Source organism: Indicator indicator, chromosome 7 (genome assembly GCF_027791375.1).
Source record: "Indicator indicator isolate 239-I01 chromosome 7, UM_Iind_1.1, whole genome shotgun sequence".
NCBI lineage: Eukaryota > Metazoa > Chordata > Aves > Piciformes > Indicatoridae > Indicator > Indicator indicator.
The window spans coordinates 22,017,127-22,161,305 of record NC_072016.1 but is presented as its reverse complement, the minus strand read 5'-3'; the positions used below and the strand labels follow the sequence as shown (position 1 = coordinate 22,161,305).

The 144,179-nt window shown below is 37.5% G+C and overlaps 2 protein-coding genes across 2 annotated transcripts in view; both read left to right on the top strand.

The window, feature by feature from the left end:
* Positions 1-31,820, top strand: part of POLR3A (RNA polymerase III subunit A) — a 35,030-nt gene extending 3,210 nt beyond the window's left edge. Inside the window, exons 5-31 of the mRNA XM_054382156.1 lie at positions 47-201; positions 1,369-1,608; positions 2,978-3,140; positions 3,330-3,466; positions 4,019-4,122; positions 4,817-4,958; positions 5,051-5,191; positions 6,645-6,714; positions 7,401-7,528; positions 8,979-9,117; positions 10,829-10,993; positions 11,246-11,418; positions 12,335-12,446; positions 13,479-13,597; positions 14,907-15,044; positions 17,494-17,664; positions 18,450-18,563; positions 23,221-23,307; positions 23,390-23,472; positions 24,603-24,773; positions 25,327-25,420; positions 25,530-25,622; positions 26,077-26,241; positions 26,976-27,140; positions 27,470-27,601; positions 28,911-29,043; positions 31,672-31,820. Coding sequence (XP_054238131.1) covers positions 47-201; positions 1,369-1,608; positions 2,978-3,140; positions 3,330-3,466; positions 4,019-4,122; positions 4,817-4,958; positions 5,051-5,191; positions 6,645-6,714; positions 7,401-7,528; positions 8,979-9,117; positions 10,829-10,993; positions 11,246-11,418; positions 12,335-12,446; positions 13,479-13,597; positions 14,907-15,044; positions 17,494-17,664; positions 18,450-18,563; positions 23,221-23,307; positions 23,390-23,472; positions 24,603-24,773; positions 25,327-25,420; positions 25,530-25,622; positions 26,077-26,241; positions 26,976-27,140; positions 27,470-27,601; positions 28,911-29,043; positions 31,672-31,820 — 3,683 coding nt within the window. The remainder of the gene's footprint in view (positions 1-46; positions 202-1,368; positions 1,609-2,977; positions 3,141-3,329; positions 3,467-4,018; positions 4,123-4,816; positions 4,959-5,050; positions 5,192-6,644; positions 6,715-7,400; positions 7,529-8,978; positions 9,118-10,828; positions 10,994-11,245; positions 11,419-12,334; positions 12,447-13,478; positions 13,598-14,906; positions 15,045-17,493; positions 17,665-18,449; positions 18,564-23,220; positions 23,308-23,389; positions 23,473-24,602; positions 24,774-25,326; positions 25,421-25,529; positions 25,623-26,076; positions 26,242-26,975; positions 27,141-27,469; positions 27,602-28,910; positions 29,044-31,671) is intronic.
* Positions 31,821-47,319: 15,499 nt separating this feature from the next.
* On the top strand, positions 47,320-143,861 carry DLG5 (discs large MAGUK scaffold protein 5). The gene is made up of 32 exons (XM_054382401.1): positions 47,320-47,620; positions 84,718-84,786; positions 95,720-95,885; positions 101,084-101,227; positions 103,850-104,033; positions 107,426-107,685; positions 108,613-108,925; positions 113,892-114,076; positions 114,618-114,743; positions 114,944-115,076; positions 118,075-118,202; positions 118,861-119,036; positions 119,585-119,688; positions 121,182-121,274; positions 122,165-123,178; positions 123,897-124,035; positions 126,471-126,615; positions 127,095-127,216; positions 127,967-128,056; positions 129,267-129,435; positions 133,188-133,350; positions 134,242-134,375; positions 134,926-135,090; positions 135,433-135,616; positions 135,929-136,077; positions 136,389-136,559; positions 137,445-137,641; positions 138,374-138,517; positions 138,705-138,832; positions 139,613-139,722; positions 141,463-141,572; positions 143,758-143,861. Exons 1-32 carry the CDS (start codon positions 47,320-47,322, stop codon positions 143,859-143,861), a joined length of 5,820 nt encoding a protein of 1,939 aa, XP_054238376.1.
* The last annotated feature ends 318 nt before the right edge of the window (positions 143,862-144,179 follow it).

Genomic DNA, 144,179 nt, shown 5'->3' with positions numbered 1-144,179 from the left:
CACCCAAATAAAAAGAAAAAAAACACCTGTGTTTATTTGCTTGCAGGAACTGTGAAGAAGTGTGGTTTGTTGAAAATAATACATGAAAAGTACAAGACCAATAAGAAAGTTGTGGATCCAGTAGTGTCTACTTTTCTCCAGTCCTTTGAAACAGCCATAGAACACAACAAAGAAGTAGAACCCTTACTGGGAAGAGCTCAGGTGAATTTAATTATGACTTAAACTTTTTTCTGCATGAAATAAAACTCAAAGGTTTTAATGTAGCATCTTAAACCTTGCAGTGGTTTTATATACCAACAGACACTTGAAGAATGCTTGTAGTTATTTCAATAATGCTAATTCTTCTAAAATGAGAAGCTTAATATATTGGTATGTTCTGATACGTAGCTTTCTGTGGGAAAAGAAAGGCAATGTTCTTGGTGTATTGTACATTCCATAAGCTAGAAAACAAAGAAATATAGGCCCACATAAACTCTGCATGTACATGTAGATTTACTGTAAAATGAAAATGATTAAAATACACAGAAAAAAAATTTCTTCAGAAGAACCTCATGTTGAAAATGACAGAGAAGACTTAGTTATCTGACCTTTTCGTTTTGTTCAGCTTTGCATTGTGTGCACTTCAGTTTCCTTCTGGTCTTTGCAAGCTGGAAAGATACTAGGGTACATATTTGGACAAAAAGTAGTGAATATCTGAATTTTGTTAGAAGAGTACTGTACTGTGAAGTTTTGAAAAATAGTCTAGAAAATACTGTGATTTGTGTGAGTTTCTACTAATTAAAAGAATACAATGAACTGTAAGTTCTAAGAGGTTTATTGAGTCTCTTTGGCAAATAGCTTTGAAATACTCTTGGATAATTGTTTAGAGAAGAGAGTGACATGATGAGGTAAAAAGGAAGGACAGAATATAACAGGTTTGCATCTGAGACTCCAAAAGCATTGGTTCAGAATAAATAGATTAAAACATAGTTTTGTTTGCATGGGAAGTTCTTCAGGTAGTGATAGGACTAGGGGAGATAGAATAAAGCTGGAAGTGGGGAGATTCAGACTGGACATGAGGAAGAAGTTCTTCCCCATGAGAGTGGTGAGAGCCTGGAATGGGTTGCCCAGGGAGGTGGTTGAGGCCCCATCCCTGGAGGTGTTTAAGGCCAGGCTGGATGAGGCTCTGGCCAGCCTGATCTAGTGTGAGGTGTCCCTGCCCATGGCCAGGGGGTTGGAACTAGATGATCCTTGTGGTCCCTTTCAACCCTGACTGATGTTATGATTCTGTGATTCTTTGTCTTTTTAAAATACCCCCTTTTGTAACAAACATTAAACGAGAGGATTGTATGATGGCTCATTCTTTTCATTCTCCAATGGATTTTGTAGGAAAACTTGAATCCTTTGGTAGTATTGAACCTCTTTAAAAGAATCCCAGCAGAAGACATCCCTCTGCTTCTAATGAACCCAGAAGCAGGTAAACCTTCAGATTTGATCCTCACACGACTTTTAGTGCCTCCACTGTGCATCAGGCCCTCTGTCGTGAGTGACTTGAAGTCTGGCACCAATGAAGATGACTTGACAATGAAACTGACAGAGATAATTTTCCTCAATGATGTTATTAAAAAGGTGAGTCATCCTTTAGGCTCTCAGAGACCTTTGCCTTCCAAAAGATTTGGTTAGAATTGAGCATGGCAAAAGATTTTACTTGTCTTACTGCTTACAATCTCTATGTACTGCCATCTCTTTCGGCATTTCATTTAGAGAAAGAGAGACCTTGCAGTGGTGTTCCAGTACCTGGAAGGGGACTACAAGAAAGTCATGAAGGGACTTTTTACAAGGGCTTGTAGTGACAGAATGAAAGGGAACAGCTTTAAGCTTGAGGAGGGTAGATTTAGACTAGATATTAGCAAGAAATTCTTCACAGTGATGGTGGTGAGACAGTGGAACAGGTTGCCCAGGGCAGTCATGAATGCCCCCTCCCTGGAGGTGTTCGAGGCCCAATTGGATGAGGCCTTGAGCAACCTGGTCTAGTGGAAGGTGTCCCTGCCCATGGCAAGGGTTTGGAACTAGATGATCTTCAAGGTTGCTTCCAACCTAAATCATTCTACAAATCTATGAAGTGTAAGTGATTGACTGGCTGCTTGCAGTACAGGACCTGCTAAAGATCTGCTGGTGGATCATAGGAAATGTTTTTTCATTTGAGTTCTGATCTATAAACTCAGCTCTTCCTTCGTGTGTTTTTGTGTTTGTGGGGTTTTTGTGCTTTTGTTTTATTTTTTTCTCTCCTTTTTCCTCTATTTCTCTCTCTTCCCACCTTCTACCCTCCCATGACTGAGACTTTTTGAGGGGTCACAACAAAAAATGTTCTATCTATTAGTTGCTTTTTATTCTTATAGTCTTATAGACTTTCCTCTTTTTTTACTGTATCATTGTCTTTCCTTTATTCCATCATCCGTTCTTAAGAAAACAGGTTTCAGTTAGCATGCTCATCAAATCCAGACTAGAAGTAAAATTCAAAATGTATCATTTGTTTAGAAGAGTTATAGCAGGCTAATGCCTTTCAGACTTTTCAAAAGTAGGCTTTTGCTGTGCAAACAAGATCAAGTGAGCACAAAGTTTTCCTGTAATAGAAAAACTATTATTACTGGTGATTTTTCTGTCTGTGAATTTATATTGGCTTAACATTAGTGGCTTGGGAAAAATAAAATTTGACTTAATGCTTAGGTTTTTGAGCATTTGTCCAAAGCCAGTGCTAGTCAAAAGACTTTTTTTTACTGGGTTCTGGGTCATGAATGGCTATGTAGTCTGGTAATGTGCATCTTGTTATGAAGTTGTCTTGCCTTTTTATTCCATTGCATGAAGGTCTTTTAACATTATTTTCAAATCAAAAGTTGTACTTGTATCAGAAAAATTCTTTGCTAGTATAATGTGCCTTATATTTATATATTTTTTTTTAATACACTGTTTTCTGAACTGGATGATTATTTTGATTTAGCATAGGATATCAGGAGCGAAAACACAGATGATCATGGAAGACTGGGACTTTCTTCAACTGCAGTGTGCTTTATACATTAATAGTGAGCTCTCGGGAATTCCTCTGAACATGGCACCTAAAAAATGGACCAGAGGTTTCGTTCAGAGACTTAAGGGAAAGCAAGGTTTGTCTAGAAAATAATTTTTTTTTTTTTTAATTAAGTCGCATACAGTTGCTATTCCAAAGCATCTCTCCACTACTATTGGTTTGTGCTTCAGTGGTGTATGTTGAAGACATTCTAATGTGCTGTCTTAGTAGATAATTTTTTGATAACAGTATTATTTAAATGTTTTCACTTACTTAATTTTGTTAGGTCGATTTAGAGGCAATCTCTCTGGAAAGCGAGTGGATTTCTCTGGCAGAACAGTCATTTCACCTGATCCTAACTTAAGAATAGATGAAGTAGCAGTGCCTGTTCATGTTGCTAAAATACTAACCTTTCCTGAAAAGGTAAGTAGTGTAGAACCAAAACTTTTCCTATGCCTTTCTTTTTCTTTTTTTTTTTTCTTTTAACATGACCTCAGTGTTGTCTTCTTTTTAGCCTTTCCATACAAGACAGTTAGTGTCATGCTGTATGTTTTAGATGTCATTCAGTGACACTTTGCCAGTTCTGTTGCTGCTGGTAAATGAAGTCTGTAGCATTGGATACATGCAAGTACTGTGTAGGCAAATGGTGTAAGGAGCACCATGTCAAGACAGTAGGTGTTTTTTGAACTCGTGGATAGCTTCATATATTTGTTGGTGTAACTGTGTGAGGAGTGGCTTGGTATTTTTGTTTCTGAATTTGCATCCCAGATTTTTAATTCAATTTCACTCAAATACTCTGCTATAAGATTAGCTTACGTTTTCCTCCTCTCTTCATTCCTGCCTGTTCTCTTCAGCAGTTGGAGGCTCAGGGGGATTGTCAGTTGAGCATAACGTGAAAACACAAAAGCTGTTAGCAAGAACAAGAGGTCCTGAAACATGTTTCATTTGTTACTGACTGAACTCTTTATGCAACAGGTGAACAAAGCAAATATTAATTTTATGAGGAAACTTGTTCGTAATGGTCCGGATGTTCATCCTGGAGCTAACTTCATACAGCAAAGGCACACACAGATGAAAAGGTATCGTGCTTATCTGTAATGATTCACTTTTTATTTATCCCTGTCAACTTATTCTTACTTCCATGTGAAAACAGTTTTATCTACAAAACTAATTTATTTTTGTAATTTTTCACAAAGGACAGTAACAAAAAAGTTGTCAGTATCTTCTCAGCCGTAGTGTGCAATTTCTTTTTAGATGATCTATGAAGTTTAAGCTCAAGTGCACATACTAATGATAGTGAACTGCAATTATAGTTTTATTGTTTGGGGTTTTTTAATGACTGAGTCTTTCTTGTTTGAAGTAGAGGAAGTAGTGCAGCAATGAATGAAAAGAAGCGGTTTTTGGGTATGTTTACTGGGAAAGTTAATCTTCAGTCAGTTTATGGGTAGTTAGAAGTGATAGTATATGAGTGAAACTCCCTATACTCCATGATACAATTGACACAAATTCTTTATTTTTATAAATAGACTTCTTTCTTACATGTTGACTAATAACTATAGATTAATGTCACATCCACATTCATTATTTAAAATAGTAGTGGGGCTGATGTTTAATGATGCAATCCACAGCAGTTTTGTCTTACAGTTATTGTAGAACAAATACTTAAAGATTTAGTGGAAGAACTTACATTTAAAAGCGTAACTAATTTTCAGTTGTGTTTACGTTTTTCTCACTTTATTTCTTCTGAGTCCATTGTTATCTGTTACTCTTAAGGTTCTTGAAATATGGAAACCGAGAAAAGATGGCCCAGGAGCTGAAATTTGGTGACATTGTGGAGCGACATCTTATAGATGGTGACATAGTCTTGTTCAACCGACAACCCTCTCTTCATAAGCTGAGCATCATGGCTCACATTGTAAGTGCACACTCATCCTAAATTACAGGTAGTGCATCCCTGAATATGCTCGACTGCATGAGCATCAGTTGGTTTTGTTTGTTTTTCCCCAGGCAAGAGTAAAGCCTCATAGAACATTCAGATTTAATGAATGTGTCTGTACACCATACAATGCAGACTTTGATGGAGATGAGATGAACCTTCACCTTCCTCAGACAGAAGAAGCAAAAGCAGAAGCACTCGTGTTGATGGGGGTAGGTAGATGAGGTTGGAACCTCAGATGGGCTGAGCTCTGTATTTAACTTGCGTGTGAAATCTGAACTCTTATCAAGGTTCCTGGGTATAAGTAATGTACAACTGTGAAACTGCCCAAAAACTCTGCAAAAGGGAATTTAGAATAAATTAGTATTGTTGCAAAATGGTAATCTAGTAGACTTATATTTAGGATCCCTGGAAAACTCAGTTGTTTTCAGTAAGTAAATGTCATTAATATGTTTCTGCCTGACTTTTTTTGGTGATTGCTACCAAAATAGGTGGTTCTGTCGCCAAACAGATACCTACTTCGTTTCCTAGTCTAACACCCCAGCAGCTGCAGACAGACAGACCAACTGGAAATGAGGGAGCAATGTTGTTCTTGCATTGGAGATGGCAGTTTACTAGAGAAGGCAGGAGACAGTAGGCTCTTAGGGCACAGAAAAGAGGGAGAAGAAAGGGTAAATAAAAAGCGATCCAGTGGTTCCAGGCATTGATCTGTGGTGTGGAAGTAGTTAGGAGCCTGACTTTGAGGATTTTCTAGTACTTTGCTCCATCAGGGTGACTAAATGCCACAGCTGCTTTGGATATCATAGCATAATAGAATAATTGGGGTTGCAGGGGACCTTTAAAGGATGCCTAGTCCAACCCCTTAACAGTGAACGGAGGCATCTTTAATTAGATCATGTTGCTCAGTGCCCCGTCCAGCGTGTTTCTGGGGATGGGGCTTCAAACACTTCTCTGATGGTTCACCACCCTCATTGTAAAAACATTTTTCCTTGTATCTAATATAAATCTCCCCTCTTTTAGTTCAATTACCTCTTGTCCCATCACAAAAGGCCCTGCTGAAAAGATTGTCCCCATCTTATAGGCCCCTATAGCGGTTTGAACCATGTAATATGTATAATATATATGTATACTCTCCACTATCAAAATCATGATTTACAACTGCTGTATTTATGGCTGTGCTGCATTGCAACCCTGGAAAGGGGGCAGTGGGCTGGGTGTGAGTAACTGAAGCAGTAGTATGAATAAGACACCAGAAAACAGGGCTAGGGGAAGTGGCTAGCTTTATGACGTATCAGTAGGGAAAGTAGCTCCCTGTAGTGGGCATATAAGCCTTTGTCCCATCACAGGTTCTCAAAGCTAGCTTGTCTTCCCTTCCTTGTCCTGTTTGAACAGTAATCTACCAAACACATCAAGTGGATTGCAGCTTGTGCTTTGGAAACAGAATGTGTAATTTCCAATAACTGTACTCAAATTTGCATGGACTGTAGTGAACTGAAATATCCATTTTTTTTTTTTTAATTTTTCTGAAGACAGCTGTACTTCAATTTAGAGTAAGCTTCTCCCACTTTTGCAAAAGTAACTGTCTTAAATGGGAAGTTTCCTTCTGAAAAAAATGCAGTATCAGTCTCTTCAATGTGTAACTTTTTTGTTTCTTGTATCATATAGACAAAAGCAAATTTGGTAACACCAAGAAATGGAGAACCTCTTATCGCTGCTATTCAAGATTTCCTCACAGGTGCGTGCATCTAAAGTTATTTTAGAACTGTGTGATTTAACAGTTGTTTCTTCAGAATCACTTCCCTCTTTTCCAGAATTTTTCTGTATTAATGAAAAAATGTCTCCTTTCACATGTCAAAGTGCTATGAAAGTAAGACCACTAAGTCTGAAATATAACAATGTCTTCAGAAGCTCTGCTGATGCTTTCTGCCTTTGTATCTGCAGTTATTATTATTATTACCTTTTGCAGTGTTTCTGTGATTGAGAAAATGAATGCTTGAGACCTTTGTATGTGTTATGTAGGCAATGTAAACTGCTTATGATTATGGTAAAGGAGTTAAACTCATTAATCCAAAACCAGTTACAATCTACAGTAAGTATCTTCAAGTTTCCTTAATTCTTTGGCAATTGCCCAATAAATATAAGAAAGTAAGTGTACAAAGTAGTGCCAAGCCATTATTTATACCTGTGGGACAGAGTTTGCGAGAGAGAGTAGATTATAGAAGTGTACTGGTTGTAATTTTTAGAAACTTGAGTGTTGAGCAGTTAAAATTCTGGAAAGGATTTATAATTGAAGCTGTCTAAATGACAGTCATATTGCATAGTAAGTAGCTAACTAGTATTAGAAATAAATCATTGATGCTGAATATGCAATAGATTTAAAATTTTCTCATTTTGATGTGTCACAATTTTTTTACATTCTAGGTGCCTATCTTCTCACGTTAAAAGATACGTTTTTTGATCGTGCTAAAGCCTGTCAAATTATTGCTTCTATCCTGGTTGGCAAGGATGAAAAGATTAAAGTTCGTCTTCCACCTCCAGCAATTCTGAAGGTGTGTCAAATTATTTTTTAATATTATTAAGACTTCCACTGTTGCGTTCTTGACCCAATGATGTGTTTGGCAGAGACAGTTCTTGTTTTTTCTGACATCAGTTTTGTATGAGATGTTGTATTTGTATACTGTGAAGCGCAAGGATCAGAATTCAGCATCTGAGCTATGCAGAACCTGTTTGATAGTTTGTGATGCTGCACAGAGTTCATCTGGTGTAGTCCAGGTGCAAGGGTTCCTGTAGGGTTCCAACATAGCTTTGTGGCTACTCTGCTACTGTGTGACAAACTACTTTGTCTCTTAGTGGTCAGTAGAAGATAGATCCTTCTTAGCGACCACCCTGTTACTAGCTGTGCAGGCTGATAGGGGGCTAAGCAGAGAAACTATGCTATTGCTTGGGTGCCCTCACGTTATTTCCAGAAATGCTGAACGGTTTTAGGTTTCAGTGGAGATACTAAACCTGGGAAATAGTTTTAGTTGTTAACCTTGCAGTCTATTAAAGATTCGAGTGTTCTGTTGTCGTCGTTTTCTTTGTTACATCATGTACACAAAATATGTACTATGAAGGGCAGAATATTTGTCTATTTGCCACAAACTTGAGGAGAGCTATAGTATAATTGATTAGATTGTGGTCTGTTAAGCCTTTATTCACAGACATTTAAGGGTGTCTGATGAATTTTGTATTCAAGGCAATCAACATTGTTTGGAGACATTGTGGTATGTTTTCAGATTTGTTAAATACTGTTTTGCTGTTACGTATTGATATACAGTTTTTTAAATACTCTATTTCATTTCAAAATAATAACTGAAATATTAGGGAAATTCAGGGAGTGAAATCAAAATACTAGTGAATAAAACTAATTCAAAGCAAGGTCAGAGCATTTATGGGCAATATCTAATGTGATTTTTATAACTTTTGCTAATAGCCAAGAGCAGTTATTCTTCTACTGTTTCTGTCACTCCAAATTAATAATTCTAGCACTAGCTGTGACAGTTACTTACATTTAACTACAGCTGAGAGGAGTACATGATTGCATGAATCTTTAAGCTGCTAAAAATTTAAACCAAAGGTATTAGATAAAGAAGGAATTATAAATGTTCCAATCTGAGAAATGAAATGACAGCAGCAGCATCTTTTTTTTTTTCCCCCACTCTTATCAGAAAGGGGAACAGGACAGTAAGAGGAAGCAATAGAGGAGGAGCATATTTCTCTAAATGCATGCACATACTCTTTGCAAAGGATAACCATTCAGCAGTCAGTGGTTTTTGATCTGTAAGAGTGCATAATATTTACCTATTAAAAGGAATGCTGATATGCGCTTTTAAGAGTAGAGTTCAGTATAGGAAGATGCTCTATAGAATTTAATTTTACAATCAATTCTTGCTTGCTGTTTTGTTGTAGTTGCAGCATAGGCTCTGTAGTTCTAACTTTTTGTCCATTTCTTTCTCTAAGCCTGTAACACTCTGGACAGGAAAACAGGTTTTCAGCCTCATTCTCAAACCCAGTGATAACTGTCCTGTGAAAGCAAATCTACGAACCAAGGGCAAGCAGTATTGTGGCAAAGGAGAAGACCTGTGTTACAATGACTCTTGTGAGTGACACTTCTAAAGCTGTGTTTTGGAAGTCTTCAAAGAAATTGTAGCTATTTTTATTGACTTTGTTGCTGCTAAGCTCACTGTATAAATTAAAGCAGTACTTCACTTAAGTGTTCTTGAAACGAAAAACAAATTACGCTATTTTGCTCAAAAGTGGAATTCATGTTGAATACCAAAGCAAAGACTTCCATATTTTCTTGTAAAAAAAAAAAAAAATCCTTGCGTATGATTTTAGGCTTGTTGTGGTACTATTTGAAGGTGAGAAAGGTAAAAATGGAAGAAGCTTGGGAAATGCTTGTGCACAGGGCAAATGAAAAAATTCACTGTCTTAAGTGGGGGTGCTGATAGAGGGACTTGAAGTTAAACAGTGAAAGGAGTTAGGGTATGTAGGGAAGACAGGAATCCCTAGAATATCCAGCCATTTGTATTCTACCAGTTAGGTAGAGTTAGTGTTCAGAGGTTGTAGGAGATAAGCAAGGTTTTGCTTGTTTAGGTTGTAGGAGATAAGGTTTTGCTTGTTTAACATTCATGTGGTAGCAACTGGACGATGTCCTGAGCAGGAAGGATGAGCTCAGTTCCTTGCCACTCAGAAGTGTGAGTTAAGGAACCTAGGAGGAGCCACTGACATACAGTAATTCTGTAACAATGTTGATGTGAGAATTTGCCAGTTAGGACTCAAATCTACGCTACAATAGGCTCATGAGTTTCTTTAGAACACGGGACCACTTTGTAGTTGTGAAGTTGGTCATAAACATGACAGCATAATAGTTTTCAGCTTGTAAGGAATGTGGGGTGAAAGGCAATAAAGCAATCCTGTCCACTAGTATGAACATAGGCACATAGGAGTTCAGTAGTAGCAGGTGTTGCAAAAAACTTTTGAATTTCATTGGTGGCTCTGTTTAGTTTTCTGAAGAAACTTAATTTCTGAAGCAATAGTAATTTTTTCCAGAAAGTTCTCTGCAAATTCTTCGTAGTCTCAAGAAATCCTGGTATTGTATTTTGATTGTATATAATAAGTAACAGAACAGTGACTTCTGGGTCAAAAAGATTGAGATCCACTTAAATTTGATCCATCTATGTAAGCCAGTTCTTTGAAACATGCATAGTGCAGTTGAGGATGAGCATATATTGTACTGGTCTCTTAGAAAATAAACCTAATGTCCATGTGCAGAAGATACTTTTAAATTGGGTAAAGGCGATAACTAATAAAGAAGATTCAGTGCTTGAAATTGAAGATTCCTGATAAAGAAAAAGGAAGTAATCTAAAAGAGGTAGTCTGTACAGGCCTCCAGACAAGATGGATGTCATGGTAATGTTACTTGTAATTAAAAGTCATCTGAGTCCAGCACATGAGATTGATTGAAGACTTTATTCTGATGGATAAAGCTGAGTTTATTTTTGAGTTTATTTTAATTTTTTTAACAAAAAGAATTATTCACAATGTTCCTCACAAGTATTGAATTGGATGCAGTTCACTTTCAAAGGAGGAAGGGAAATAAGTTTTAGCTTAAGTTGTTACGGTCAGGTCATAAGCTGTTCCGCTTACATACTTACTCGTGCACTTACACAGATACAGTAAATATATATTTGGGTTTTGATCTTTTCATGAACAAAGCTCTTAGTTGAAAATGTAGTCCATAACAGATTACTGGAGTTTAGGTAATGTTTTAGAAAACCAATTCATTTTTTTTGCCTTTTTATTTCTAGATGTCACAATTCAAAACAGTGAGTTAATGAGTGGCAGCATGGACAAAGGAACCTTAGGTTCAGGATCCAAGAACAATATCTTCTACATCTTGCTGAGAGACTGGGGACAGGTAGAAGCTGCAGATGCCATGTCACGACTAGCCAGGCTTGCTCCTGTCTATCTTTGTAAGTCCACTTCCTTAAAGATTTTTGCTTCAAATATGGACTGTGCTTAAAAACAAACAAAAAAAAAAAACCAACACACAAAAACCAACTAGTTGTGAGCTGACATAAGTGGTGAAACGGCTGATTGTGCTTATGATAATCACATAATAAGAGAAAATAACAAAGTTTCCAAAACATTTCCTAGGTTTAATTTGTTTTACGTGTATGAGATTGAGCTATCCATATGTTTTTTATTTATTTTTTTAATAATAGCTAATCGTGGGTTTTCAATTGGAATTGGTGATGTAACCCCTGGGCAGGGTCTGCTAAAAGCTAAGTATGAGCTCCTGAACGCTGGCTATAAGAAATGTGATGAGTATATAGAAGCTCTGAACACTGGCAAGCTACAGCAGCAGCCTGGTTGTACTGCAGAGGAGACATTAGAGGTAAAATTTTTAATTTATATCAGTATATGTTTGGAGTATATTCAAGTAAATTGTGAAGTTCAAAGTTGTCTTCTGAAACCTAAAAATATGAGCAGGTAGAATAAATGGGGTCCATAGGTACATAATTTGAACTGAGTATTTAGGCTTAACATCTAGCTATTCGTATGCATCTTAAAACGTTAGCTATATACTAAACTGAGATTCTCCCTTCCTCCAGGCTGAATGTATTGGGGTGACATATATCAAAGAATAAAATTATGTAGGTAAATGAGATTAATTATATTTATCAGTATTTGCTTAGTTAATAAATAACGATAACGGTGAAGAACTTAATGCAAGAAGCGAAGCATTCCTTTAGATCAGTTCATATGCAAGTGTTTGCTTTATTGGAGGAAAAATGTTAAGTAGACTTCAGTTATGCTGGGTAAAAAACCTTTTTCGTGTAGGAGTTGCCATGAAGAGTAGTGAGTGTTGCCCAAAAGCTTATTAGAGACCTAATGAAGCCAGCTGAAGAATATTCTTTTCATTTTCTTCAGTGGTTTCATTTGTCTTCTTGGCTGGTCAATATCTAGTTTTTACCTTTAACATAAGTAGAAAGAAAAAAAAATCCAACAAGAACCAACCAGATAATCCCACCTTATGGTGAACTATTGGCATAGTTCTCCAGTTTGAAGTGACAGTCTGGCTGCTCACAAAAGAGGTTATCATGTCCTTTGTTCCCCTTGTCTTACTACAACAAAGACTTCTTGTGCAGCCAACTTTTTGTGCGAGGTTAAAGTTAGGTTTGCCCAAAGCCATGTCTTGGTTTCTTTCTCATTATGATATTTTAAATTCCTTTTGGCTGCTGAAGTGATAGAGTACTGTTTGTGCATTGTGTTTTTAATGAGTGATGAATCTCTGAAATCTTGGATTTCAGGCCTTAATCCTTAAAGAACTCTCTGTTATCAGAGATCACGCTGGCAGTGCCTGTCTCAGAGAACTGGACAAGAGCAACAGTCCCCTTATCATGGCTCTTTGTGGTTCTAAAGGTAGGGACAGCTAAGCTTTGAAGTAGAAAGCTTGCTCCACCACTGTTCTCAAAATTACTCTTCTATCGCTTATTTTTATATGTTCACTTAGTTGTGACTCTTCTCAGTAAGTATGGGTTGGGTATAGTTAATTAGATAGTTAATTAGATACATAGTTAATTAGATATATAGTTAATTAGAAATATAGTTAATTACATAATGTGATATGCCAGTTTTTTTGTCTTTACATTTTTAGTACAAATTGAAAAAACATTCTTTTGGAACTTCAGCTGTTCTTAAAACTTTTATTCATTCATCAGTAAAAAGTATCACATACAAAAATCAACTGCAAATGATAAATTCAGAATTGAAACGAGTATATTTAAGTCATCTTCACTGCTTTGTTTCTGAAAAATCATCAGTATAGTAAGTACTTGGGTTATATTTAAATTCTTATCCTTTGAGAATCTGAAGTAATCATTTAACTGTCTTTACCTGTCTCTAATGAAGTGTGGAAAGCCTTGGCATGACATGCTGTTCTCCTAAAGAAATACTGAAATCTTAAGTGCGTAATTTTGGGGGGGAAGGTACTGTTTGCAAACATGTTTAGCAAATAAAATTTCTGAGTTAACAATTTAATTCTCTGAGACTTAATTTCTTTTAGGAACATTCATAGACGCTGAACCCTTCATTAGAAATATGGTTAAAATACATTTATTGAAGAAATTGTGAAGCAATTGTATAAAACACAATCCATAATACAAAAGGTGATATAAGGACTAGTCAAATAGTGGTGTCATGACTCTTTATGACCAAAATAGAAATTTAAAGACCAGTTTTAGCTGTATCATAGACTAATTTAGTTGTCACTCTGCATAAATGCTGAAATTTACAGGAGAAGTAACAGAAAAGCTTTAACTGTTGAAGTTCTAAATGTAATTTTGACAAATTACAAAGCCAAATAATACATCTTCATAGAAGTGAAGCCAGCTCATCAGAGGATATTCCACATTTGCGAGTGACAATTTTTTGTTTGTTTTTTTTTCTTTTCAGGCTCTTTTATTAATATATCCCAGATGATTGCTTGTGTAGGTCAGCAGGCTATCAGTGGGTCCCGAGTTCCTGATGGATTTGAGAACAGATCCTTGCCTCACTTTGAGAAGCATTCCAAGGTAATCTATATATTTACAATACTGCAAAGAAATTTACTGTAAAGAACTCACTTCTGAATGTCATTTGGGTAACATTGTGAATTGTCACAGGATGTCTGCTTAGCTTGGATTTTACTTCTAAGCTGCGTTCAGCCTTTTCTCATTTAGTGAAATTGAAGTAGGTCTGATGCTACGTTTTTGGTTCTCTTAAATGTTTTATAAATTATTTGTTAGTTTCTCTTGCATTCAGTTTCACTGCACTAAGACTCTTCAGGAGAACTGCTGGATGTGTGTTCAGAGAGCTGAAACATGCCAGATAAAACCATTCTTGAGCCTGTGTGTTGGATTTTTTTTTTTTCCACTACAATAGGCAGACATCATGGGTTACTCTGAACATTCTGTGTGTGAATTTTGTTCTACATGAAGCAATTAGGAGTATCAATCACTTGTTAATGTGATTAATTCAGTGAGATTAGTTAATTTTTTTTAACTGTGATCTGAAATGTAATGATGGGAAGAGAAGATTCTAGGCACCAGCCATCAATCTTGTTAATGTATTAGCTCAAGTGTCAGATGGTAGCCATGGCACTTGCATTTGTCACTAAATGTCAATTTCTGAGTTATGTAATGTAAAATCTTCTGTTCTGAATAAGTTAAAGAATTAAAAATACTTCATAGGTTAGGCCAGAAAGGAAGATGTAAATTTTAACTACATTTTGTACTGATTTAGTTAAATAACAGCAGAATGTAATCTAAGATGAACCTCTTTGTAGGCTATATGTTATTCTATGTGATCATAGAGGCAGTTCTGTTTATTTGACTTAAAGGAGTGTCTGCATAAAGTTCTTTTGGCAAGAGCTTTTTCAGAGGTGAGAGCAAACCGTTAAAAATAACTAATTTTGTATGCATCCATTGGTATTTTTTCTGGTTTCTTTAGTCTTCACCACTGCAAATACCTTTGTTATGCTATTGCAAAATGAACGTTCTTATCACCCTTTCAATTTCTGCCACTTTAAGGAAGGCTGAAATGTTAGAAGTTGGTGTAGTGTTTGCAAGGAATGGCTAGAAGCATGCCAAGGCTTGCAGGAGGATCAAAAAAGTCTGTTAGATTAGTTTGGAAGGGCAAAGCGAAAGTTTTCAAGTCTGTGTTCAGATCTACATTACAAACATTGAACTTCAAAGCTAAATGCAGCTGAAACAGTTGTTCTGTGTTTGGGTATGTATTTGCTAAGAATCTGAAATAATTTAGATTACATACAATCCATTTTTTGTAACATGCATCTAGAATGTACCTTGAATGTACCTTGCTTTTCCCTGCTCTTCTCTGTAGCTCCCAGCCGCAAAAGGGTTTGTTGCTAACAGCTTCTATTCTGGATTGACTCCCACTGAATTTTTTTTCCATACAATGGCTGGTCGAGAAGGTCTGGTTGACACAGCTGTAAAAACAGCCGAAACTGGATATATGCAGGTCAGTGTCAGAGGAGTTGGAGTTTTATCAGCATTGTAAAAGGAGTATGTTTCTTTACGTGCATGTGGAGGTGAGGGGTGGGGGAGAAGTGCATACATGGTGTGTGTTTTTTCTGGAACAGAGTGTAATTTATTCTGTGAAATATGTGACTGTGCTCCATGAGTCATGAAGTTTGTAAACCAGACCTCAGGCAGGGCTACAGTAACATGCTTGTTACTTTCTGCGTGGTGTGTGTTCTGAAAACCCATGTGAGTGATGGAAGGTTTGTCCATACATTATAATATAGAGTTGGGAGTGCTTTTTCAGATACAGTATTTCAGCAACGAGAAACAGAAAATACAAGTCCTTGGTTTGGACTATTTGAAAGAGGTTGTCTGGGTTACAGAAATATGACTGAAGTTCCATTTTACTATGTGTCCTCTGGGTAACAGGCCCCTTGACGATACAGACTTGGTCTTCAAGTAATGAAAGTTGTTAGTGTCTTTGGCTGTATCTTATATGAAAACAAATGTCCCTTCAACAAAGCTTCTTAATACTATGAGCAGCCTTAAGAGTTGTGTAAAAATATTTGTATCTTCCCAGTATAAAAGGCAGGAGGAAAGCCAAGATAATTTGGGGCTGGGGGACATGTTCAGAGATATGCAAATAACTTTACAAAGATTGAAATTGCTGTTGCTCTGGGTCACTAGTTAGACCATTTGTCTCTCAAGCTAACAATGATATTTGTGTGTGTAACTATATATAGAAATATGCAAATACAGTATTGTAATTATGAAAAATATTTTTCTTCAACTTGCAGTCTACATGAATAAATTGGAGCACATAGACTTTGGAATTAAAAAAAAAATCAACAAACAACTTTTATTGCATCTTACCTTTTTCCTCCTTAATGAAAAATATTGCCCATTTATATTCTATAGTGATCTTACTTACTTTGATAGAAGAGGTTTTAAGCACTGGTGCTTCATAGCGTGCTGCCTTTTTTTGGGAGATGCGAGAAGGAAGATGGTAGCAAAGGGATTTCCAAACAAAATTATTTAACGTAAGAGAAGTAGCTAACACTGGTAGAAAAACAGGGGGACAGAGTGTCTGCTCAGCAAGTTTGCTGATGATACCAAACTGGGAGGCTTGGCTGATACGCCCGAAAGCTGTGCGGCAGCCATTCAGTGAGACCTGGACAGATTGGAGAGCTGGGCAGAGAGGAACCTAATGAGGTTCAACAAGGATAACAGCAGAGTCCTGCACCTGGGAAGGAACAATAAACTGCACCAGTACAGGTTAGGAGGCAATCTGCTAGAGAGTAGCCCCATGGAGAAGGACCTGGGAGTCCTGGTGGATAACAAGTTACCTATGGGACAGCAATGTGCCCTTGTGGCCAAGAGGGCCAATGGTATCCTGGGGTGCATTAAGTGGAGTGTGTCCAGCAAATCGAGGGAGGTTCTCCTCCCCCTCTATTCTGCTCTGGTAGACCTCACCTGGAATATTGCATCCAGTTTTGGGTTCCCCATTTCAGGAGGGATAGGGATCTACTCAAGAGAGTCCAGTGGAGGACTACAGGGATGATTCAAGGACTGGAGCATGTGCCCTATAAGGGGAGGCTAAGAGACGTGGGGCTTTTTCGTCTAGAGAAGACTGAGAGGGGATTTAATACATGTTTATAAATATTTGAGGACTGGGTGTCAAGAGGGAGGGGACAGGCTCTTCTCAGTTGCACCCTGTGATAGGACAAGGGGTAATGGATATAAAGTACAGCACAGGAGGTTCCACCTCAACATGAGGAAGAACTTCTTCACAATGAGAGTGACAGAGCACTGGAACAGACTCCCCAGAGAGGTTGTGTTGTCTTCTTCTCTGGAGGTTTTCAAGACGCAACTGGATGCATTCCTGTGCAACCTGTGCTAAATTACCCTTCCAACCCTTAACATCCTGTGATCCTATGAACAGCACCTTGTGGCTCTGACAGCTGAACTTTTGGGGTTTTGTCAGTGAAAATAATCATTGGCTAGTTTAGCTTCCATATGCAAAAAGAAATAAATGTGATTGGAAGATTATGAATATTATGTGAAGAAATCCACACCACTTCCTCAGCCTATAACAGGTTCTTGCAGCTTGCATTATGTTTCCTATATGATGGAATTTCTAAATGTGGAGAGCTATGTTGTTACTTTATTTTACTATTGTTGGCTTAGGGTTGGAATTATAGATGATCCTTGTGGTCCCTTCCAACCCTGACTGATTCTATGATTCGTGTTCTGGGGAATGTACAGTAAAGTCCTAGGGATAATGTGTGACATAAAATAGGTTTTCATGCCTGTTAATCACTCTTTCGGATTTATTTCCAGAGTCTAGTTTCTATACTTTTTGTTTAAAAGTAAATATTTTTATTTTAAAAGATCCATTTACTTTCCTTGGACACTTAATTTTTTGTATGTGTTTTTCTTTCCTTCAGAGGCGACTAGTAAAATCTCTCGAAGATCTTTGTTCACAGTATGATTTGACAGTTAGAAGTTCTACTGGTGACATTATACAGTTTATTTATGGAGGAGATGGCTTGGATCCTGCAGCCATGGAAGGGAAGGATGAACCACTGGAATTCAAGCGAGTTCTAGATAATATCAGAGTAAGGATTACTGAAATTTTTGTTGAATATGAAAAGATTGTTAATAAACACGTTGGAGGAAGTAATTAATTATGGGGAGAATTGTTACAATTGGGGAATTTATTTTGAAATTAACCTTTTGAGTGGTCATGCATTACAGAATTTTTTATTTTTTTTTACATTAGAACAGAGCAACTAGCACCAAACTGTAAGCTGTGAAAAACAGAATTTTCTTCTGTGCTTAGACAAAAAAGGCCCTAAAGGGCCTAATAGCCAACTCACTAGAGAAAATACTGCTGGCTTGATTGGGTAATAGATTGGACTTGGATTACATGGATTCCTTATTAAGCCAAGACGTGCATATTTTTGGTGCTGAACTGCTTCTTAGGTCAGAGGCCTTATGCATCATTCTGAACATACTGTGAAGTTTGAAGAATAGTGTTGTTTGGCTTTTGCAGTTTGCTTGTCCATTGAACTCTCCCTGTCCTGAAAGCTAAGAGCCTTTTGCTGAGATGACTGTTCAGATTCTGCTATATGAATGTAATAAATTGCTAGAATTAGAAAAGTGAGTGTGTAGACCTTCAGATTTATATGAGCAGAATTGTATGTGGACCTTCTATTCTCAATAGCTTGGTACTATATATTAAATAAATCACAGAAAACACAAGCAACCAAAAAATCAACCAAAACTCCCACCGAAACCGAAGAATGTTGTTAATGAATTACATGTATCTATTTTCTTTGTCATTATAATGACGTTGTTGTGCACGTGTTTTATATGAAGAAATAATTTCTTTTCTCTTAAGGCTGTGTATCCATGCCGAAGTGAACCAGCCCTTAGTAAAAATGAATTGGTGTTAACATCCGAGTCTATCATGAAGAAGAATGAATTTCTTTGCTGCCAAGACAGTTTTCTGCAGGTAATTATTTCAATTCCTCATCACACTGTGATTAACTTTTCCTTATAAATCAAGGAAACTAAAATAAATGATCTTACAATCTGTAGGAACAATGGCTGAATTTTATGCATTAGTGATAGCAGTAGTTTATTCAGTAGTACATTTTCCTGTACTGTTAGGGAGTGGGAAGATAGGACTAATTTTCATTCTCATTACAGTAGTTGTTGGTGCTCACCACAGGATCTTTAGAAATGAGGAAAAAGAATCTAGTGATTTTTGAATCGAAGATGCCACTGGTTTGAGAGATCTTGCTAGAATTTCTCTCTATAGCAAGATGGTACAGTAATTATATGCTGCCTTGGGACATCAGAAATTAAATGATACTCACTGACTCTGTGTAAGAAAACACTAGGACTAAGTCTTATATTCTGTTATGCATTACTCTTGATGTCATCACCTGTCTGAATAACTGTTTTCACTCATTTGCTTATTTTCCTGTAATAGAAACCCTAGCTGTAGGCTTTATACCTACTTACCTTTCTTATGATATTAATCCAGCAAAAAAAATTCTGTCATAGGAAGTGCTTTGCTGGACAGGGCTTATCTTCTGGGGAGTACTTGTGTGTTTGAAGGATGAGAGAATGTTTACATGATTGCTTGCAGTTTGAATTGTAAAAGTCAATTTGTTTGAAAGAGTATTAATCCATTTTAATATGCGTAAGGGCAGGCACCCCTAAGGCTGCTTTGGGAGGCAGTGATAAAATATGCAGAATTAACCAGCCTCTGGACACAAAGTTGTTACCTTGATGAACTTCCTGATTACTGGCAGTGAATAGAACAACCTGAATTTCGTGACCTGCATTTGAAGGGTTGCTTTTTAATAGATCAGTGCGCTTCAGAGCAGTAGGTAACAAAACTAGTAGCAGGAGATTATACACCTGATTTGCAACTCCTTTGCTAGAATGGAGTTTTTAAAAAAATCACATCCGTTCTTGAAATGTATTATAAATCTTAACTGCATCTCTGAAGGAAAAACATGCAATATACTAATATTAGAGTTTAGAGATGAAGCTTTGAGTTCTTTGAGGTGTACATCTTTTTAGTCGTATCAGGAAAATCTGAATGATTGCTACTAATTATGGAAGCACATCACTTTAATGGTAATTAGTTTAAGATTTTAAAGTTCAGATACTGTTACATTTTCTTCTTTCCTTTTCTTTTTTTTTTTTCTGTTCATCCTTGAAGACATTAACTGAGACAGGTTATGAAAAGTATAATGAGGTAATTGTAGCATGTGTGTGCACTGTGTGAGCATTAATGTTAGTGTTTTCTAGCTAAAGATTTGTGTGTAGTGCTAAAGTAACTGACTAGCATATATACATTACTGCTTGTTAAGTTATAATACAGGTGTTTATTGCAATAATTTATGCAATTCCTTCTTAATGGTGAAAAGCATGTCACATTAATTCCCATAGTTAACTCTGAGGATTTGAGGAAGCGGTTTTTTGGGTTTTTTTAGTACATGACTTTGCTTTCTAAAACTCATTATTTCAACCTGTAGGGCTATTAGCATATTTTTCTGATGTTTTCCTATGCATTCCTCTACTTTTCCCTTCCAGAACAGAAATATTTCTCATTACTGTTATTTTATCAGGAGGTTCCTATAGCTGGCTTAGCCATACAGAAAGCACTGTATCTAAATAGCCTTTTTTCTGCCTGTGGTCTGTCCTCACTGAAGGGAATTCAGCTGATGAAAAAGGAGGTTCTTTGCTGGTACAGTTTCAGTTGTGTTAATGTTTTAACATATTTGAGTATATGAAGATATAGGTGAAGGGAAATTTTTATTCCTGTTGAAATTGAGACAATCCTTTAGCAACCTTCACCATTTTTAGAAAAACATGCTTTTTTTTCTGAGGTTGTTTTTTTTGGGGGGGGGGGTGGTTAGAGAATATGAATACTGAGGAGTGTGCTGCAGATGTGGAAAAGGCTCAGCATGCAGCCATTTGGTACTGGTATGGACCTGCCTGAACTTGGATGGCTTATTGCTGAGTCTCATGTGGTTGTCAGTACCACTCTGTATTTCCACGGGATTTTTGACTGTGAGGATTGTTAACGTTTGCAGTGCTTCATGTGTATAAATGATTCCACAGCTTCACTAGATTCCCAGCTTCAGTGCTGGGAAACATGATGCAAATGCCTGCATGGCCAGGCTTTGTGCACTGAGCTGCTATTCTGACTGAACATGGACTCTGTAGGAGCTAACAAGGCCCAAGGTGAACCAGAGCTCACTGAGTCAGTTTGGTGCTTTTGTTTAACAGGTCAAGACTGAAAGATTTCATAGATTTAGACTATGTGAAAAAAAGAATAGTTTCTTGAGCTCACTCTGGAAGTTACATAGCTGTGCTCATAGAGGACAGTGTTATGTGGAAGATGATAGCTCCATAGAGAGGCTCAGCAAAAAGTGAGCTACGTTTTCTTTCTCTTGGTAGCATAAATTAATTCATAGTTTGGCTAAACTGCCAACAGATCATTGAAAACTGAGAGGAATAGGGAATAGGTCATTCTCCTAGTTATTGTGCACAAATAACTTTTGACAATGAAAAGTAAATCTCTTCAGAGATATACCTTTTATTTCTCACCTTTCTTGGTTATACTGCATGGAAGTAATGTAGGATTTTAGTAGCTTATTTTAAAAATTCAGAATGATACATAATGACTGGACAACTTAAAATGTTTTTCAATATTTTTGTACTCGGGGGCTATGAAAGAGGAAAATTTAATTAATAAGTATTTAGTTGTAATGCTATTTGCCATCCTGTGCTGTTTTGGTCTTAAGTCTGCCCTTTCTTCATGTGACCATGTGACTAAACCTTCTGTTAGTATAGAAACTTCTTTTGAGGAGGTGGTACTGGTCATGTGGTTCGGTATTACTATCCCCTGGTTTTATGTGAGCAGGTCAGCTTCTTGTAAGAACTTAGTGTGCTGGAGGAAGTTAGTGTTACACCACCTGCCTTCTTCCTCTTTGGTTCCTCCTTTCCTACCTGTCCACAAAAGAAACATTTTTCAAGATAGAATTACTTTTTAAGATCTCTCCTTAATAGTTTTTCTTCTCCAGATCAAATGTTCTGGGTGAACTTCTGCAAGTCCTGAAAATATTCCTTCTTTCTTTAAGGTATCTGTCCTAGGAAGATTAATTTTTGCAATACCACATTATTACTTAACACTTATTTTAGGAAATAAATAGAATTGTCAGTTTTAATGCAAAGACTTCAGGGCGAAAAAAAGCTTTAAAATGACAAAATATTTAATTCATGGCAAAAGGGGCAGAAATACATGAATGCATCTTTTTGTCATCTGAGCAGGGAAACAACTTGAAGCATCTGTTCCAGCAGCACACTTCTGTTGTCAATTCTTTGATTTGAACTTTGTTCTAATATACACAGAAAATAAATATACTGTCTGAAAGTACCTTAAGTATCAGTAAAAATTTTGTTACTTTGAGAACCCAAGGATTTTGTTAGGGTTTAATAGAAGTGGTTTACTAGTGTTTATGAATTCAATTGTTTAAAACAAATTTAAAAATAGCAAGTAATTTTCAGTGTCTGGCTATGGTAGTGGTTGGAAGGAGTTCAGTACAGTATGAAGAAGAGGTGGTATTGTATAATCATCATCCTGGTTGTCAGGCAGGGCTAATGGGACAGAAAGGGTTTAAAAGAATGCTAAAAGTCAAACTATTTACTCCTTTCCTACGCCATTGTTGAAGTAGATCAGAAGGATTTACTCTTGCTTCTTGTTTATGTTTAGGTTTTCATAAGCCTGTGTTATGGTCATGACTTGCACTGAGTTCCTTGTCATAGATGAGTTTAATCATAGACCTTCTATTTCATGACTTCTAGTGTGCATATCTTCTAGTGTGCATATCTATATCCAAAGCACAGTGCCCGAATGATGTTTCACAGAAATGTTGAATGCTTTCCTGGCAGTATAATTTCAATTTATTCTCCAGTAAAGACTGCTAAAACTACTTTTGGGTAAACCTGGTAAGAGAGTGAAAGGCTTAGATGCTACTACATGTTACATGCAATTATCTGCAAAACCTGTCCACAGGAGAGGCATTTAACTATTAGGTAGCAACTGACTTCTATATATCAATTTTGAGTCTGTTTGGTTCTTTTACCTCTTCCAATAAAACATACCACAAACCTCTGAAATCTATCCAGCAGGTGTCCTTTATATATTTCTTCTTATGACACACTTTTCTGACTACTGACTTATTTTGACTACTGAGAAATGAGTAAGTATGTGTTTGTGTCAGTATACAGAGATTGGTTTTAGTCAGTTTCACTAAGTGATGGGTAGGAAAGAAGGATCAACCAAAGTCAAATCACTGTTTTCAGAGTGTGCTCAGGAAAGATGCTTTTATTCAGTGTGGACCGTATTCCTCAGGTACTGCTGTCAATTTGTAGTTACACAAGAGTCAATCTGGTTTGCTAAATTCTAATGTTCCTATGTGTCTGAAGTTTTGATGTTCCCCTCTCCATGTTGTGCACTGTTGATTTAGTGCTGATTTTTTTGTTGCTGTTGTAAACATTCTGTTTGGAGCTCTAAGCAAATAACTGTTGAAGACTTCAGTATGAAGACCATGTCTTTGCTTACTGTTGTTTTAATGTAATTGCAGGAAATTAAAAAGTTCATCAAAGGTGTTTCTGAGAAGATTAAAAAAACTAGGGACAAGTATGGCATTAATGACAATGGCACAACAGAGGTAAGTAATTTCAAGGGGTAATTATGTAGTTATTTAAAGTCTTCATAAGCGATTGCCTTTCTAACTCTTATTCTCTTTTCAGCCACGAGTTTTGTATCAGTTGGATAGGATTACTCCAACACAACTAGAGAAGTTTCTAGAGACTTGTAGGGACAAATATATGAGGTAAATATTTAGCCTGTTTTTTCTCTTCATTTATCCCTAACCCTGTCTCTTGCTTTGTTTGCAATCAGGGAGCCTATTTTGCTACTTTTTCTGTATGAACATTGGTTCTGTTGTGAATGCAGTACAAATAAAGAATAAGAAATAGTTGGCCAAAATTATGTAAACATTGCAAGACAAAGGTGGAATGCAAAAATTAAAAAAATAAAATAAAGGCATTGCCATCTAAAGGTGGGCTTGTTAAAGACAGCCATGTTCCCTTCCTCCCCATATTGCAGGAGAGTGTTCCAAACCTCCAAGGAGTCCCTGCAAAATAATGTTTTTATAGATCACTTGGAAATCCATGTGAATCTTGTCAATTATTCTTGATCTACACAGTCTGAAGACTTAACATCACACTTCATGCTAACATGTCCTTGAATCTATTGTGTACTTGTAGATGTCTTTTGTTTGATTGGTTTTTTTTCACTCTCTAGCAAGATAGTGATGGTGTGGATATTTTCATCTCTTACTGTCTGTTGAGAATTTAAACGAGCATAATGCTCTTTGTTTTGTGCTGTAAGGATAACCACTTTTCCAAGTACATAAATTTTAGAAATGGGCAAATGTGTGAATGAACCCATTACAGGCAGAACTTGAAGGGAAAGTAGGTCATCAGTATAGGACTTATGCATAAGTTGAAAACAAGTTTTGAATAAGTTGAAAACCAGTATTTTGTTCTGATTAAAAACTAATCTGCATAGTAATTTCTTAAAGAAGACTTAATAAAGCTCTCTCATGCTAAAACATATAAGGGTAGTTTTGGAAATATTAGGAGGTGGAATTTTCCTGAATAGGGAATCTTCAATCTATATCTTAATGCTTAAGGAAGAAAAGTGTGTTGTTTTCTGCTAAGGATGTAACACTGGATCTGTGGAATGCCTGCATAATGGAGTATATTCTTCACTTGTGTGAGACCAGTGTCTTGAGTATTGGTGACTGTTTAACCTCTCCTCTATATGTTTATTTAAAAAAAAATTAACAAACTTCTCATATCTACAAGAGCAGTTCTTTCTTTGCTTGCTTAGCATTTTGTACTTTTTTGAGTTTTGTGTCTCTTTCTGTATTTTTGTAAAATGAAATTCCTCTATCAGGGCACAGATGGAGCCTGGTTCTGCAGTAGGAGCTCTTTGTGCTCAGAGCATTGGTGAGCCTGGCACGCAGATGACTTTGAAGACTTTCCATTTTGCTGGTGTTGCTTCAATGAACATTACTTTAGGTGTGCCAAGAATCAAAGAAATCATTAATGCTTCAAAGGCCATTAGGTACTTCTGGTTTTTGTTGTTGGTTTTTTTTTTTTTTTTTCCCCTTTGCTTAAGTGAAACCTGATGGATAATTTTGCAGTCTGTGATAGCATTTCTCTGTTCTTGGTAATACACTAAACAACATTGAATCCGTGGAATACAGGAACAGAGGAGATTTAATGTTCTGTCCAACCATGTTACTTAAAACTAGAGAAATGTTTTTATTCTTCTGGACATCAAATTAAGTGGTTACTGGCTTAAGTTTATATTGCAAAACTTTCTAGTGTTTAGTGTTAATTGAAGCGTGCCTACTACTAGGTATCCATGAAGCCATACTTAAAATAATGCTAGACTAGTGTATGAAAACAGTCTCTAGTTTATTCTCTTACAATCTTGTTTTTTTTTTTTACATAAACAATAATTTTTAGATGGACCTGAGGAAGCTGAAGGTCTCTTTAGTCTTTAGCCTATTAAATGGTCTCTTGAAGATTCCGTAGGCAAGCTGTAATTCAAACTGCAATCTGTAATCTATCTGATAATTTCCTGTCTCTGTGTGTGTGTTTATTCTTTCTAGCACGCCTATTATAACAGCACAGTTGGACAAAGATGACGATCCTGATTTTGCCCGTCTGGTTAAAGGAAGAATTGAGAAAACTTTATTAGGAGAGGTAGGAAAAACTGTATTACTGAAAAAGTTTAAAATGTAAACATTCGCTAATTGCTTATGGGGCATTTTAACAATTCTCACATACTAAGTATTGTCCTTATCTCTTAAAGATTTCAGAATATATTGAGGAAGTGTTCCTGCCAGATGATTGTTTCATCCTAGTGAAGCTGTCTTTAGAGCGCATTAGACTACTGAGGTTAGAGGTGAGATGCTCAATTCCTATGCAAAATCTGCTTTGGGTGAGTTCCAGAGTGTTCCTTAATCCTGTCTCGTAAACAGAAATCAGACCAGGGGAAGTTAGAAAAAGAAAGTGGATGAAGGATGTTCTTTGAGTACGTGACATCTAGATTTCCTTTTTCCCCATTTTTCCTTGGAAAGTGAATATTTTTTCCTTTATTTGAGATTGAGAGAACAGACATTCATTTCCTGCTGGCTTGATAAATACAAGGATGCCATTTCTGTCCATTAGATAAAAAATAGACTGATAGCCTCAGCATATGATAATATTTCATGTGACTTTCGAGAGTTACAATTTTTGATTGTTTTTTCCAAATTATACTTCTTTATATTCTGTTGAAAGACTGCTGCATGTATTTGAGCAATTTTATATAAGCTAAGGGAGGTTCCCTAATGTTTGCTGGCTGACTTCTGCCACAGGTGAATGCAGAGACTGTGCGCTACTCTATTTGCATATCTAAACTCAGAGTAAAGCCTGGGGATGTTGCTGTCCATGGAGAAGCAGTTGTGTGTGTGACCCCTCGGGAAAACAGCAAGAGTTCAATGTACTATGTATTGCAGTCTCTGAAGGAAGAACTGCCAAAGGTAAAAACAGACTCTCTCATGTTTTGTGGGAGGTAATCAGTAATAATAAGTTAGGGTTCTACAGTGGATGATAAAATAATTCTTGTCAGTATTGACATTGAGGATAGTCTGAATTCATAATTCTTAGACTGTAATGCTACTGCTTTACAGCTGAAACTAAGCCTCCATTACTAATCTCTGTAAATGAAGTTGAAGCCTTAATGCTTGCCCTAGAACATCTACTGAAACATTCTGAGTGCAGCAGTTGTATGAAAGTTGTGTCTTTTTCCAGTTGCATCTAGAATTGAACTACACAAGAGTATTTGGCATTTTTGCAGCTTTCTGAGTAAACTCTGTCTACTTTGGATTTTAAAAATACTTATAAATGAACCCTATTACTGCCTTTTCATTGTATAGATGTACCAGCATTCTGAGACCCAGGTTGGAGTATGATGATATCTAGCATAAAATGGAAAATGTAGGTAGTGAGTGAAGTTTATAGTACATGTCAATGTACTATAGTCATATATATAGATAGATAGATAGATATACAGATCAATATAGTACGTGCCAATGTTGCATTGGCAGTAGTGTATTAAAAGCAGGAAATCTTAGTTCATATATATTTTAACTGAGCATTTACTCCAAAGACTGCAGCTTCTAAATAGTTGTGAATGCTGATAAAGACTATTGACTACTCTTTGATGTATACAGTAATGCAGTATAAAAGTTACTACTTCTTTTGTTTTGTGAAGGTTGTAGTGCAAGGTATACCAGAGGTTTCTCGAGCTGTCATTCATATTGATGAACAAAGTGGAAAGGAAAAATACAAGCTTCTAGTTGAAGGTGATAATCTGCGAGCTGTTATGGCTACTCATGGAGTGAAAGGAACAAAAACGTCCTCTAACAACACTTATGAGGTGATGTTTAAATGGGTACTGTGGGGGCTTTTTTTTTCCCCCCCACAGCATCTTTATTACAAGTGCTTAGTGGTCAGATACAGCAGCTGATATCTAATCAAGCCTGATTTCTCTAATAGTTGTCAGAATGCATTAACACGACAGAATAATTCAACTGGCAGCACTGTTCATTTTTAGAAGCTTTGTCTATAAACACTTTTAAAACAGAGAAATGCAAAACGGTAGCAGTGGAAATGAAGTATGTGCTGATACCGGCTGGTGTATGTTCCAGGCATATACTTGCTTCAGGCATTTGGCTCTTCATTAGTCTGACATCATGTGTTGTATAGGTAGAGAAGACACTGGGAATTGAAGCTGCTCGGACAACCATTATCAATGAGATTCAGTATACAATGGTGAACCATGGTATGAGCATTGACAGGAGACACGTGATGTTGCTGTCTGACCTAATGACTTACAAGGTTTGTACCCTGCTTTTTCTTAATGGTGCATTGGCCTGTTTATACCAATTAATGTTACCATATTTGAGAAGGATGGGTGAGCTAGGGAGATGCAAATCAGTTACAGGTTAAAAAAATTACAAAGTCCTGTTGTATATCAGACAAAATGCTTGATGAATCAAATTGTTGAGGACAGAGGACAAGCTGTATTTTGACCGAGAACAAGTTGATAAAATGTGTAGGGAATTGTAATTTCGTATTGGAAACGGGAATCCTAAAAAGCGTGGTATGAAATAAACTGGTTGGGTAACCAGACATGCAATTTAAGGCTTGCTGGGCAGAAAACCACATGGGGTGTGGTTCATAGCAGCTGCACTGTTTAAAAGAGTCAGAGGACACAGACATTACAAATAGAATCAGATTATATATAGAGTATGAACAGTCTTCCAGAACTTGTTAGTGTATCACCTCTGTTCATTATTGATTGACTATCTTTCCTTTGCATCTGATGTGGTTCTTAGAGTTGAGTACACTCAGTGAAGTAAGATTTTTCCACTTGGCCTGCCAGAGTGCAAGGGTTTAATTTGAGTTAGGTGGATGAAGGAGTTGTGACTTCTCCCAAAACTGCAGGGCTTTGTTGTACTGAGCTGCTGCAGTCCCCGGGGCTGGCTGTGTGTGGCTGCAACACAATAGTGGAGAAGGGCATCAGAGTGCAGTGCTTTACACTTGTTGTCACCCTCACATGCATTCTTTTGTCTATACTTCTGACTTGTGCTTCTGTGCACATTCTGTTATGATCAGGATGTTAGAAAAAGAGGCAGAAACAAGCCAAGGTAATTTAAAAAGCTAATGACCTTTTTTTTGGAGAGTAAAAAAAATGAATATTTAACATCTGGAATCTCCTGGCAGCCAAAGTTAGGTTTTTCGGTAGACAATAAGCAGTAGCTTCAGCATAGTGCTCTCCAACCACATGGAAGCAGGTTTATAATTGTGTGGGATTTTTTTTCTCATGGGCATGTTTCTTTCAATCTTTACAGTGTTCCTGTTTTAAAAAGAAGTCTATTAACCATTTCTAACAGCTTCTGTTTTGTAGGAATAACCACTTCTGTTTTATTTAGATATTGATTACTATGAAGCTCTTAACCTTCAGGATGTTTGTAGAGCAGCATATTATGGCAGTGCCATATTGTAGCTAGTAACCTTTTTACTTGTGTGCATTGGAATAAAAACTACATTTCTGTTGTTCAGTTGATTTGCTTCTTTAGCAAACGGAACTGAGCTCCAGCCACTATTATGATAGTCTTTCTTTGGGTTTTTTCCATCAATCAAGGGTGAAGTGCTGGGCATTACTAGGTTTGGACTGGCAAAAATGAAGGAAAGTGTGTTGATGCTGGCTTCTTTTGAAAAGACTGCAGACCATCTCTTTGATGCTGCCTACTTTGGACAGAAGGATTCTGTTTGTGGTAGGTATTGCAAATTCAATTGCAGTTTGTGGCCTTTACCTCTTCAAAGCACTGTATTTTTGCCCTTGCTAAGCTTTCTGTTCAGCTTAAATGTCAAAAACTTCAGGTCTAAGGCTAATCCATACTTCATCCTAGAAGTTTGGTGAATGTTTCTCTACTTCTAGTCTCAGTTGGAGATTTTGAAGTCAATTGGACATTTTTTTGGATGTTTCTTAAGGTAGACTTTATTACTTGGGTTTTACTTCTCACCACATAGGTCAGTGGAATACCAGGAAATATTCCCTGATACCAGTAGTTCGTTTTTTTTTTTATTTTGAAATCACCTAGGGCTGATTAAGGCATCTAGTACCCCATTCAGTACTTAGGTTTCATTTTCATTCCTACAAAGAAATAGGAAGACATATATTTCTCAGTTAGCATATGTGAATAACATACTGTGCATAACGATTGCTTATGTGATTTGTCAGTTTTGAATAGGAATAAACATAATGGCAAATTTCTTGGCCTCTTCAGTTAGTTCTCATGTAAATAGATAAAAGTTGTTTGTTTTAATTAGAAGCCTTGTTTATCCTGCTCCATTAACAGAAGAGAGAAGATCCATGTCTTGAGAAATTTGTTTTTAAATATATCTGTTCTTCAATTTTAAAGCTAAGTTCATTCACATCCACTGAATCATCTTCTCACTGAATTCATGAAGGAATCTGATAGAAGTGTAAAAATAAGCATGTGCATGCACAGGTTCCACAGAGCCGAACAGAAAATTCAAGTAGAGTAGTTTTGCCATTCTGTTAGCCTCTTAATTTTGCATTTCTGCTATGTACTCTAATATTGGGAATTTAATTTTAATTTTTAGAAAAACTCCTTTACTTTCATTCCTGCCAGATTTCATTCTCCTTTAAGCTAGATACACTTTGGAATTATTTGTTAACAAGCCTCTGTCTAGTAGGTTAAACAGAGAAAAAGTGAAGTCAAGTAGGTTTCAACCTTTTCATCTGTTTATGTGAGGCTACATCCTGGAGCTGTAACTGCTTGTTTGGAGTTTCTGGGTGCTAGTGAAGTATAAAAATACGATTGTATTATGTTGAGGGTACTAACTTGTATGTGTAGGTGGTCTTAGAAAGTGTAGTCAGTGTTACAAACAGTGCTTTGTGGACTGTATTTCCTGAATTGTTGAAATCTGTTAGAAACCTTTGTATTACTAGTTTGTATTTTAAGGACTCCGCCACTTTCTGGCTGTCCAGCGTTCCACATGGGTGGGATTTTTTTTTTTCCCTTTTTATAAAATTGTTATGTGCCAATGATTAAAGCAAAAATGTTATGGGAGACTGACTCCATCTTAGACAATAAGGAAAAGAAAATGTTTTCTCAAAGTTCTCTCTGAGCTGATAAAATCTTGTTTTGAATAATGTGGAGACCAAAGATCTTTTCATGTTGCCTTCTATAAAAATGTTTTTGTTCAAATAAAGAAAAGGAATGGACAGAACAGAAAATTATTGTCTGTCTTCCTAAACTGAAGAGGTGATACTCATATGAAAAAGTGCTGTGCAGCTGCCTTACCTGAATATCACTACTTATCTCTTTGAGTTGCTATGAAAAGTGACTCTTACACTCATGATTTTCCATCTCTAGGGTAGGAAAAAGATTTAGATGTTGCCAAAGAAAATTAGTGTGTACTCAAAGTCAACTGGAGGTGCTAGGTGTTAAAAAGGCATTTCCTTTATTGATTGTAACTTGCATGCTTTAGGGGCCTAAATAAATAGTGACTCTCAAGAATTGTACTTTGCGCAAGATTTGAGAATCCATGGAAAACTTTGGAAAATGTGTAGTAGAAGTCTAAGAGCAAAGATACAGAATCTTCATTCATATGCATTTCAATTACCAATCAAATCTCTCCTGAATTTTAAGCAAATAGGATTCATTCTTTGCCCATTCAAAGGGACAGCCATTTATTCTTATTTTCTTAAAACGTGTAAGTGAAGGAATGTTGTTCTCCTCCCGAGAATGTGTGTCATTTGGATCATAACATGCCAAGAAAAGAAACCACTGGTGTCTGGTAGATTGCTTTTAATGTGGAATGTTCTTTGGAAAAGTTGAATACATAGTAGATCTGGAATATAAATGTGTCAGTGCATTGCTGTGAAAATGTTACAGCCATCAGAGCAGACTAAATCTTAAAATTCAAACCAAGCACTTCTTGAATTGTGAAAATGCAAAGTAGTGGTATGTCTCTTCCACTAGGAGGTTGCTGGAGCATCAAGGGAACTAGGACTAAAGTCTTAGCACTGAGTTGGAGAATGATCATAAAGTACCTTTGCCTTGCACCTTCTGCTATTGGCACTAATTGGAATGTGTCATCTCCAAAAACAAACTTTCTGAAGCTCTTTCCTTACTAGAGAAGGTGTTTAGGTTAGGTTGAGTTTGTCCAATCTATAGTTTAAATAACACAAATTACATAACATACTGATCTAGTTACCATAAAATTTAACTTCAGCTAGTGAAGGGACCTTGGTTTTTATTTATGGAATCCAAGAAGACTTAATAGGCAGTGCATACAGAGTGGGCAAGTGAAAATAATTTTGTAAATCCTTACTCTTCAGATCTTCAACATGCCTTTTTTTTCCCCCCTAGGTGTTTCTGAGTGCATCATCATGGGAATTCCAATGAATATTGGAACAGGGCTTTTTAAACTCTTGCACAAAGCAGACAAAGAATCAACCCCTCCTAGGAGGCCTCTGATATTTGATAATAGTGAATTTCATATTCCCATTGTTACATAGCAGTTGGACATAGTACAAGATAGCAAAAGAAGAAATAGCCAGAAAGCATACTTTACATTAGGAAATGTGTATTATCAGTTGTGTGTCTCAGTTACCGTGGTTTGGTAAGTGAAATACCATCAAAAGAATTGTCCAGTTGTTTACCACCTGTTGCTACTACAGGCCCTGAAAGGAGAGGCTTCTCTGCACCGGAAAGTGAAAGTAAACTTAAAGTGATTTCAGATTTTAAAATTTTGCTTTTCATGTGCTAAAACTGGATTTCTGTGTTAATGGGTGGAAGTTGTTATTAACTCAGTATTAGACATGCCTCTTCAGACGTGATAAAACCAAAACTTTTATGACAGTTCTGTGTGCTTGCACAGAGTGTATTTGAAAATGGCCTTTCAGCTGAAGCTGTAGAAGTCAATCTGGCTGTTAAAAACAGGGACTTGAGAAAGCTGCAACTGAGTCTCTGATTCATTCATACTGAGGTAAACTTCAGGAATGCTGTTGAAAGTGTTTGAAATATTTGCTCTTTGCTAGTGTTTTGTTGGGTTTTTATCCTAAATTATTGTCCAGTAAATGGGTTTTCCCCCCAGGATTCTGCTTTGTGATCTACAGGTCATAAAGCTGTTACTAAATTCTGAGAAGACTGTTAATAAAAACATTACAAATAATAAATAGCTTTTCACAGTATAGCAGCTCTTACAAGATTGGAATCTGTAATTTACAGCCCGCTTAGTTTGGGGAAACTTTCATACACGTGCAAGATCATCTGAACAACCGAGTTTTGTTTTAATACATAAGCTTGAAAGGGGAGCTGTTTTCATGCACTGCCATGAAATAATTGGAAGAACTGTCATCTTTAGCCCACTAGAGCAGTCTTCAGAACGAGTATAGATTTTGAATTATTTCAGGAAAAATGTCTTAATTTTTTTTCCTGAGCAGTATTCAAATAGTCAATGTGATCATAACATGGGTCAAGGTTGGAGAGAAACAAAATGATGAGAGAAGCTAAGCTTCTGCAGTCATGAGGTAAAAGCAGGCTGCTTGAATGATCTTGCATTTGAAAATGAATGAATTTGTGCTATGGTTTGTTTTCATGTATCAAACAAAGGGAAAATGTAAAGTTAAATTCAGAGAATGTAAATCAGTTAAGTCCTAAGGTGCCATTGTGTTTATTTTTTAAATTGTCCTCCGTGCAGGGAAGACCTGAAGTGAAACTCAGCATAGCTATTTTCAAATCACTTTGTATTTCCTGTGCAATACTAGGATGGAATTCTGCCTAGATTTTGGCAGGATGAAGATGGAGACTGTAATGCATTATCTGCTCTAAAAGCCATACGTACTTTGATATCTTCCTTTTAACAATAGAAATGTCAGAATAAATTAAATTTTCTTTGTGATCTCAGTGAGATTGCTAGTGACTGATGTATCTCTATAGAAGTCTATTTCTTTTTAAAGATTTAAGACAAATGAAGAGAAAGCCCATAACCTTTCCTGTGGATGAGCACTTCATTTTATCTGGGGAAATTCTAATGAAAGTGCTTGGTTAATTTTGTGAATAGACATTCTTCTGAAGGTGTAAATGAGTGGAGTTGGTCTCAGAATGAGTAACCACCTTTTTTTTTTTTTTTCTTGTAAATAGCTGCATTTCATGGTCTTTAAATGGTGGTTTTACTTTTTTGGTATGTTATTCAGTAAATTACATCTGTTACCCTTGTCTTTCATATGACAATAAAAAGAGGCAGAAATAAAGAAAATGTAAACCTTTGTGTTTTCTTCTTGCTGCAAATGTGACCTAACCTTCATCTCGCTCATTTGCATAGCATCCCAGGTTAACACAGCCCTCCTCTCTTCCTCACACAGAGGGGAGGGAAAGTAACCCAAACCTGAGATAAAATTGAGATCAAGAGCTTTACTGGAAATGATGCAATACACAATTATCTTAGCCTGTTCGCAGAAAAGCACTGCAAAATCAGAAGCAGCAGCAGAAGCCAGTGATATCCCCCACAGCCTGACCTGCAGCCTGCCCACCAGAAAAGACCAACACCACAAACCCAAAAACTGAAAGCAGCAACTGGAACAGGAAGCTTGTCATGTTACAATCTGAACTTCAAGCCCCATGATACTTTGCTCCCGCTAGCACTTTAATTTTGGAGCTGGCATGACAGCAATGTGGTATTGAATATCATCAACACATTCAACTCAACCCATGATGATAGTTAAGACAGTTGAGCAGAAATCTCAGGGCATTTCCAGCCTAAAGGCATATGTAATAGCCTGTCTTGTTTAAATATAAACACATCCTGCCCTCTGGGGAAAAAGTAAAAAAATACTTTATGGTTAGCAGGAAGCTACTTTACATGTGTCTCTCTGATGAGAGATGAGAAAATGGAAGCACATGCTTTATAGGTTTTCTCTTGTGAATGTGAGAAGCTGGGAATAAAACTAGAACTGGGTTGCTTTTGGTCCATAACTTGAAGACCTTAGTATGGAGGGATATTCCCTTTTTTTCCTGGTTTGGGATTTTTTTTTTGTTGTTGTTGTTTTTTGTGTTGTTGTTTTTTTTTTTTTTAAGGGAGGGGGAAGCAAATGAAGGGCTATAAATTAACCACAAGTAGGATAAGATTTGGTTCCCTGAAGACAAACATTCCTTGGTGTCTGACCAATTGTCACAAATCTGATACAACCTGAAAGAACCACGCAACAGGTAATTCCTCAATTTTGTATCACTGTGCTTACAGACAGGAATCTCTTTGGGAACTGTCCTGAAGGGTCAAACCCTGAAATGTGCCCTAGCCCAGACAATGAGCTAAGCCCCTGCAAATGTGCAAACCTGGACACTTCCTGGGGTAGTGTAAACATGTACCACGTGTAATTAACTTTGTAGCACAGCTGTGAACTGTGTGTGCCCCTGGCCGTGTTTGGATATGCCCCATCCCATAGGTCCAGTTATCAAGGTTCTGTGTTACCAAAGGGCATTAATTGTCTTGGGACAGTATTTAAACCAGCCAAGAACTCAGGCAACTTGCCTTGTTCTGACCCAGACAGCAGTAAGAGCCCAAACGGTGCTGGAGTAGCAGCTGAGGGCCTGCTTACCACAAAGAGACAAGAGCCAAATGCTGCCCAAGCAACAGCTGAAGAACCTGCTCTAGGAGACCAACAACTTCACCCAAGCCTTGCACCTGGACCAAGGCAGAAAGGGGAAAAGCTCCAAGGGAACTGAATCCCAGAAGAAGCTGCAGCCCAGCAACACAAGAGAGAGGACCCCTAGCCTCTCTGAACCAAAGGCAAGCTCCAGGCTGTGAACTGGGCACAAGAAGCAAGAGACACCTTAGCCCTCTCTGAGCCAAGGACTGCTTGAATTGTAGCCACAGCATCTGGGAAGATGCCAGACAGAGGAGCAAGTCATGAGTATCTGGCCAATCTACCACAGAATCCCATTTGTGGGAAACCCCCAGGTCACAGCCACTGTATTTCCAATTTGAATTGCTGTGTTGGAAATGTTAGATCATTTAAATCTCTTTATATGTGAAATGTAAAACCCACAACCAAATAATAGAACCTGCGAATACATTTTGTAAATAAGTTATGGTGGTGTTGAAGATACTACTGCCAGGAAATGTTAATTATAAAATATATAAAAATAAAGATTTTTATTGCAGAAACCTATAGCAAAAGCTATTTTTATAGTATCTTTCTAAAATCTTGTGAAGGTAACACAGGAATATTTTATCTTCAAAATAGTTAGCTAAAGCTATATATTCAGACCTAAAAAAGTCTTGAGAGTCTTTAAATGTGTGGAAAAAAAGTAAGAAAATAGGAATCATTGGCCTGTGTTTTTTTATGTTGTCTAAGATCAGACAAAACTAAAAGGGATCAGCTTAGAAAATGTGCTAATGTTTTAATGCACAAATACCTGGCAGATTATTTGCATGTGATTACTGTATTGACACAAATGCATAGCGAATTTATCTTAAGGAATAAATAGCCAAATCTCATCTGAAAGACTGAAATAAAACAAACCAGCCTTACTGTTCTTGTGTGCCAGTACTTGTGAAAATGAATTAAGGTTTTCTTTAGCTGATAAATATTGTAAAGCATTCCTTCTAATGAAATTAGATCATGTCATCACTATAGAACAGTGTTTTGTTTTGGAAAACACTGTGTTTGGATAGTGATTCTTTGTTTTTCTATTTTAGACATTTTTTGCATTATCAGGGCTGAAATACAATAATGAGAAGGAAGGTTACCTGTTAAAATCATATACAGGAGAAAGGAGATTAAGGAAATTCCCTAAAAAGGAAAAAACAATCCAGATACACGTTTTAATGCATCAGTAAGGACTGTTTATCTTTTATCCCATCTGGCTTAAAACAAACAACCCAAAAGTAGCACTTAAGCAGAAGGCTGAAGTAATTCTCAAAGGGACATAGCAAGTTGCTCCTGACAAGTGGGAGAACAGTGTATCTGTAGTTTGAAAGGAGACGTGTCTTTTGTCACAGCGTTTTCCATGCAGCAGTGATTGCTACAATCTGCATTCATTCTCTATAGTGAGTACTTAAATACAGCTCCCAGAGCTTCTCTGAAGCATGATGTTCTGGCAGTTCACTGGGTAGCTTCTCACATTCTTCAGCTGCTGCAGAAAGCAAGGCTGTATTGAAAACATTTGAAGGTGATGCTGAGATGCAAGAGACCAATGTTGAGGACTGAAAATAATATGAAACAGGTTGTGCCCTCTGTGTACAGAGAGCTGAAAACAACAAGATTTATGAAATACGACTTCTTTAATGTCTGAAGGCTACAGGGATGCCTTTAGCTTTGTTAGTTTGTTAGTTCCTATCACATGTGTAACTCAAATCACTGTGGTCTTTTAAGTGAGAACATCATATTGGCTGGCTGTGTTTAGGGATTCTCTTGGCCATAAGGTTTTTATACAGTGTTCACCACCACAGTTTCTTCTAGTTAGCTGTAAAGCCACTGTGTGCATCAGTTGGTAAAAGGTTCTTGTGAGTCCAAGCCTGCAAGGCCAGGAATAATTGCATGTTCCTTTTTGAAGCGATGGTAGGCTGCACAGGAGGTTGCACAGGAATATGATGGTTTCTGCAGGTGCTGAGGATGGAGAGAAGAAAGCTGAAAAGGCAGGGAATGCAAAGCTAAGCAAGAGGATCTGGAGGCAGAGTAGAGTGGAAATTCATATCTGCTTAGGGGAAAACAGAAAAGCACCAGTTGGGTAAAGTGACACACAAATATCTGTAATCTCTACAAGGAGTCCCAGTGCAAGCAATGGAAATAGCTGGCAGTGGGATATGTATTCCTGAGGACTGAGATTTTTTCATTTGTACTGGAGATTATTGCCATTGGCTGTGACAACTGATAATTAAATAATCATTAATTCATTAGGTGATTATTAATAACGAGTAAAACTTTGAATTATTGCCTTTAGTAGTTACATCTGTTTGACTCTTTCAACCAACTGTACATGATTATAGTTAAGTGTAAAAATTGCTGTGCTTGCTGGGTTCTGGTACAGTCACATGGAAAGTCTATCTATAATTGGAGGGCACATAAGAATCTCTCTTTCAGTGTTGACACTCACAATAAAATCAGAAGTATTCGTGGAAAATCCCTATTTGAGGAGTTTTAAATAATATATAAGTCCTGCTGTTGGGGCAAGATACAGAAATTACATCAACTAAATTCATACTTTTGTGCCTCTTGCTAAGAGAGAGGCTACAACATCTTTGAAGATCAGATAGATAATCACTGAAGTTCAAAAAGGAAAGCTGTTCCATATAGATCATTGCTGCCATTGCTAAAAAAATAGAACTCGCTATTTGCAGTGAATGCCTGCCATCTATCTTGTTGATTTCAAAGCTGGATAGTGATGAGGAGTTTTAATCCATGGATAAAAGCAGACCTGCAAGTGCTTCTGTGACTGTGGCTTTCATGGTCCACAGAAAGCTGAGGTGGCCCACAGAATTTCCTACCATTTTTCCTTTCTCCTCCATGATGACTATGTTTCGTCACTTGGAGACACTGCTGACCACAAATGAAACTGTTATAAAAGCAGTAGCTACCTGGATTGTTAACCACAGGCGTTTTTTTCTCCTTTTGGTGAAAGCACTTGTTGGCTGGCTAATCTTTCAAAACATACGGCAATTTTATCTGCATTCACCCCTTTTAAATGTTAAATTGTGTAGTTTTTTAAAAGCATAATACAGAAAATTAATTGTGAAGAAATGCAAAAGCAATAGTGAGACTGTTGTTTAGCTATAGGAGTCCCAGAGAATCCCAGAAGCAGGTGTGAGACTTAAAAATTATTTCACTTGATTTATTTTTCAGAGTTTTGCTGGTTTCTGAGAAGAAATGGTGAGTAGTGTGATCCATTCCTGTTTGTAATCTTGTTATATCATTTTATCTTCTGTTACTTCATACAGGAATTGCTTCTTGAAGTCCCCTTTTCTGCAGAATTGTCCTTCAGCCTGAGCAATACACAGTGACAGATAGGGGATTCTTTGGCTAGTGCTGGTTCACTGCATCTCTACTGTAAACTGCTGATTGTCTCTGTAGTGAGTGGCCACATCATGGTGTGGTGATACTGGGTGACAGGGTGCACCAGCAGTGATACTGGGCGACTCACTGCTGAAGGGTGGAGGATCTCCTTCATGCACACACTGGAATAATGGACACACTTCACATCCTGCCCTCTGCACTTTTCCAATGCAATGATTCTAAAATGTTATCTCAACAGTCCCACACAGCTCATGAAGGTATTTTCCAGTTAAATCAGAAGCCTCCTTTTAAACTTCTATTTTCAAGAAGATATTTAGTTCTTCTGACTCATGGCACTGCTGTGCATTTTCTAGTTACCCTTTACATTTCTTTATTTCTCCTTGTCCCTGTTTCTCAAGCAGATTCCTCCCTTCTGGGCCCATAGTGACTGTCACTGCTGATGACACTGCTTCCCTGCAGCAGTGCTATGTCAACTGTACTGTGCCACTGGTTGGCTTCAGCTCAGCCATGCAAGGTTACTATGAACCTTTGCCTGGAGTATAATTAAACCACTCAAGGAAAAAACATCTCCTCAGCACATTTGGATGTGGAAATTTACTGCCATCAAAATTACAATTATGGTGAAACAACTTTTGCAAAAAAAAAAATACTGTATTTATACAAGGGAACGTATTTGTATTCTAAATTGGAATGTAAGACACCCCTGCTTCATGTGGCTCTTTGTCAGCACTGAAAGCAGTATTCAAGCTGTTCAAATCTCCACTTTTGACTGCTTCTGGTCTTTCCCCCTTACATGACACCAATGTTGTTTCCCCTGCTTGTGTTTGTATGTGTTCTGCTGAGAATAAAAATAAGGAGAAGCAATCATCAGCTTGTCAGGTAACTGGCACATGTAGAATCGACTAACTGTTGCTGCTGCACACTTGTACGACCTGGTGAAATCATTAGGCTCTTTGTACTTTGGATTCAATTAAAGACTATTAAATTATAATAGTCTCTCCTTAGCAATATGATTGTGAAAGGATCATCATCAAGATGAGTGAAGGATCTGTGCTTGTGAAAACTTACATGTCATACAGAAGACTTGGTAAATGGCATGTACTTGTCTTCCTAGGTTTTAATTGCCAGGGTGTGTGGATTAAACAATGTGATTAGCACTTGCCATGTATAGTTCTTTTTATTCTTTAATTTTCCACAGAAAGTGGAAAAAGCCTAGACATTACTGCTCTTGAAGCCAGCTGCAAGACAGACACTAATTTCAGTAGGAAAAGGAGAGTGCAAAGCACTGAAGCTCTTTGCTGTCATTAATATTCTTGGAGGGTGAGGGTGGCAACTCTGGAATTAAGGGGAAAAAATTCTAACACTGCAAATAGACCACGGTAAAAAGGACAATATTTGGCTTGCCTTGCTGATGAAGTGTATTTATCCTCATGGAATATTCCTAGTAGATTTGAAGAATTTTTATTTAAGTTAAATTTTTGCACAGCATTTTTATTACCAAATTGGGGCTTAATCCAAGTCCCCTGGAAACCAATTAGAGAACTCTAACTTGGTAGAACTGGACAAGCTTTGATATATGCATTATATTAAATAATTTTATCCATTAATTTCCTACCAGTTAATGCAACTTTTTAAAGTTTCAGACAATTGCATAACACTTCTCTAAACAGCATTGCTGCAGACTTCATCTAGAAAGAAAATTTTAACCTAACTCCTTTTTAAGGCTTCCATACTGCTCAGGACTTTGTCTCAGATGTTTCTGCCTATTCTGGGCCGTGATGTATATATTCTTTTCCCGTTAGTTTCAAGGTGGGTATTTTCTGTTTGTTTTGGGAGTTGTTGAGGTTTTTTTGTTATTGCTTAATGCTGACAAATTCTCACCATTTGTAGTAATTTAGGTTCTAAATTACTATTATGGCATTTTTCTTTTAAAAATACTAGTTGAATTGAACTGTTAAATTTTTAATTTTTACTTTGTGTTATGAGGGGGAAAAATACAGATGAGTTGGAGATTTGAAGCTCATTTTAAACTGGATGACCAAACCTTGTGGAAGCTGGTATTATGCCAATCTGATATTATTTCACTCTGGAAGTTTCTGATGGCTTTCCAATCCCTGCCAAGGCATGTGGGCTGGTGCAGAGACTGTATTTCTTTTGCCTTCCAAATCAGAGCGTAACTTAGTAGTTACTTTATTTCATGTTAATTGGTGTTCTCGGATCTGATTCTAATTAAGTGCAATAGTTTTGTCATGTTAAACACTCCTCAGTCTTTAGTTGCATCTTGGCCCATAGTCTGCTTTGCCTGAGCAAACTGCACATAGCAAGTTGTAAAAGGGTTTCTCTTCCGACTTTATTCTCACTGCGATTCCCGTCTTGTGTTCACATCCTACCTCATTTTCCCCTCCTACCCAATGTCCTGCAATGTTAAAAGTAACATTCTTCTCGAAGCAGAAGTATATGAATTTCTACAGTATTTATGTCAACAGAACTCAATGTATCTGTCAAATAACAAAATGAAAACCCTACTGATGGGTTTTAAGGCTTCATTAAAAAAGTTTTAGCTATGGGTGCAACACACAGGATCTGCTTAAAGGCCATCATATTTTTCAGCCTCCTGACCATCTACATTTCTGTGGTTTTCAGAAAGACTTGTAAAACTGTGTACAATTCATGAGAAGTTGCTAAGTGTAGTTCTTAGCAGACCTGAGGCTTCAAATATGAAATGGAACATAAGGAAATACCTTTTCTTCTTCAAGAGCTTTTAGATTCAAATCCACTTTGAAAATACTCATTGCTGACAGAAAACGAAGATAGTGAAAAAAGTGAAACTGTGCCAAGGTTTACTCTGGAGTCCTTACTATTACATCTATTTACCTCCTTCAACCACAGTTTGGGTTTTCTTACAAATTCCCTGCTTGTGCATGGCTTGTTTATAGAAGTTATACCCAAAGATGTTTAGGGCACCCATTTGTTTTTATGTCCCCATTAGTGCTAGAAGAAGTAAAAGCAAAGGGTTGGTATAAATAACCTCTCTTGGCTTGACTTGAAAACTGACCTAGAAATGAAACAACAAACTGCAAGCAACAGCTCTTTAAGATGGTATTCAGCATCTGCTCACTTCTCAAAGTTGACCACATCACAAGTCAGTCCAGTTTCATAAAGAAAATTAAATTGCTCTCCTGTTCAGTTCTAAGCAGACGAGGACTGGGAGTTGTGCTTGCAGGGTACCTTCCCTATGGAAGCTGAAATTCTTGCAGCCCTGTAGGATCACCACTAATGTGTCTCTGTAGCAGTGATGGCTTTCTTTTGCTGCCTGTTTTTGGAAGCAGTTGTCTGAGAAACAGAAGAGACCATGTGCATTCACAGCTCCAGGAGGAGCCCATATGCCTATCCTTTTCTTCTCCTCACCACCCACCCACCCTTCCTGCCAGGTATTCTGCCCCAGAGGAAGGCCTTTTCTTCCTCTTTCAACAGGTGAATATTTAGTTGATTAAGTAAAATTTTGTGTTATTATTTTATTTGCTTTTTCAACAGGCCCTGGATGGGGGTGTTTTTTCTTGTTGAAGCTGATGGAAATAACTGTCTGACTTTATTCTTAATTTGAATTACCCATTCAGCCCCTGCCCAGAGTGGGAATAGGCTAAATTAATTATTCTCTGAAAACTGCCTAGTGCAGTGCAAGATGAAATGGCTGATAGGTTTTAAGGATAAAGAAAGAATAAAAACAAACAAACAACAGCAACAACAAACACAACACAAAAAACAAAACAAAGTAAATAATCCTCTAGTCTGCTTTCCTTCATACCATATGTCATAGGAGCTCACTTGAAAAAGAGCTAAACCATTTCCTTGAGTTCACAGTTACGCATTTTTAGAAGAATAATGATCCTTATGCTTTTGGGAGGGTCTGATAGCAGCTTTCTCAGTCCTTAGCATCAGCAGGAGTGCTGAGGACCTCAAGATTTACAAGCATAGCACATTTCTGGAGGTGATACTGCCAGATGAAATATTTTACCAGGGCAGTGCAGAGACTGCTCATATTATGTTTAGGTGTTTGTTTGTTGGGATTTTTTTTGCCTTTTACCGGTAAATGAGATCTTTTGATCTTCTGTCCCATTAGGCTAGCCTATGGTGGAAAGGCTACTTAATTGTCTATCAGTTACATCAGGCTGACAGAACAAACTTTAGTGGAGAACTGTTTAGCTGCTAGTGTTTCATATATTACAAAATCACCTATTATAAAACCTCTGTGGTGTTTACATTGTATCTAGACAGTTCTAATCTCAATTTGATGATGACCTGTATTTTTGATATAGATGTCTTAGAGACATCTTCCCAGGATCCACACAGCATTGTCATTAATTTACTGTAAATCTCTCAATATTTTTCTCTAAACCTTTCATTGCTTAAATCATATGATTTCATGAAAAGCTTAGTTTTACAGTTTCCATCACACAGGGATGCCATTCTGAAGGGGTCTAAAATTAAAACAAACCAAAATATCTCCCATGTATTTAAAAATAGTAGGGAAAAACATCTAATCCTGAAGAAAGTCCTCTGCTTCTGGCAGTTAGAATTTCTGACTGGTTCAGACTAATACTGAGGAAGGGATTTACCAGTAAAACCACAGCAGTAGAGCTACTGCTATATCTCAGGGAGCAGTAAGCAGGTAGGTGCAGAGAAGAAGGACTTTGAGGAATGACAGGTATTTTTTGTGCAGAAGATTATTGTCCTATTAAAGGTCCTGTTAAAGTGAGTATAAGAAATCAGTTTTAAAGCCCAGATTTTTCTAAAGGTTGCCTTGTCAGAAAATACCTAGCTAAAGTAATACAATAGCATTGCTCAATATATGGATGACTGATGTAGGATATCAATTTCATCACCTAACAGCTTTTGGAAGCAAAGATTTTGCAAGACAGAAGAACAGTTTCTGGGTACAAACCCTGCCATTCCAGATGTAACATCCTATACTATCTTTTCTTTTCTCTCTTCCTCTACTTTCTTTTTCTTTTCTCTCTCTTTCCTCTCTCTCTTTCCTGCTTGATTGTCATGATGCTCATAATCTTCTTCGTTTCAATCTAAAGTTCTCTGATCTGTATGGAAGACAGACTTTTACAGTGAGAACTATGTGCTGGATTATGTCAGTCTGAATCTCTTTTTAGTTCCTAATGTGAATGTATGACAGAACATTATATCTCAGGAAATATGCTGAGTTAACATACACAAGTATGATGATCATTGCATAGTAAAAAAAGATATATTGGCAATTACAGGAACAAAATCTTATATTAAAGGCTGAATCATGTTCTTGATTTTGATCTTAATATTTTCAAAGTTTGCATGTTTGCTTTTTTTTGTTTGTTTGTTTTTAATACTGAATATTGTGGGATTTGCTGAGATTTCATATACTTCACAGATTTACAACAAAAAGTCTTCAGCTGCTGGACTGTGGCTTGCTGAAACCTAACGCTTGTGCTGAGGATGATCTGTCCTCTAAACAGAAAATTCTGCAAGACAAGGATGTAAAAATACTTTGTTGCCACAGTCTTAACCACATAGAGTGATGTTTTTCAGAGGCAGGTATACCAAGCAGACACTCAATTTTCCAAATTCCAGTTTCTGCTTTTGAAAATAATTCGCAGGGTTTGCTACCTTCTTAAGCCTTGCATGTGTTATCTGTATTTGAAAGATCAGTAACACCAGTGTTTCTCCTGTTCTTTTTAAGATACAAATTTGAATAAAAATAAATTCCAGTTTCTGTCTACACGTCCCCATCTTGTTCCCCAAATGTTTCTCAGACTTCAAAGGCATACTTTGGCAGTACAATTGTAGATTCTGGGGTACCATGATGGTCTGGATTTTGATCACTTCATAAAGTTTTCGCAAAATAAATGTACACGTTTCCTAGTGTGAGTCTTTGAACATGACATATGTACCTAAGTTTTTTTCAGACTTTCCCTACACTTGCTAGGGAAGGTCTATCCTGAGTCAAACAACTGAAGTAACAGCAAACTCCCTTTCTTACACAGGCAATTGCCTGCCTGCTGGACCCACAACAGAAATTTATTCGTGCAATGAGGAATTTATCCGCAAGCAATGCAGGATAAAAAGAATGACATTTATTTAAAAGAGAAGGCAATGGACTAAGACACACATTGGCAGAAAGCAAGAGTAAATTGAGTCCAGAGCAAACACTTGCCAAGGCACAATTCCCACCAGATTTTGGAATGGGATTCAAAATACCTGAGTTATGCCCTGCCTGAACTATGCCATCCTGTGTTACTGCAACCTCCAGCAAAGAGCTCATGTCAGAGTGCTGAGCCACACAGAGGATGAAAAACAAGACTGTTCTTTATTATTTCAAGTTGTGAAGGACTGCTACATAGATCTAAAGTACAGCTCTTATGATAACGCTCCATGAAGAAATTTGGTGATCTGTTTCCTTTTCTTAGCAGGAAATACACACACACACAAACGATATTGTTAAAGGACTACTAAGATTAAAACAAACAAACAAATAAACTAGGAAATACTTGAATAATTTGTGCAATCTTTGTTTGGTCTTCTTGTGCATTTGCCTTATGAAAGCTCTCACATGATTACTTGTCCCACCTTCTGTTCCAGGCACAGGAGAGGACTGCCTTTGTGCCAGCTGAGAGTGGTGTCTGTTTCAACTGTGCACTAGGTAACATGAGGCAGGTTTCACCTCTCACTGGCAGTTTTTCACTCTATTCTGTTTCAACCTTGTTTTTCTGAGCTGAAGACAACAATTAATGTATACTGGTGTTAACTAGTATTTCTGGAATGTACAATCACTTCACCTACTCAGCTTTGCCCAATGTATTGGAAAAAATAGTCAGATTTTCCAATAAATTTAAACAGTCTAGAAAGGTACCAGTTAGCAGGACTTTACATTAGTCATTGGCCAACAAAGCTAATCTCCGTGTATTTTGTCTAATAAAGACAGCTTCTAAGAAAACAAAATTAGAAGAGATGAATCTGCAAGAGTGCAAGTAACAATGGGCCAAACATGAAATTACTTGTTTCAAAATCATGATATACTATAAGTATTGTTTTAAATAATGTCTTTTAAGGTTGAGAAAAATCCCTAAACCCCTTTGTTCTGTATCTGTCTCCAGTAATAGCAGTAAGAATGCATACCATGCTTATGCACATAACCCAAGATGGCTTTCACATTGAGAGACATTATCATTATTGTCATCACCTGTTCAACTACATAATGTGACTGGAAACTCACTTCAGCACCTGAATTCTCCAAATTGGTGTGACAAACTAAAATTTTAGAGAACAATTGCTTCCCCCTGTACCTCATTGAGTTCAGCTCTCCAGAGATTAAATAAAGCATATAGGACTCTGGGCAGAAAGCTTTCAGAAAATTTCAGGTGCTGCTACATGTAATGGGGGTAACACAAATACTGGTAATGCTCTTACTGTGTCATTACAGCTACCGTTATTTATGCAGGGTATCAGGAACAAACCTGTAAGTCTTTCATATAAAATGTGAATTTAAGACTGTGCGTGCTTGTGCTCACCCCACAGCCTGTTCCCCTAGCTGTTTGTCATTTAAGGCACCACCAGCGCTGGCAGACTGCTTGCCTTCAGACTGAAAAGTTATTTGCTTTTCTTTGCTAAATAATTACATCCTTCTGCTGCTATTGGGTATATATCGGTAAGTTACCTGGTGTCTGGCTATTCACAAAATGCTGATGAAAATACATTTGAGGGGGTACATGAACCACCAGGTATTATTAATAGCTAGATTTTTTTGTTTGTAAACTTCAGTTTTTGTAAATTTTAAAGGACAAAGCTCCATAAGGTCTGTTATTATTTTAATGTTTTTTTTTTCCAGCTTCAGATGCAATAAATCTCGCTGTCTGAAGCCCTCGCCCTGGCCCAGCAGCTGTACCGCCGCATCAGCACCAGTCTCCCGTCCTCCAGGAGAGGGCAGTGGTAGCCCCGCGCCGACACGGCCGGCGCTGGGCCCGGAGCGGTCGGCAGCCCTTGTCCCGCCGTGCCTGCCCGGCCCCGAAGCTTTTGTCTGATCGCCGAGGCACCCGGGACTAGTCTCTCCGGCCCCGGAGAAGCCTCACTTCCCCGGAGGAAGTAGTGGAGGAAATCTCCCGCAGGTCGCCCCGCACCTTGAGGGGGATGGGATGACTCGAGAGAACACAGGGAATGCGAGCCCTTCGACGCTCGCCCCACCCAGGTGCTGGCGCCCAACCTCTGCGCCCAAGGACTGTCGAGGATCTCCTGACTGACGGCCAGGAGGCGGGCGCGCGGGCTGTGCAGAAGGGGGAGAGCCAGCGGCGTGTCGGCGGCAGGCGCGGCCGGCGGGCAATGCACTGCCGCAGCTCTGCCTCGGCGCAGGCGGCAGCCTTGTGCAACCAATATGGCTGCGTGCGCCCGCGAATGAAAGGAGGCGCTTCGAGCTGAAGCCGTCTCCCCCCACCCCCTTCCTCGCCCCGCGGCCGTGTGGCCTGTAGCGAGCGGAGAAGTTGTCTGGGCTGCCCCGCAGGGGGGTGGGGGGTGCCCAGGAGGCGGCGGCCCTGCTCCTGCTACGGGCGGCAGCAGTGGGGAGGAGAAGTTGTTTCGCCGCTCGGGGTTGGGGGGGGGGGGAGCAAGAAAGAAGACGAGAGGGTTGGCGGCTGGAGGAGGAAGAGGAACAGCAGCCCCTAGACGGCTGCTCGCCCCCCCATCTGCCTGTGAGGGAGCGCGGCGGCGGCTCCCGGCCCGGAGGAAAAGGAAGAAGCAAAGCCCCCCTTGGCCCAGGTCCTGGTCGAGCTCCGCGCCTCTGCCGTCGGACGAAGTTTCGCCGGGGGCCGCTGCGGGGGCGCCGGCTGCCGGAGGAGGGCGGGCGGCAGCGCTCCGCCTCGGCCCGCGCCTCCCCGGAGGTGGCGGTGGAGGAGCGGCGGGGCCGGGGGGCGGCGGTGGTGCGCGGCCGCGGCGGGCGAAGTTTGGCTCGCGGCGGCCTGTCGCAGCCATGGAGCCGAAGCATAAGGAGCTGCTCGCCCAGTGCCGCCAAAGCCTGGCGCAGGCCATGACCGAGGTGGATAAGGTGGTGGAGCTGCTGGAGGCCGCTGGCGCTCTCGGCCCCCGCGACCTGCGCGACCTGGAGGCGGCCGGCGGCGGGAAGGCCGAGCTGCTCATCGCCTTGCTGCTGGCCAAAGACCGGGACCACTTCCAGGATCTGCGAGTGGCTTTGGAGAAGACGCAGCCCCACCTGCTCTCCATCCTCTACCTGAACGGCGTGGCGGGGGCACCGGTGGCGGCCGAGACTGCCGGTGAGTGGGGTCCGGGGGCACGGGGAAGGTACAAGGTTTGATGAGGACAGCGGCTGCCCCTGCCCATCCCCGCTGAGGCAGGGGGCCGGTTCGGTAGGACAGGCCCCTCGGGGCCTCCGCTCCTGATGTTTGGAAAGTAGCGGGACAGTTGTGAGTGGGGGTCCTCCTTTTCCGCGAGGTGGGGGGGAACTTTAACGTGTTTGTGCTTGAGCTCTCGATTCTTGTTTTGTGCTCCCGGCCGTTTCCTTTTCTGGCGAGCGCACTGGTACTGGTTCCCGAGAGGTGTCGGGGATGTTGTACTATGCCCTTCGGAGAAACCTCGTTACCTTGGTTCTTGCTGCTGCTCCCACCCCCTGATGTCTGGGGCTAAGGAAGTGCTAACCTGAAGGAGTTTTCCTCTCCTGAGCTCCTCTGGGGCCATCAGTGGTGTTAAACAGTCACTTCTTGACACGGCAGAACTGTGAACACCTCCCCCCACCCCCCCGTAGCCAGTCTGCTGGAATAGGCTGGCTGGCAGGAGTCCAGCAGATGTGCGTTTGAATAAATACTGTAACTGTTTTCCCCCGGACAAACATATGTTTTAGTCTGTGTTGTTGTAACTAGTGTTGTTGGTTAGAACAGGAATACAGTTGATTTATTTGCAGATCCAGACGAGAAGAATTTGAGTGTAAACCTCCTTCTTAACGAAGTTGGGCTTTCACCCACGGGTCTATTTATTCCCCTCCAAACCAAGCCACAGTCTAATTTTATGTGGACAGTGCCAGCCTTTATAATAATAATAATAATTTAAAAAAATAGTGATGATACACAAGGCCTGTGTTACTGGGTAAGAAATAATTTGAATAAATGGTAATTTTAGGTGATGTGTAGGTATTTTCCTCCAGTGTATGTCCAAGTTGACTGATAGACAAATGTGAGGTCTTTTTTTTTTTTTTTGTTTTGTTCATTATTCCAGATTTGGGAATTTCAGGTGGACTACTTGTTCATGTAAGGAGCTGTATTGTGAGGGCTTCTTGGCTCTTACCAGCTATGCTGTTTCTTTTAGAAAATAAAACCCTCTGAGAGCTGCTTCCATTTGGAAAACAGTGTTTCCACGTGCAGTTGTGTACCCTGCCCTTAACTGAATTGTGCTCTTGATGCTATGAGTTTGGTAAACGCACAAAAAAAGTGTGAGAGTTTTATGTTTTGCTTTATATCAGTGTATTACAGTGTATTGCCTTTTGTAATGAATATATGGCAGGACCTCACAGGATGGGAAAAAATGGACTGAACAATAGACCTCAACACTTGTGCATTATGTGGTCTGACATTAATGGGAGATGAGGGCACTCACTGCCTTTCAGAATGGGACCCGTGATGTTTTTGTATAAGATTAATGCTCAGTCTTACCTTGTTGAGAAAAATGCAATAATGGTACTGGGATACTAACATTTCCCAGCCTTAAAAACAAAGATGTAAAACGTGAATGGCAGGGAAAAATGAAGTAGATGTTGGCTTTATTAATTCTTTCTCTCTTTTTTTTATTTTTTATTTTTAAATATGAGTTGGAGTTGCAAAATGTCTCCCAACACTGAGCTCTCAGGGGAAAAGTAGTTTGATTGGCAAAATGAGCTATATCCTCCTTGACCAAACATGTCCATAAGGCTGATTGGAGTTTAACATCTGTGTGGGGAAAGACATTTCCTTGACGTGATAGGTTTTAAAATGTTACTGCTTTCATTTATGAGTAGTAATAAAGAGCTAACTCTGAGATTTATGGTTTTGTTTCCTTTGCAGTAAACATGTTTACCAAGTAGTACATAGGAGATTACTAACAGTGAATATTTAATTATTTTTATATATAAAATTTATATATATAATTATATATTATTTAAGAATAAACCATCATGCACTTAGGAAGGTGAAAGGCCTGAGCCTTAAAACACTGTTGTATATGTTCCAACTTTACCCCCTTGATAAGAGATCTCATGCTAACAAGTCTTGAGGCTGCTTATGTGGCCACTGAACACTTCTGAAAAATCTTATGTGTGAGTTTGTCCTGAGTGTTGTGCAAGGAGTTAATGTTTGAGGGTATCTGGGGTGGAAAGGTTCTTGTTTGAACGTGTAGTAGTATATGAAAAAAATGACAATTTACAGAGGTACACTTAATTTGAGTTGTTTGGAAGAAGAGACTGATATAAAGTACATTCCCTTGTTAGAGGAGGAATTATTTATAACCAGTAACTTCTTGTAGTGCTGTTTGCCAATTTCTTTTTCTGGTGTGTTGCTGTTGTGAAGGAAATGGGAAAGTAATCGGCAACGTAAGTTTGTTCAAAGTTGTAGAAGTTCAGCATGCAGTCTGCTCACTATACCAACATGAGTGATTCTCCTTCCATTTTAATATATGTAATGTGTACCATTACTTTCTGGTTTATTATGTTTTCTTCCTTCTCATTTTAAGTATCACCTCCTATTGTACTCCTATTGTACTATTGTGGTATGTAAACTCAGATGGAAGCTCAGGCTGCTACTTAAACCAGCAGTTCTGGTGCCTGGATGGACAGTGTAGAGCTGACACTAAATTTGTCTGCACAGCATAAAAGGAAGTAAGCAGTAGGTCTGACTGCTACATGGAAAGAACTGGGGTCTCTAGTAACTGCTAAAACACTTCCAGGCTAGGTAACTCCCATTACAAGGAGCTTTCTTTACAGAAATCTTCGTAGAATTTCCTCTGTCGAGTTCCCTCTTGAATATATTTGTCCTATATAGAAGTTTGTAATGGCTTGTTTTAAACCTAAACTTGTATAGTGGTTTGTGGAACACAGTTTCTCAAATAAAATGTATATTTTTCAGCTTGTTTTATTTCTAATTTGAGAATTGTATGTCTAACAGTATCAGTAAACAGTGAAAAATCTAACAGGAAACTACTTTCTGTCAAAGCAGAAGCTAAATAAAGTGTATTTTGCTCTGTTTCACTCAGTCATGGTTACAGAGACTAGTCCTTTGAGTAAGACCTTTGATTACTACATTATGCTTTGTGTAAATGTTTCTGTGAGAAATTGGCTTTGACTGTGTGAAAGTGACTGGCCAATTAAAAATCTCCCAGTACTTTGCACAGGGACTAATTCTTTAAGTAATGTGCAAAGCGCTTTTATTTATTTTGGGGTGAATCAATGGATTATTATCAAATATGTCATTTGACAAATGACCTCCATCATGTATGTGTGAAATACTGTATCCTGATGGAATAACACATCCCTTCTAATGTGGAAATAAATGACTTCTGAACATTCAGTTATCTCTTGGGTGTCTTGCTAAGCAGATAATTATTAATTCTTACAGTTCATATAATTTGAATTTTGTGACATAAAGTTTGCCCAAGACAGGAATACAGTACTTTATATGGACAAGCACTATTAGAGGTGTATTTTTTTTTTAATTTAAGGGCTAAACCAGAAATCAAATGAGACTATGTAGGCTTTAGACTGCTTCAGATGTAGATCTGTTTATTTACATTTTGACGGTATTTAAAAAGTAGGAAAAAAACAAGTCTGCTTGTCAAGCTTGGAATTTGTTTCAAAGATGAACTTGCAGGGCTACAGTGGTGCTCCTAGAGCTTTATCCTCAATTTTTGCTTTGGTTTCAGAACTACACAGCTTTCAGTGGTATACTAGCAGTTGGTCTCCTACTTTTTTTTTTTTTTTTTTTTTACAGCTGCCATCAGTGAGTGTGTGTCTGTAAGTTTAACATAGTGGGGTTTTTTACTGTAAAGATTTAGCACCATTTTGGATTTTAAAAGCAGAGCATCTTAGGTTTCAGAGGTGTTTTATATAACAGTTTTAAGACTTCAGAATTAAAATTTCTAAATTGACTGTTGTTTTTTTGTAATAAGATGTTTAAGGGGAAAGAAAGATGGCTGTAGATTGACTTAGAAAGTTTTCCTTTTATTTAGTAAGACTTATTTTTCTGCCTTCAGTTAGAGTTTTTAATTTCCAGCCTGAAAACTAAATGTGGGCATTTATAGGAGTAGGGGAAAATTAGAATTCTCAACTGCTATAGCTTTTTGGAAGGATTGTATCTGCTTCCTCTTTTTACTTTATAAAAAAGGAGCTTTTTACTTTATAAAAAAACATTTTCATACTATCTCATCTGGTCACAAAGTCTTCTTTTAAATATTGTGGAGCCTTTCAATGTATTAAAAAAACAAACCCCCAACCCACAACAACAAAACCAAAACAAAACACAAAACAAATGAAAAAGTCAAACTGTAATATGTTATGAATTTAGGAGATGGAGAGCTGGGACCCACTTCTCTTGCTATCAGTACTGATTTAATCCACTGTAAGCACAGTAGTTTCAGGGTTGTCTCTGAGGAGCTGGGGGTATGATTCCTTGGGGCTGGAGCCTCTCTGTTGCACCCTCTCTTCCCTGTCACCCACGAAATGCTGATCAGTCCCTTCAAAACAGTGAGAGGACTTAGTGGTGAGAGGAGCTTATAGGCAGGAGTGAGACTTGAGCTAGCGAAGAGCTGAAAGACTATGGAGGAAGGATGTGAGATGTGGAGGTGGGATATGGTGTTCTGTAGGAGAAAGTGAGAAGAAAGGGGAGCTTGTGAGGCTGTGTAGTGAGGTAAGGGAAGGTCACAGTAGAAGCACTCAGAGATGAGTAATAGTGCTGGAAGTGCGCATTCCTTGGGACAGGAGAGAAGAAGAAATGAGTAGAAATTGTGAAAAGCATAATTTACTGACTCAAGGACTGAACGGATAATTTTGCAATTAAGTACCATTTATAATTCCTTCTATTGCTGAAAATTCAAGCGTGGGAGAAGTAGAGCAGTGTGTCTGGGTTTTTCCAGACCTGTTATTAGTTCCCAGGGAAGCTTCACAAGTCTTGTTATGGGATGATTTAAATTGTGCAGATGAAAAATCAGGCAGCATTCAGAAGTCACATTAGGAGAAGTACAGATCTTGGGCAGTGCTGAGCAGTAATTAGACTTGAGAAAATACCCAGTTCTGCAGTACCCACATCTTCTGATGATCTCACATTTGTGTTAACTCTCGGAATTGCCAGGCTAAAAAAATGCAGGACCTTTCAGGCAAGTGTCTAGAGTGGTATTCCCAAAGAAATGGCTAATAATAGGTGAATGAAAGCAGGCTCAGTCCCAAAGAAGGAAATGATGGTAGTTCTGAACTGCATTTTTGCTGCGCTCGGGGAGGGGATGGAAAAAAAGCTGGCCACAGCAAACTTAACAGGGACATTGTTTTCATCAGAGTAAAATGAATAATAATTTTTTTGTGGTGTAAGTGCACAGAGCTATCGAGTTGCTTTGGACACACACAGGACTTGGTTATCTTACAAAGTTACAGAAAATGAGAGACAAATACATTTTGAAAGATTCTTTTAGCTTGTTAGTTCTATGGGTATTCTGAAATAGAAGCGTAAGTTCCAGACATGATCGGTAAGAGAAGCCAACAACTTTCTGTAACTTGCTCTTTGTTAATTTGTGAAAGCCAAAGAGTGCCTATCTTCAAGGTTTCGAATCTTTAGCTTGATTTAACTACCCTTCTGAGTCCCGCCAGCAGCTCTTTGAGCGAGGCTGACGTGCACGGCGTGGGTGTTGCCAGGAGCAACCGCGGGCAATTTAAGCGCGCCTAGGGAACGCCGCCAGCGGGGCGGGCAGGGCGGGCGTGGCTGGCAGTTTGAGTGGCAGTAGTGGTGAGATGGGCAGTTCTAGGCAAGCAGTTGGATTTGATCTCAGAGGTCTCTTCTAACCTCAACAGTTTTATGATTCTATAATTTGAAAGCTTTGCAAGTGGCCTATAACTAGAGAAAGCAAGCAGGAATTTTGTAAAGCCACTAGGTGTTTCAGCTGGGGAGTCAGGGGACTGGGTAAAGGGGGGCAATCTAAAGGTTGGATTTTGGCAGACGTTTTACATAGTTGACAATTTACTGTGTTTGGTTGATAAATGAAGATTCTCTCTTTCTCCCCGCCCTTCCAAGCCAACGTTCTTTAAACTTCCTACTTAGTTTTCCTACAATTCAGTTGGGAGCATTCATTCTTAGAATTATTATTGCATTGTAACAATTTTCTTGCCCCCTCTCTTTACCTTGCCTTTTTATTTTACCTGCATATAATTGCTGATTCATGAATATGCTTATGATTCATGTACTTACCTTCCAGCATGGGAGTAATCCCACTTTATACGCATCAGGTTAGGCATGTGCAATTGCTGGGAGGATTCACGCCTTGCATGCTAAGCTGTTTGTATTTGACAGAGTCCTTAGTAAAGTATTGCCTGTATGGCTGAGCGTCAGAGAGTGAGGCTAATGGCTGTTTGCTTCTTAGTAGTGCTCAAAATGGAGTCTGGGAAAAAGTAGCTGTACTGTAGGAAGAGGTGTTATCCTTGAAGATTGATGTAAAATGTGATTGAAATTCTGGACTTAGTTGGATTTAGCAATGTCCTGCTGATGTTAGTGCACCACAATCCTTGCTTTTCAAGTATATTCTTTCTTTGAGACAGACAAGCCAGCAGGTGTGTATGGTTTTCTAGAAAAGCATCAGAACTTTTGGATTGGGGAAATAAAGCTGGTGTAGTACATATCCTCATCAAAATTAGAAAATACAAAAACATACTATTCTGCTAAGCATAAAATTGTGAGCATCTCCTTTTTTTTTTTTTTTTTTGCTGTTTCTTATTTGTTCTTCTCTATAACTTTCTCCTGTTGCATATTTTTATAGAAGAATAACTCTGTGATTTTGCTCTTTTGGAGCACTAATAGTTTTAGGTTGTCTTCCACACTTCGCAGAAAGAGGAATTGACTGAGTTGTTGGGAGCTGTTCACCTAGAAGTTGAGAAGAGATTGACAGATGTGGCCTTAGTGACTACTTCTTTCTGGAAAGCTTATGATGCGGTTTTAAAGTTCTCTTAAACATTTCATATGTAATCTTGTGAACATTCGCAATGATTTTTGAGGAGGTCTGTTCTATGTTTAGGTTGTGATAATATTCTGTTTTTCAGATGGTGTATATATGTTTAAGGGTCGTGAAATCAAGTTATCAAAAGCTTTTCTTTGAGGGTATATGCCTCACCAAAATAAAAATATTCAGGTATTGACTTCTTAATATTTAAAATAATCATGAATGTCCAGTCTGCTTTTTTCCTTTTTTACTGCTTTTAGGAGAAGGCAGATATTATTTGAGGGCTTGATTAGCCTTTGATTGAAGATAGGGTGTATTGTACTCCTAACAGATTTGCTCTTTCAGTTTGTTAAAGGCTATTTGACGTAAGGAGGTGTGGTTAAAAATAACATAAAACTTAAGTCTTAAACGGTAAATAACCCAATAAAACACAACTCCTCCCCTCCCCTGAAACGCAAAACAAAAACCTTGAGCAAGTCTTAAACAAAAATAGACTTTCCCTTGATGTTGTCAGCTGCTCCATCATGTATTTCTTGAGTTGGTCTTGGCTTGGAATAAGCTATGTAGGTATAACCCAAATTTTAGGAATGATAAAATCACAAAAAGCAGTACTAAAGCCTCTGAGAATCACAAAAGACATCTTCTCAAGAGGGAATTCACTTAAAATTACAGTATTTTCACTTTACTGCTGGTAATTTTTTTCCCCTTTTAACAGGAAGGTTAACTCTTATGCAGCCCTTTTTCTGCTTTCTGTGGTAATGGTCCTTGGGCTGCTCATACCGCCTGTTTGCTTCCTCTCCATTTAGATGTACTGCAACAGTTTTCCTTTATTCCTTTTTTTTTTTTTTTTTTTTTCTGGAGAAACTTAAGTTTCTAAGGCTTATAGTTGCCATTAGGGCATATTAGGAAAGGACACTGTCATGCTTTGTGTAAGATGGTCGGACTGCTGCTTCAGGTTAAGGGTCTGATTAGTCTGCCTTGGGTTAAAGACTGGCTCCCCTCACCCCCCCACCTTTTGCTGTTGAGTAACACCAGGCTAAGGTACTGATTGCAAACATGAATTTTGAGATAGTTTTGCTTCTAAATCACTGGCCTTGAAAATGTGTAGGCCAGCACATTAAGATATATTGCACTAGTTTATAATTGAAATATATTCATCTGTTACCCTTGTTTGTGAACTTTTCTTGGTTTTGTGCTCTTTGTAGTAGTCAGGATTATTTTGTGGGCTGCACTGCTGCAAGTGGCAGAGCAGTGTTTTGACTGAGCAGGAGGATGTTCCTTGTTAACACTGGGAAGCAGTTTTGTATACTGAATTCAAAGGTACTTTCTGTGTCAAGTTTTTAGGACTTGGTAGAATATCAAGAGTATTGGTATTAATATGAAAAACAGTAAATGCCCAAGGGAAATTTTCATCTGGCAAGGCTGTTGGCAGTCTTGTTCTGTATGAGGTAGTTTGGCTGAAACCCACAAATAATGTGTCCTGGACTGGAAGAAAACAGAGTGTGTAAATACTAATCCATTTTTCTATCTCTAGGTGAGTTGATCCTCTGTGATATGCTGTGCATATGTGACTTGCATAAAATTTCATTTGCCAGGGAGTATCCAATTATTGTCTAGAACATCAATTCTCAATTTAGTTTTAGAGCCAGCTATAGCAAATTTATTAAGAGCTGCAAAAAGTGAGGTTGTTAGTATGGTTTTGGTACTGAACTTTTACTCTTTTGGGGCTCGACTTCTTCCTTTACAGGGATGATCAGAAGGTAAAGGCAAACTGGTGATGCTGGAAGGATTGCAGCATAGCTATTACTTGGCTACAATGATGAGTAGTTTACTGCACATACTGTGCTATACAGTACGCTCTCTTGTACAAAAGAAGTATCAGGATGGTACACAGCATCTCTGGAAAGTTCTCTTCTTCAGCAACTTTGCATTGCAACGATACTCTGTTGAGTTTATTGGTTTTGCTCTAAATCCGTTTATCTTTCTCATGGGCACATGAGCCAGACTGTACCTGAGACGTGTTGTAGCTGATGCAGGGAATCCACATAGAATGTTCTGTGAAGTCATGTCATCAAATGCATTTATATATGTACATGTATGCATGGAAATTATTAATACATGCTTTTGTAATGAGAAACACTTTTTTTTGGTAAAGTGGCTGGGACTTTTAACGACCAGTTCTCTCTTATCAAAATAGCTTGGCTTATTCCTACAATGCGTTTAAGAGAAGAATAAAGAAAAAAGAAAATGAAACAACCCCCAAAAACCCCAACAACAAAACCCAAACGCAAACAAACAAAACCCAGTGAAAAAGAAAACCCAAACAACACAAAAACACCAACCCCAAATTAAGGTTTTGCTGAAGTATGATTGCATACGTTATCATTATTGTGTAAGACACAAACCCGTAGGAATCACTAAAACCATTTCATAGCACATTGTGGTGAAATAATAGCTTGTGAAAGATAATATATATGTCATGATTAGAGCTTTACAATTTTTTAAGAATAATTCCCCAGCCTTGTGGCAGTGAGAGGAGGTGACTTTGAATCATTGGAGCTTTAGGGTTTCTCACCTTGCAGATTAGATCATGAGACCTTTTTGCCCTCGATTTAATTTTAACTAGTGTCAGTTGCTGGGTAGTATCTGCATCTTATGTGGAGCTCTTAGTATTAAAAATGCTCTCTTTTCTAGATCTAAGAAAATCACTGAAAGTGTGCGTAATTTTCTCAATGATTTCATAAGAACTTTGTTAGCTTATGGAAGGCAGTCTCATTTGGCTGGATAGTCTCTGTTCTCGATTTTTCTGCTCTCCTTGGGTTTTTTCAGTTTGTGTGTAATACATTCTGAAGGCTTCTCGTCTTTACCAACTGAGCGCTTGGTGTCCTTTCATGGTGGTGTGGTTCTTAGGGGATGGGTTATGTGCATGCACTATTAAAGCAAACAAATTTGTACATCTTTTAAGGGGTAGTGAAATGAAATATACTGCTTTAAGTGAGTACTTTAATCTGCTAAAAAATCAAATCAGAATTTGAATTTAAACACATTTTAGTGTTGTTCTGCCTACCCCTCTCAGCAGTGTGATCGCAAATAGAATGTATAATTATGGTAATACCTTGTGTGGCACAGTAAACTAAAGAATGTAAGAGCCACTTCTGCTATGCCCTCTGTAGAAGACAAACATATCAGAAACTGTTTAATAGGACAAATAACTGCATTCCCTTAAGAGAGATCCTTGTATTAAGGACAGAGTAAAAAAAGATTCAAGATCAGTTTAACTTTAAAATTATGTCTGATTTGAAGAAATTACATAAAATTGCGGATGTCTGATGCCTGTGTTAAACTATTCTGGCTAACAAAGTTGTTCTGAGCAGCAAATAAAGGTAATAAATAGGTGGGGCATATTGGGAAGTTGTAATCGATTACCTATGTTTGGTTATTGGATTGCAGGGTACACCAATGGCTGTGCATGTCACGAAAGGACTTTTGGAATTTCTTGAACAAATAAAGCTTTCCTTGAGTTCTTCTGTTATGTTGGACAAAGGTGATTTAGAAAAGTTATGTCTTTCTGTTCCAATAGGTTTTTGTGCTCGGTGGATGTTTTAATTATTGTGTTTTAAACATGTATATCCACAGCCTTCTGAATATAAAATTTGGGTATGCAAAAGTAATGCTTATTCATATCACAGGTCTTACTGAACTGAAATTTATTTCTTATTTTCTTTTTAAAACTTACTTCAAAGTAAATGCTCTGTAGATTTTTTTTTTTTAATATTAATTTTATATTAGCCTGGAGAAGTTTTACAGAATTCTTTCTTAAAAGGAATTACCCAAAGACTAGTTTTCATTAAGTATGAGTAAGTTATCCTAATTTAAATTATGAAATGTATAGTTTTCTCTATAGCTTCCTCAGATCAAGAATCTGGTTTAAACAAAGGAACTTTGAGTCCTTCAAAGTCTCATTCTGTTGTCTCAGATACGGTGTGTATCTGCATTTTTGGCTGGAGGTGGCATCAGAAGGAAAAGCTGTTACTCTGTCTTCTAGATGGTTCTGTTCATTAAGAGTGAATCTGCTAATGCTTAAGCTGAGAATGCTTGTTTCATGCTAGTATAAAAAACAATTTCAGCTTGAAGTACTGCTCATAGAAGTATGACCTTTTAGAGAGAAGCTTCGTTTGCTAGCCACCGTGTGTATAGTTTTATTTTAACCATTGTGTGCCTATGATGAGCATCCAGCATTACTAATGTCAATTGCTCTGTCTCAGTTTCCTAGTGCAAAATTTGGCAATAAAAACTGTGGAGGTAAACATGAGAATGTTCTTAATGGAATGACCATCTCCAAAGGATTTGGGGACTTGGGCCATGGAGAAAAGAAAAAATGATGTGTGTTCAGAGCAGGATGCAAATCATGTATTCTTCACAGTGAGGCAACTCATCATCTCTGCCCTGGTGAGACCACACCTGGAATACTGTGTCCCGTTTTGGACTCCCCAGTTCAAGAGAGACAGAGAACTGCTGGAGAGAATCCAACAGAAAGCGATGCAGAATAGGTTCAATTCAAACATCCTCTCTCATCTCTATTTTATAAACTAATTCTCCTCTCCTCATCTCTTTTCAATCACCATAACACCACAATCTTTTATTTATACCTATTCTTTTTCTTAAAAATTATTAACCTATCACCTCCCTTCCCCATTTAACCCAATCCCACTCCTCAAACCACCATCTTCTCCCAAAAACCTATCTTTATCCTCTCATTCCCTTATCTTTTTAATATTCTAAAAAATTCTCAAACCCCCATTCATCAAATATCTCACACCTATCAATAATTCTTTTTTAATTCATCATCAAAATCTTACAACCCAATCACACATATCACATACCTCACAACAACATCTTCCCACCTCTCTAAAACTACCTTTTCCCCACTCATATTTTAACCATATAATACCTTCTAAAAATTTCAATTATCCAAACTATAAATTTAACTTCAAACCCATAAACCTACATTACTTATAAACTTCTAATCCACTTAATTTCAAAAAAAAAAAACAAAAAAAAAAAAAAAAAAAAAAAACACACAACCAAAAAAAAAAAAAAAACCAAAAACAAAAAAAACAAAAAAAAATTATATATTTAAAATATTATTTTTTTCCCAATAATTTTTATATATCCCCCCAATAATCCTTTGTAGTATTGGTGGAATAGTGATGAGTTTCACAGATTTCTGGCTGAGACCAAACTTCTTCAACTTCCTCTGTAATAGTGATTATGAGCATTCTTTGTTTGCTTTGATACAAAGTCAATTAAGTTAGCTGAGGTTATCCTCACTACTAGGTGCTGTTTGCATGAAGAATTCTTTGCCACATATAAGAAATGTTTTACAAAAGCTTCTTTTATTTTTTTTAACCAGTACTGTTGTACTTGTTGCTGATCTAGTAAATTATATCTGGTTTTGGCATATCTGTTTCAACACAAAAATCAGAGGTCATTATGTTTGTTGAGCTGAAGTCCTGGGTTTGAGCATGGGCAGATATGCACTGATCCGTAGCTTAAAAGGTATATCAATACCCTTAACTGTAATGTGCTCTTAAATTCGTCCATTCATGACCATAAAGCTGAAAATCTGCTTCTGAAAGTTTTACCAGATTTGACTTCCATTACAGGTCTATTTTGTGATTACTTTTCCAACTACTGTGTAAAATTCATACAAAAAACCCTTTGCAGTGCATGGGAGATGTAGTTCATTTCCTCAGCTTGGGTGGAATAGCCATGGTAAAATGATTAGTGCAAATAATCTTTGCTGCTTCTTTCAGATATGCAAATAGTTCACGTGATGATGGAATATGAACTGACTACATTTTATCACAGAATATTAGGAGCTGGAAGGGACCTCGAAAGATCACCTAGTCCAACTGCCCTGCCAGATGGGTGTCATAGGAATGCACCCAGGCACATCTTGAATATCTCCAGAGAGGGAGACTCTACAACTCCCCTGGGCAACCTGTATGAAAGCATAATATTTTTTTTGGCTGTGCTCAAGTGCTACCTGTACATCTGAAACGGAAACATTAACTTTAAAAATGTACAATCTTAGTATTTTTTGCAGACACTAAGCAGAAAGCTCATTCGTGAATTTACATTTAGTGGAAAATATCAAATGTTGATATGCCTTACCGTTGGATATTCCTTTTCAGTGCTGATGCTCTAAGTTAGTGTTGCTATATTGTTTTTAGAAATGGGATTGCAAAATTTATCCTTTGAGTGTAAAGATGTCAGTTTACTTTCACGTGAAAAGTTGATTCTTAGATGTATCAGGGTATTTTTGTCTCTTTTCTCAAAATTGGCAGAAATTGTTCATTTCTATGAATGAATGGATTATAGCAACAGTAGCAAATTGAAGGCTTTCATAGAGGGTTTCTGTCATTCAGAACAAACAAGTATGGGAATATCAACATTATTTACATATTCACAGATTGCATTGGGTTGGAAGGGACCCTCAAAGGTCATCTTGTCCAACCACCCTGCAGTGTGCAGGGACACCTCTAATTAGATGAGGCCACTGAAACTAATCTGGGAATGCAGTGTCCTCCCCAGCCTTGTGTTAGTGCAGAAATAGGAGTGCAATTGTCATTGTTTTCAAAATTAAAGTGCCTTAAAATACATGATGTAAACTAAAGGTAATATTACAGAGCTGTGACTGTAGACACTGTAGCAGTGTCTTCTTGGTATATTTTGACAAAAATAGCACATCACTCAGTACAAAGAAGAAATACAGGAAAGCCTGCAACCTCTCCCAGTGGCTTATTGCTGATGGACTTTGTAATTACATCTGTCTGAACTCCATCTGTACCCTACTCAGCTGGAGGTTGGATTTAAGATTAATTATATGATGGAGGATCCTGGTTTACAGCTATATCTTGATTAGAATTTGCAATCTACTTTACATAAATATAGCTGAAAACTCCTTTCTCAGAGAACACTGATTACAGGCCAAATGAAAACATTTTGATCTTTCTTTTTTAATAATTCAGGACTAATTTAAGTATATATAAATATATTTCCATGCCATCTGGTTTATTTCTCTTCATCTTCTGTCATACTACTTATTGCTCTTTGCCTTTGTAATTAGTAGGGGAAAGCAAGTAGAAATGAGTTCTCTGATCAAAGTAACATTTTCAAAGATTATTGAATACTATTAAAAATAATGTTTTTCTATGTTTAGAGATTTACTGCTGCTGAACTTAGCTCTGATTTTGATGTGAATATTCTGAATCCCTTTGAGTTGGGTGTATAATATTATATTAATATAATAACTTTTCAGAAATAAATACTTTAGTTCTTGAACTACAATACTAAGGTTGAACTATGATGTTAAAATAGTTGCATTTAACTCTTATGTTCTAGTGGTGTGCTGGATGAAATGGATCTGTTTCTAAAAGTTACTTGGAAGTATCTAATTAAATATGCAGGGTTTATGCATTTAGTGTATTCTGGCAACTCGGGATGCGGTCCTGTGAAAATGGAGAGAAATTCTATCTGCCATCATGATTTGCTATTAGGAGAAAAAGAGGGACAATACACTCTTGTCTTCTCTTTTGGTTAATTTAATTTCAAATATTACAATGTAACTTTAGAATTGTTTTGAGTGGATGTTTTTTGTTATTGCTATTGGTTTTTAAAACTTTGTAGAAACAGTCTTTTGGATGCAAGACATTTTCTTGAGGTGAGGTAAGTTTCAAAAGATAACCTCTTACGTCTTTAAAAAAATAGAAGAAGAAGAAAAAGAAGGTAAAAATTCTTACAGACCTTCTTTAAACAGCATCACATAAAAGGTTCAGTTTAACAAGGTGCATAAGTGTGTGCTCCTTTTAAGTAAGAGAACACTTTCTGTCTTAAGGTTTATAATGATACTGCTGCTTTCATGAATTAAGATAATTAAGTATGACCCTAATGTTATTAAATCAGTGCCTGGGTTCCTGATACGATAATTTTCAAACCATTTGTTTTCTTGGTGTCACTTTGTCAGTGTTTGGAAGTTCAATGGCCTAGCTTGGTACTTCCTTGCTCCTGTTAAAGGTCTTACAAGGAGATGATGTTACATGTAAAAAAACCCCAAAAGGTCTGGATTGAAAGAAAAATACAAAGATACTTTTTTAAACCTCAGAATTTTCTGTATTTTTGTGACTTGGTATGAAGTACTTGAATTATGGGATAATAATTTTGAAATTTCTCTTAAAGAGTAGGAAAATTGGTTGCTTTTTACCCAAGATAAGATGTAGATTTTGAAAATACAAAAGTTTGTATACTTACTGTGTTAGCAACTCTGGTTTTCCTTAATTTTTATTTTTTATTGCTGTATCATCTAAGAGTTTGGGGGAGGGGGCTCTATTTTAATAAAGGACTGATATAATATAGAAGTATATTGGCATCTTGGCCCTATTTTTGCTTGCTTCAGGTCTGCAATAGTATTGCACACACATCTGGAGCTGCTAGTTAAAGAGGGAAGTTGTCTTGGGGAGCAGCAGAGAGGAAATACTCCTGGGACAGCCCTATGGGATTTGAGTGGATGAGAAAGAGCAGTGTCAAGTGGTGGGATAGATGGTGTTGGAATTGGTGGTGTTCTTAACAGAGAAGAAAGCCAACTGGATTTCTTTGTGAGGTGTTATGTCCTGAATTGTTTTTATAGTATGTGTACAAAATGTAAGCTTTACTTATATGGTAATTATTCTTTCTGAAAGAAATGTTGTACTTTATTGCTACATCTTCGGTGTCATTAGTAACTGGATGTGATTTTTGTCTTTGCTAATTAATCCACAGCTGCTCACCCCCTTCCTCACCAATGTCTCAGTTAATATGGTTACCTGGATCTTTAAAATAACCACAATATCTACTTTTACAGACCTAAATATGCTACATGTATGTTAAAGCTATTTAGCTCATCTCAGTAATTGCACTTTTAATTTTGCAGTAAGTTCTGTACAGGGGGAAAAAACCCCAGTGTGGTAGATACTTCCCTAGATTTGGGGGCAACCTGAAAGCTAGTTTTGCAAAGCTGCCAGTAATCTGCTTTTAACGGGGTTGTGCTGCAGTACTAAAATGGTGAGTGACCTTTTAGAACTTTGTAACTTTATACCAACACATCCTAATTGTCTGCTCAGGTCACAGCCAGCCTTTGATGTCCCACAGACCTCACGGTAAGGTAGTGGGCCAACTGGTTCAGCTGCTGCCCTGGTGCTGGCTTAGAACAACAGCCCTTTGTTGTGTGCCTGGCTGGTTGCACTGCTTCAGGACCCGGGAACCAGCCAGCCTCCTGCTGACTTGGGCTTCAGTAAAGCATGCAGTTAGTAGCACAAAGTCCAGGGGATATCTACATTGTATTTTGTTTTGTTTTGGCTGTGAAGTTGTCTGCTCTGTGCTATATGCACAGTGTGTAGTGGGTTAGGAGACATTTCAGTCTGTGCTCTTGCAGGTATTATGCTTATGTCTTAGCTTATACCAGTGATTTTTTTTTTTTTTTCATAAAGCTTCCTAGGAGGATTGTTAGGGTTTTTGTTTGTTTTCTGTCCTGTTTATATTTGCTTGTTTATTCTTTTTTGTTTGTGTTTTCTTTTTTAGCTTGGTTTTGCATGGATTTTTTGGTAACTGTTTCTCTTCAGCAGCTCTTGCATCAAGACTTCTAATCCTTTTATAGTTAATTTTAGGATGCCTTCTTCAGTCCTTTGTGGATTGATACATTAGTACTGAGAATAAAATTTGAAACAGAAAAATGTTGATATATGAACACTGTCTTATGGTTCCAAGGATTTGGAAAACCAATAATTTAGGTTGTTATGGAAATGGTGCTTTATAAGAACTTTTTCTTTTATGGTCATGCCAGGAAGAGTATGAGGTACCTTGAAAATGTATCTTAACCGATTTGCATACAAGACATGAATATGTGTTGCATGTTTATTCAGATATTGCTGCTGGGATTGTTAGCGCTGATTTTATATCTTCTTGCCCCTTTAATACAAATAACATTCTGTAGCTTGAGTAATAGAGCACTAGTAATGCTAGGTTGTTCAGTGTACATAACTATAACTTCTTGAGCTCCTCCCACCTCCAGCAGTATTAGCTCATATTTTTAAATAACAAGGGCTAAGCTAAATAGTTGGTTTGATATGGATGCATAGAATATGTTTTTCCATGTACAGTGCTTAGCAAAGCACTATGGGTTCTTCTGTTCTAACAGCACTTACCTTGTGGGTTTTTTGATAGTTTGTTATGCTGACTTTGATAAATGCAAACCTGGAAAAAACTATTTGGTTTTATGAGCAGTTGCTCGCTGGTCTCACTCATCCCAAAAGCAATGCTGAAGAGTGCAACAAATACATTATTGCATAGTGAAAGGCAAGTGTTATGCAGGCAGCACTTGAAACCAAGCAATAATGACTATGATTATTGAGCAAACTTGTCTGGCTTTAATCAGGGGCCCGTTTGTGGTACACAGACTTGATGAGGAAAACAATTGCAATGTGATAATGACAAAGCTTTGCTGGGTTGGGAACAGCATATAAGAGATACGCTCAGTATGGTCAACCTGTAATCTTTGGAGTTGAAATGGAACATGAATTGGAAGAGAGCAGAGGCAGAAATGCATTACTGTAACACTGCACTGAAAGGTATTGGAAAGTTGAGTGGTTGCATTGGTGCCGAGTAGCTTTGTGGGCCTTGTTGGGTATTCTTTTGGCTTTCCGCTTGGTTTTTGAAAGGAAACGTAAAAATGACATGACAAATTTGGAGTAGTTTCTTTTTTTCCTTTTATAATTGCTTTATGCTTCTCCCTTTCTGCGGGATTTCATTACAGCATTCATTGGTCTCGAATGGTGTATTGATGTATTCCAGCCATTCTTTGCAGTAGTTGGGCTGTTGGTGTTAACAAACAAAACCTAGTTGAAATAAGTTGCCAAAATGCCTTTGAAGAAGGAAAAACATTTCTATTGGCAAATCAGCTATTACCTTGTGTAATTCCTGGTAGGAATTGTACAGCATGAATAAGTGAAACATTGTGAGACCAAAATCAGGCTTTTCTGGTGGTTCGACTATAGTGATGTCATAATTCACTTCTGTATTTCAGTGTTCAGTAGCATAGGAAACTGTTCAGTTGAAGTCCCAACCCCCCCAGGCTTCCTGTGGTTCTGTGGTTTGTTGAAGACTGATTAAAAGCCACACGTATGGGAAAAGAATTCTTTTTTCCTTCAAATAAAAATACTTGTTTTGTGTGTGTGTGTGTGTGTTCGGTCCCATCTGCTTCCAGTCCTATATGTGCCATGGAGTAATTTCTTCTAGAGTCACATTACCTTTTTAGCTTTGTACCGAACCTGTAGCAGGCAATCATGTTACATATCTTTTCAGATCTTACATTAGTTCCTACAAAGTCAGCTTTTCTGGAGACAAAATATTAACTGATTTCTGGTAACAGATTGGCAATAGCTAAAGTGGTTCTTTAGAAAATTTTCAAGAATGTCATTGATCTGTGTGGTTCATACCAAAATCATAGTTTGATGGAACAAAAAAGTCTTTCTAACTGTGGTGTTTAAGTTCTGGATGAGTGAATCAGTTTATAGCTTCCTTCATTTATATATAGAGGATATAATCTTAGTAGCAGCTGAGACTGAGAAACTAAGGCATTACAAACCTGGCTTTTGACAACTTGGGCTTTCTACAAGTCATTTCTGTGTAAAATGAATTCTTGCTAGTCACCATCCTCAGGCATGGCATTTACATTTCTTTATCTTCCTCGTCCGCCGAATTTTGTTGTTTCATGTTTTGGTTTGGTTGGTTGGTTTTGGTGTTTTTTTTGTTTTTTGTTTGGTGTGGGGTTTTTTATTGTTTTTTTGGGGGGTGGTAAAAAGAAAGTCTTGTGGAACCTTTCCTGGAAATTCCACAGGAAGTTTTGTATGGTTTGTACCAAAGTCTTGAGTTTGCAGCTGTGATATCAAACAGAAATTGGTATCTTGGACACACCACAACCTGTATTTTGGATGGAACAAGGGACATTGATGCCTAGCTTTTCTTGTAGAAGTAAATTTAGTGCCACAATGGTGGTTCTGCACAGTGTGTGTTGAGTAGGACATGGCTGAAAAGTGTCAATTCTGAAGCTTGCCAAGCTGTTCTAGAAGATATATTTGGTCATAAGTGGGGCTGCAGTTCGGAGCTGCTGGTTTTATGAAACTCTTGTTTGTAATTGAGCTTATTTTGAAAAATACAAGGAGAAAAGTGATGTGTGTAGCTGATGTTGAAACGTTTCCCAGAGCCATTTTGTACCTACACACATGTTGCTAGGCACATCTGTAATGTATATCACTGCAAGACATTCAGATGAAGGAAATTCTTTTTCAGCATTGTTTGTTGAAGGTATGAAACCTAAATAATACCCATTCTTGGTTCTACTTATGCAGTGGTTAGTGTATCATTTGAGCAGTGTGAACAGATTTTAGAATGAGCAAATTGCAGTGAATTAACATGTTTGAAGTTTTGAAAGACAAATAGCTTTTCAACCTAACTGTCAGCTTCTTATTCCACACGAAGAAAAGAAGCCAGTAAGGTTGAGAGTTAAGTGGTGCACAGTTTTCTTCTGCTGGTGCTGTCCTGAGATGGTGGTGTGCCTCCTGCAGGACATGAAGAGATATTCTGACTGTTTTGAGGAAAAAAAGGTAAGCAGAGCAGGGACCACAATTACTTTCATGTGAAGACTAAGATTTGAACAGTCGGCATATTCTTTTTCAGTACACAGACAAATGTAGTCTAGTTAATGGAAATTGGCATCCCCTGTGGTGGCACCATTTGCTGTCTGAGCTGATGTAGCAGTATCAAGGCCAACAAACATTGGTTCTAGCTGTAGCTTGAGTTTCTGCAGGTTCATCCATTTCTCCAGCATTCTAAAAGCACTCTCAAAGTTCTTTCCTATGAAACTTTTGCTACATCCATTCCTCTATAGTATTGTTATTCAGACAAATTTTAGGCCTGCCTTTTTAACTACCACAGTAGTGCTGTATTGGAACTTCTATTTTGGTAGCAGAGCAGGTTTTGTCATTCCAGTTTTCTTTTCTATGTGTGTATATGAGCCATGCTGACAGCTTTCCTGCCATTCATGGCAAAGCACAGAGGCAACACAACTTGTTAAAATCAAAGTTGTGGTTTGTACTTTAGGTCTTCTTGTTCATACATATTATTCCACCTAAAACATGCTGTTAGGGCTGTGGTGTTGCTTGGCTATGTATGTGGAAAGTATATGCATGCTAAATTGCAGCTGTAGCCTATACTATCCAGGTTTGTTTGTTTTTCTTCAAGGTTGCGGAAAGTTGTTGGGTTTTTTTAGTGGAAAAAAGTCCCTGTGTTAGTATTAATTTTTGTTTTTCAAATGGGTGTCTTACTGTGCCTAGGTTTTAACTTAGAAAGCGTTAGCATAATACCAAAATGCATGGAGATGATGTCACCGTTTAGAGATTTACTATGCTTCACAGGACTGTGATTTATTTTCTGGATTTTTCTTGTACTGTACCTGCTGATTGTGTGTATGTGAAGTTCTGAGCTGTGTTTCAGGCTGAGCTGCCACAATCAAATCAGCGGTCACAGCAGCAGGAGAGCTCTTGTGCCATACCATGGTTCAGTTGAGAAAACTTCCCCGCTTATTCCTCCTACTCTTGTTCTTTGCACTAGTTTTGAGACATTCGAGACTCTCTGTGCTTGTACTTTCTAGTCACAGGGACACAACACATTCCTTCAAGTGCCCTGGAATTTTGCCATAGGGAGTGTGGCACTGAAGCATGTGTTAGCACTAATGTTGCTCCTCACTAGGTGATATTCCTCTCGCACCACAGGATTTTCCTCAGAACTATTCCTTCTGTTAATTACCATGCTACACTGCCAATAGTCTACTCCCAGTTCTTTTCTTTTATCCTCTTCCTCACCTGTGTTATTCCCAACAATGTAGTATTTTATCGATGTTTCTGGTCTGTTAAAGCTTTACCACAGATAAACTTTGAGCCACTGTGAGTGATACTACTGTACTGGCAGTTTTTCGTAAAGCTTCCTAATTTCCATGAAATCTGGGGAAAATGTCCAGTAATTTTACAGTTCATAAGGTTGATTTACCCCTCCCCCCCACCCCTTCTTTTTTCTTCATGTTGAATAGTGCTGGATAAAAAAACTTCTGGCTGTCTAAACCCATCACTTGTCTTTCATTGTTATTGCTGTTGTTTGTGGGAAGGACAAAAGATGGTTGGGGTACAGTGAATGGGCATACTGTCTTTTAACAGAGATTTTAATCTGAAATTTTAAATCCAGTAATAATGCTTTCAGTCATCACTAGATGTGTATTTGTATTTTTCTAAGTGTATGCTGCTGCATTGACTGTTGATCTTGTAACTATAGAGGTTAGGAATGGGGAAATTATAGCTGTTTTGTTTTTTTGGGGGTTTTTTAACAGTTCATAATTTTGGGAAGGTAAGTCTAAATCTCGTCTTGCAGCAACATAATTTTTTCTTTTTTTTTTTAAAGAAATTCATTCAGCCACTCTTACTGTCCTGTGCTAAGACTTGCAGCAGAAAAATCATGTCATTTGTTCCAAATGACATGTTTAACTCATAACGAAAAAAAGCTTCATAACTTGAAGAAATAAGCAATCCCCTTGTCTTGCTAATTACGTTTGCCACTTGTAATTTAAAAGTAGAGTTTTTCCATTTTATGAACATATATTTTTCCAGATGTAATATTATATTTAAAACTAAAATAAAGTGTACATTTTCCTTCCCTTGTTTCTTGGTAAGTAGAAGATGTATAGCCATATTCTCTAGTTCTGAAAATGTAATACAGTATTTTTGGGTAGGAAACAGGAATATTAATAAGATGACGGGTGTTTTGAAGGATTATAATGCGTGTATTTGTAGCCAAGGGCCACGGCAGGGCCTTTCTGGTCCTGTAATATTTGTTCTGTTTGCTTTCAGAACACAGCTTTTCTTTCACTTTTTCAAAAATACTAACCATAAGAGCTCCCCCTCCCCACAGTGATGAAAGTACTTGCCATTTACTTGCTAAGACAGGCAAAAATTAAAAACTAAGAAAATTAAGGAGACTGCTTTCAGTAAGAAGATAGACACTGTCTTGGAAAGCAGATGAAAGATGATGATTAAGAGCTAGGACTATGTCTGTTTCTACAGAAAGATGTAAGGAGGGGATAGGAGCTGCTTTAGCTTAGGAGGGATGGGAAATAGTACAAGGCCAACAGGTTCCTTTGTACTCTGATTTTTAGTATTAGGGAAATATGAAGGAGTATGGTTCCCTCTTACATTTTATTCCAGTATGGATCAAGCATAATTTTGCTGATGACAGCATGGATTTCCTTTTCCTGTTTCTGCTAGTTCTAATAGTTGTTTTTCTTCCCTGTCTTATGTGAGGGGAATGGTTCATACGACCCACTGTAAGTTTGAAAACACAAAGCAAATTCCAGGGCTTCTCTGCATGGCCAATAAAACATGATGGCCTGGTTGCTTGATCTGTAGTCTGTTTAAATGTTATCTTCAGCATTTATTTGAAATACTAAGTTTTTCATTCTTTTAAGCTGCCCATTACCACTGCTGTTTACTTGCTGGATGTTGCTTTTGTTTGTAGCTTCTGTTAATTTGTGTAGGTGACAAATGTGCAATTACGTGTGTGTGGGAGTAAACCATCCCAAGTCCAAATCTACTGGCATGTTTTTCTGATGAAGCCTGAACCTCGCTGGCCAGAGGGCACATACTTACCATGCAGGCATGAATCAGTGGATGAGTGTTTAATCTGTGAAAATATACTCTCTTCTTAGGGAAAGCTAAGGAACCAGAGATAACGCATTTTTAAAAGCATGTAATCATTACTAGAATCTTTTCGTCCTGAAAATAAGATGATGTTGATCTACTGTGTACAAACGTGCAGTGATTAATAGTAGAGGCTAGTATTTACATTTCCAGGAATGCATAGAGAAGTTCAGCCTGACAGTAGTAGGAAGCGGGTGAGTGCTGTAACTAGCCAGGGCCCTTTCTCTGTCTTGTTTAATAAACCTTGCTTCCCTAGTACAGATTTCCATTCCAGGGGTGTTGCTTACGTATCCAAAGGGATGTGGTAGCTCAGATATCCAAGGTTTCATTTTTCAAAATTTTCTTGACATCCCCTCTTCTCACATGATAATTGCTTCCGGATGGCATAACCAGAAGAACTTCAGGCTATGTTTTTTAATGGGGAAGCTTCTGATGTTTTTAAGATTAAACAGGTTCTAGGTCTTTTTGGTTGCAACATGAGCTCAGTTTTGAATTGTGAAGACTCTCTTACATGCTGGGGAGGATGCTTCTGCTCGTTTTTTCTTGGATAGTTACAAAGACTGAACGATCAGCTGCTGTGTTTTACGTGCATGGAGCTGGTGGCAAGTCGCCAGCTTAATTTTCTGGTGAAGTGATTGGGTAGCACAGAGAGCTTGCTTAGGCAGTGTGGAGGCATTAGCAACTTATCTTCTACCTGAAGGTAGCAACTTCATTGTGTTATTTATTATATTACAGGACTATTGTTTATAGCACAGAAGGCTATGATAGGAAGATCTCATTAGGTGAAGGGAGAGGGTTTGTGTAGGGTTCTGTTTGTTTTCCCAAGTGTTAATTTACATTTTTGCATTGAGTTGCATCCCTCTGATAATTTGTCTAGAGGATGGAGAAAAACATACTTCATGATAATGAAAAATAATATGACTAGTCTCCAAATGCATACCTTTCATGATCCATTACTGGATATATGCAGAGAATTCTTGCTGGCTTGTCCTGTTGTCTTCATACCAAGGATAGTCGCATATAGGTTATCTGAATTAACGCTTGGTCAAAAAAGTCTGGAAATAGGAAAGTCTATGAAGACTTAAATATTTTCTCTGGTTACAAACAAATTTGGTGTGGGTGTGTTTTTCTTTTTTTTTCTTCTTTAAGGGTTATCTACAGTAGCCTGGTTTTCTTTCCCCCCCTCTTTTTTTTTTTTGTCAATTATCTCCATTTTTAAAGCACTGATTTATTAAATATCTCTGGAAGCTTCTCTTCATGTTAAGTAAAACAGAATCACTAATTATTAAGCAAATGTAGCCCTTCAAGTGGAAAGTTGCAGGATTTGTTTTCCCAATAGGACAAAGTGTAGCACAGGAAGGGAGAAAAATGGTATAAAGAGTGACATGTTAGCAATCTTGTTTTCAGTCACTGAATTTAAGTTTTCTCTGAAGTTTTCCACTGATATTTATTTAGGAAAGAAATGATCTGGTTGTATGCTTTCATACAAATTAAAACCCTTTGGGGATTTGTTGCATTACAGATACTGAAATGTCAACCATTTCCTAATGGAACAAAACTAAAATTGACACTTATTTCTGACAAATATTCTGATGTACTCATTTTTTGTCATTTTTTGGAAGGTATTACCCAAACAGAGAGAAGATAGAATATTTCCTCTGAGGAAGTTGTGGCTTATAGCATGATTGGAAAAGAAGGAACCATGTAACTGACCTCTGGTTGTCTATTTGATTTTATATACTGAACTTCACACAATTGCTTCCTGTTTTTTCATTGTGGGTGGGATTTTTGCGGGTTTTGGTTTTGCTTTGCTTGGTGTTTGTTTTATTTTCTTTTAGATTATGTATTCTTAACATTAAAATCCTGCAGCAACATAACAGATGGGTATGGAAAAAAGGTAGTAAACGAGTGTAACTTAGTCATTTATAATTGAAATATTTTGCATATTCTTGACTTATGGAAATATAGAATAAAAATAATTCTGTACAATAGGATATGATACAGTAATATGCAGGAATAAATAAAATGGTTAAATATGTTGTAGAAAAAAGGTTGCAGTATCAAAGATTGCTGTAAATCATGACTAGGTAGATTTTAATCCTGTGCTTCTAAATAGTGATTGGTCTCAACTTGTGTTTATATAATAATTTCCTAAACAATTTTGCGTATTGAATTTGCTCTTCATTGTAATGTATTTGGAACATTTTGTTGTTACAGTGGCATGCAAATTCATCTCAACCTGGATTTTTTTGGGGTTTTTTAAAGGGAAGTCTTTTCTTACGGTATAGGAATTGAATGGGTTTGATGATGATTTAATCAGTGCTTGACTGTGTGTCCCTGAAAGTGTGTGTGAGATGCAAACAGTGGATGCGGTGGTTGTGTTCTTGTTGGTTGCTTGCTTGTGGGGGGTTTTGTTTGGTTGATTGGATTTTTTTTTTTTTTGGTTGTGGGTTTGGGTTTTTTTTTGTTTTGTTTTTGTTTGGGGTGTGGTTTGTTTGTGGGTTTTTATGTTTGTTTGTTTGGTTTGGTTTTTTTGTGGGGGCTGGAATTTTCCCCAATGTAGCAGTTTTCTGCTGTTTCTGACCCCTGTGAACCTTTGGCTTCACTGATGCTCTCATGGCTACTGCTGAAATGGGAAATGAAATGAAACCCTTGATCCTGATGGCAGCCACTCTCAGTGGCACAGTGTTCTTCAGAACATCCCTAGCATCTTCAGAACCTGTTGAAGGAGAAAGATATGAAGAAGGCTAGTTCACTGGAGGCTTAAAATGAAGAAGACTTCTCAAAGCCTGTTGTTAAATCTGCACAATAAAGCCTGTTTTCAAGGCTGCCTATGGAGGCATTATTTTTACTGCCTCTTCTGTTGATGATATGCCGAGAGTAAAATGTGGGTATTTATATGGATAAATGAAGAGGTTGCTAAGTGTTATGCAGTCTGTCTGCTATCTCAGACCGCCTGGCATGCTTATTTAAGTCTGTAGTGGCTCCAGTAGCTGAACCTGAATATTAAAGCTGTCCTCCCTCAACGTTCATACCTGATAAATGGTGCTGATGGGAAGGCAGAATCTTCATCTCCAACAAATGTAGGTGAGAGAATGTTGAGGGCAAACAACAGCAGCGTGACAGGCAGATGACTTTACAAGCGCAACAACTCTTGACCTACTGCAGGTGATCCTGCTGTGGCAGGGGTGTTGGACTAGATGATCTTTTGAGGTCCCTTCCAACCCCTGACATTCTGTGATTCTGTGGCTTGTTTATTGGCTCAGTCACCTCTCGGTGAGAAGCTACTGTTTCTCTTCTCAGCAGCTCTGGCTTGTGCTGTCCAATATGTCATGTTTTACTTCTCTAGTATTGTAGCTTTGGAGTTTTTTGTCTGTTCTTCTGTAAGTCTTAGTGGACCAGGACACTGTATTTGCTTTTGGAGTAGCATGCTGGACATGAGGTGCATTTGCTGAAGTTTTAGGCTGCATCTCTTCCACAGACTTCAGGGAGGTCTGCAGCACTCCACTGAGCTCCTTGTGTGCTGTCATCTAATGCTAATATTATGCTTCCTGGTAAGAGTGTGATTTGAGTCTGTTGTAGATATATCATCAGAGCAGTAAGCTTTAAAACCTTTTCCAGATTTGATGGCACTGATAGCATTTGGCTGCCTGCATTACAGGTATTTATTTTCCCTCATTATAGTTGAACTAATGGTGAATGTTTGGTATTACTAAGAACTATCAAGATGTCTGTGGTACCTCAAGTTCCCAGTTATTCTTTATGTGCTCGCTGCAGTTACTTGCTTGGTAACCCAGACCTATTGGCTTAAAAGGTCATTTTAAAGTAATTAGCCACTGTGATGTGCTACAGTTGCAGCAGTTGCTTTCCCCCAAAATAATAATTTTCAAAAGGTTAAAAGGCCCATCTAGCATGTTGATACCTTTGCCACGTAGGAAAAATCCTCTGTAGACTCTCAAACTGGCTTGATTTCCAAACAGGGTCTGTCATCAAGGAATTACATAGAAGATGAAGCCAAAAGGAGAAGCCCCTAGGAATATTTATGTCTAAGAAAGAAAACTGCAGCATTGCCAAGCACCACGTGGCCGTGCAGGGCTGCTTCACTATTCTGTCAAGCCACAGCAGAGGCTAAGGACACTGTCTCTTCCTTGCCCTGCTATGACTGTGAGAGAAGGAAAGCAGCATCACTTGCATCCTGTAGAGAAGAGGCAAAAAGAGGGAAAGGAATGTGTGCCATAATTGCTTCCAGATGAGTTCTGTGTTTGCCAGCATTCTCTGCTCTTAGCTCACAGGTAGAGCGAGCATTTGTATGTGTGACAACTGTGGTACGTAGGGGAGGATGGCTTTTTGCTGTATTTGGTATTGTATTACTTCTGCCATTAGGAAGCTTAAGAAACGTTTTCCTATGTTATTCTCTGTGTGTGTGTTAGGGGGAGGTCTGCTCACACATGTTCTGGAAGTGCCTGTGCCAGTGGAGGAGGTTATCAGCCTCTAGCTGCCATCCTCACAGCCAAAGGTTACCTGTGGTGAGGGATGAAAAGTTCCTGTGGGTGGTGCAGCTGCAACCAGAAGAGGCATGAAGTTTACCCTGGGGATTTCTGCAACAAATGATTTTTGTGAACAGTTCATATGTAATAGACTTCTGTAGTAATCAGTACAACAGAGCACTTAAGGACACACTTAATTGTGTTGTTTAAATGAGGGATTAATTGTGATTTCTTTATATTTGTGTGTTTGTCTTCTGAAAAAGTACTGTCTGTGGTTCAAATATTTTCATTGTTATCCTTACCTCCTCTACCCCCTCTTCTGCAGTTGTATCAATTTACAAAATCCGTCTGGTTAAGCTATTGCCTTTGTGAAAACTTGTACATTTCTGGAAAGATCCTGTATGGGTGAACACAGAGTATTTGCTCCCATTTGTCCAGTTTTAGAGAGGAGTTTGAGTCACTTTCTTTTGTCATCAGCACTTGTGTGCTAGTAGCATTCACGTAGTTGTGATGACCTTCTTGTGATTGCACGTCCTGAAGCGGGCTTGGTCCTGAAGCCTGTAGGTAACAGGGCCTTGTATCTCTTTTTACTGACTTGAGACTTGGACTCTTACTACAGAATAAATACATATGTATTTAATATGGAATTACTGCTGTGAGCAGGATTTCCTGCTCTACAGCATTAGGAGGGGTAAAAATGCTGTATGTTTTATTCTTCCTTGCTTTTGCTTTCTTAAATGAAGTAGAATGTTGGGGGGAAAAAATAAAATAGCCAAGACAGTAAATCTTAGATTAAATGCTTTAGCTTAGAGACATTTTTCTATTACCATTTCAAGTAACAAACAATGTAAACAGAGAAGAGGCTTGGATACGAACCCTCTCCTGCATGAAAGTGTGTATAGTTTTTTCCATTTTAGCAACATAGCAAAGTTCAATTTAAGGCCGTTCTCTGACATACCTTAATGAAATAATTTTGGGACTTCTTTTCTGTTGTTTTTCCAAAAGAGGGGATACTTAGAATCTGAATATTGAAGAACACCCTGAAAGGTAGTATAAGAAGAATTTATTTTTTAGGACTTAGCTTTAATATTCATATCTTTCCAAGGTTGAAATGAGGTCAGTTGAATATTATACAAGGTTTCATATCAAGTCACATGAATGACCTTTCTAGAGGTGCATGGTTTGAAAAAGTCATGTCTCATAACACCACTTGCAATTCAAACATCTGTTGAGTATTGACTCCCAACATAGTCTGAGCTTGAAGGATGGCATTGCTATTTCTTGCAATTCTTTTGAGCAGTAGGTGTAAGCTTATTTGTAATTTGTAGGAAACTACAGGTTTATAATTTTTTTCCTAATCAGTAATCATTTATAGTGTTTAATACAGAGAACAGCATATGAGGAGGTACTGTCCAACCATAAGTTCTTTGATGAATTGCAAATTTAGTTCTCGAATAGTAACAAGGGTTGCTTTTTGAGAAGAGCATTCCAACTGCTATAATTCTGGCTAGAAAGAGAAGTTTGGTACTTCTAATATGCTAGGGCTGTAGAAATCAGAAAAATATTAATACAAGGTAACTTTATGAGATTAAATTGTGCACAGGCAAGTTGAGATGAGTAGATAGTATGGGGAGAGGGCAAAAAAAGCCTTTGGACTTTGGTGAGTTACTTCTCTGCATGGAATCACAAAGGACTGGCCAAACATAGCTTTTTTTTTGCTGAGCTGTAAATAGCACAACCCCTTGGTGTGGTTTTACTTACGTTTGTGTTGAGGTGCTTTCTTCCTTGTGTGCCTAATTATCCCGCTCTCCTTGTTTAAGTGTCTCTGCAGAGTAGGAAGTCTACATGGTTTTAACTGTACTGTTAGCACTGAAGCTGTTCAGTTCTTGCATTTAGTCTGTGTTTATGGATGGGTTGTAGGTGCGTGTGTATTCTTGATGTCTTGTCCTAAAAAAACTCAATTTGGATCATAGTGCACATTAGAATTGCTAGGATGCTCTTGTCACTCACAGTTCCAGGCATGCTCCCAGCTGCTTCTGCAGAGGAAATATCTGATGGCAAGATACCGTCAGTTAATGAAAGGACTGGATGCATTAAGAGGCTAATCTTGAGGAATTAATATTTGCTTTCCTCGTTACCTGGTAGATTTCTAGTCTTTTGAATGTCTGCGGTTTTAAAGACCTATATTTGCCTTTTTCCTTGTTTTCCTATGTAAGGTGTGTTTTTGTGTGGTTGTTTTTGTTTGTTTGTTTGTTTTAATAACATGGTCTCTTTACAAACACAATTAGGGGATTACTTTTGATTTAATTCCAAAATTTGAATTGAATTTTAGATATAGCAGTTGTAGAGTTAATAATGTTACTTAATTTTTATTTTGCCATTACTGTTACCTGACTGTACAATTATTTGATGAAATGTTATGGTACAAAGCTCTGCTTATGTCTGTGCAAACTAAATACAATGTGAATTTCTTAATTGTTGTCATTGCAAATTTAGTAAGGGAACTGTTGCTGATTAAGAATGCATTTGTAGGGATCTAGTATTTACTACCATCATCCCACAACAGATTCTTTGTTTTGACTGCACAGCATGTGATTATTTTCTGAACATAATTTCCTTTTGCTTACGTCATCTACAGTCAGTTGCAAATGGCATCTTCCAGAAATCTTAGTTGGATTACTTGGAAGGCTTCTGGAATATAGCTGGATGTAAAGAATTGCCTCCAGATATTTTAAGAACTTTGCAAAGTGAGCTTTCCTTGGAAGGAGTGCTGCATAACAAAATAAACAAGGAAAAAATCTTTCCTCAAACTTCTAAGAACTGGTTAGCATGCTAAGAACAGGTGTGAATAGAACATTACATGAAGTTAAAAGAAGCTAGGAAGGAGATTTCAAGTTATTTAGGAGTTCTATTTCTGTCAAAGCTTAATGAAAGGGAAGAATATTCTAAGAGGTTTCTCTTCCCAGCTCAGATAATGACATGTGACTTAGTGCATCATCTCTCTTTCCCTTTTTCCTTCAGAACAAAATTTGCATTACTTTGAAGAATTGTTGTTCAGCTTTCAGCCTGATCTTGTTCTTAATGTTGCACCCTAGCATTAGAGGGGGTTGGAGCGCACTGTTACAGATGACTTTTCTACAGTTGTAGTGATTGATATCACCTGGCCTAGGAGAGGTCCAGACTGATGTTCTGCATCAGTGTCTGGAGCTGCCCGGGTATCGCTTTACATGCTGTGCATTTGCAACCAAAGAGAACACCAGTAGTCAGTATCAGGTTCAGCTGGTATGAAGTGTGAGCTCCTGTGGAGAAGGACCATTCATCCCAAGAGCTATGTACTTGGACAGTTCCTGAACGTATTTGCTGAGATGCCCTGTACTTGACAATAAAACTCAGAAAATGGACCAGAAAGTCTGAGTAGTGGCCTTGAAAATGACATTTTCTGAATGTCTGACAGATGAAAACAGGGACAGATTGATATGGGACAGGTTAGAATTAGATGAGTCTGAGTTACCACAATTTATTTGAACAGTGTTGAGGAATACACAGCTGGGACCAAATGGGACCAGGCTAGGTGTAAGGGTAGGCAGAATTGACATGCTCTTTGAGCACCAATACAAAAAGCAAAAGGTGAAGTTTGCAGATGCTCCCTGGGTGGGGTGATGGGTGGGCATGCCTGTGACCTTTCTCTGCCATGTGTGGACAGGAAGAGAAATCTGTAGCTGCTCCCTGTTGGAGGTGGCATCTCATCAATGGCTGTAGGGACAAAGAGCACCTTGTTCAAGATTGCTGCTTTCTGGTGACTGCCATCACTGTGCTGCCCAGCTGCAGAAGTCTTGGGCCTTTCAGCAGTACCTGGAGTATCCAGCAAATGGTCAGAATCCATTTGCTGAGCACTATGCAGATGGACTACTGAAGGAGCATGTGCTTGCCAAGTGGATTTAGGTCTTGGGTTATCCAATTTCCTTTCCTAGAGGGAAAGATATTAGTAAGAGTCCTCTACTTCATTTTAGTAATTTGGAAGGTTTAATGAGACTTTGTTTCTCTCTACTTTTAATAAACAAAAATTAATTATATTCTTGTATGTATATTCAGAATATAATTTTAAGAGAAACAGAATCTGAGATTGAAGGAAGCCTTTTAAAAAAGTTAAAATGCTGTTATATTGGGGGGGTTGCCTTTGGCTTATTGTACATAATCTAGCATAGAAATGCGATGTTCTTGATGGCTAGAAGTGAGAAAAAAAAAATTTGATACACTGGGATTTTTACTAGTGAAATAGAAATTGGTTTTCCCAGAACAGGTTAGTTGTCATTGTTAAAGCAGCTGTATTAAAAGTAATAAAAATTACTTATGGGGCTTTTTTTAATGAGGTGTAGTCATCTGTAATACCACAATAGTGCAAAGACCACCTATATAGTCCACATGAGCTGAAATTCATGACAATTGTTTTGCTTAACCTGCACTGCAGTTTTGTTTAGACTTGAAAATGCAGCTTTCCCCCATCTGACTTCTGAATGCCAGCCTACAAAAATACATGTTTCTCTTGTTAGAAAGTTAGCAGTAAAGGCAGTGTGTGCAGCCCTACAAACCAAAAAGTTGGGAGTTTTGCCAGAGTATGAGTAATTTAAGTTTGCACAGCAGTATTTTCATGGTAGCTAGTTACGTTGCTGTTATCCTTGAAATAACTGGTGAAAAAAGCATCACCCATCTTGCTGCACTATCTCCTGGCAATTCAGGGCTGTAAGAAGATGGCATGGTCATTTGCTGCTGCAGTTCTCAGCTGAAGTGGAGTGTTGGAGACAAATGGCTTGTCAAGACATAATGCACTCACTAAAATGAAGTTAGAAGCTGTCTTAATTTTAAAAATTGCAAAGAAAGAAATGAAAGATTGGAAGGTAGTATTGAGTATTATTTCTGGCTAATGTGATATACTCAGGTGTGTTTTTTTTTTTTAAAGCAGTTGTAAGTTTTTGTACCTATTTGCTCCCATTTACCAGTCAGTAGTAGCTGCTCTCCTGATAATGAAAATAATTGGTAATTGCACTCTTAAAAATAGCTTTTGTCCTAGCACTGTAGTCATGTATTTTGTCAGTAGAGTTGTGCAAATTCTCATCCGTAAAGAGTTTTCCTATAAAGAAGCAAAGAGAAGATTACAATAGGATGATTTGACCCTATGCTTCTGAGTGTGAAGTGTTCAGTCTACAGGTGTTTATTCTTAATCACCTAGAATTAAAAGATGACACAAGCCACCACACTTCTAATATCTTAGTATTTCATAAATAGGTTGTTGTAAAGTATTTTCTCCATTGTAAAGAGAAAATAAACTGTTTTGCCCCTGTCTCTGTGACATTGTTATAAACAGGCATTTGAAAAATTATTTGTAGTTTTGTTTCTAGCTCTTATCCTTAAAGGTAGATGACTGTGAAACATGAAATAAATATGATATGGGTGGAAAAATAATCAGTTGATGACTTGGAGGTCAGGATTTAGCATCTGAACATCATACAACTTTCAAGAAATTCTTACGGCTTCTGACAAACGTAGTTCCAGAGGCTGTCAAGAAAAGAATAGTCTCAGAGCATGGCAGATTCATCTGATCTTAAGTTCCTTGGACAGTGTTGTTTGCTGTAAAGGCAATGGGAAAATTGTAATCTGGATGATTTCCAGTTTTAATCAAACTTTTTTGCTCCCCCACAGCAAGTAGGAGTCCTGCCAAAGTCAGTTTAGTTTGGTGCATGGAGATGTGGATAAACAAATGTTTGTCATGCTGCCCTCTCATCCGGTGCGTTGGACCTCCATCAGAAAAACCATTTGCTGAGAAGCTGAATCAGCTGGCAGTCACTGTGCTGGGAAGCGAGAGGGGAGGAGGAGTGGAGTTTAATTAACAATGGAAATACACAGCAGGGGAGCAGAGAGAGAGTTGTTTGTCATCCTTAAAAGTAGAGATGTAGCAATGAGCTAAGTGTTCCTAGTTGGGCAAGGTGTTCAACTGAGGAGTTGTGTATTGCAGATTTTAATGCAGTCCTTGAAAAGTCAGTGATGTGCCAAGAGCTGTGCAGCTAAGACCAGAGCACTCTCCACCTTGTGGGATGAAACACCTAATACTTCTTGAATTCTGGTTCTTCACTTACTGATACAAGTTCAGTACACTTGCCTTTTTGGTCTTACGCTGAATGTGTCTCTCTTAGGAAGTAGTTATTTGTAGACAGCCATTTAGTTAAAACCAGCAAATTTTGGAAGATGAAATTGTTTTCTTTCATTGGAATTCTAGATATTTTTGTAAATATTTGGGAGTAAAATACATGTTTTGGATTAAAAAAAAAATCCCACAAACTGAAAGCATTTGTACAATGAGTTTTGAAAAGCTGAATCACTGCATGTTGTTTTGCTGCTACAATCCCCTTGGATACATCTTATCTTACAGTCATGAGCAGAGCCTGCATGCATACAGGCATTTGTATGGAGGCGAATGAGAAGGTTCTATGCAGCCATGGCAATCTTGATTTTAAGCTTGTTTTAACATAATGAGACTTGAACACAGTGTGGGTGTTTGTTTTTTTTTTTTTGCAGAATTCATTCAATAATTTATATGTTAGTCCTAAAAGATATTTTAAGTGATCTTTTGTGCTGTGTTGATAAGAAGGTATTAAGTGCAAATTTGATTTGGAGCCTTTATTTTGAGATTAGTTTCTCCTTGAAGTACAGGTGATGTGCAGTGTTACGTGGTGTTTCACAATTCAAGTGTTAAAAAGACAGAAGAGATAAATGTTCTGTCTTAGTTTTTTGCTAAGAACTCAATTCCATCAGTCTAGATTTGTCATTGCTGATGAGGAAGTTGCTTGCTTGGACAATAAGTGTCGTCTTTGGATTTGTGACTTTTTTTATTGGCCTTTTCATTTCACCATCATTGTCTGTCTTAAGGAAAATACATGACTGTTTCTGTGTGTGCAGTGTGTGCGGGGCAAACTACAATTTACTTTTTCTGTTGTCCCTGTAGGAAGTCTGTAATGAAGAGAGGATAGTTCTGCGACAACTTGCTAAAACACCATGGTTGTGTAGCTCATGAATAAGCAGGGTGTTCTAGTACCTTCACTCACAGAAATTAGCTTGTGCCTTTTTCCTTGCCCTTTTTGCCTGTATGTGAATTTCTGCTGGGATGATTGTCCTTTGTGAGGAGGCATCCTACAGAGTGGGAAAATACTGTCTTGGAGTGTTTTCCGGTATTGCTGAGGTACTGATTGTTTGATCAAGTAGAATATGTCAGGTATGATGCTCCTTTAGCATGAACTGAATATATGCATGTGTTCAATACCTAAAGGTGAATTTTAATATTTAAAAAATTATGTAGCCCTCCAGTTATTGTTTCTGTCACTTACTGATACTGCTTCTGATGGCAGATGTAACGTACATTACAGATAATGGATTCATATTCTGTGAAGTCTAATAAACAAATCAAAGCCAAACATACCCACAAGGAACTTTGGAAGCTAGACAAATGCTACTAGATTTTTTTGTTTGTTTGTATTTGGATTTTTGGTGGGGTTTTTGTGTGGGGTTGTGGGGTTTTTTGTTGTTGGTTGTTTTTGGTTTAGTTTAGTGTTTTTTTTTTTGTTAGAAGTGAGGAATTATAAATGGGTCATATGATTCTTCCCCTCTTGATCATTGTACATTTTCTTGTGATAGCATGCCATGCATACCAGATCTTGCGTTTGGAAATCTAAGCTGATGTTTTAAGAACATCACTGGGGAGAGTCATGTGTCTCCACTGATTAAGTCATCTCCACAAAACTTAGTTCTATCCAGCCAGAGAGCAGAATTTAACTTGGTTCAAAGTCCTGGCTCTGGCTTTTAATGCAGGAAGAAATAGAGAAGAGAGGATTAGTTCTTCTTGAGCATAAATAAAAGCAGGATCAGCTAAGATGATGAGATTTTGAGTATTTTTTTTCCACCATTCTTAAATAAGAAGTGAAAGCAGCTAACAATCAGTAAAAGTCTATGTATGGGACTCCTGTTCCTTTTAGGGGAATTGGGCAATTTTGCCTTAAATTGCTAAGTATAATGAAGTGTCATTTCTTGTTACAAGATATTACTGTGCTGAAGTCCCAAGCAGTTTTGATAACATCTTGGTACATGGTCTGTGTCATAAAGATGTCCTACATTATTTTATGTATCTGGTTTTTTTGAGCTTTACTTATGAATCTAATCCTTCTAGTCCAGACTATAAGAAATACTGCAAGTCATATGAGTTTAAAATACGCAAAGAGGCTGATTTTATTTAATGCAGAAAGTATTTTGCTTGTAATAAGCTTTCATGAAATACAAACACTGTCTAAATTGTTATGTGAAAATGTCTGCAATGGAAGCAGAAGTGCCCAACAGGTTTGTTTTTCGTCTGAAGCCAGTGTACCAGTGACAGGCTTGTTATATGTTTTATTTAAAAATCGGAATAAAAATCAAAATTACATCCCATACAATCAGCTAGAATGATTTGTAACCAAAGTATTTGGAATCATCTTCACAGGGGTTTGTCAAGCTGAACACTTTATTTCAAGGTTCAGTCTTTTTTTCTGGGTCTTCTTTTCTGCAGTGTTTGATAATAGAACTGCAGGATTTGCTTGGAGGGAGTTTTCCTTACACTCAAATACTTGTTTAGGTTTGCCTTTGCCTACACAACTCCTCATCAAATTTAGAAGCCTTTTCCTTTGTCAAGATAATAAACAGACAGTATCTAAGTTGGGGGCCGTGTTAGTAGCTGAAAATCTGGATAAGTGTGTTTGGTTTTTTTTACTTCACTTTTTAATTCACACTTCTGTTATTTCCATTATTTAGGACTGTAGTAGTTAGAGATGTCATGTCTTTTCCTATTAAGAAGCAGAAGACATGAGTGAAGACTTGGATTTCTTTCTTCTTTTACAACAAAGCCTGTCCTTTCTTTAATCTGTTCCAGTGGTAGATTCATATATTTAATCTCATGCTGTTTCTCAGCTTTTATTTCTTAATTTCTGGGAGACTGGAATAAACAAGTATAAGACATAAGGAGGATTGTAGGAAAGGCAGCTCCTAAAGGTGTTGAAACTGTCTTTGAGCTTTTGTGAAGATGGGTCTTGCATGCTGGCCAGTGCTGAAAATGGACTAGGTTTCAAATCACTTTTGCACAGAAGCACTGCCTGTCTTTTCTGCGACATGTTTATCCTGTTCATGAGGGATGGTGGAGCTGTTCAGTTTTAAAGGTTTTGAAGTATGACCTGTTTCTCTAGTTCTTCTAATAAGTAAAATCTGGCATACTTGTGAACTAACTAAAATAAAAGGGGCTTCTGGCTATTGATCTGTTAACAAGTGAAAAACTTAGTTTAGTCAGTAACAGCAGATAGCTTTCTAGGTCCTTGATTTTAAGGACAGATACTGGAAAGTGGCAAATGGATGAAAGCAAATGTTGTTTACAAATTATATGACATTTCTATGTCTAAAGGAAGTTTGAGAATAAGAATTAAAATCAGTTACACAACGAAACAGAAGTTGGTTCATGTAAGAAGATAAGAAACCAAATTAGATTCTGATTTGTCACAGATATCACTTACATTCTTTGTAGTGTAGAATCATCGTGTTTATTTTCAATGTATCTGAAATAACCATTCTACGAGTTCGGTATTTTGCTGAACTAATTTTTACCCTTTCATCCAAAATGATTTCCTACTCAATACACAGTGCAATGTTAATTTTCCAATTATACTTTTCCTGTTAGACTTTATGCATTAGTTAACTGTGTTCTCTTTAGTGATTTTGACATATGCAGTATCAAGAAAGTGAATGATGAACTTGGTTTGGGGAAAAGGAAAACAACAAAAACTAACACTGTCTTTTTTTTTCTAATTTTAGGGTCTACTTACAGTGTGCTGTCAATAATGCCTTCTGATTCTGAAAGCAGCAGTTCTCTGAGTAGCATTGGTAAGTGAAGTATTAATCTATCAACTTCATAAGCATGTATTTTGGGAGCTGGGAGAAAAAAAAATTAAGGTTGCCTTTTGCTGGGGTAGAGGAATTCTGGTCATAAAGTCAAAGTGACCATGCATCTTCACCAGAAAAAAGTATACCCATTCTGTAAAAGTGCAAGTTTAGCCTTGTCATGGCTATATGCAGCTGTTGCCAATAAAATGTCTTACATTAGGATATATTAAATGATGCACACAACTACGCTTAGAGGTACTTAGTAAAATGATGTAAAAATGGCAATGTTAGGCTTATACAAGTCCGTGCAAATAAATGTATGCACATGTGTATATGTATATATTTATGTAGATAAGAAAATTGTAGTTGAGTAAAAGCACAGAAATTTAAAATATTATTAGCCAAGCATACAGAGCCTTTTAAACTTTCAGAAGTGGCTGCAAGGTTTAACCTTTTTTATTACCCTGCCTGTAATGAATTGCTTCACTTTCTCTTGGTTTTGAAGTCTTTAGGAAAGACAAGTTATTAAAAGAAATGTGGACAGGATACCTCCAACAACAGGATGATCTTGGAATAGCTGTATTAACTGTCAGTTTTCCTCATCTTTGCTTTCATAATAATAGGATTTATTTGTATAATCCATGTAATCGTCATTTGCTTGCATAGGGGATGTAAGTTCTCACATATTTAAAGTTCCAGTGTTGTGTTGGGCATCTGTAGATTTCCCTGACAGCACCAGGCAATTCAGTTGTCTGTCTAAGGATGTGGGTAGATGTCTGTTGCAGTCACTGACTTGAACTTTTAACTCCAGCATGCAGGAACAAGAACTGTTTGCTGAAAATATGGGTAACTGTGACATGTTAGTTGGATTTTTATCAAGATCAAACTTGAATGCTATTACCTGAAGGAAGGGTATTATTTAATTTGCTATGAATAAATTTGGGCTGGAAACAGGAAGAAAAAAGTTCCTACAGTTTTAGGACAAGCAGAGTGAAAAAAGAGACTTCCAAAGAAGGAAGTTCAGTAAGTTTGTGAAATAATAGGATGAAGTGATGCTTGAGATAAGAGAAGATGCAGGTGGTCGTTTCTAGTTCCATATTCCTGATTTTAAAATGGAAAAGTACACGTAAACGTAATTTTTTTTTTTGTTTAGTTTTGGGTGTTTTTTGTCATCTTTCCAATTTTTGTAATTCTGTTAATGCACTGCCTGGTGCACTGTACTTTTACAATTTTGGAAATAAAGGTGGTCAGGTAAACAGCCAGTGTTTGCCATCATGAAGACAATTTTTGCTTTAATAGTGACCACTTGCAAGCTACAGATCTGTTTTCAGATCTGTAGCCTATTTTGTGAAGACATGTCTTGCATGCTGGCCTCTGTTTTCAATTTATTGATTTCCATGGTATAGTATCTCATACAAGTGTGGGATTCTTGTTTCTAAACACTTAGAACTTGGCATGTAAATTCTGAGACATCCGTTATTTCCATATATGAGTCAGAACTGAACACTTTTTAACTATATTTTGTTCATGCGTTACAATATGGAAGCACATACTAAGTCCTGATTTTACCTGAAGGGCCTGTCCTTGAAAGTGTTTTGTGCCTTTGGTATGTGCAGTGATCAATTAAATGACCCACTATTAAACAGAACTTTTGATCCAAGTGATTAAAGTGAGTTAGATATTTAATCCATTAACTGCCAGGGAAATTCTTTGTTCGAAGCTGGCCTTGCTTGTTTTGTAGTCTGGTTATAGACTTGTTATTAACAGGTAACATGTTTTTTTCCCCCAACCATTTTTTCCTCCTTTGCATCTTGTACTTGAAGAGGTAATATTTTTAATGTGATCTAATACCAGTAGCAAAATTTACTTGCTTAATAACCAGTGTATCCTAATAGTTTTCAAGTCACTACAAAGCTGCAGTCAGATTATTTTAATAGTGACTGATTTGTTGGATGACAGACCATTGTAACTGAAGCTGCCTGCTAGTTCCCTATAACTTCTTTGAATGGAATCTCAACAAATACTGCCTTGTTAGAGTGTTTCAGGAATTTCACATACCACTTCCCCCCAATTTATCCCCATCTCACTGGAATACATTTTCACATGGGTAATTCTGTGCAGTGGAAAGCTTAAGTTTAGTCTGCGAAATTAATGCATCAGTGACAAAAAGTAAATAGCTCATTGTTTAGAGACAATGTAATCTTTGGAATATATTCTGTTCAACACTGATAGCTGTATGTACACACACATATGAAGGAATGTTTTAATTTGCCCCCTCACATGGACCTTCTTCACGAAGCTGAGAAAAGGTCTTTTATTATTTCTGAGTGCAAAGCATAGTTTTTTTATTAATATTTAATGAATTTTTATTTCTGGTCTACCTTGCTTCTGTTTGACAAACAGCTGAAGACACATTTATACACTTGACCCTTCAGAAGAAATGAGAAAGGCATTTGGGCCACAAATTAAGCCCAGATAAGGAAACAGTGTATCTTCTAACTAGGAGAGATAATACAGTCTTTCATTTGTAGTATTTGAACTCCACAGTTCATCAAAGTAACTAGAGAAGGATATACCCATGTACTTCCTCTTTCCGCCCATCTTAGTCACCCTAGCTATTGTTAGAGGTGGGTTTTGCTACCAGCAGTCACATTTTAATTATCTTTTCCTGAAATACTGCCAAGTAAGCCAGGGTTCTGATACTGGTGTGGTTCTATATGTTTTACAGGTGTCCTGGGTTTCGGAGTTAATTTATGAAGCTGATGTATATAGCAATGCACTTGTTTTTCAGAAAAGACTCTGCTCTAAGAACTATTTTTAAATAGTGCTAAGATGATTGTTCTTAAAAAGTAGTTCTAGGAACTCATGGGTTCAGTCTCAAATGAATAAAGCATGATGTTAGGATTTGGAAAGGAAGAGGGAAAGATGAGGGAACATAATTTTATCACTGAGTAAATGTGTGGTGTACTATGCTGCATGGAGAGCAGCAGCATGGATGAACAGTTATGAAGCAGATTCTGTACAGGAAACAACTGTGAACAGGCTGGGTTCTGTCAGTCTTCAGCAATGTCATCGTCCTAGTATAAGGGGAAGGCAATGTGACTAAGAAGAGTTTAGGGCTAGTCTATCCTGATTACTGTGTTGTCATACAAGCTCTATTTTTTTTTTTTTCTTTTTTCGTTCCCTGCCTCTATGGGCTTGCAGGGCATGAGGGATGCAACAACAATGAACTTCCAGCCTCATATGCCTGTGGTAGAATAAGCAGTTGAGTATAAGTCAGTTTTCCCACCTGTGTAGCATCAGGAGAGGAACTTTGGGGAAGAAACTCTTCTTCGTATGTTTATCTACCTTCACAATAGGTCCGTGTGCCTTTATTTTTATATCTATATGTAAGTAAACATGCAGAACAGCAGGTCATTGCACTTTCCACGTTTGTCTTGTTTGTTTTCCTCAACATTCAAAATAGGTTTAGATGACAATATTTTCTCTTTCCCCTTCTGCTTCCTTACTTTTCTTTCCCATGTGTTTGTAAAGTTCATGCTGTGCATGTAAAATAGATGGTTTTAATGGTACTGAGGGCAGATACTCAGTGCTGATTTCCAGAAAGGACACAATATGAACTGCTGTAATCTCTCCATCCCACCATTGTGCTTCAGCTGTACCTTCTTCCCCACAAAGGAACAAATCCTCCTTAGGTTGTCATGCTTTCTCTGTGTATCCTTTTTCTTTGCTCATGGCTAATGACAAAGGTTTTTATGTGTATGTAGACGCATCCTTTATCTGCCCACTCCCTGTGCCCAGCAGACTCTCTGAATGGAACTACAATCCTGCATCTCTGACATCAGAATAATTATTTATGGAGATTCAGTGCCTGGCTTGCGAGGCACGGAACAACAGTGTCACCAATAACACAGTTGTATGTGACAGTCACTGGCCGGTCTGCTGCTTAAATGCTCATGATAAAGGAGAGCAAAGGAACACGGAATAAAGATTCCTTGGGGGCAGGGGAGGGGGGTGGGGTGAAGAAAAAGAAAAAGGTGCCAGTTTTTATAGTGCAATCAGTCATTTGACGTTTATAATTTTGAAGTTAAATGCTGTATTTAACTAGCTCTGGACAACTGTCTCTAGGTGGTCCTGCTTGAACAGGAAGGTTGGAGCAGATGATCTTTCTGTATCCCAACTGATAATTTTCTGAAGATTTAAGGACAGACGGAAGGCTTGTGTTCTAAAAGATTATCCGAGGGTGGTATCGCATCCCACAGATACCACCCTACTTACACAATACTTAAGCCTGATACTGTAAAAATTCTCTCCCTCCCTGCCCAGGGAACTAGTAACACAGGGTCCTTGTTAGTTTATGTGTATATCTCGATTATTTACTCATGATTTCCAGCTTTTTGTTTTTTACTTTCCATGCTTGTTTTTTCACTAGCCAGGTAATTTAGTTTTCTGACCCATGTTGCCTAAAGAAGCCTTTCTGAATTGACTTTAAGGGGTAGGTTTCAAGACTCTTGATACCAGATACTGCTTGCACAGCCTCCAGTACACACTGCTGACAATATGATGCCCTGACAGGATTGTAATTTCTGGAATCAAGCTATTTTTTACTTCTCGTAGAACCATAGTGATAGTGAAACTTCACAATTTCCTTTAGTACTTCAAAAACCTGCTTTTTCTTCCCCTCCTCAATGCACAGGTTTTGGGGGATTTTTTTATTTTTTGGTTGATGAGTTTTTGTTTGTTTATTAGTGTGTTTTTTGTTTGGTGGTTGGTTTGTTTATTTTTAAATTTTTTTTAATGTTGCTTAATAAAGATCAGCAGCTGGCATGCAGGAATCAGGCTATGACTCATTCATGGTGAGTTTTTAACAGAAAGGCATTGTATCCTCTTCTATTATTTGAAAATACGCTGAGATCCTAATGAGAGGATTTTTGGAATGGAATATGCTTTCTGTTGTTCCACATATAATTTTCTTCATTCCATAACCTCTTTGCATTGTTTTGTTTACGTCTATCTTGTATCCTCGCCATTCCACATGGCAAATTGTCAGATTCATCTTTTAACTTTTTATCAGACTATTATTTTTTCCATCTGTTCAGTTATTTGCAAATGGTATTACTTTTTTTAGTCATAAGTGTTTTCTTTTCCTCTCCATTGTTCATATCACTGTACTGCCTTCTATGGGAATTTATATACAAGTCTGTAACAAACACCAACATCATATTTCTATCCCCACCAAGCCCATCCAACTTGGATTTGAGCTGACAGTATTTCCTTGCTTAATGCTTTGTTAGCTTATCGGCCTGACAAGCTATTTACAAATAGTTTTTCACTGATTGCAATTCAAGTTACTCAATCTCCAAAGCAAACATTACTGCCCTCCCATCAGATGGTAATTCCTTACCAACATGTATCCTTTCATTTCCCATTTTTATTTTGGCCAATTTGACAACTGTCCTTTTATGTTGGTGTAATTTCAGTTTATTGCTTCACACTTTCTGCACCTGCCTATAACGAAATAGTTGTTTTCACTATTCATAAGAAGTGTTCAGCTGCAGGTGTGGTTTGTGATACTCTTTCAGTCAAAGATAAACATTCATTCCTTGTCTGACAGAGTGTTTATTTCTCCCTGACAGTTTATAGGAATCTCTTGTATTTCTTGCCTTTTCTTTTATTAACCCAATTTATATTTGTAAATATATGAACAGTTAACAAAGGAACAAGTAAATATATTACACTTCCTGAAGAGCCACAAATGAATGGTAGAAGGTACTGGAAACAATAGCAGTACCACATCAGAATGCTTTCTTGTATTGCAGTGATTCCCTTTGACATTCCACCTCCTCGCCAATCAGTGTCTTTATTTACAGTCATTTTCCTGTAAAATTTGACCTCAGTGATTAATTCAACCTCTTTTTATAGATTTATTTCCTATGTAATTTTCTTGTCCTTTGATCTGAATAGTACCTGTTTGGTTTACTGGAAATGAGACTTTTAATTTGGGAAACAAACACCTTCTTCCACTAACTTAAAAGTAAGTCCACTCTGCTTCTGTTTTACTCTGCTCATGAATCTCATAGATGTCCTTAGATCCTTAATATCTTGACTTAATTTTCAGTGTATTTGTTAATAACTCTTAAGTAATCACTCTGAATAGCTTTAAATGATTTTCACTGACTTCTGTGGTGTCCATTTCAAGGCACCTCTTGGTTGCAGTGTAGTCATGTGGTGTTCACTCAACTTCTGTCACATCAGAGGTATCAAAGAATTACTCAGTGAATGTGATGCCCTGCTTTAAAGAAAGAAAAAGCAGGGGGGGGACACCTCCAGAGAGGCATTGGGAGTTTTTGGCTTTTGTTTTGGTTGGGTTTTTTGTTTGATGGGTTCTTCAGTTGTTATTTCTTTTTTAACATTCAATGTAACAAAACAGTTTAAGTTACTACTTGGTCTCTTCGAGTTCTCTTGATTCGGCATAGACAGGGGTTAAGAACCACTAATAAATAGCTGTATACCTCATAGTACTTTGTTTGCTATATGTCTTCTTAACATTCAGCAGCATGTTGAAGAGATTTCTGAAGATTTAGTTGGTCTGTAATGATTTGATTGGAATAGAGTGTGTGTGAATACCTATTTCCTGCGCTCCAGACAGTATGTCTGTAACATAGTGCCTTTCAGTATTCCCTAAGGCTCTTTATCAGTCTGTACATTCAGGAAATCAATTTTGTCAGCAGTTGGCTTTTGGTCCTATAAAACAGTATGGTGAGAAGATGCTCACAGCTTCTCCGCAGGAGATGGTGTGAAGGAACAAGTGCTGGTGAAATATCATATCCTTGGTTGGTGTGCAGGGGTTGGCCCTAGTTGTTTTCTCCCTTGGGTTTGGATTGGACACTTCTGTCTAGGTCAGTGCATTCAGTGTACAGTTGTAAGCCTGACAAATGTAGAGTTTGAGCTTACTCTCCAGGAAGCTCCCAAATATTCCAACCCAGAAGCTTAATCTATATTTTCCTTAGTTGCAGCAATGAATTGTACTCTCTATGTAATTTTAGTGAAGTACAGCATATCTGGCATATCTGCTGTTTTTCCTTCCTATTCTTCCTGGTGTTGCATATTAGATTGTAAATTCTCTCTAGAATCACTGTTCAATTATTTCTGAAGTCTTTTAAAATTACTGAAGTTGAAAGTTTGTTTTACGTGCTGGTGAGTTTGTTGAGGTTGTTATATTCCACATTAAAACAAATACCGAATTGCTACCCGTTCCTTTGTTCTTGCATGTTACATGATCCTCACTGCTTTCATAAACCATTGGGTTTTCTGTCTTTCAGATAAAACTGTTTCCACAGTTCGTTACTTTACCTTTCAGTTTCTTTTCCTTAGTGTACTGCTGCTTGTTTTTTACAGGTGTTTTATTTCACCTGCATGCAGTTCTATTCTGTGGCCTCTACTATTTCAAGACCACTTCAAAAGATATATCTGAAAAATCTATCTAAATGATAAATTTTGATAAGCAGTCCTGTTCTAGTCCTCATAAATTATTGAAAGAAAATAAATATTTTAGCACACACTTTTGCATAGCAGGCATAGTTTTTTACTTCCTGAGCTCCTGTAGAAATCCTGTTGGTCATGCTTTGCAGTACGTCTTTCAAGTCTTTTAGTGTTTACTATCATGATATACAAGGCCATAAAGAAACAGTTTCCTAAACATTTGTGCTGATTTTAGTTTTTATGAAAGAAAACAATGAAAAAGGCTTAGCTGTACAATGAAGTCGTCTTTTTGTTCATAAGCAGGAACAGGCACAAATTTGTAAGATGAGTTTAAAAACTCATTGTAGAATTCATACAGGTGTATTTTTCAGAGTAATGAGTTTTTATTATAATTTGAAATATGTTAATAGCATTTCTTAAAAGTAGCTGTTTCTACATGGGTACCCATTTTCCCACTTCAGCTTTATATGGAGTTGGCATTATGGTACGTCTTGGTCAGTTTAATAAGTCTATTTATCTTAATTTTTTTTCTGCAAGAATTGAGCTACCCCATTCTCAAATCTGAAGCTGACCTAGTGGTTTCTGTGTGACTGTGTTTTCTCCTCAATCATTGATGCTTAGAGTAATCCAGAATTGTACTTGATATGCACTACAAAAATGGATCTCTGTGATTTCTGTGAAGTCCAGCATTTGGACTATAATTATGGAAGATATATTTGCTCCAGCTTCAGTTTTAAGGCTTTTCTTCTATACAACATAGGATGGAATTCCTGCAAAATCTTACTTTAGATTAAATCTCTGCATATCCAGGACTTAATGCATGTACTGAATTATGTGCAAAAAGCATTTTGCCCCCATGACACATCCCTGCTGTCAGCTGCTTCAGTGATTTGGTGGAGCACCGCTTACCTGGAGGCTGGCCAGGAAGGTGACTTCCACACGGTTGTGTTCTCAAAGCCCAAGTGTGGCTCACATGAGAAATGGGTCATGCAGCTTGCCAAAGCAGATAAATGAGTTGTGCTTGGCAGGACAGGCAGTAAATTCAGGTCATCTGAGACAGCAGGTGAGTTACTGCAAGGTGGCCCAGTAGAGATTTAGCCTTCAGGCTTCTTGTACATTTTAAGACCAGTTTGACTGGTTAAAGTGCAGAAAGAAAGTACTGTTGTGTAAAGTATGCAGGCAGATCGAAAAAGTCCAACACAACCCACAAACCAAAGCTGGAAGCACAGCATCAGGATGTCAGATGCAATAAAAGGCTTTTAGCGTTCGGTTATAAAAGCCCCATTAAAGGATATGAAGACTATTGATTTTTTCTGATTAAAGAGGAGTTTACTGAAGTGGGGGTTTTGTGGTTTGGTTTTCTTTTATTTTGAATGTCCACAAATGTGATTTAACAGTTATGAGACCTTTTGTACAACAGTTAAAAATGTAAGGTTGTTAACTAAATCAAGCAAAGATAACTTTTGGGAGTAGTTTTAAGGATGGGGAGTGGGGGGGGTGGGAATACCTGAACATTGCTGATCTGTGGGCTTCAGCACTTAAGACATACATCTCTGGGCATTGATAATAGTGCCATTGCATTTGAAATTAAATTATATGTTGATGTACTTTTGTAAAATCTGACAAGTTAATGAAAACCAGCCTTTTCTAGTGCTAAGGCAAGCGACTTTGCATTATTTGAGAGAACTTCTTTACTAAGACTAATTAGCCTGTCTTTATTTAAAGCACTCATCCTTCTTTGAATGCTTTTGGGACAGTGTGCGCAAATGTTTTTTCCCCTATTTATTCCCTATATCTGGAACCTAGGATAGCAAATTTCTATTATTACTGGTTTCTGTATAATCTTGCCTTAATTATGTAGAATAGTTCTTATTTAAAAAAAAAAAAGACAGTATTAACTCTTGTAGAGGAAGGGGCTCCATCTGGATGAAGAAGTGAAGGAAAGTACTAGGGGGAAAGCACAAATGCTGCTTCCATTAAGAATTCTTTTGAGTGATGTGAGTTTGTGTCTTTCTCTAGAATGCAGGCTGTTCCTGCCTTTTTTTTTTTATTTCTTCAGTTTGCTATTTAGAGCATTTACACACATTATTATGCAGTAGTTGGAGTAGAACAATCTGCTCAGAAATTCTCACTGCAGGATTGCAGTAACAGCTGAAAGTAACAGGAACAGGGATCCTGTTACTCTAGATGTTGTTTGTATGGTAGTGGTTTTCTTGGTGTGGGAACTTCAAAGCACAGGTAGCTCGACTTAAAAGTTGGAGGGAGTTTTTTCATTTTGCACTACCTTCCAAAAAGCCAATCCTTCATCTTATTGGCATTTGATTAGATGAAATAACAAAGTTTTAAATTGATCATTTGAAAATAAATGATCAGAGAGCATTGTTTTACTATTTTTTGTTTCTTCATTTTAAAAGTAGGCATAATAAAGACACATCCTAACAAGCTAATATGTATGTCAGCAACTTTTTTCAATTGTGTAATTATACAGACTTTTTCTAGAATTTCTCTGTTGGGTAGAAAATGGTCATCTGTATACATTTAGTCCTTTAACTTTCACATCTGTGACCTATATCTTTAAGTTTACTCTCACATGTTTGAGATTAAAATAAGTAGAACTAAAATTACAGTTGAGTTCTTTGTCAGCATGTTGTCAAACACTATGCTAGACTCATCTCTCAGGTGGAAGACCTCTTTGTATTGGTATAGCTGTCTGAGAGGACAGTAAGCATCATCTTTCAGCTCTGATATTAAGACACCTGAAAATTAAAAGGTCTCACAAAGCTCTTTAATGTGTCACTACCCCTTGGAGGAAATTTGATGTGTGGTCCAGTTGATTACAGTGACTGTAATTTTCCCATTTTAATGAGTGTTGATATAGATGAAGCCTGTTTCAAATGATTTATTGAGAAGTCAGATCTTTAACTTCATGTACTGGGCTCACAAGTTGCAACATGTCAAAACATGTGAATTTGGTTAAAACCAAAAGTTCACAGTAGCTCATATCAGAATAGTATGTTGCTAGATTAAGGAAGAGCTATAGAGCCCCCTATGCTGTAGCAGTTTCTCTGCTGTTGCTGGGCTGAATACATGGAATTAACTTTGTTATTTTTAAAGCAAGAACATGGTTCTTTGTTGCAAATTACTTTGTACCTACCACTGCTCTCATTATGCAATTGTGACTTTTGGACAACTTGTAAATTAATGAATGAGCAAGGAATTTAAGCATGCAGACTTAACTTGAAATGCACATAGGGCCTTTCTGCTAGCATGGAATCTGACTGGAGTTACTCTTGTATCGGCTCACTGATGAAAGCTTTCATGACTTAATTTTTGAACAAGAATCTGTAATGAAAAATGAAAGCCAAAAACCACAGAATTTTTTAAAAAATAGTGAAATTGTGTGGTTCTTTTGAGGAGTTTTCTGATTGCCAGATATTTTTGTCTTGGTCAGGTACAACTGGTAAACCATCATCTCCACCACCTGTAATAGATACGAGACAGATGAGTGAGAAGCTGGAGACGATACTATATCAGCTCCGACAGGTAACTCGAGAGAGGGATGAGCTGCGCAAACAACTGGCACTTTCATCTCCTGGATCAACTTTTGATGACTGCAGGTAAATAAAATGAAATGTTACATTTTAATTTAGTCCTTTTTAGTGTTTTCAAGTGTCTTTACTCCTGCTTGCCTGTAAAGAAAACAGCAAGGATATTGCAATGTATGTTTGTTGCTAGTAACCTACTTCAGCTTGGTAAGGTGTATGTACATAGGTGACCACATCCAGGTTTCAGAGCTGCCTCTGAATGTTCCCACTTTCTCCAGCAATTTTGCACTGGGAATGAGAGGAGTAGGACTCTTCTCTCTGTTCAGAGGAGAAAGCAAACAAGCTGTTTAGGCTTCTTGAGTTATTTTGTGGGAAGAGAACGAAGACAGTGGCTCAAGCATTTACTGTTTTTAAAGCAAGAGGGAAGAGAGAAATAGTTCTGAATACTTGGCTGGAGGACAGAAATTAGGAGAGGAAAAAAATTTCAGCTATTCTGTGCTTCTGCAAGGAAATAGGTTTGGACTTCTGTTGAGGGGGGAGTAAGTGTTTTTCAGGGGATGCACTTTCTGATGGCATAGCATTAACATGTTGAGAAAAAGGAACTCTCCTCAACTCAGAAGTTATGGGTGTTGCCAAATTAACTGACCATCAGGATGTTTTTTTAATGGACAGCAGTCTTATGCAGCTCATTAAAATGTGAGGATTTCGAAATTATGAAGATGGTCTTCAGGGAGATTGAGTTAATTGTAGGTATGGCTTTTATTGGGTAGGAAACAGAATTGATTTATTGTAGAGGGTTAAAGATCTGCTAAAGTTTATACGTGTGACTTTGGTCACACTGAGCCAGGTACTTTTTGCCTGCAGTAAGAACATACAAGAGAGAGGTTTTTTTTTGAACCTTGGAAAAAGTCTGTCTGAAATAAGAGCAAAGATCAGATTTTCTGGGAGTTGCTGCCATGATGCGTAGCTTTCCTAAACTTCAGTGTTTTATTATTGTTGTTTGTATCTGTTACTTCATCAGCTCTATCTGTATGTGGTCAGGTGGTTAATTACACTTTTTGTCCTTATGAGACAAGGTTAAGATAGAACCAGTGAACTGGAATGGAGAGAATGGGCATTTTATTCACTCCTTAGCTAGTCATTTTAATGCCCCCTTCTACCTCTCATGGTTTCTGACTGCTGGTTTAAGAGCATTATGTTCCAAGAGTCTCTCAAGTGTTATAGGGGTGAGAGGAAAAGGTTTTCAGATGTCAACATCTTTTGCATAGCTTCCAGTTCTTATTTATGCAGGAGGATTTCTTACTTAAAGTCACCAAAGCTTAGGCACTGAGGACTTACGGATTATAATAATGTTCTCATTAATCCAGATGCTATTAGTAAAGTTCTGATGAGCTGTCTATTTTTTTCTCTTTAATTGTGAAGTCAGCCTTCTGCTGCCAGTGTAGGATTTGTATGTTGTGGAAAATATAAATGTTTACAGCTTAAAGAACAACTCATCAAAATAAACGTTTTATTTGGGCAGTGCTTTGTCAGCAAATGTTACATGAAGGATGCTGCCTTATAAGCAGACCTTTGAAGGGTGGGGGATGAATAAAGTTTATTAGTTGACTTTTTTCCTTCAGTATAAAAGCAACCACTCCTCACATTTACACCTATGTTTTCAGAAAGTTTTCATGCATGTTTGTTTTGGTTTGGATTCTTCATATAGAACTAATCTTCATCTTTCCAAGGGTTAGAGCCCAAATGCTGCAAACTGTTAGGTGAAAGCTGAAAGATTATTTTTCAGGTGGTGACTTTATTACCCATAAATGGCTGTTGCTCTCCTGGCTGTGTATGCTGCTTTAACCATAGCAATACCAAACACAGGTGGTGTAGAGGCAAATCTTGACATGACTCACAGTGACGTGCTTCAAAACAGTTGGAGCTTGCAGTGTAGTTATAGGCTGGGCTGTGCTGGCTGTGAAGGCTGGCAGTTGCAAAGCTGAGCTGTTTTCCAAAGTGAGTGTTGACTAAGTCTAGAGCAGTGGAAGAGGACCCACAGAAGTGAATTGTGATGTGCTGAATCAGATGAACATGTGTCATCCTGCTGGACAGAAGTAGGATTGCTCATGCCATGCTTGGTTCTGTCACTTGATAGTGACTGTATGTGTGCACGTGTTGTGGTGATTAAACAAGGATTTGACCAAACAATTTAGTGTACTCAAGGTGTGCTGAAAACTTGCTATTCTTACTACTTACATAGTAGTAGAAGAGAACGGCAATACAAGTAAAACCTCTGAAAACTCTTTTAGAAGAGACTGTTTCATGTGTAATCTGTCATTCTTGTTGTTGTATATGATAACATTTTTGAGTTGTTGGGTGAGCTTCAAAGTTGGTGTGCCTCAGTGTTGAATCCACCATTGGCATTAGCTTTTGTGTCAGCATCATCTAAATGTAAATGTCAGTCTCATGGTGGTCTTGACTTATGCTCGGGGTAATTCCCCTGAAGTAGAAGGTTTTTTTTAAAGTTGTTACTTGAATGTCAGAACAGTTGGACCTTTAACAGTAGTATTTTAAATTTGGCTAACATATGAACCAGTTCTTCCCAAGTAGTGACTGATACCTTTCCTTTATTGAAATTATACTTTTATGTATTTTGTGAGTTATTTTAACAGAAAACTCTGGTGGTCTTACTTAAACAATAGTCAATGACTATGTCTGTTTGAATGCACCATGTTGTTGCAATCATTTGGACTTTTCAGTTCTGACCAATATTCCACCTGTGCATCTCTCTTTCTTGCTGAGATATAAACCCTTGGAACAGCACTGTGGAGCATAGGGTTTTATCTATCCAGGTGTTTATTTCTTGTAGATGATTTAGAATGCAGGATGTAACTGGTAGCATTGTTGTTCCTGCCTCCCTGGGAAGGTAGGCTAACTTCTGTAGTTACCTACGTGGTATCCATATGGTTACAGGAAGTTGTGGTTTTGCAGTTTTATGTGGTTTTTGGTTTTGTTTTCTAGAACATAATCTGGATTATATAAACACCTGTGACTGATGTTAGACTGGTAGAACAACTTCCTCACCACAGGTTTGAGATGGAGCCAGTCGTTACCCTTGAGAAAAAAATTCATATGGTGAAATATTTTGCATGAATTTACATTTATGATTGTAAGCTTAATATGAATGTGTGTTGATGGATCTCGGGAAGCATAATGCTTCAGCTGAGTGTTAAGCTGTTCTTTGATAAATGTCATTTTAATGACTCTGGTGGACAGATGGTGTCGACTTCAAATAATTTCACTCTAAAGTCTAATTTAAATCAATACTTGGGGGGTTTAGTGATTCTGTCAAGGGTGTGAACATTTCAAATTGTGTTTTACTTACCCTAACTAGAGTTGTATTTTAAAAGAAAAAACACTGCAACAGTTGTGGTAATGTCTGTAACACTCTAACTTCTTTTGGTACCCCTGAATAGTGGATTAGAAAACAAACCCTAAAAGACATCCTTATAGAAGTGACTTGAATATTTGGTTACTTTATATATGAATGTAGCTTCTAACTGTTGCTAAAGGCTTTCAGTCAAGGAGGTTTGTGGTTTTTTGGGAATTTTGTCTTTTTTTGGGTTTGGTGATTTGTTGTTGCTTTTGTTTTTGTTTGGTTGGGTTTTTTATAAACGTTTTTGTCAGGAGCACTTTGCTGGAGAAAGGGAGAAAGAGGCATTACAATTGCTTGCTACTCAGCAACCCAAATGCAACTGGTTTGCTAAAAAGTGCTTTCATATCCTATACACTCCCCAAAAGTCTGTGGATCAGATGTGGATGACTTTTTTCTTCAATTAACAGTTCTCACCACTGCAGCAGTGTGAAGTTATTTTCATTTTGATTCAATTGCCAGCTGCATTTCAGTTCCAGAATCCATGTTGTTCAGTTTTTTTGTATGAAGCAAAGATGGATCTGATTGCTTTTCAGGCTGTGCTTATACTGAAGCTGTTTGGGAGGTAGGGAAGGAGGGAGATCTCCATAGCAGTGGAGAAAATACTATATGAAAATAAACAGAGTTAAAATTAGACAGCAATTGCTTTCTTTTGGGGGTTGTTTTTGTGGGGTTTTTTTGGGGGGGTGGGCCTAGGAGATGACATGGGTACAGAGATCAGAACCTTCATTTTGAAAGGAGAAAATTCAATGGTGCAAATATGTTGTAATTTTGTAGAGGAGAAGCAGTTCAATTTCGAGTCTCTTTTAGAAGCTTAGTACTTGAAACAGGAAGATATAATCCTGCTTTGGTTTCTAGTGCAATTTACCTTTTTTTTTCTACTAAATGTGCCATGTTCAACGACCACACGTTGTAGACATAATCGATGTTGGTCAATTGCTTGACAAAGTAGATTATTTTATGAACTTTCTACTCTCCCAATCATCCTGATATACTGAAAAAAAAATAGTCAAATTTTCTTTTAACTGATGTCGGCCTTCACTTTTATAAGCGTACCGAAAATTGTTTGTTTTGGAGATTCTTAATAATTATTTGAACAAAATATGGGTTATCCTGTGGATATTAGGTGGATTCTGACATGTTTTTGCTTTCATTTATAGTAGTTTAAAAGAACATGGTAACTTAAGGAGATGGGCAATTCACCAGAACAGCTTGGTCTAATTATTTACATTCAGTGCTCACTTAGTCAAACTGGTCAGTTTATGCCAGCACAGATGCATGTACTCACTGTTCCCTTGGAGGTCTTTCTCTCAACCCTAACTTAACATTGATTTTTATCCCCTGCCTCCTCATAGGAAGCTGTAGGCAAAGTCCTCCAGTGTTGAAGAGTAGTTTTTCCTACCCCAGGTCTCCATGTGCCTCCACTTGACTTTGGCAGCCTCTTTTCAGCCACAGTCACTGCAGCTCTGCTTTTTGCTTGAGAGTTTTGACATCATAGTCCAGGAAAGTCTAGCATACTATTATTGACTTGTTCTTGTAGCAAGTGACAGTTCCACTCTGATAATACTGCTGCTCAGAAGAGGGGTACATGCATGCTCCACTATTTTTGGCTGTCTTAGTGATAGGCAAAATTTTCTTACTATTAGATGTTACATCTTAAAATAAAACTGATACATGTTAAAGCCAGTGAATTTTTATTTGGGGTTGCATCTTCATGTGAAGTGGGCAGTGTTTAAATTAAAGGATAAATATAACCTGAACAGCCAGTTGTGTGATTTTATTGGATAGAAATTTCCCAGAATTTTTCTTTTCTTTAGTAGCTGATGTTTACTTTCATATTGCTTTTCTGTGCTAGGCCTAGTCCAAAACCAAATCATGATTATGAAAGACTGAAGATTCAGTGCATGAAGGCCATGTCAGACTTACAGTCTTTGCAGAATCAACACACGAAGACACTAAAAAGGTGTGAAGAAGCAGCAAAAGAGGCAGATTTTTATCAGTAAGTATTTGTAAAGATGTACAAGGTAAGAGTTCACCTGTCTTCTCTAGATCATAAAGTATTAGAACATGGTAATCAAATTTTTAATTCTCTTTTTCTGCTTTAATTGCAAGGTTTATGTTTGCCTGCATCAGCTTAAATGTTTTTGGCCTGTTTTAAATGATTAAGCATGGATTGCTTTTTTACTTTGAGGAATTTGAGATCAAAATCTGATGTCTTGATGGGACACTGACAAGAAAAGCCTAGTTACTGACTTGAAATTACTATCTGGCAGTCTCACTGTTAGGCTGGAGAAAAGACTTTAATTTCAGAGTGTAATCTCTTCTTTTTAAATTGGTTGTTAGAGCTCTCATGATTATTTGTGTAAGTTTTAGTACAGGTTTAGAGCAATTGAAAACATTTATGAAAATGCCATAAAATAGAGAGAAAATAGTGACTCTTTCTAGCATGTGTCTCTGTTTAGAAATTAGTTGTTGCTACAAGTGGGAATGTGTATCCTTTGGAAGGAAGACAGCTCAGAAGTAGAAATGAAGATAAATTCTTACAAGTTTTTCATTTAAATCTATACTACAGATAAAGGGTATGGCTATAAAGTATGACTAGTATTTTATGACAGCGTTTCTTCTCATTGGAGGATGCTTGTTCTTATACACCACTTTCACCCACAACTCCTTGAGCTTTTCAATACAATCATAATTCATTAGATTCTTCTTTCAAAACCTGAAAACAGGTTATTGATAGGTGCAGATATAGCTCAATGTGTGGCTTCTTTACAAAGGGCTTAATTCCTTTTTGAGGGTTTTCAGGTACTTTAATGTGCTAATCGATCCAGTGCAAAGCATTAGTGTTCTGTACATTGTAAATGGATTTTTTTTTTTTTCTGAGCTGAATTACCTATGGTCATCCAGTGCTGATGTCAAATGACTGTATTTATCCTAAAAAATTAGTGTTTTGCTCACCTTCTTTAAGAGTTTTGTTGCTCTTGCAACCATACTGTGTTACACCCTGTTTCAGTATTTTCATTATAGTATGAAAGGATTTACCCTTTCATATCAGGAGAAAAACAGAGTTTTAAAAAGATAGAGTGGTTGATTGAAGTACTCAAATATACTCCCAATATAGGCATATTCCTCAGAACCCAACAATATGGGCTTCTGAAAGAGGATGCGTATATACAAGTATAAGCTTTTACATTTGTGCTTACTGCAGTCTCAGATTATCTGGTTAGAAGATAATATAGCCAATTTTATTTGATTAAGAGGTAGTTCTTTTTATTATAAGAACTTTTCAACTTGAATTTGAATAATTCAGTTTCCTTCTGAAAACTTCAGGATGACTGAAACTCAGTGACAGAGTTTAGGTGCCCAAAACGTGACCAAACATGCTGAAAGCTATGCATGTAATTCCTGATCATCCTATGACTAATTCTCTGGGTAAAGAAAAGAACGGAGTAGATTACACTATTCAGATGTTATTTTCTCCTGCAGTAATTTTTAAATGTCCATGCTTTTAAAACAAAAAAAAAAAGCTACCATTCCAGAGAATTAGAAATTTCATATAAAATCTGCTGCATAACAGCAGATTAATAAACTACGCATGAAGATTACATGTGTTTAATTCTGTGAATAGAATTTGTCAAAAACTTTTAGCAGGCTGTTCTAATTTTAAGGAAACTTTAAAAAAATGCTTTGGTTGTTCTGATACTTCACTTCATAAAGGAGAAATGCAGTATCTTAAAATATCAAGTAGTTCTATTCATTGTTGTGTGCTATGTGTGTTTTTTTTTTTTTTTAATAAATGTGGACTTCAAACATTTTACCAGCACATGTGAGTGTTCACTTAGGATCATTCTGTATCTCCAACAAAAATAATTGTCAGTATCCAAGTGTCATTGTTTGATCTGCAGCAGTAAAATAAATTCAATAGATTTTTCTGTTCTTTTTCAGCAGTGAGCTGGTCTAGTTTTGACCAACTACCTTGAATTATAATCTGAATTATATCCTTCTCAAGAGGCTCTCAGTTATTTCATTTCTAACTGGAAGTGTATTTGTTTAAATAACTTACATAATGAAGTTTGGAGCAACTTTGATAGCATTTTACCTGCTTGAATATAGTCGAAACATTCATGGTGTGTTTTTGCTGGTCGTGGGGTTTTTTAGTTTGTTTTCAAAACAATGACATACAAGAAGGTTTTTATAATTTTCATCTGAGGGGCCCAAGAGAAAGTGGAAGTGATAATTTCCATTATCTCCAGGATCGTCTTATGCTCACATTACACCATTTGTGTTCCGTGCTTTTAAATGGCATTGATGGGTGGCATAAATCCATCACCTCTGATAATGTGGTTTGAGTACACTCTACTTTCACCTGTTTTCATACTTACGCTCATCTTTGTTTCTGAGGTTTGGGAGGTTTTGTTGGTTGTTTTTTGTTTTGTTTTGTTTTATTTTTTTCCTGTTTGTTTTGTTTTGTTTTCCTCCGAGTGTTTATAGTACTGAAATATGCACAATGGAGTCAGTTTGACCTGCTTTCTTGATAGGAAACTCATTCTTGAAATGAATTTGTCCAGAACTTTGTCCTTGCCAATTGGTCTCTAAGAGCATTTTTTGTGTGCTGTGACAGCACATTGCACAGTCGGCTGCTGAATGACCAGTCACAACTGAAGGAGGACATGGATACCTTGAAGAGGAAAAACACGCAGTTGGTGCGAGAACATAACCATCTCCAGCAGTCATGTGAGGAGATGAAGAGACTTCACGATGAGGATCAGAAAGAGATAACGGACCTGCGCAGCCAGCAGCAGCAGGTAAGCTGTAACTTGTAGTGTACGTGCTAGACTTGCATAAATTGATCATTTGAGAAGTCAATAAAATTTTATCTTGCTGATTTTAAAGCATCCACCTTACATTTTACAGTGCTACGGGAGAAAATAAGATTTTGGATGCTAATTGATTTTTCTGTGTCTAACTGGATAAAAGAATGAGAGACAGAGATTTTTAGGTGGTATTAATAAATTTTGATGCAGAGGTGAGAGAAATGTACATGAGGAAGATTGTATATAGATGATGTTTTTTTTTAAAGTGGGTGGACAGGCATCAAAAATGTAGCTCAAAGTTGCAAAGTGATTAAAAAAACTCTACTTCTAAAGTATTTTATGGAACAGGGCTAGCTTTAAACATGCATTCTAAGTTTGTGTTTTGGAAAGAATCATAATAGAAAAATAAGCAACAGAGATGAGATTTGTTTGGTCTTGATTGGATTTGGTTTTGTTTTTTTTTTTGTTTTGTTGTTTAAATTTATTCTGGTTATACCATAAACATTAGTGAAATAACTGAGTTTTCAGACCCTATTCAATGAGAGCAAAGCTACAGGCTGATTAATGTTTTTGAACTTGAAATGAACAAACAAAAAAAGACAAGCTTTTCAGGACTGAAAGAGGTGGACTTTTCAGAACTGTACGTAATAGGTGATCCCCAGGCCAATGTTATTCACACAATCTGAAAAAAAGAGAAAAGTAAGAGTAACAGGAGCAACTAGGCTTATCAAGTCTGTAGTTCACTTGTGGAAAACTTAGAATAGTAACAGTAATATATGGAATGGTTAAACAGGCTGTCTTGGTTAACTGTGTGTAGAATGCTTCACAGGGCAAACTTGCAAGTCAAACATTAGGCTTCAGAAGCAAAACCTATGCAAACAAAAATAATTATTTCCTAGGATAGGAGGGCAAAGGTCAAAGCAAGCTGGATGTGCTGAGTGGCTCTTTAGGAGGTGCTTGAGAGGTGGTGCAAAGGGGAGTGAAGGTTTGTATTTCTTTTTGATTGCATTCTCTTGGCGCTGCCTTGAGAGTTCTGCTGTGTAATGGTTTAGTGGCTTGGTTCTGAAGACAGCAGAAGTGCTTTGCCATGTAAACACAGGCAAATCACATAATTGTTCCATGCCTCAGCTTCCCAGTCTGCAAAGGATGAATGTAAAACCTCTGAGAGAAGACTAATATATTTTGAGGTTCTCTTCTGACATTTGAAATTATCTGGGAGCACAGAAGAATGCTCAAGTGTCATTGCCAGTATTTATTTAAAGAAATTCAATCTTGTGTCAACATCGTTATTAAACCTTTAAAGAAAACTATATATGTGAGAAAGTTGTGTAGCTCTTGTTTGGCAGCATGTCAGAATGAATCGTGGTGTCTTGACAGAGTATCAAGAGTCTTGTCTGTGTTATTTCTCATCTGAATTAGTCTGTCTGGTCCCTTTGATGTGTTATTTTGTCATCAGGCCATAGCAAAACATAACATCTTGGTGGCCTCAAACAGCAAAATCTTTTGATCTGGTTACTCTTTGTATGGGATTGTCATGGATTTGCTATGCAGCAGATGACCAGCTTAAGTATCTGCTGTGCTCACATATGAAGTTTTTGTTGCCATGGCTGTCTTCCGTGGTCCAGCTGGGACTATTTACTTTTTTCTCAGACTGGGATTTTGAATCGGAGACTTTCCTTATTATGCTGCTTCCTGTTTATGATGTTTCTGTCTTCCTCTGTCAAATCTCTGTTAGCAAGTTTATGCTGAATTTTACCCAGCTTCTAGTACGTTTGTCCTTCTTTAATTATTGAGTGTATTTTCAGCAAAAAGGCATTCCATATATGTCTTAGTGAGAAGTGGTTTGTTTCTGTTTGGATTTTCAAATACTTGGTTCTCAAACCTGTTTTCAGAATGCTTTGGGAAGTAGTCTTCAGAAAAACAGCTCTCTTAAGCAGCTTGAAATCATTATGTATTTTACACTTTATGTATGCCTACATTTCATCACACTTAACTTACCTGAAGTGGTTGACTGAAGCTTGCTAACTATTCATGGGTCCAGCTCTGTATGGGTTATGCTCCTCAATCCACTGAGGATAGGGATGTATGTGGAAATAGCCATGCCAGTGAGACTCACCAAAGTGCAGCCTTGCTCCAGGACCACTTTTATGAACAGTTACCTCACTGCTTTTACATATCTTGGTTAGTTAAAGGAGACCAGTATTAAACTGAAAAATTTGATCTTACTTACCTTGTCTGTAAGAAGTGGTTTCCTTGGTAGTTATCTGCTAGGTATGGGCAGTAAATAGCAGGCAAAAAGTAAGCAGTCTCTTTTGGTTCTTTCTTTTGAATCTTTAGGGTACTTCCATGTTCAGGAACTGGTCCTTCCCCTGAATATAAGACACAAGAAAATAAGCCAGTTTGTACATATAGGATAGTTGCTGTGTGTTTGATTTTTGCTTTTATATAGATCTCATGTTTTCTGTCTTTTCCTTTCTAATATTTTAACGCTTTTATTTTCAGCTAGTTAGGGGCATAAGCTTTGTAGGCTAATATTAGGATTCTATAAATTCTCGACATCTCTCTACATAGAACATGAAAAAAAAGTAGCATAGTATTAAAAAAAAAAAAGTAAGGTCACCTTTCAAGCGCATGGTTTTTTGCCTTCTGAGAAGAACAGACTAGTTTTCTTGAAGTTCATTAGTGGTTTTCTGTTGATGTTTGTTGCTGGACATTTGTCATCAACATTGCTACTTACAACATGGTTCTTATGCAGGTGGAAATTAATTTGAAACTAAGATTCAGGTCAGACTTTTTATTAATGTTTAAATGGGTTTTTCTCTTCCTGTTCATATTTTATTGATAGCTTCTGAAACATGTCTATGGGTAGTTGTCAGATGTAATAGTGTATGAATGTTAAACTGTATGTGTGTATATTGTTTTTAGGGTAGATTTTATTCTCTTGAAGTTTTGCATTATTTAATCTGTTCACGGAGCATACAATCTGTCACAAATGCCACCTCGTGGTCGTTTTGTAAATTACGGCTATCATCTTGATAATCAAATAGCGATTAGCTGTTGCTAGCACTGTGAAGTACTTGGAAACACCATTGGTTTCATAGCTTTTGGTAGCAGCTACCATTAGAGAGAGATAAGAAATTTGTGCACTTGTAAGTTGTTACAAAGTATTTTTTTAACCCAGTTAACATTAAATAGATGTATTAATGCTAAGAGGAACAGTTAGTTATGCTTAGAAGAGGCTCTGTGTTTTCTTAGTAATTAAAAATAATTATTACAATGGTTAATATATTTTTGTTCTAATATTTCTTATATATTTTAAATCAATTTTATTGGACTGATTGATATCTGAGTTTATTAATACAGTTTCTGATTTTTTTTTTTAGGTTATGAAGCAAAATGGATCATCAGAAATATTAAATAAACTTTATGATACAGCAATGGACAAGCTAGAGGGTGTGAAGAAGGATTATGATGCTCTAAGGAAACGGTACAATGAGAAGATCGCGAGTCACAATACAGATCTAAGCCGCCTGGAACAGGCTGAGGAAGAGAACAGACGTCTTCAGAAACAGATTGACATGTTAATGAAGCAAAGGGACACAGCAATACATTTTCAGCAGCAATACTCATCCTCTCTTAGAAGGTATAACCAAGTTTTGATACTTTTCAGGTATTCTGTGAAGGCAATAACAATTCTCATGTTGTATCTAGCTCCTGCACCTAGATCAGGGCAATCCTAGATATCAGTACAGGCTGGAGGCAGCCCTGTGGAAAAAGACTTGTGGGTGCTGGTGGACGAGAAGCTAGACATAAGCCAACAATGTGTGCTTGCAGCCCAGAAGGCCAATCACATCCTTGGCTGCATCAAAAGAAGTGTGGTCAGCAGATTGAGAGAGGTGATTCTGCCACTTTACTCTGGAGTACTACATTCAGCTCTGGAACCCTCAACACAGGAAGGACATGGACCTGATGGAGCAGGTCCAGAGAGGTCCACAAAGATAATCAGGGGATAAAACAAACAGTAACATTTGAATTGCCTGAGTTTAGTTCCATTGTCTGCATTTTTACGGTGAACTTGTTTGTTTGGGTCTTTTTTCTCCTCTAACCTACCTGTTACCAACCTTGTGGCATATTTGAGCATGTGAAAGTTGTTCTGCTTTTTCCAGTTTCTGTATTAGTGTCCCTTCTTCCAGCATGTCTGAGACTGTGTGCTAGGAGAAGGAATTAACTTGTAAAATGAGCAGAGCTCATCTCACAAGGTAAACTTGTGCTATTAAATAATGCCAACATTCTGCGTTCCTTTTAGAGTAGTTTGTTAGAAATTTACTTTTAATTTAAACTATTTCTAACAATGTTTATGTTTCAATTCCTTGGAAAGGTTCTCTAACATGAAGTATCCTAGTGTTTGAAGTGTCACTAGTATTTTGCAGCTCTTAAAGTACATTGTCTAAGAAGTCCTCTGCAATTGTGTTTTACCAATGGATACATTTGGTTATCCAGCCAGATCCTTGATGTATGAAAAAGGAAAACTAGGAACAAGTACCTTAGTGGTGTTTCTGGTTGTTTTCAGATTTGAATCGGTACAGCAGGAACTAAGCAATGCCACAGCACAAAACAAAGAGTTGCAGAGAGAGATGGAGCGATTGCAGTCAGAGGTGACAAGGTTCAAAACAATGCAGCTGAAAGCAACAAAGGATGCAGAAAAATACAAGGAAGAAAGGGATTCAGTTTTCAATGAATACCGCCTCATAATGAGTGAGAGAGACCAAGTAATCAAAGAGGTAGATAAGCTTCAAACAGAGCTGGAGCTTGCAGAGTCCAAACTGAAGAACACCTCTTCTGAGAAGCGAGTGGCTAGTGAAGAGATGGAAGCTTTAAGACAGGTACTAACCTACTGCTACAATGGGGAAAGGAAATAAGTACACATTGTTAATGCTACAATCACAAATGTGTGATTAATGGGAAATAGGAATGCACTGCAAAGAGGATTTTGTGCTGGTGTTTTCCTGTAGCAGTCCTTTCTCTTATCAATTATTAAATTTCTGTGTTTGAGTAGCATTCCTGTCAGTTGAAATTTGCTCTTCACTAGACTTAATTCTCTTCTTCTCATAGTAAGTCCTTCCTTCACTGCCTTAGCCTTCTATGTCTCTGTAACAATGTAGCTCTAAACATTGATTCTGTTTTAACTTCTGACCTCTACAGGAACCACGGGATACTTTCCGCTCTGACTTAAGACGGTACATGATAAAGTAGTCTCAAATACTTAAGCAAAGCCTATGCTGACATGCATGTTCTTACTCATCTGCCCTTCTTCTGCCTTTAAGTTAAAGAGGATATTTTGAGCATTTTTCACTATAGCTCAGGCATGCCTTAAAGTGAACTTTGTTAGCAATATGTTCTTGAAATGCTTATATCACAACCATGTTATAATGAGGCTATTAATATTTCCAAAACACAATTTGCTGCTCTGTTTCATTTTGGCTGACATGCATTCACCTGAGCCTTTGGTTTGCAAATACTTAATTTAGCATGAAATAGATGTAAGCAAACCTATTCCATTGCCTATAAATTTCATTTTACTTTTTTTACAGCATTACATCTGAACAAAATGCCCTTTATTAAAAAATGTGGGAAAAAAGGTGTGAAACTTCTTTTGAATAACACCATTGTTAAGGGAGGTAATGTGGATTGTGACATATGGCATCAGAGCTTTTAAAAATCACTAACTTCTCTAAGAATTCAGTTTTCAACCCTGTGTAGTTGACAGCTAAGTAATTTGGCCAATTTAGTGAGGTTTAAATACATGTTTCTACTTTTCTGTTCTACTTTTGTCAAAGCCATTAAGCCATAGAAATGTCTGTTGATTTCAGTAGAACTGAGGTTGCTAATAAGGAATACTGATGGAAATAGCCACAACTGGTCATTCTTCTCCAATTTGATATATCTGTCATTGTGTCACTATGCATAACTGCCAAAGAGCTTTAAGGGACAAGAAATTATTTTAAATACATGGATATTACCTTCTATTTGGAGGACATGAAGGGGTGCTTGAGTAAGAACCAGAAGCAAACTAGGACTGGTGAGTGAGTTGGTGGCAGGGCACAAACTTGCTTTTTTTTTTTTTTGTTTTTAATTTATTCTTAGAAGTGGCCCATCAGAAAGCAGGAACAACTGCTTCTGTAATGTACTAAAAGGTGTAAAATAGCAGTACTGTACTTTTTGTTCCTGTTTGGCTTTCCTATAGCCATGACTCTTCTGCCTTTGCACAGGTATGTTCCTATGTCACACAGTACTGGCTCGCTGCAGCTGCAGTAGATGCTGAAAGGATTTTCTAGTCTGGCAAGGCAAATGTTTGAAAGGTGGGAAAAAATTTATTGGTCAAGTGATACATTCACTTGAAGTAGTATCCAGAAAGATGTCCCTATGTATGTGGTATTCATCCTCTCAGTTGGTCTGGTGCTTGCCAAAATGTAATTTAATGGCCTTTGCTTTCCTTATGAGGCATAGCAGCTTCAGGTGCCCAAATACGTATAGTGCCCATTAACGGATTAAAACAACACTGAGTCTGTTCAGATAAGTTTAAATGTAGTTTCTTCCCCAAAGCTTGTGTTTGCTGGTGCTGATGTGCCCAAAGAAATGCAAAAGCAACTGAAATGAAGATGATGATGTTTTTTAAGCATTGTATTGTGATCAGTTACTGATGAGGTCAGTCAATTGCCTAGTTAGACATTTAAGCTTTATTGGTTATAGATGCCCAAATGTAATGGGTTAATTTTCATTATAAACGTACTAATAGTCTGGCATTCATAGATGATAGAAGTCATCTCAGGATTTTGCCTTATGGACAGTTTGGGATTAAGTTCTCATGAGTCTGGCTACTCAAAGCTATGAACTAGATGTTCTAGATTTCCTCTTCTACTTTCCCCAGTCGTGTTTTTGTTTGGCATAAACTTTTGCTCAGGCAAACAATTTAGAATGTCGTGTTTCATCTCAGTGGTATTCAGCTTTCTCCTCTGTTTAACAGACCTGTTGTGTTTTATTCTAAATTTTTATCCTTATTGCATTATATTTAGATTTGGAAACTTCCTTCAGATATGAGAAATCTTGACAAATTCAGAATCGTTCTTCAAACCAAACTGTTGTTGTAATATTTCCAAACAGAAGCTGTTGTATGCTCCAAATGGCATGTTGCCCTATGCTGTCATGTTGTAATTTTGTGCAAATGTCACAGGAAAGGCAGAGGTGAAATTTTACTGCTGACCACTGGAGGCAATGGCTGCTCTTATTCAGATAGTTTATATTGAGCATGCTGGAATAAAGTGTGGCAATATGTGTTTTTCCAATCACCTTGGAGTACTGTAAATTCTTGTTTGAATGAAGGACTTGCTGAGAACTTTTCTTCTGCTTTGATTCTTGATGACTTTCAGCTGCATGCAGGAAAGGACTTAATATTTTTGTGTAAGTTTTATACACATTTGAATGCATATTTTATACATATTGTTGTTAAGCTGTGCAAAACGTTACTTCCAGTACTAAAACTTTTCTGCATCACCAGATGGGTCAGGGATTTCTATCTTGAAAGGTGCTAAGGAACAGATGAACTTGCTGAAAAGTTTAGAAGTGTTCTAGTAATTTACGTTCTCAGATATGTTTAAAGTTCAGAGAGTTATTAAATCTAGTGCTTGTCTGTTACTCTACAGGAATTTTTAAATTAAAAAAAAAATTCAGTATGTTTTAACAGCCTGACTAGCCTTAATTAGAAGCTGTATCTCAAAAAACAATTATGTTAGTGCGGTAGCATGAAATTCTCATCCATACTTTAAATACTCAATCTAGTCTAGTTCCTTTTAAACTGGAGAAGAAAATAAAATGGAAGTAATTTTTATGGCATGACATCTTTCTGTCCTTAAGTATTTGGACCTTTTCTTAATTTACTTTTATCATGAAGTAGTTGAATTATTGCAGTTGAATGTACTGTCTTTCTGCTTCATGGCATATTGTGGTTTTAACTTAGAACATTCTGTAGTTTGCATGTTGATATCTTACTGACATGATTTTAACATCCCTTTAGAGCTTTAAGATGGAGCTTGGTTGTCTAAATTACTTCAGTACTATAAAATTGATGCAGTTGCTTAAAAAATACTTGTAATACATTCTTACCCTTTGCTGTATTTAAAGCATTTTTGTTAGGAGAAACATAACCCAAACCAAACAACCAAAAAAACAACGACAAAACCAAAAGCAACCAACCAAAGAAAAAGCCAACGTGCAAAACAAAACACCAAGTCTGACTGGTTAATAATCATCCTTCATTTAGGTTCCTCAGATCTGTGAGTGCTCTCAGATTCTTCCATAACACTGTGCTAATGTGACAGTGATGGTGTGATATCTTTAATTCCACATTTAATATTCTTTGCTGGTACTTACTTGTATGTAATGCAAGCACAGTCCTGTTCTGCCCCTGTTTTTCGCAACATTGCTCATACACTCTAGAGGCTTTTTAGACATCAGTGTGTATCCAGCTGGAAAGATTAACTCTTTCTTTCTGTGCTTAACCTGCTGCAAACAATGTGTCTTGTTTTAGGAGCTAAACTCTGCTCTAGTGGAAAGAGATCGAGCAATTTGTGAAAGGAATGAGTTGCTGGAAAAATACTGTCATGAAGTGAAGGACAAAGCTGAGGCCCAGAAGGAACTTGACCAAGCTTGCAAAGATATAGAGACAGTGAAGGAAGAAAGAGATGTTGCCAGGAAAGAGAGAACAGAAGCTATCATCCAGAGAGACCATCTACTAAGGGAATATTATCAAGCTCGTCAGGTATTGCAAGTCTTCACAGTGTCATTATCTTAGCTTCAAAAGGTTGTTAATTGTTGAAGGTCTGAACACATTAGGTGTCTTCTCACTTTTCCTCAAGTCAGTCTAAAATATCTATATGTAAACACACATAGGTTCTTAGAGATACAATGATGGAGCTTCTTGTTTGAAAGAAATACAGCCATGCTTCATACTCAGTTTCTGTTTGTGGCAAATAAAATATTGTAATCAAACAGATGGCTAGGCAGTTTATTACCTGTTGATACATTTGTTGCCTTCTATAACCGGTGTTGTTCATGCTGGTGGCCAGCTCAGGATGTTAGCTCTTTCTAATACTTTATAAAGGAAGTTAAATGAAGTGTGATTGTAGATTTTCTAATGTGTACATCTTCATATTTATACCGACAAATTCAGATAATTTACGTCTGTGTGTATAGGTGCATTCCTAAAATTCTGCAGACTTCCTGATGCTTTTGTCTTGTGTGCAATACTAGATACCAATCCAAAATTAACTGTAAATGGTTAAATATAATGTAGTACGAGAATGCATAGTATCAGCTTCTGTGATTCCTTTACTCTCCTTTGGAGTTGAGGGACCTGTGTGATTAACATCTGTGATGTAAATGTGTACGTCTAGTTGTCCCAGGGTAAATAAGAGATGTTAATGCAAGAAATCTGTGTATACTAGTATATCTGATTGATTTCTAAACATCCCTGCCATTTTTTCTTTTTTTTTTTTTTTCTTTTTCTGTCTGCTCAACAGAACAATACAGAAGCTTGGAATGTTATTTTGAAGTGAGGATTCTTGTTCATGTAGGTTGTATTTGCACAAATTTGTGTGCCATTGAATGGAATGTATTAACAGCAGTTTTTATTCCTTTTTTTTTTTTTCCCAAAGTTGCTGTTAAGATAAAAGAACATCTTACAAGAAAACATAAGAATTAAATCCATCTGGCAACTTGTGTAGTCAAAGCTGTTTATGCATGCTTATCTACAGAATGTGCCTAAAATACTTAACTAGGTTTCTTGATTCCCAGATACAAGATTCTGCTACCTTAGACATAGAAAGAGCAAACAAAGAAATTGAAATGCTTCGGAAACAATATGAGGCAATGTCACAAGAACTGAAGGAAGCTGTTCAGGAAGCAGAAGTAGCCAAGTGTAGGAGAGATTGGGCTTTCCAGGAGCGGGATAAGATTGTTGCAGAAAGGGAAAGTATACGGTAATTGAATGCTTTGTGGTACATGAATAATCTTTCTAACACCTTTTGTTTAGTGGATGTAATTCTTGCACTTGTTGAATTTTGCTAGGGTTTTTGTTGAATTTTGCTTGGGTTTGTGGGTTGGTTGGTTGGTTTGCTTTTGGTGGGGTTTGGTTTTTTTGTTTTGGGTTTTTTTCTGAGGTTGAAGACACTTGCAAGATACATTACATCACATGTCTTGAGCAAATACTGTAGAGCCCAACAGCACTGCTATGTAGGAACAACAAATTACGCATTCTTTTAGGCATGACATAGCTAATTCTGCCCTAGCTGTAGCACTGCAAATAATTCTTTGCCTGCAGGGGCATTTCACAAAGGAAGTTTCTGTTATCTTCACCTAGCGTATATGATTTTTTTTTTCCTTTTTTGCCCCTTATACTTTTTTAGAGATCTTCTGAACCTGTCTTTAAATTTTACACTAACTATGTAAAGGGTTAAAACTAGTTTGTTACTTGTGGTAAGTTTTTAAGTAACTAAATTGAAACTTGTTTGCTTTTTGAAGGACTTTGTGTGACAACTTAAGGAGGGAAAGAGATCGGGCTGTGAGTGACTTGGCTGAAGCTCTTCGCAATCTGGATGATATGAGAAAGCAGAAGAATGATGCCGTTCGTGAACTTAAGGAACTGAAGTAAGAGAAATGATCAAACTGTTTGTTAGCTGTGTTTGCAAGAGAACCATATGTTATAACTGGGTAGCAGTTATTCACAATATTGTGTGTGGAAACACTGCCTATGTTATTAGTTATTTGGGCAGTTGTTGTATCTCACAACAATAACATGAATCGATTTATTTAAAAGGGTTGTCTGTGTCTGTAAATATTTTGTCTAGAGAGAAGATGGAGAATCAGTTGGAAAAGGAAGCCAGATTCCGTCAATTGATGGCCCATAGTTCCCACGACTCAGCCATAGACACAGATTCTCTGGAATGGGAAACAGAAGTGGTTGAATTTGAAAAAGACAGAGTAAGTCAAAACCATAAACTGCATTGTATTATTTATTGGACAGTACTGAAGTCAATTATAACATCTTGGTACTAGGTGTGACTAAAAATAACTCTCATCCATAGTTTTTTAATGTTGTGCAAGGAACCACACACACATACAGCATGTGCAGTAACATCTAGGTGACAGTAGTTGGCAATCCAAGCTGTTACACACAAGCTCTGTTTTTCCTCAGTTGAATAATAAATAATAAGAGTATCTCTGTTTGATCATGCAGTGTATGCACGTTCACGTACTATTAAAAAGTTGAAGTTGAACATTTAGTGTTCCTAAAAAGTTAGCGATTCATTTCAAAAATGGCAGTGCTAAAACAGCTGAAATTTAACATTTGAGGACATCACTGACATCAGAGACCCCAGTCCTTTGTTCTTATAGGCCATGTCACTTATGATCTATGCATGAAGTATTTAAGATTTTACATGAAGTTGTGTCTCCTACTTTTGCTTGGATTTAGTGATTCAAAATTTTGAAGTATTGTATTTATTCATGAACAACATGTATTTTAGGGTCAGATTGCCAGTCACCTTAAAAATCTGGGATTAAAGGAGGTGCTAATCTCTTTTGCTTATCTTCAGAGGAAGTTAAATCTGTTTACCATTTTGGTGTATCAAAGTTCTCATGTTTAGCTTTCCAGATAACCTCTGCATCCCTTCATGATCTCCATTTTAATTTTATTTTTCTTCATTCTAGTCTAGAATTTCAATTTGCTTTGTATGCAAGTCGTTTGTGTTGTTCTGGTTGATATTTTTAAGTGACACATCATAATGTCTGCTAGTAGTGTTTGGTTTTTTTTTTTCCTGACCGTATAGAACACACAGGTGGTCTTCCAGATTGTGTTTCATTTATAACAGCTTCTGCATATACCAGAATTTTTCTCATTCCTGAATGACAAAGTTTGTGATTCAATGCTGTCAAATTTAATCCCTTTTATTTTATTGCAATATTTGGGGTAATCTTTTTTTATGCTTTCTCAATCTGTCTGTGTTCTGACAGTGCAGCCCTGTAAAATCACTGACATGAATTTTTTGAAACTAAAAATATTTAGTAATATTATATGACAAAATATATACTTTGAAAAGACTGTATGAAGTGAATACCAATGCTGATTGAGGAGGAACCACCATCTGTAAAATCTTTCTGGGATAACAATTCCACTTTCACCATTCTTTTTCATCTCTTTTGACTAACACTTCCATCATCAGATTTTATGCATTGCCATCTTTTCTAATTTGACTGCTAAGTAATAATTCCATTTTTATATTGTCTCTAAAATTAGTTAGCTTGTGTAGCATATCTATGGTAAACAACATTGCAGCTTAATGAATTTCCTGTTTATGTGGAGATATTTAGTTATCGTTTACTTCAAAGATTGTTCTAAATGTTTGCATTACCGACATAAATGTGTAGACTTTGTAATTTGAATATGTTTCCCTTTCCTAAACATGGGGATTACACTTGCTGCTATCAAATCGTAGTAATAATTCTGTGCCAAATTTGATTAGGTATCCTTGCTGACCTACCAGCATTTGAATTTCAGGATAGAAATAGAGTTGAATACATATAAATCCTTTTATTTTTGCTTCAGCTTCACTTGTCTATTTAAGGTTTTGTTCTACATAACCACTCAGCTAGACACTGAGGGAAATAATATTCACTTTTCAGTTCTAAGGCTGTACAATGGTAGTGTGATCTCTACTCAGTATTATGACAGCCCCATGCTCTTTCCTATGAACGTTTTCTTCTTTACTTAAAACATTTGGAAGAATCATAACTTCAGTATATATTTGGCAGGTTCAGCTCAATTTAATTTCTGGTAAACATTCATATTTTTTGCGTGGTTTATCTTCAGCTTTTATTAGGCATTTTTCGCACTCCCTGAAGACTTTATGCTCTTCTGATTTAAAGAGGATTAGTCATTGAACCATGTCTAGAACCATACTGTGCGTATCTAATTTAAGCCCTTTCTAGTTTTTGCATGCTAGGTTTTAAATTTCAGGTATCTCCCTTCAGTATACTGAGATGAGTGATTTCAAGAAGAGTTCTCTAATTTTGTGTACTATTTAACATTGAAAAAAGCATTAAGAAATCAGTTTGTGATCGGCTGGTCCCAGTTTATTTTATTTAACATCTTTTTGTGTGTGGTTTTGGGAGTTTTGTAATTGGGATTTTTTTTTTTTTTTGCTTGTGGTTTAAGGGCTTTTGGAGGTTTTTTTGTTTGGTTTTCTATGTTTGTTTTGCTTTCGGGTAGTTTTGGGTTTTTAGTGTTGGTGTTTTGTTTTTATGTTTTTGTTGTTACTGTTTTTTTTACAATGTCCTTGTCATTTACCAAAGCAAACGCTAAATTAAAATTTCTCTGTTTGGTTCAATGACTGATTTTTTAAATATGTGTGTTTCTTCTCATGTTGTGGAAGACGTATTTTGGGCCAGGGTTTGTAGAATACCTCCTCTACTCTGTGTTTAGAAATGAACACCCATAATGTTAGAACTGTTTACTTCTGGTCACTAGCCATATCAAAGCAGATGCCTTTCTGAGTTCATCACTAAGACACAGTGCTGTTTCTTTACTTTGACAGTTGTTGTTTTTTCCCAAGGCCTGTTCTTGGGGAATATGTCCTTGTTCTCTCATTGCACATCAAGCATTTTATCTTAAAATACTTTATCTCTGAATGTGCTTTCTTACATGCTCTTCTGCTTTCCAATTCTTTTGTGATGAAGTTCCCCTTCTTCAGTATTTCATTTTTAATCTGAGAGAGAAGGTTTGTTCTGATACTAGGGGATACCTTAATAACTAACGGAATTGGGAACTTACATATTGAAGTACAAAATATAAAAACTTGACTAGAACAGGTACACTGGGTGTGTCAGTGCCTAGTGCAAACGTGTACTAATGCCTCTTGCTAACAGCAGTGGCACAGTGTTGGCCAGTGAAGTTGAGTCACTTGTTAATACTATTTATTAGGATGATATGGACTTAAAAGCACTTGGCTTTGATGTGGCAGAAGGTGTGAATGAACCGTACCTCCCTGGAGACTGTGGGATCTTCGTCACCAAAGTAGACAAAGGAAGTATTGCTGATGGTCGATTAAGGTACGGTTTGACTTTGAAACATACTTGTCTTTTGTTGACCATAATAAACTAAATATGACCATATTATAGTTTTCTTTTTTTTTCCCCATTTTTTAAAGTTAGTTTTTATGATTGGTGTTGTGTGTATTTTTAATGTTGGTTGGTCAATGCCTAAAAGCATTATAGAAGTTGTGCATGACTTATCCCTTAAAACTCCACAGAGTTTGAGATGTTCTTTTGTTTCTCTGTCCCACCTGCTCCCATTTATTATCTCCATAAACTTTGATGTATTTATTTAAATTTCGGGAAAATCATGAGGGTGAGCTAAAGGGGGAGGACAAAAATGAAGGGAGAGTAGAGCAAGGGATAATTTGAAACGTGCTTGTGTTCTTAGTGTCAATAGGAATTTTTTAATTGTCCTCTGTCCAAAGGAGTTAAAATAAGGAGTAGCTATCAGTGATGTGAAGATATATTTTTGCCCACTAGGTGCAAACTAGAAGTCCTGGGTTTTGTTTATCTGCTGTTTAATGCTTTTGCAGGAACTGAGAACACCAGATGATTAAGGACTAGTGTATGGAGATCAGCTCTGTTGCGTCCCTTTTTATGCATATTATTCATATGCTGCATCCAGCAAAGAATGCTTATAACACTGACCTGCTTATTTCTCTTATTCTACTAGAGTGAATGATTGGTTGCTGAAAATAAATGATGTGGATCTTACAAATAAGGATAAAAAGCAAGTTATAAAAGCTGTTGTAAATGGAGGAGGTGTTATTAACATGGTGGTTCGAAGAAGGAAATCATTAGGTGGGCGAGTGATAACACCTCTTCACATCAATGTTTCTGGACATAAAGGTAATGGCTATAAAGGACATATGTAAAACTGGTACCTGTTAGTTCAGCCAAAAATGGTTTAGCATAAAGGTAGATATTTTGAGCCTCTGCTTAAATTCCACTTAAATGGTTATTTCCTCCTAGATAGAGATTTTCATTAATTGCTTTTAGCAAACTGAGAACGCTAATATTAATGATAGCTTTATTTGGTAAACTTAGGTTTTATTGTGTAAGTACAGTTTTTCTAATTTTTTGAATGGCTTCTTGTTTTTTGATTGTTTTCCACATTCTTAGTTGTAGCTAGCTGCCTTTATGAAGTGTTACTGGAAATCTAAACAAGACTGTTAAACCCTTCAGTCACCCTAGCTTTGTATGACAATACTAAATCTTGAGATAATCCAAGATACCTCTTCTTCCCCACTGTGTTCTTATTTCTTCAAAAAAGATTTTCAGAAATTGAAATTCAATTTGTGTGGTAGTTCCATTTCTTTCTTGTACAGGCAGGTGAGATGTGCAGTTTGAGCAAGGTATTTGAATGTAGGAGTAAATTAATTTTTTGTGTATTTCAGATAGCGGGGTCAGTCTAGAAAATGGAATTTTTGTTGCTGCTGTTGTGCCTGGAAGCCCAGCTGCCAAAGAGGGTTCCCTTGCTGTGGGAGACAGAATAATTGCTGTAAGTCTTAAGAAGGCGTTCTCTGGATTTTTTGTTTGTTTTGTTTTTTGTTGTTTTATTTGTGGTTTGGTTTGAGTTTTTTTAATTTTAAATACTGTTATTGCCGCTACTCCTTAAGATCCCAAACTTTCCAATGAATTTTTTACTTTCTTTGTATTATACCCTCTTTTTAAATATTCAGTCAATACTTACTAGAAAATCATAGAATCAAGAAAGTTGGAAGAGACCTCAAAGATCATCGAGTCCAACCTGTCACCCTAAACCTCATGACTATCTAAACCATGGCCCCAAGTGCCACGTCCAATCCCCTCTTGAACACCTCCAGGGATGGTGACTCCTCCACCTCCCTGGGCAGCCCATTCCAATGGCCAACCACTCTCTCTGTGAAGAACTTTCTCCTCACCTCCAGCCTAAACCTCCCCTGGCGCAGCTTGAGACTGTGTCCTCTTGTTCTGGTGCTGATTGCCTGGGAGAAGAGACCAACCCCCTCCTGGCTACAACCTCCCTTCAGGCAGTTGTAGACAGCAATGAGGTCTCCCCGGAGCCTCCTCTTCTCCAGGCTAAACAGTCCCAGCTCCCTCAGCCTCTCCTCATAGGGCTTGTGCTCAAGGCCTCTCCCCAGACTCGTCACCCTTCTCTGGACATGCTCCAGCAATTCAACATCTTTCCTAAACTGAGGGGCCCAGAACTGGACACAGTACTCAAGGTGTGGCCTAACCAGTGCTGTGTACAGGGCTACAATGACCTCCCTGCTCCTGCTGGCCAAACTATGCCTGATGCAGGCCAGGATGCCATTGGCTCTCTTGGCCACCTGGGCACACTGCTGGCTCATGTTCAGGCGGCTGTCAACCAGTACCCCCAGGTCCCTTTCCACCTGGCTGCTCTCCAGCCACTCTGACCCCAGCCTGTAGCTCTGCATGGGGTTGTTGTGGCCAAAGTGCAGCACCCAGCTGTGTTTGTATTCTGTGATTAATAAAATGTACAGGTAATTTTCTGTGCTTAGTTCATATGAGACTTTTTGAGAGACACACTGACATACTCTTCACACCTGTTATATATAATACTTGTGATTTTTGTACTGAACAGGAAACGTCATTTCCAAAAATACAGCCATTGGTTGGATGAAAGGTTTCTTTTAAATTATGATGTCATATTTCTCAGGGGGGAAGTTTTTTCATGTGTACATTTGTAGTGTTACCAACCTGTCTGATTTATGAATTCCTGTGAAATGGCTGGTGGTTAGTGTAGATACATAAATGCGTAGTGAAGCAAATGTTACACTCTGTCTGTAGGAGGAATAGCAAAATTGTAGTTAGAAGGCTTGTTTTTTCAGTGGAGAATGAAAGATGATGGGATAAGGTCAACCAGATTGAAGTCACGTGTATGTATAAAACTAGTATTTTCCACATCTCAGAGATGCTACTTCAAGATGCTCCCCACCTGCTACCTTTTGATTTACAGATGTCTGTTGGGTTTTTTGTGTGTGTGTGTAGATCAATGGCATTGCACTAGATAATAAGTCGCTTACTGAATGTGAAGCTCTGCTACGAAACTGTCGGGATTCTCTTACCCTGTCACTGATGAAGGTGAGTAGGAGAAGCTGAATTTGCAGAATATTCTTGAACTCATACAGAATTATTTTAGATATTTAGGTAAGAGTTTATGAAATAATTAATACAATGTCATGGGAAAGTCTTTGCTAAAAACAAGACTATTTGGATACATTCCACTGGTGCTACACTCATACAACAGTTATTTCTAAAGTAAGACTATTGTGGCATCTGGTAGGAAGTGAATCTTACTGCTTTTGCTGCTTTTCCATTTGTTTGCTGGTTACATGAAATTACTCCTAACAGAATTCCTTCTTCTTCGTTTCTGCTTCAGAACTGCAGCAGTTTTGTACGATAAAGGTAAACTGCCTGCTTACTACAGAAAGGTTTGCTTTTAATCAGGAGAGAGTCGTTCAGAAAACTGAACTCTGCCTGTCATGAGCATTAAGTACAAGGCTTTCTTACTCAGGGTTATTGCTATAAAAATACTATTCTATTTTGTGTATTTAGTTTAGAGTTCTATTTTGCTGGGCCTTTCACATGGGCTTTGTGAATGGTAAGTCCAGCTCCAGAGACCCTGAGGTTTTAAGAAAGTAAAAAGATTAAATGTTCAAGGTGAAATGTGCAATGAAAGATGACTTATTAGCATCCCTTAACACTGTCAGTTCAGGGCTTCTGCCACCATGTGGCACTGCCCTTCTGGAATTGTTCTGAAAATGTCTTGAAAAAAATTTAGCTTCATTTTATCTGATGCTCTGTGCCTTGAATCTGTAAGATTTTATCAGTTCTTTCCCAACTGTATCTATACACATCCCAGTGTATATTCAGGTATAGGTAAATATCTTGATTTTGAGGCTAGAATATGCCTCATACAAAACAGAAATCAACCATTATAATAAGGTGGTTACCTATGTTTTTTGTTTTAGGTTTTTCCTCAGAGTTCTTCTTGGAGTGGTCAAAATATATTTGAAAATCTGAAGGATTCTGAAAAAATATCAAACTGTAGAGTTCATGCATCAGAGTTACAAGCCCAAAATAAAAGAAATATGAAACTGAACAGCTCAACCCAGACTGACATTTTCAATCCAGACATCATGGATGGCAAAAAGGTCCAGAGTGATCAGGGCAGTGGTTCATTTTGTGATCACAAACCTTTCCCTAATAACACATTACGAGTAGATTCACGTAGGAACACAGTGCACAGCTGCCACAGTAATTCAGAACACAGTCTCAGCTCCTTTAACCCAGAGACATATGGAGACCAACGCTATGGAGCTGTTGACTTGAACAACAAGAGGCGGCCTTATGAACCTACAGGAGCTGACTGTGTGATGGTTGAGACCACATTTGACAAAGGAAGTAAGCATAGTGGTGGTACGTGGCCAAAAGTCATGGTTAATATCTCAGCAACAGAAACAGAAAAGTTCTCTGTGTACAAGAAGCCAAAACAAAGGAAATCTATCTTTGACCCTGATACTTTCAAAAGACCACCAACTCCTCCTAAACTGGAGTACCTTTCCCCTAATCAGGTCACAGGCCATTCACCTCAGCCATCAAAAGCTGAAGTGGCTTCAACTCCTCCAACTCCTCCTAAGAGAAGTGACTCTATCAAATTTAAACATAAGCAGCAGGCGAGCTCTGCATCAGAGTCTACAGTAACAACTGGATCACCACCCACCAGCCCAGCCACTGCCCAAGCTCCAGTTTCCTTGGCGCTCAAACAGGACTCTGCTACTCTCAAAGGGCGCAGCAGGAATGCTGGGCATTATTATCGGGAGGAGGGAATTGATTGCACTCACCTCTCTTCAAGGAAATCCTGTGAAGATGACATTGGCTTTCAAAGAGTTGAAGAGCCAGAGATTAAAAGACCAAGGCCAAAATCAGCTCCTGCTCTGAGGCATAAAATAACCCCTATGCCCATTCCTAATCCTGCACTTCAGGTAGAAGCTTGTTATATTGAATCACAAAACTAGAAATCTCAAAGTGACTTTTCAGTGTGGTTTTGGGTGCCTATTTACATGCCATAACAGCCTGTTCTCAACATCCGGGTCCCCTGAGAAGCTACCTCAGACTCAGTTGGCACTTGGAGTGTCCCAGATTACAAAAGCAATTCATGAGTTGGCAGTCTCCTGTTACATGTTGTGCATTTCAAATGTGTAAACTGCATGCTGAGCCCTGAACTTACAATTCTCTAGCATCACCATCAGTATCTGAGCTATTCTAGTGTCAGGTTCCAAAACCTGGATTGCTCTGTTGAAGAGAGATTGTTCCACAGGCATCTGAAAATACAGGCTTAGAGGAAAACACTTGTCAGCCAGGTCTTATTTAGGAAACACTTGTGATAGTGGCTGAAGTAAGAGTCAAAATGTCCTGTTAAAGCAATATTTTAAAGGAGAAACATAACTAAATGCTGTATGTTTTACTGTGAAGGAAATTATATACATTGTTGCAAACATTGTCCTTAAAAGGAATAATAAGTTGTAGAAGTGAATATCAACACTGAAAGTGTAACAAGCACTGTGGTGACACGCATGTACTGAAACAGGTAGTAGAAAGTTAGAAGTTGCTTACAACTTAATTTTTTTTCTTAATTGTCTTTCTTAATTTTTTTCTTCTGAATCTCCAACTTCCTGTAATTAAATTTCTGTATTTTTGTAGGTGCAGAAGTATGCTCCAGCTACTGAGGAACATCTGTCTCCAGAGTTACAGGAATGGGCACCATATTCACCAAAACGGTCTGCTAGGCACAGTGATGGTTTTGTGCCTGCTGCATTATATACTGGCAGCATGTCATCAGGTGAGTGGCAGAACTTGTAGTTACTTTGTAGGAATGCCCCAAGCAATTTGCCTATAGTGGGCAATACTGGGAATTAGTTGCGATAAGTGCAGAACAAATAAGGCTCGCAAAACATGTTTCCATGGTCTGTTGTAATCTGATCAGCTTTTGGACTTTGTGGAAGTCCAGCCTGTTTGAGAACCGTTAAGGAAACTGAGCAACTCCTGACTGAAGGCTGTTTCATCAGTTTCTGTGCAGAGAAATTTGGAATACATTAATGGTGAATAAGATGTGGCCTATCCATTAGGGAGATAAGTAAGATTTCCTGTATTTTTGAAAGTGAACACAAAATGGAGACAGCTTAACTTCTGAGATACTTCCAAAGAAACTGATCTTTAGTATAGGTACTTTCAGCAGTTGTATATGAAACTTGATCTTCAAATCAAGACAATATTGATTTTTTCTGAGTGTACCCTTAATTCTTTTTAAAGCCTCAAACTCCTGCACATTCTAGAAATTATGGAAGACTTTCTTCTTACTGGAGACCATGAAGGAGATAATTACTTGTATATCTGGAAAAATAGCTTCAAAACAGAATTATAGAAATGTTCAGGTTGGAAAAGACCCTCGGGATCACCAAGTCCAACCAATAACCCTGCTCTGCAAGGCTCACCCCTAAACCACGTCTCCAAGCACCACATCCAAATGACCTTTAAATACATCCAGGGTTGGTGACTCAACCACCTCCCTGGGCAGCCCATTCCAGTGCCTGAACACTCTCTGTGAACAAATTTTTCCTGATGTCCAGTCTAAACCTACCCAGTCACAGCCTGAGGCCGTTCCCTCTTGTTCTATCACTTATTACCTGTGAGAAGAGACCAGCACCAACCTCTCCACAAAGTCTTTTCAGATAGTTAGGGAATGATGATGTCTCCCCTCAGCCTCACCTTCAGTTGCTCTTCATAAGATTTATTCTCCAGGCTCTTCACCAGCTTCGTTCCTCTGCTCTGCACTCACTCCAGCACCTCCACATCTCTCTTGTATTGAGGTGCCCAAAAATGAACACAGTACTCGAGGTGTGACCTCACCAGAGCTGAGTACAAGGGGACAATAACCTCCCTACTCCTGCTGAGCACAGCATTTCTAATTCCAGCCAGGATGCCATTGGATTTCTTGGCCACCTGGGCACACTGCTTGCTCATGTTCAACAGCTTGTTGATTAGAACCCCCATGTCCCTTTCTGTTAGACAGCTTTCCAGCCATGCTTTTCCAAGCCTGTGATGTTACTTGGAGTTCTTGTGACCCAGGTGCAGGACCTGGCATTTGGCCTTGTTGAACACTCATCCTGTTAACGCAATGGCCCATTGATCCAATCTATCCAAGTCTCACTGTAGAGCCTCCCTATCCTTGTGTAGATCAACACTCCCACCTAACTTAGTGTCATCTGCAAACTTACTGATGGCACACTCTATGTCTTCATCAAAGTCACCAATAAAGATGTTAAACAGAAGTGGTCCCAACACTTGAGCCCTGAGGAACACCACTTGTGACTGGCCACCAGCTGGATTTAACTCCATTGACCGTCACTCTTTGGGCCCATTCGTCCAGCCAGTGCTTTATCCAGCAGAACATGTTGCTCCAATCAATTTTCAGAAAGTAAAGACATGATCAAGAGTAGCTCAGATCAAAGAAGCTTTTGTTATTTGATTTCTTTCACTTTTTTGTCTGTCTTTTAATAATTGTAGAAATAATACTGTGTTCTAAATAAAAGATTTATCTTATCGTGATGCTTTTGCATAATAACTCCAAGTAAAACCTGCATTAGACAATACGATTGTATGTCTTGAAATGGGAACAGGGTTTTGCTGTTGTATTCTATGCTGCCAACTCATTTAGGAGGAAATTGCTAAATGGGCTTTGGCTGAGTACTGAAGGATGAGTGTACTTAGAAGAACAACTTGAGTAATAAGCTTCATAAATATTGAAATACTATCATTTGAAGCTATAGGACACACTGGAAGTGGAAGTCTTTGAGGCAACAGAAAAGGAGCAAGAAACATTTTAGCGGCAGTCAGTTCAAGCACCAAATAAAAACTCACATTCCTGTCAGTTGACTGTTCAGAGAGAAATGCAGAATTTTTGTCGCTGTATAAAAAAGTTTGATACTTGAAAACAGAAAATATTTTAGGTACCAGTACATTTTAAAATGATGTAGTATGAATGATTTGACTTTATTACTAGCTCATTACAGAATTATAAACCAAATTTCAAAGATGCATGCATACTTAGGTGTCATATGATGCTTAGTAATGTATTTATATGCTCATAATATGTATTCATGTTCATGCATCTGAATGTTACAGTATATAATTTTAGAAGTATTTAAATATATTGAAAACTTGTCATTGATATGCTGATTATGTTGATAAGAGTATGTTATTTATCATCTTAAGCAGGTACAGTACCAAGAAGCTTAGCACCATGCCCTGCAGTAACTGCTGTCATGAGAAATCCCATCTATACTGCCTGGAGCCATAGAGTTCACACCAGCAATTGCCCGTCAGTTGCCAGCCAAATATGCCATCAGCATCTGCATCCCAGGTGTTTTGAAATTTATATCTCCTTATATTTTTGTTTTCATTGGGATAAAAGTGCTTCTGGTTGTTTTTATACAGTACAGAGTGAAGCTGCAGTCTACTGTGTTCTTTTATCCCAGAATAGAAGTGATGTGCTAGCTGCTTATATATCTTTAAGTAGTGGATTAGGTTTCCCTCTGCTCCACTGGCTGATACTGAAAAAGAAATCCTTATCTTTATGAATTAAGTTCTAATGTTTTGGGTTTTTTTTGTCCTTGCCAAAACAAAGGCTTTCCCTTTTTATACTTGTACTGTAGGCAATTTTTTTCTGACTTCTTTTAATTCATAGTATGATGGGACAACTGGAAAGCAGGAAGTAGTGGAACATTCATTTTAATTAGTAACAAAGAGATAACTGAAATTTTCTGTTGGCCAATTTGCTCTCTGTTGAGGTGCTTTGCTTAGTTGTGAGTGTTGCCCTATTCTCCTTTTCTTTCTATGTAGTTCACAGCATCAAGGTCGCCTGAGTTTGGACCTAAGTCATAAACACTCCAATGACTACTCTGAAAATTCACGCACAAGAGCGTCTCATGGCTCAAATTCATTACCTTCCAGTGCAAGACTTGGTAACTCACTTTTCTGATTTATTTCCCGTGGGACTGCTATATATTGGAGCTGAAGAATAAATGGAAAATTCCTTAAGTACATGCATTAGGGGATTGTCATAGTTGCTATCAATGCCTAAAGGTTTTCTGTGTTTCCTTTTGTTTTATTTTCTTGTTCATTTGTGACTAAAGATTTTCCCTGGAAGTAGCTGATTTTATTTCATTCTTTAGTCTCTCCAAATGCTCTGTGTATATGAGTGATTCTCCTTTCTGTGCGTGCTACTATTTGAAAGGAGGCCCAGCCAAAGTATTTTTGACGTTCAGTGAGGTAGAGAAAAAAGAAAAGGAGAGAGCCCCCAGAACAAAAAAGCAAGGATGACTAATGGTCTAATGTAAATTTTATTGTTGGAAGATGAATTACACTTATGTTTACTTGATGGACATATAAGATTTTTTATGCCTATCTTGGTAATACTGAAGCAAACACTTGCTTTGTAACTATGACATTTTAACATTTTAGAGTGGGGTTTTTTTTAATTTAAAATTATGTGGTAACTTTTTTTGGGTGCATGTTGTGTTCCTGTTGATACTGACTGTTCAATCAAGACAATTTACTAGAAATATGATATACGTGATACATACGGGGGAAGTTGTGTGTGTATTTAGAGGCCTATCTAATGCTCACTGAGGAAGTAGAATGTAAAGGTACTTCCTTGTTCCACATAGTTACTTTTACTTTGTCATTGTAATGCATTCTTGTTGTAAAAACAGGTTCTTCAAGTAACTTGCAATACAGAACGGAACGAATTAAGATCCCTTTAACACCGAGATACCCAAGGTCCATGATGGGCTCTGACAGAGGTGAATTATTTCATAAGTCATTTTAGTCATACAATTTTCAGTATTTCCAATCCAAAGCCTTCACAGCTGTTCAATCAGATTGCTTAAAAATCTGAATATGACAATTTTATTAAGGTTAAAAAAAATTGCATTTTGCCACAGAAAGATTAAAAACCCCCAGCTTTCTATTGAAAACTGATTTTTTTTTTTTCTGTTAGGGTGACTCTAGGGCATGGCACACTAAGAAGTGCATTTGGAAAGTAAGAATAAACATTGCTGGGTGTTTTACAATTGGCAGGTTTTTTTCTGGGATGTTGTCTCAAAAGTTTTAGCAGTGCGATGATTGCATTATGGTTTTTTATTATTTAAGTATTATTAATTATATTAATTTTCATATTAATGCTAATTATAAAGAATATTTTGAGATGCAATGAAAATATTTCATACTTCACTCAGAAGTACGGAAGCTTGGAGCAGGAAGTGTTGAACTGAGTTTGCCAGTGAACGTCAACCCTTCACTGCCATCATTGCTCAATTGTTCTGTAGCCTTAATGGATTGTATGCAGTGGTTTTCCTAACTGGATAAATACAAATCTTACAAGCAGCTTTTATTTGGGATTAGTAATATGAGATTTATTTTCTGTAATTTTTTCATTGGAAGCAAACAATGTTTGTTCAGTAGTAGTTGTTCAGTAAATTACTCAGGGAGGGTACAACCAGGAAAGAGGCAAACAAAATCAGGTCAACTTGTTTGAAAGTTCAGAGCTTTTCTGTCTCTGTGTATGATTCATGCTGGGGTTTTGCTAGTATTTTCAGGTGTTTCATAATGTATCTCTGAACCAAAGGAAAGGGCTAAATATTTTTTTCCTGAATTAAACCTTCTATTAAATTTTTATTTTACTTGTCCTTTACAGCTTTTTATTATTTTTCTCTAACTTAACATTGCTAAGTGTTCAGAGTGTAGCTTGTCTGTAACCTATTCTGCTTGTTGAGTAGCTGCACACACACTTAGAGAGGACAGATTTGATGTATAGTCATTAATGACAGTAAATTTGCACTGTCTGAAAATAGTTACCTGGTTTCCCTAAGCTCTTTACATGGTTAATAGAGTGCTAGTGAACAGTCAGTCCTCTTTCTTGTCTCAGATGTGTATGACGTGTTTCACTATGTTGTATATATCCAGACTATGAAAGATGCAGGATACAAAAACTCAGCTGTTGATTTTCCATAGGCTCCTTGTCACACTCTGAATGTAGCAGTCCCAGCTTGATAACTCCTCCACAGTCACCTCTTAACTTGGAAACATCTTCCTTCGCCAGCAGCCAGTCTCAGAACTCCCTTTCTACATTACCTAGGATTTCCATTAGCCCAGTATCTGTTGGAGAACGTAGAAAAGATAGGTAAGCTCCCCATGTTATTTGCCTTTAATACAAATGTGTCTGAGAAATTCTGTACGTTTGTTTATTGGGGTAAAGGAACGTAAACATTTAATCTAAATGATGACTATTAAGGGGCAGAAGTGCATTTCAGGTCCTTCTTACTGTTTTTATTTTCTTTATGAAGTATGTAAGATATCTTTATGTGGATTTTTTTTTTCTTTAAAGCTGAGTAGTGAATCTTGAGTTTAGAGAATTAAGGGATTTCATAAGGGTTTTATTTCTCCTATGTTAGATTAACAGCTACACCAAATAAGAGTGGTCTAAATTGAAATGCACACCTTAAGGTTTACTACAGATGCTTGTTTATGATAGACTTGTTCTTTACTCTGGAAAATTAAATAAGGTTAAGTTCTAGTAACGTTTGATAGCTGAATATGAGGTGCATTAGCATTGTAGCTCTTACCATTGTGCCTTGATTCAGTTTAGCCAGATAACAGGAAAAACTGAAGACATAACTGTGCAAGAATGTATCCCTATGTACAGATGCTATTCGTACAGATGCTATTTTATTATGGTGACTGATCTCTTTATACCTGACTGCTGCTAGCAACAGTGTTAAGTATGTGCTTGCAGAATTTGAAACTGATATGATAGTTTTTTAAAAACATGAGCTTTCTCTTTTAACAGCTTTCTATATCTCATGGTGAATATTTTAAATAGGTGTTGCTTCTGGTGTCAGTCTTGGAGATCTGATTTTGTTTTATCATGATCTGTACAGACTTAATACATGAATAGGTTTGCGCTAGTTCAAAGCATTGAATACTACAACACAAATCTGAATCAGGCTTTTATTTATAGTAAGGCGGTCAAGTGCCATTCTGGCAGTGTAAAGAAGCTATGATGCATTTGAATAGATTACATGTGTGTGGCCCTCAAGGCCCCTTTGTATTGCTTGATTTATGTAAAAGTACTGACCATAAAAAATGTGGATGGTCAAGTAATAAGGATATTCTGTATTCTAACTTCTCTGGTAGTAATTAAAAGCTATTCATAAACTTTTAGCTGAAACTCCTTTAAAGTAATGGTTACTAAGTAATTCTAGACTGTATATTGTGTATGAAGGACAGTGTTACTTTGAAAGGGAATGGGAATGTGTGAATTTTGTGAATTTTCTTCCTACATGTATTCTCTGTTCTCATAAATGTTCTTCTAATTGTTGGACAACTCAAAGTCAGAATTTCTTCTTTCACGTGACTAATGATGCATAATGTTCATCTAAAAAATATGGTTTTGACACCGCTATAACTTTGTATCTCTGGGTGCAAGATAGACGTTTTGATCTTTGGGGAATAAGAGTCTTTTTCACAGAAATACAGTTACGTTCCAGCCCTTTCATTCCAGCTGTGTATATGTATTAAAAAAAAGTTTGAACTGACTTTCTAAAAAGAATGTAATTCGAAGTTTTGGGGTGTTTTGTTTGTTTGGTGTTTTGTCTTTTTTTTTTTTTTTTTTTTACCAAGCAAATACAACAACAAAACCCAAACAAACCAAAACACGCCATAAACAAAACCAGATACAAAAAATCCCCACAAGACTTAAGAAAAACAAGGAGTTAATTTAGGAAAGTAGCTAATTTAAGTCTATTCTGAGAGGATGTTTGGAGATGTCTAGATAGTATTTTAAATGGTTACTTGGTCTTATAATGCTTTCTATTCTCCACAAAGTACAAATAACTCACTTGGCCTTTCCCCAGATAGTATTAGTAGTAGTAGTAGTAATAATAATAATACAGATGAAAAAAAAGTCAGTGTTTTTGTTTGTTCTGTTGGTTTTAATTTAAATGAAAACTAAAAAAAAAAAACTCTTATCAATGAAGACTTTCTAATAAGTGTTCAATGATTCTATGAGGCAATCTGAATGCTATAGAAGAGTGCACTTGATTTTGATAACACTGCCTGTCAAGTAAGACACTTTTGAAATGTTATTCATTTTTACTATTGATTTCTCTACTACAAGCATTATTAGATACCTTTCATTTTGCATTTACTAGAATCTAAGATACATTCCTCTGCTGTTTGTGTGGGTGTGTTTCTTTCTCATTCCAATCCAATACAAACAAAAAAAGTCTTAAAATGCATGTGATAGATGGAAGAGCAGAAAGGTACAATAAATAAATAAATTTCAGAAAGATGTAATTTTATTTTATTGAGGGTGAATGCCTTGATTTTCGTGGTATTAAGCTTCATGTAACATGTCTTAAATAATCATAATGGGTGGCAGTAAACCTACCATACCTTCATCACATCAATAGAGAAGCTCTGAGGACATTGCCTCTCAACGGTTGTGTTGATGTTATAAGACTATGGTATACCAGAGTTGCATTTGTATCAGTAGCCAGTTTTATCTTTTATGCATTTTTAAGCTGTCAAATTATTATGTGCCTGCTGCAGAAGGCTACCAAATAGGTACCTCAAAGACTATGGAAGTACGCATAATTTATTTGTCATCTTCCCTCTGCCCTCAGCCTCAAAACTTACTCTTCAAAAATACTTTTCCTCAGCCTGGCTCACAATAGTAGCAGTGAGTGAAGTTCAGTTAACTCATCAGATCTCTGAATAGCACAATTAAAATAGTTTAAGCAGTTGGCACAATTTAGAGAATGTCTATATGATACAATGAAGGGAGGAAAGAGAACATTCCAGTTAATGAAAATAAAATGTAGCATAAAGCTATTAAAATAAAAAATATACTACACCTAGTACCCAAGCTGTTTCATTTAAAACAAGCTTAACTGTTATTATCTCGTGATGCCTTCTGCTGTGTAGGCAGAATGTGAACTAGCACTTTTTAGGAGGCTACTGTTTGTTTTTATGTATCATGGGGGTACCAGCCCTATTTCTACAGGTTGATACATCCTAGCTATGGGGGAAGAAGAGAGGCATGTGTCAGGGTTTTCTTTTGTGTAAGCCTTTCTCTTGTTGTATTTAGTATTGTCTTACTGCTTTGTGTCTTTTTCTAAGTGTTGTCTTTTCAAATCTTCTACATCTTTCAGATATCTGTTCCGTAATAGGTCTTTTCTGAGAATCCCTCTGGCTCCTAGGCCTAGGTTCTCATCACTAAGGAGTTTGAGGTTTGCCTGATATAAGGTTGTCCTTCTTGAGCAGTATTGCGCACTTGGTGCTATTTTACATGTTTGGATAATTGCCCTTAGGAGAATTTGCATGGTAATTGTAATGCTACCATGCAAACTGCTGTTTTAATGGCTTGAGTTTGCAACTACTTAATTTTCATTACTAATTTATGTTTCCCCACATACGAGTGTGAAATCAGATATTTGTGCATTTTTGTCCTTTGGTTTACCACCTTGTTATTTATAAAGTTTATTTTCACTGGCAATAAAGACTCCCAGCATTTGTAACATACCTTTCCAGAATATAGTTTGTAAATGGCATATATACAGTGGTTCAGTTACTTTTATATAATATGCATCTGGAAGCTTCTTTCCTACCTACTTCACCACCATACTATTTATAATTCATATTTACCATAATATTTTAGAGCAGTCATGTACTTCTTGTACATTTACTTCTGCCACTTGTATGTTGCATGTATTGAAGGAATGCATTTAAGACAGTAATTTTTTTTTTAGTAATTGTTTAAACCTATTGTATTTTTGCAGTTGAGACATACATGAAGTATTGCATGTAATTTTAACATTGTGATGGTTCAAGTGCAATTTTGTCTAAATGAGTTTTAACTGTCTCCTCTAAAAGGCCCTACATGGAAGAGCCACGTCATGTTAAAGTGCAGAAGGGTTCAGAGCCACTAGGGATTTCCATTGTGAGCGGAGAAAATGGTGGAATATTTGTCTCTAAAGTAACAGGTGGAAGCATTGCCCATCAAGCTGGCCTTGAATATGGTGATCAGTTGCTAGAGGTAATTGTTTGCCTATTATTCCTATGGCTTAACAAAACCAGTTCTTATGATGCCAGCCGTAACTGCCTTCCTCAAGAGTATCTTGTGTGAGATGTAGCAAAGGGTACGTATCATAATATTTCAATAATTGTGACTCAACAAAAAGTTGAGACTTTTTGTCAGGCTTTATCATAAAATAATGTCTTTTGATGGTAGGTCTGCATTGCATTTTATATAGATACATGATTATAGAGTAGCCAGTTTTGGTACTTTAATATAGGTCCAATGCCATGCTCTGCCTGATAAGGTGAGCGTTCATGCAGACCATGCAGATGACTTGTATCAGGTTTCATGCTGCTGTTGCTATGCCCATATCCTCTCCTGAGATACCTGATTTAAAAGACACTCAGGTAGGCTTTGGATTACCTACAGTCATGTTTTTTCAACAATATTAGATAAACATGGAGGAGCATTTTGTAAAGAGCAGAGCTCCTTTGTAAATGTTAGATCTGTTCACGCTTGTGAATGTTAAAGTGTCTTCTGTTGCACAGTGTGTGGATGATACTGCAATGAACCTGAATGATCATGAATCTGAATTATCTTTAAATCCTGAGTTTATTCAGATTAGTTGTACCAAATCATAACACAGTTGGAATACATGTGTCTTTAAACAGTAAAAAGATTTTTGAACCTGTGGCCAGGTTAACAAATATTTTTAAACTATAGTGATTCCTTCTAAGGAGTAAACCTTAGGAATCATTTTGTAGCAGCATTTCCATCCTCCTATTTTACATCAGTTGCAATAAACTAGCATTTAGACAGTAATCTAATTAGGAGACTGAAAGAATGATTTTGCTAGTGTCCATCTGAAAACCTCATATCCTCGTTTATGCTTTTTTTTCCCCCCTATAGTTTAATGGAATAAATTTGAGAAATGCTACAGAGCAGCAGGCTCGACTAATCATTGGACAGCAGTGTGACACCATTACTATTTTGGCTCAGTATAACCCACATATGTACCAGCTTGGCAATCATTCTCGGTCAAGGTAAGGCTGGGCTAGACTTCGAAAAAACTGTCCTATGGTCCCCACAGCTACTTAGCTAGTAGATAATGTTTGCAAACATCAGCACATTTGTGCTGATAACGAGTGTGACTGCTTAGAAATTTAACAAGTGAACATGCTTCTCAACAAGAAAAGAGAAATGCTTGATACAGCAAATATAATTTCATTCTTCTTTGGGAATAATCCTTAGATACGTTAAGGTTAAACAAAAGATGACTTCTTCCTAGGATTATGAGATTCAAGTACTTCAAATTAATTTTTTTCTATAATTGGAGTTTCTAAAAGCTAATTAGAGAAGGCATATAACCTAGTGAAATCCATTCCATTTGGCTGTGTGACCACACTTCAAAACCAAGCTTTATCTTTCTTTCAGACTTATGGTGACCATATGTTATTTGGTATGCTGGTTTGTTGGGGGGTTTTGTTGCTTTATACTTGATTTACAGCCAAATTCAAAACTTAATGTGGAAAATACTTGCCATTGTTGAAATATTAACCCACCAGTCTACTATTGATTTTTTTGTTCTCTCAGTTCTCGCCTGGAACCTGTGAGCAATCATTCCACCCCTCAAGGCAGTGGAGCTGCAACACCTGACAATCATTCCGTAATCGATACTGTGAGCGAACAGGATGAAGGAACCATGACGCCTCCATCCAGACAAACCACACCAACTACAAGTCCCCGGAATTCCTTAAGGTAGAGAGTAAAATTATTAGAGTGGATATGAAGGTTATTAAAAAACAGGTGAATGCTATGTCTGGTTGGAGTAAGTCAGCAGGCAAGTTAAGAGAACCTCGAGATAAAATCACGTTTTCAAACTTTTGAAAAATGAGGTCTGCAGGGAGTGAATAAGTTTAGTACAACATTTGTTTAGTGAAGGTCTGCTACGAACATGATGTTTGTCTTATAAGTCTGTATCTGTAGGTGACCCGTTTTGAGTAATAATTACTTAAATATATATTCTTTAGGTAACTAGTTGATTGTATGTAGTGCATGTTTTTAAACTGAAGTACTTGTGTTATTTCTTCATATCAAAAGGGGCCCTGTGAACACAAACAAAAGGACGCCCGAACCTAGAACAGTTATTGTTAAAAAGTCCCAAGTGGATCTTGGAATCCAGATATGTGGTGGAAACCTCTATGGCATATTTGTCTCAGATGTTGATGATGATAGCCCAGCAAACGGACCTGATGGGCTAGTCTTGGGTGACATGATACTTGAGGTAAAAAATGCTACATTCTTTCCAGTGTTAATTTTATGATTCTGAGCTTACAGTTTGAAAATTGCAGACCTTCTCTCACCATGCATGTCTGCTGTGTTCACTTGGATTTTTGTTTTCCACCCCCATGTCTCAGTCTCCTGCTAGACATGTTAAGGTTTAAATACGGAAGCTGAGCAGCAAGATTTACTTCTGTATGGAGTCTGACAGGGGGAAAAACAAACTCATTTTGCATGCTTTTTAAGCTTGCCTAATTCTATTGCCTGTTAAGATACAACTTCATACCTATGGGTTTCTGTGTTTCGTGTTTTGCAGTATGGGTCCATTGATATGCGAAATAAAACCGCTGAGGAAGCTTATCTTGAAATGTTGAAGCCTGGAGAAAACATCAAAATAAAGACTCAATACAGAATAGAAGAGTTCAATAAGATAAAAGAACTCCCTGGAGATGGATTCTATATTAGGTATTTGAGCGTGACTAGCAATGACAGCATAAGGCTGTTGGCATGATATGCTGAGCATTCTGAGAGAGATAGGACAGCACCTTTACCAATTTTTTTAAATTCAAAGTTTACTAATTTATCCCAGCAAGTCTTTGACAGTGAGCACACAATCTGTAGCATAGTAAGTCTACACTTTTCACTGTAAACTTGCATGCTTTTGAAATGTAAGGTGTGCCACTAATCTCATTAACTTTTCTTAAAATAAGTATGCATATTTTTCTTCTGAGTTTATGGAGATCAGTTGCAGAGCCTATTTATCTCTTCCTTTCCAGAGCACTTTATGACCGTCTCGCGGAGGTGGAACAGGATTTAAGCTTTAAGAAGGATGACATTTTGTATGTTGATGACACTTTACCACAGGGAAACTTTGGTTGCTGGATGGCTTGGCAACTAGATGAAAATGCTCAGAAACTGGAAAGAGGACAGATTCCAAGTAAATATATGTGAGTGACCCCAGTTACAGTCTTTATCTTTCCAAGTCTGACTAGTTCAATGTAGTATGAAGGCCACCTTTGTCTCTGTTCTTGCTGAGACATAGTAATTCTTAGACATGTCATTTTAATAACAGTCAATTAAATATATTGCTCTGTCAAGTTGTTTTTAGTGCTACTAAATAGTAAACCACATTAGTTTTCACTCAATGATCAAAGTATGTTTTTCATTTTAAGATTACTTCTTTTCTGGTTTGCTTTCCTTCTAGTAGTCTTCTCTCCGTGTCATAACTCAAAATCAGTCCTGACACTGGAACAATAGTACTATGTGGTATGTGTGGAAGTACAACATATGCATGCAGACCCATACAAATTATTGATATATAGGACTTGTTATTGGGAGATGGACAGTAAAACCAAGTACATTTTACATAATGTTTTACAAAATATTTGTGCTTGTATAAAATAGCATAGAATAAAACTGCTCTATTTGATTGCTTGTAAGTTATTTGTAAGGATGTGTATATATCATGCAGCTTCCTAGAAAAGGAATAGGATCTCACCCTCTGCATGAGGCTTACTTTACTGACAACTAGTGCACACTGCTGCTTCTGTCCTGGAGAATTTTGCTCTGCCTGTCAGAGTGGTCACCCTCTGTGCCATGCTGGTGTTTATGTAGTGAGAATCCTGAGGAAACAATGACAGTGTGAGGTTTTCCGTTGCTTATGCTGTATTTATGTTAATGTTTGTTTCTGTTTAATTTTCTGTGATGAAACTCAGCTAAGGCTTGAGGTGAGCATTTCCAGTGTGCTCCAGAAGCAGCAGTGCTGGTTTTTGTTGAAAAAAAAATGGAAACATAAGTTGAAATACCAACCAGTTAAGTCTGTTTGATTATAGGATGGATCAGGAATTCTACAGAAGACACAGCATGTCTGAGGCTAAAGATGAAAACAGCTCATCTAAGACATTGTCAGCTGCAGCACGGAGGTCGTTCTTCAGAAGAAAGCATAAGCACAAACGAAGTGGTTCCAAAGATGGAAAGGATTTACTGGCTCTTGATACAATCAGTACAGACTCAATTCCTTTCTTAGATGGTAAGTACCTTTGTAATACTTGGGAAGAGGTTGACTTTCCTTTTTTTTCATTTTAAACAGCTGCAGCATGACACAATAGTAATATTGCTTTTGGTTAGTCTGATTACTAATGGTAGTCATATTTCCCATTATGTGCATTACTTTTAATAGCAAATTTATTATTTTTTTTAAACTAAATAACAAGCCATAGTGCTTCAAATAAATTTTTGGTTCTCATAGTTTAGAGCCACTAGCATGAATTTCTATTTGCAGAGCAAGATTGCTTTCTGATGTATGGTTTTGATTTTCCTTTCAACTCTTTCATTTCTGTTCAGGTCGCTTAGTCTAGACATAAATCCTGCATACCACTCAGAAGTTGTTGCCTGTATTTCTTCACTCCCCCACAAAACTCACATTGGTTACAATGCTTGGTTTATTCAAAGCGCTCAGCAAGCCAAACCAGATAACCAAATATGGCATCTTGTTTACACTTTTTAGGAAAAAATAATTACTTGGGTTAAGGTTTGGGTGAGGGTAGTGGGAGAAGCACCGGGTTCAATTAGAAAAATGTCTATTTTGAGCTGTTGGGTAGAGAAAATTGCAGTGATGGCTAGTGAGAATTTTTTACTTGTCAAGGTCCTTATCCCTTGCAAGGGAATTGTTTTCATAGTTAATGTTAGGATGCTTCCATTTATCTGAGGAATGTCAGGAAAATTATTTGTGGTTGTACAAGTAAATCCTCTGTTTGTGTAGATTCTGCAAGTCTGGCATATCAGCGTGTACAGAAAGTGGATTGTACCACTCCTAGGCCTGTCCTTATTCTAGGACCTTTACTTGATGCTGTGAAAGACATGTTGGTCAAAGAATCCCCTGGAAAATTTTGCAGGTGTCCTCTTGGTAAGTATGCAAATATAACAGATTTGCTTAGAATACATTATGGTAGCACCTCTATAAGTGAACTAAATGTTCCACAAACATGGTAAAAAACTTAAGAATCTAAATTTGCAGACACTGTTGTTAGCCTTGTTGTTAGACACTTGAGGAATAGCAATGAAAGTGGATCTTTTCTGGTTCTGTGAAACAGAGGTTATGAAAGCTTCCCAGCAAGCCATTGAACGGGGTGTGAAGGATTGTCTGTTTATTGATTATAAACGGAGGAGTGGACATTTTGATGTGACAACTGTAGCTTCAATAAAAGAGATAACAGAAAAGGTGAGTGACTTTTAATGCTGTAGTTCCTTGTACAATTTGCAATATAAAATCATACTCTGTTGGGGGACTGGAAATTGTTAGTGTTGGCCCCCTTTTGAGACATTCGGAGAATTGTTCCCCAGACTGCTGAGTGAAGTAAAAGTTACCTCACTTTAGCATGTAAGTGTTTAAAGATTATTTTATGTTAGCTCACCTTTGTAGGAACAGGGAATGTTCACATTCCTTTACAGTATGATTAAGTGAAGTTAGACATTATTTTCCACCCCCTACTCTCCAAGTGAGAATTGTGAGAATTTAATTTTTTTACTCTTCTATTTAATGCAATCGTATATAACATTAAAACCCTAATAGTCCTGAAGATAGATAATAGTAAAAATCTGTATATTCCTTGTAGTTTTCTGTCAAACCACACAGAAAGTCTAACTACTTTAACATTTCTGTTTGCTTATGACTTATGAAAGAGAAAAATCAATATAACTATGTAAATTCGGAAATGCATATATTTCAATCTTAGTTTTCATTTCATTAGCTCTTCAAATACTTTTATTTCTATCAATCCATGCTTTTGGTACTATCAATGGAATTTCTTGCAGTTTGTCATCTTCTGTCTTTTTGTTAGAAATCCTTTGGGTCCAAATTGCTCATTAGCCCCAAAATGCTAAATGTACGGCAAAAGTCTGTTGGGTTGCTATGATTTAAGTAGGGGAAGAAATGGGGGATTTGCATGTGTGCTTGTGCTCTTTAACTGAATGAGTGTTTTGCATTTACATTTGATCTTAGGATTGTCATTGTCTGCTTGACATCGCTCCTCATGCCATCGAACGGCTCCACAGTGTTCATATCTACCCTATTGTCATTTTTATTCGCTACAAAAATGCTAAACAAATCAAGTAAGTCTGTGAGAGGGGTATAGTTCAGGGTTGTTTATTTTAGCTCAAAATAAGCTTGCTACCTTTATCGTTTATTTCATCATAATGTTTTAAATCTCTTTAAAATGAGGAAAGTAGTCCTTATAGAAACCACTGTGAGGTAAATGGGTTTAACTTTATTTTGGTTGCATGACAATTAAGTGAAATTTTCAAAGAAATCAAACAATGTAGACTAATCTGTATGTACTCCAGAACGCCCTCAGATCTTTTTTTGCTCACCTTTGCAGTAAAGAGTAAGACAGGTACCAGTGAGAACCACTGAGGATTAAATGGTGACTGCGACAAAGAGCTGCTATTCATCTTCTTACTGGGACCAAATATGATTCATAACCTCAGCTTTCCCACCTTCATCCTTCAGTGAAAACAGCAAGGGAAATCCCCTTTTCCATGGACTGTCTATACGGTGGTCTTCTTAGGTCATGCACTGTCAGTAACTGGGAATTTCCTGCTCAAATATAGCCAGAAGCAGAACACCGGAGTTACAAACTCTAGTCCCTCCCGTAATGTTTGAGTAAGCCTGTACACATTTTGATACATTTATTTGGAAAGAAGTGATACCATCTCCCACTTTAAGAAACACCTTTGTGGAGAGATTTTTATATTTGTGATATCTTCATTATGAAACTTGAAGACTACTAATTTTCTCCATCTGCAAGTAGACTTGATGGCTATCTCTTTAACAGAGAAGTATCACCACTTTCAGCAGAAGCAAGACATCAAGTAGTTTGTATTTCCTTACCACTGTAGGATCGTGTACCTGAATGATAAATAGAACTGTCACATTTTGAGCCCCTCTGGAAATGGAATGGTGACCATTACAGCTATTTCCCTTTTAGGGAAGTAGTAGAGAGCAATTGAGTTTGACAAGCAGGGATTTCTAGCAGTCATCAAAATATGATGTAGTTGGCACGTCGTCTCTGCCTCTTATGAGCACCAAAGGTTTTCCAAACTGCCCTTGGTTCTGCTGGCATTCTATAGAGCAGTGATAGGTTAGTGTAGTAGTGATTTTTAAAAACTGTTTATGGAATAAAATTGTGCTTTTCTCACTGCTATAAGAAACTGTTTTTATTGTTTCACTACCTATCTATATGACCTTACTAATTGGTAATAAATTCTGGTTCCCTTTAAACAGGATCCCCTACTGGGAACCCCAAGTCATCTTTTGAGAAGTGTGTTGCAAGCTTTCATCTGATTGAAATATATTTGTTTTACCATTTGTATTTCTCTATGTTTTTTTTCTCAGTGTTTCCAACAGCTTGGGTAACAGAGAAACAATCATGACAAAAATGTCATACATAGGATTACTCAATGCTTGATACTTTGAGCCCTTAAAAGAGTGGCACTTGAGCCTAGTTTTGTGTAGGGAGTACTGGAGTGTTTATGAAAACTGGAAGAAATGTCATTCTTTCTCCCCCAGTCCCCTTCCTCTGAGACTTTAAAGGAATGTTCTCTTGGTCTGATAGCAAATAAACTTGTTAGAAATGAAATGGTGCTGATAACTGTGCTGTTACTGCTGAAACACAGTAGATGGCACTCCATGCACAGGATTATGCTTGCTAATTAAAAAGCCTTTTACATTTGCCCAAGTGGAGGTAATAATTGTAGTCCATAAAACTCTCTCTCTCTCTCTATATATATATATATGTTCTTATACAACATTTTTCTTTTCTTCTTTCTTTTTTTTTCCCTGTCTTCTTGCAGAGAGCAAAAAGACCCAATCTTCCTGAGGGACAAAGTTACTCAAAAACATTCCAAAGAACAGTTTGAGACATCTCTGAAAATAGAACAAGAGTATAGCAAGTACTTTACAGGTTAGTATTTAATCAAAATTCAAAAGATCCTATGTTCATGCAAAGAGCATTTCTCTTTTGGCAAACTCATGCTCTTGTGGTTTTTTTTATTGAGAGAAGAAATCTTAAGATAAAAGCACTATCCCTTGCATTTACATAATTTTGTTTTAGCATGTTATGAACTTTGTGACCTAAAGATATTCTGAAAATGTTTTATTGTAAGCCAGAAGTATTGGAAGTATGGTCAAGGAAATCTGACATGATGTTGTTGGTTTTATATCATGTGGGGAAATATGTTGGTTTCAAACTGCAAATCAAGCAAACAAAACCCAAACAAAACAGCAATTAACCCATACACATACACACACACATAGATTAAATGGATGCATTGAGACATAATTAAGTCTTTCATGAAAGCAAAAAAAATTGTCAAAGGTTTTTAGAGCACGCATTGCAATTTGGAATAATGAAATTCAACTTCTGAGGCCTATTAAAAATGCAAGTTGTTTTCAGACTGTCTCTGCTTATTTCCAAGTATATTTCCTAGTGATTCCCCCTATCATTCTAGCCATCTTGTTGTGAATGGCAACAAAACTTAAAAAAACTCCAACTAAAACAAAACAAAAAAAACCCCACACCACTAAACTAACCAAACCCACTTTTGCATCCCCTGAACAATCTCATTCTTACAGAAATGGTTTGAAGCGTATCTGCTAAATGCAGGTGAGGAAGAGGGAATCTATTTATTATAGAGGTATCTTAGTGCATCCTAATAGAAGTGGCACATTCTCAACGAAATCAGTTACCCAGTGTGTAACAGCCATGGAAATGTTCTTTTAAACAGGACGTACTAAACCTTCTCAGAATGGGACGTGCATAGCAAGATTGCTTCATCATGTTCTGCTCCTTGTTGAGTTCTTTGGTGCATTTTAATTTCACTTGAGAGTGAAAGTACCAGTCAAAGAGAGCCCTATGTGTATCTTCTCATATGCCCTGTGGGAAGGACCACCTTCTGTTAGTGTCAAGTATACTGAACTCCAGCTGTCATCAGTGTTTCCAGATGCTGGTAGTCAGAGAGGATTTGTGTTCAAACTGTGTTGACATAAAAGCTTGCTGAAATTATCATGTTGTGCATATAAGCCTGTAGTTAGGCATGTTGGACATGGTATCTTCCACATGAAGCTTTATGACATGGTCTATCAGATGAGCTCTGTGACTACTTCATGAAGTACGTTTTGTGGCTTATGACTCTTTCAAGCTGGTTTTGTTTTCTGTACCAGGTTGTGAGAACTTGCTTACTGCCATTTGTCACCATTCCTAGACCATGTGTGTTACTGTGTTCTGTATCTAAACTCACCTGCCATCATGAACTGTAGCATATGCTGCAGGGTTAATGTTTTATATGACATCAAATTCTGTCTTTCAAAAAGACATTTGTAAGACTTTCTGTATTTTTCCAATGTTTGTGCTAACTAAGGCCAGAAAGTTTGTTGACATATTTCTCAAGTCATGAAGTTCCTCACTTTTTAAGTCTTAAGTCTAATACATTATCCTCTCCTGTGTCAGTGTTGGCATATTACTTTTTATGACTGTTATGTTTAGCCAGAGTAGAATGCAAGGTTTTCATTTATCTTTTGAATTGATTTTCAAGGAGTTGCTTGCTGTTGGCCTTTTGTTCCTTGAATATAGCTGAAAATAAGAATTGAAGTAGCCAGCACCACTGTTTTACTTAGCTGAACAGTCCTTGAGCTGCCTCATAATTTACTTCTAATATTTGTAAATAACATCTAGTTGCTACAACTATAGTCTCTGTGTATATTACCGCATAAATGTAAAACTCGTAACACTGCATACTGAGCAGAGGTTTATTGTAGTGGGTTATGACCATCTTTAGGCTTAAGCTTTGCCACCTAATGCCTCTGAAAATAGTACATGGAGGCCACTAACAAAACACTTGTCTTAGTTGATTATAGGCATCAGTTCTGTGGCTGTTTTAAGAGCTTGCAGAAAAAACTTGTACATTGAATGCTGGATCTCTTTGCTCTGTTCTTATTTTGAGAGTCATTCGTCTGGCAAATGCTGAAGTGGGTAGATTAATTCTAGTCTCCTGACAAACACTTTGCAGAAAAATAAAGAAGACCGCTCTTTGTAATTAGTCATAACTGTTTGTTTCAGTCTAATTTGTGGGTGTGTTCTTTCTGTCCAGGTATTGTCCAGGGAGGAGCCCTTTCAAGCATTTGCACTCAGATTATGACAACTGTTGATCATGAACAAAACAAAGTCCTGTGGATTCCAGCAGGCCCACTGTAGATCCATATTTTGCTGTGAAACTGCTCTGCAGATGTAAATAACGTAACTTTCTATCCAACGGACCCTGTCCATATCTGTCTTTTCAAGATACCTGTAAGTGATTTCTGTTTCATGAAGGGGAATGATAACACTGAACACACAAAGACCCAAGGAGGCATCTGCAAAGGGGTAGATCACTTCACCAGGCTCGTCTCACATTGTATGTGTAAACGTGTCAGGTTGTCACAAGGGGTTGCAACCTGCATGTACTTGTCCATGAGTAATAAATTTAACAATGCTGCAAAACCCTGTAGAATGACAAGTTTACAAAAACCTTTT

Excerpts from the sequence above, each read along its gene's own strand:
- DLG5 (XM_054382401.1), top strand. The coding sequence starts at position 47,320 with ATGGAGCCGAAGCATAAGGAGCTGCTCGCCCAGTGCCGCCAAAGCCTG. Across the intron at positions 135,617-135,928 it reads TGGGTGACATGATACTTGAG|TATGGGTCCATTGATATGCG; the intron begins GTAAAAAATGCT and ends CGTGTTTTGCAG. Across the intron at positions 138,518-138,704 it reads ATTTTGCAGGTGTCCTCTTG|AGGTTATGAAAGCTTCCCAG; the intron begins GTAAGTATGCAA and ends TCTGTGAAACAG.